Source organism: Trichosurus vulpecula, chromosome 3 (genome assembly GCF_011100635.1).
Source record: "Trichosurus vulpecula isolate mTriVul1 chromosome 3, mTriVul1.pri, whole genome shotgun sequence".
Lineage (NCBI taxonomy): Eukaryota > Metazoa > Chordata > Mammalia > Diprotodontia > Phalangeridae > Trichosurus > Trichosurus vulpecula.
In genome coordinates, this window is record NC_050575.1 from 133,496,258 (window position 1) to 133,640,436 (window position 144,179).

The following is a 144,179-nucleotide window of genomic DNA, read 5'->3' on the forward strand; positions in this document are numbered from 1 at the left end:
TTGAAAATTTTTTCTTTTATTAAGGACAGAATAACTATCTCAAACAAATAACAATAACAATAAGATCTTACCTCAGACTTTCCGCTTTCTACAAAACAGAACCAAACAAATTAACAAAGAACACACAAAGAAAATGCTATCACTTTGTGTCCCTTTCCTTTTTTGATAGGTTTGACATTGTGCAATCTTTGACTGTTTTCATTTCTTAAAAAGAAAAAAAAGACATAGTACTCAGTTGTGGCTCTTTTGATTCCACTCTGCATCACCTCACTTAGGTATTTATTTCCTTGTAGTATTCATATCTATCATTTTTATGGCAGGAGAATCAAGTAGATTGGGTTGGATTGCCTTCAACAATTTGCTTCTTTAAACTTCTTTCTGTTCCAGTATGACAGCAAGAGATGAAATAAAATAGTCTCCAAAGAATTAAAACTAAATATCCCACAGAGGGCAATGGAGAAGCACATAGTAGGTGTGGACAGGCTGCAACATCTAAGTAATTAAGAACTTTGAACCAGTAAAAGATGTCAACATGGAAAAATGCATGACAGGAAGTGAAGATGGGCCAGTCATATTGCAGGTGAGGCTTGTGACAAGTTTAAACAAGAGGACTCTTCAGAATGTCAGGAGAAAGCAAGGAAGGTCTGCAGAATGTTGGGTGAAACCCCCAAACATAGGGAAGACATGGACTAGTCACAGAGGATGGATTGTCATGGATGAATTGTGAGCTGCCTCATTGCAAGGAACTCTCAGGTCGTGATCTCGCCTATCTATTTGAGTAATTGAGCATGATTCTGTTCCTTTACTTGTTTATGCCATAATTTATGAAGCCATTTTGTTGTTGGACATTTGGGTTGTTTCTAGTTCATTGCTATTATAAGTCTCTCTTTTGCTTGTTGTTTTCTTCCTCCTGCAACTCCCTAACCCCACCTACCACACCCATCAGAAAAAAATCCTAGTGATGGAATTTCTAGGTTGAAAGATTGGTTTTGTGATTTATTGCATGTTTCCCAAAATATTTGCACTACTCTACAATCTACCAATAATTATGTTCCCCACAGCCCAATGTTGGACTTTACCAATTTTTGTATTTTTGCTGTTCTAGTGGAATAAGTTGATATTGTAAAGTTGCCTTGACTGGCATTTGTGATTGTTAGCAAGGCTGAGCATTTTTTCTTAGTTATTAACAGATTGCATTTCCTTCTTTACAAATTGTTTATTTTCATGTCTCGCTTCAGTGGGAAATTTTTTTATTGCCACACAGGTAAGTGATCAGTACTTAATAAATTCTGGATGTGCCTTTTAATCTACTCTATTTAATTTTAAAATGTTCCCCAATCTATTTTTTTTACTTTTAGATACTATAATTTTCTTGTGCAAAATCCTTTAACTATCAAATCCAAACCATCTCTGAGTTTTTTTTTTATTTGATGAATAAAAATGTTCCTCTTCACAATTTGGAAAATATTTTTTCTTTCACTTTTTCCACTATTAAAAAAATGCTGATTTGTTTTATGGTTAATTATGATCTATAGTGTCACGTGAATCTAGGCTTTTTGTTGGCCATATAGCCATTTATTTTTTCAACAAGGTTAAAATTATTTCATTTCCATGTATTGTCTGTGTGGGTTTACTAAACACTAATTGTTTCTAGTCTTTGGACTCTTTCTAGGTTTTTTTTTATCCCGTTTATCTATCATTCTGTTGCTCATGTCTAACTCTTCGTAACCCCATTTGGGGTTTTCCTGGCAGAGATACTGGAATGATTTGCCATTTTCTTTTCCAGCTCATTTTACAGATGAGGAAACTGAAGCAAACAGGATACAGTGACTTGCCTAGGATCACACAGCTTGTAAAGAGTTTGAAGCCAGATTTGATCACAGGAAGGTGAGATTTCCTGATTTCCAAGCTTGGCACTCTATACACTATACCACCTTATTGCTCATTCTATAAATTGTTTTCTATCACTGTTTTTTTCCCTAGTACCAACTAGTTTTTATAACTATTGTTTTTGTAGTAATGTTGATATCTGGTAGCGCTAGTCCAATTTCACTGTTGAAAAAAATATTTTTCACTTGTCAGTTTATCCCTCCACCAATACTCTATCAAAGTATCCCTTTTAAGATTGAAAAAGATCAGCAAAACCAATCAATACATTGACTGTGCACGATAGTGTATGCTATGCTCCACACCCATGGTTTCCACCTTTGTAAAGAAGGGAGGTAGGCTTATTCTTTTGTTTGAAATCTAGAGCCAAGCTTGGGTATTGTTTTGCTTTTTAAGAGTTGTTATCCCTTTTAAAAATGATTTTCCTATTTGAATATTTTTCTGGCTTTATGAAATAGAGTACTGGTGTTTTGATAATGGATAAAACATCTAAGTCAGTTTGGCAAGTGTTGCTGTTTTTGTTATCTGATTGACCTAATCATGAGAATTAGACAAGCATTTTAGTTCTTATTGTTAAAATCATTTAGAAATTATTTAAGCCTGCTTGTCTTCGTAAGTTAATGTTCAGATACTTAATACTTTGATGTAATTATAAAGGCTATTTCTCTATCACTTTCCTTTGATTCATGGAAATGATTCTGTGAGAACATTGAATATCTTGCTATTTTAGCAGACGTTTATCTTTTTGTTTCTTAAGTTTTAAGGATAATTACATTATATACAAGTGGAAATATTTTCACCTCTTTATTCCCAATGCTTGTTTTTCATGTCTTATTACTATTGCTAAGATTTATAAAATTACTAATGGGAAAGCCAAAAGTACCAGATCCTATTTAATACCTATATTGAAGAGGAATGCTGCTAGATTTTCTCCTTTGTATGTACTAGCTTATGGTTTCAAATAAATACTTTTACAAATCATAATGTAGGTCCTTTTATCCCTACAAAATTTTCCTCATTAAACATATCTTTAATCAAAAATGTTTTCTCTACACTTAGTAATATAATCATATAGTCAATTTACTTCACTTGAGGAAATGTTTTGTAAAAGTAATTTTCTTGGTATCATTCCACCCTCACATGCTATTTATAAATCTTTTCTTGCTATCACTCCACTCCTGCATGGTATTTTTAAATCTTTCTTTATCCTAATAGCTGTGTGCATTTCAAATATCTCCTGTCTTCATAGAGCATGTATTCTGTGAATTAAAAGGGTTCAAGGTCTGTGCCTCTCATTTTGTAAATGTCTTTTTCCAATTTCTGGTATCCTCCCTTGTTCTCTTCGAAATCTGCAGTGAACCTAATGTTTATTGGGGAGTGATTTTTTCGCTTCTTACAGCATACACTAGCATTTCTGTTATTGTACTGTTGTATTTTAGATACAGGGAACTTCTAGTAGTGTTGAATTTGGGGTTTTTCCTTTTCAACTGATCAATTAACAAATATTTATTGAAAACACACAAAAAAGTGCCTATTACATTTTTATTGTATCTTGTGGATTACTTCTAATTATGTTTCACTGGTTACTTTCAACAATTCTGGAAACAAAAAATTCAAGTTTCCTGAAAAGTGTCCAAATTCTCTTGTTCTTTTAAGCTCTTTAGTGTGATTTCAATCTTGACTACAGTTTTGTGACTTATCCTATGGATCATCACTTAGGTCTATCTTTTCCCAAAGTTTGGATAATTCAATGTATCCTTTTTGGAGGGAGCTTGCTCTACAACTGTGTGCAATTCTTTTTTCCAAAGTAGCGTGTGCTATTTCTTGCATCCTTGGATCTTATATTTTCTTTTCCAACGTACCTATATTATTTTTCTCATTTTTGCATCTCTTCTAACCTAATTTTCTTGCATAATTTATTAGTATTGTGGCTATTATTTACCCTTGTGATTTTCTAAGCATTGCCAATTTCACTTGCTTGTGTCTTTTATCTGTGGGAATTGAGTGGACCATACCAATCCCATCTGGTGACTCAATTCTTGATCTAGTTCAGTTCCCTCTCCATTCAATTATGGGTCTAGTCCAATTGTGAGAAAACTTTATTGCACTGTTTGAATCTAACCTTGTGTGGCTGGAAGCTGGACCACCCCTACCTGTTGCTTAGGGATGACTAAGGACTTAGGTCAGGGCTGTCCAAAATGTGGCCCTGCCATGCAATTTATGTAGCCTGCCTACAAGCACAGAAAGTGACACAAATGCTTTAGTAAACAAAGCCGAGCTACTGCAGAGCTCGCACTGAAATGGCAAATCAAAATATATTGTCTATTGTTTCAATAAAAACCTAAGGTTGGACAGCCCTGACTTAGGTGATACTCACCAGATGCCCAGTCAGATACAAAGACTGACACAAGGAATTTTCTCACAACTATACATCTCAAGCAGCCCATATGTCTTATTTGAAAACTGGCCCCATACTAATCAACCAGTTACTGTTTCATTGTTCCTTTGATTGAATACAGACACTTTGGGGAGTGGGATACCTCTTTTTTCCTGATTTCAAGGAACTGCAACTGTTTACTTTCTCTTAAAAAGCCCCTAATCTGTCCTGTAATTAGAAATTAGGTTATCCAATCTTGTATCCTGGTTTATATCCTGTTTTCTTTTAATGCATAAAAATCTATCTCTTCCTGTATTTAGGGTCCAGTGCTAAGCTGAGGAGGTGTGGTTCCAATTTGACATGCTATTGGCATGCATTTCTTAATAAACCAATATGCTCAGAAGCTTGAACTTGTATTTCCTTCATTATTTCAGACTTTGCCTGTTACATATCCAATAGGAGAACAAATCCTCAACTGTTTTTTTATAACATCCTTTTACATCTCTCATAGTTTCTGGTATTTTACCTGATTCAATTGTTAAGTATTTTCAGTTGTATCAGCACTGTTTCTTTGTTCATATTTAATTTTGGTTAGTTTTTTTCTTCTCATGTGTGCATATATTTTATTTTTAACCTTTTCTCTTCCCTCTGGTATTTCTATTGTTTATTTTAGGGAGTAGGGGAAAGTGATCAAGGAACCTGACTCCATTCAATCCTCAACTTAAGACATCTAGGTTTAAATCCCTTTCTGTCACTACCTGTGTGACCTTGGAAAAATCAAACAGTATTAGGCTAGTTTCCTCATTTGCAAAATGGGGTTGGACAATATATCTTCTAAGGTTCCTTGACATTTTAAATCTATGATCCTTAACAATAATCTTATAAGCACTCATCCCACCTCACACTTGTTTAACTTTACATCTAAAAAAGATGGTTAACTCACTGAAAGCCAATTAAAACTAATGATCAACTTCCTAACTGTACTGGTTAGTCATGCCTACTAGTGTGGTAATACCAGAAATTATGCAAAAATTTCAATAGGTGTTGAAAACTTTAAACTGGGTAATTTTTAAGAATTCAAACAACATAAAAACTTACACATATTACCAGGAAACTGATGTTAGCTGAATTATTTGCCATATTAATTATAAGGTGATATGCTTTAAGGTGAATTGATGTGAAGTTCCTTGTAGGCACTGAGGTGTACAGTAGAGCAAAAAGAAATACAGAGAGGAGGCATATTTTTCTCTAAGACATGACAAAATCAATTAGTGACAAACTATGACTTAATGACCACAGATACTTGAATAAAGGATAAATATAACAGAAGCATTTCTCCGTTTACTAAAATCCCAGGATTACTCTCCACTATGAAGTCTCTGATGTCTGACTAGAGTTGAACTGTGCCTAAAGGCATTTCCACATTGATTACATTTATAGGGTTTCTCTCCTGTATGTATTCTTTGATGTCGAGACAGGTTCGCATGCAGTCTGAAGGCTTTCCCACATTCATTACATTCATAAGCTTTCTCTCCAGTATGAATGCTTTTGTGTTCAGTAAGCTGTGTATGCAGTCTGAAAGTCTTTCCACATTCACTGCATGTGTAGGGTCTCTCTCCAGTATGAATTCTCTGATGCTGAGTACACTGCCTACTCTGACGGAAGGTTTTCCCACATTCATTACATTTGTAAGGTTTCTCTCCAGTATGAAGTGTCTGATGTCGTTTTAGTTGTTTACTCTGACTGAAAGTTTCCCCACATTCTTGACATTCATAGGGTTTTTCTCCAGTATGGACTCTTTTATGTTGAGTAAGGTTTGCACGACGACTAAAGGCTTTTCCACATTCATTGCATTTGTAGGGTTTCTCTCCAGTATGGACTCTCTGATGTCGCATAAGAAGTGCACCATCCCCAAATGCTTTCCCGCAATCACTACATTTATATGGTTTTTCTCCAGTGTGAATTCTCTTATGTTGAGTAAGTTTTCCACAAAGTCTGAAGGCTTTTCCACATTCATTACATTCATACGGTTTCTCCCCAGGATGAATGCTCTGGTGTTTAGTGAGGTGTCCATGCAGTCTGAAGGCTTTCCCACATTCATTACATTCATAGGGTTTTTCTCCAGTATGGATTCTCTTATGTTCAGTAAGACTTGAACTCCGGCTGAAAGCTTTCCCACATTCATCACATTTGTAGGGTTTCTCTCCAGTATGGATTCTTTGATGTTGCTTAAGAATTGCACCTGTACTGAAAGCTTTCCCACATTCATTACATTCATAAGGTTTCTCTCCAGTGTGAATGCTCTTATGCTGAGTAAGGCTTCCACGAAGTCTAAAGGCTTTCCCACATTCACTACATTCATAGGGTTTCTCTCCGGTATGGACTCCTTGATGTTGCTTAAGGAGTGCACTCATACTGAAAGTTTTTCCACAATCATCACATTTATAGGGTCTTTCAGCTGTATGGACTCTCTGATGTTGCTTAAGGAGTGCACCTTTACTGAAAGCTTTTCCACATTCATTACATTCATAGGGTTTCTCTCCAGGATGAATATTCAGGTGCTTAGTAAGGTGCCCGTGCAATCTGAAGGCTTTCCCACATTCGTTGCATTCATAAGGTTTCTCTCCAGTATGAATTCTCATATGTTGAGTAAGGTGTGCATGCAGTCTGAAGGCTTTCCCACATTCATTACATTCATAAGGTTTCTCTCCAGTGTGAATGCTCTTATGTCCAGTAAGGCTCCCACGCAGTGTGAAAGCCTTCCCACATTCATTACATTTATAGGGTTTCTCCCCAGTATGGACTCTCTGATGCTGCCTTAGGAGTGCACCTTTACTAAAAGCTTTCCCACATTCATGACATTCATAAGGTTTCTTCCATACACAGATTTTCTGATGTCTAATTAGGTGTGAACTAAATTGAAAGGTTCTTCCATACAGATCACATCCTTGGGATTTCTCTCTTACGGAAACTTTCTGTTCTGTAACAAGGACTGAATTCAGACTAATTTCATTACACTTAGGGTCTGTCTTCCCGGGGATAATTTTCTCCTGAGGAACTACCATTTGCCTTCCAAATGGACCAACATGCTTCCAGGTATCTCTTAACTCAGAGTACCAGAAAACACCTTTTGGAAATCTTTCCACTGTCACCTGGGCTAATTCCTCTTCAGAAGTGCCCTGCTTGGTTTCATGCATGGTCATCCCACCTGAAAGAAATATAATAGAGAATAGTGTAACAGATTAAACAGAGAGGATTTGACTATGAGAAAATATCAGAATTGTGGGAGGCAATATGGGATCAGAGTCCCATTAACCCATGTCCAAATTATTCTACTAGAAGTCCAATTAGTTTCCTGGGTTTCCATATCCTATCCCATCAAACTGATTGTGTACAATGTAACCAAAGGAATCCTACATAAGCAACAATTTTATGTTTATAAGAACACTACTTCAGTTCTAGGACTACAATTTCCGTAACAAAAATCAGGGCTTATCTGTAAGCCATGGAAATTCTTGCTCCATCTAAGTAAAAGCACTTACTACACACACCTTCTGGATCAGTTGACAAGGGCAATATACAGCTAGTGTAATGTACAGCTAGAGGCCAAACTACTGGTGATACGGTAAACTAAAATATGTTATGTGAAAAGTACATTAAAAATTTAGAACTAAAGTGATATATACAAAGTCTGATGGAGATAGTTTAGAATGCAAATCCCTTATGACAGGGATTATTTCATTTAGTCTAGAAGACAGAATGTCATTTATTATATTTGTATACCAAATGCCTACCATAAAACTTGGGGCTAGGTATTTAATAAATATTTGTTGAGTGACTGATTGATGGATGAATGAAAGGTACCAACCAGGGAAATCACCGAATGGTGGCAATCATCAATAAGGATACAACTGAGGTTATATAACCTAAATTTGCAAAATTAGGTTCTGCTATGTGATATTATAGGATAATAAAAAGTTTTCTACACAAAGATTATAGAACATTTTAGAATAGTGAGAGTTTGTGATAAAGAAAAGTGAGAAAAATGGCAGCACGTCCATGAGGTGACTGAGAACATTCCTAGCCACAAAAACTGCTCAATACTTTTTTATGTTTTGAGGACGCAAATTACTCTAAGGTAGGGTCTAAGAAGGGGAAATGGGTTAGTTATACTTTTTTTTTTAAAGTAAATTCTTAAGTACTATAGAGAAGGCCAAATATTAGAGCCTGAAAGTGGAGATGTACCTCCTACAACCCAAAGTTGTAGGAAATTGTATATTATACTGTGTATTATAAATTATTAATTGTATGTTATAAAAAGAATATCAATACTTTTGAATTGCAGTAGAGAATGTTGTTAGGAAAGAGACAGAAGTAAGGGTGGATAATTAAAGAGAACTTTGAATGCTAAGTAGAGGAGTTAAGAAATGATGCAGCAGACCATAAGTAGTTACTAATTTTTTTAATGATCAATAGTGAAAGGATAAATATATATTTTTAAGTGTTGTTGTTCTGTTGTTTTTTCAATTGTGCTTGACTCTTCATGACCCCATTTGGGATTTTCTTGACAGAGAGACTGGAGTGGGTTGCCATTTCCTTCTCCAACTCATTTTACAGATGAGGAAACTGAGGCAAACAGGGTTAAATGACTTGCACAATGTCACACAGCTAGTGACTAAGGCCAAATTTTAACTCAGAAAGATGACACTTCCTAACTCCTTGCTGTGCACTCTATCTACTGCACCACCTAACTGCCCAGTATTTTAGGTGACTGACAATAAAACAAAATGGATTGGAGAAGAGAGAACTTGCTAAAAAGGATAGCAACTTTATGCTGTAATAAATAATGATTAACCAACCCAAAATTGTGGTATCAGTGGAGAGTAAGAGCTGAGTCTTACAGATACTTAAAAGGAAGGAGAAACTGCAGTAAATATAGACTTTAAATGTCTAAGATGTCAAAGAAAGGAAAGTTCAACATAAAAGTAGTCTAAAAAAATTCATGGAGGATGGCAGCTTGGGTAGGCATCAAGATATGGGTCAGATGCCAGAACTGCAGGAAAATATACAGAATACAGTACTATTACAAGGAGACAATGGGTTACATGGGTTTTGAGTGAAGGACAGAATCTTAAGGTTGTATTTTGCAAACCTTAAAGCACTATATAAATGTTAGCTACTTTTACTATTATAAAAGTTTTTTGAAAAGAAATAATTGGAGTGTTTCTGACCAGCCTCTCCCTCCTAAAAAATACTTTCTTTTCCCTGGGTTTTCTCAGCCTTTTGCAATCTAGCTTCCAACCTCAACAATGATCTGAAATTGTTCTCTCCAAAGATCCAATGATCTTTGATTTTTCATATCTGATGGTATTTTCAATCTTCATCCTTTCTGACTTCTCTGCTGTATCTGACACTGTTGACCACCTTCTTATATAGTCTCTCTCTCTTTTTTTAATCCCACACAATCTTCTGTTAGTTCTTCTATCTATCTAATGACTTCATTTCAGTCTCCTTTGTATGACACACTTTAATTGTGCCTATAACCCAGTATGTTGCTGCCATGGTCCCTTTTCTCTCCACACTTTCTTTCTTGGTGACCTCATTAGCTTCTATAGACTTGATTATCAGCTCTATGCAAATGCATCCCAGATCTATGTAGACAGTTCTTGCTTTGAATAAGTTTGCATTATATAAATTAAACTTTATGTAAAGAATTCTGAAAGAAATCTGCATTTCAAAAAAACACTTTTGTTAACTTTACTGTACAGTACTGTGCTTTCTCTCTCTGCTCCTGCCCCTCTCCAAAGCAAAACAAACCTAAAAAAACCCCAAACCCCTTCAAGTGAAAGCAGAAGAATGAATGTCACAATGAAAGACCTCTACTGAGACCTACGGTGCTGAGAGATAACTTGGTCCCACTCTACCTGCAGGGGCCCCCACCTGTCTGTCTTCCATTTGTCCATACTCAGGCACAGTGTGTCCCTGGCCACTGTGCGTCACCAATTCTCTACTGTCTGTATCCGTCTGCCCTCCACATATTCTTTCCTCAATTCCAGCCAGGCCCCACGTAGGTGGCCCCCAACCCTGCATGTTCCTCAGCCTGCTCTTACTTCTCTGTCCTTGGCCACCATGTGTCCTTGAATCACGTATTGACCCCCTTTCTCCAGAGGTACTTGGTCCCCTTCCTGCGTCCCTCCCTCCCCCTTCCCTACATCTGTAAAAATTGCTTTACATAGAAGTCTGTGGAACAGTCCACTTATGTAAAGTGAGAACTGTCTACATACAATCTCAGTCTCTCTCTTGAACTTTGGTCCCACATAACCAACTGTCTTTTAGATATTTCCAACTGGATGTTCCATAGACACTTCAAACTCAATTTGTCCAAAACAGAACTCATTGTCTTACCCTTAAATCCAACCTTCCTCCTAATTGACCTATTTCTGTCAAGAATACATTTTCCCAGAAATTCAGCTTCACAATCTGAGTAATCTTCAACACTTTCACTAGCCCCACCACGTCTAATCAGATACCAGGTTTTGCCAATTCTTTATCCATATCTCACATACATACCCTCATATTACTCATATTACAATCATCTTAGTTCAGGACCTTATTACCTCTTGCCTAGAATATTCCAACAGCGTCCTAATTGGTTTTCCCATCTCTGGTCTTTCCCCTCCCCCACCTATCATTCCCTCTAGCTGCCAAATTGATATTTCCAAAGCACAGGTCAGACTATATCACTGAAGTTCTAGTGGTTCCCTATTGCTTCTAGGATAAAATATAAACTCCTTCTTCTGGGTGTTTAAAGTCCTCCACAATTGGGTTCTATTCTATCTTTCTAAACTAATTTTACACAAATCCCACATCTTGATTTTATAATAGATACAATGCTGGGCCTGAAGTCAGGAAGACCCGAGTTCAAATGTGGCTTCAGATACATACTAGGTATGTGACCCTGGGAAAGCCACTTAACTTCTGTTTGCCTCAGTTTCTTCAACTGTAAAAGAGACAATAATAGCACCTACTTTGCACAGTTGTAAGATCAAATGAGATAATATTTATAAAGTACTTAGCACAGTGCCTGGCACACAATAGGTACCATATAAATGTTTATTTCCTCCCCTTCCCCCTTCTTTTCCTCCCCCTTTCCCTTGCACACACTCTACATTCCAATCAACCTGGTACTATTAATAGATTTATTGATCCCCATGCTTGACTGGAAATCATACCTGAATCTGTCTGGAAGGACAAAAGCATGTTTGTTCTTCTACATCCTGTTTTTTTTTTAAGCAACAGCAGGTTTCCATATCCTTTTTTGAAAACCTGATCCTGTTCTGCAATTAGCTTCTATATTCCATTATCTTCTTCTCACATACAGTTACATATCCTGTATACAGTCAGCTTCTATATTTTATTGTCTTTTATGTATATATATTCTACTATTCAGTCTAATAAAACCTCTTAATTTATGTGCTCATTTGGCTGTCCAGCATAAGTTAAAAAGCCCATCCCTCCTACTGGATTAGAGATTACAGTGTACACTAGACAGAGGACCAACATGGATTTAATAGCTATAGATAGGGAAGCCCTTAGAGACTAACCAATCACTACTGCAACATGAGAACTAGACTAGTTGATGCTACTTTTATGTATGCTACAGTTAGACTATAAATTGGGTGGCTATCAAAAATGGAATACAAACAAATAAGTCCTGGCCTTTGTCTCCAAAGGTACAGGCCCCTGCAGTCATCCTGGACAAAACAATGAGTAGCTCATGGAGCTATGAATTAGTCCAACTGTTCTGGAAAACAATTTGGAATTATATGAGAAAAATCACTAGTCTGTTCTTACCTTGTGACTTAGCAAGCTCATTACTGAGCCTATACCCAAGAAAAACAGAGACAGAAAACAAAATATAATCTACACCATATGTTCACATACATTCTTTGTGGCTGCAACAAAATTAGAACCAAAATAGTTGTTCATAAATTTGGAAAATGGCTGAGAAAACTATGGCACATTAATGCCATAGAATAGTATTGTCCTATAAGAAATGACTATAAGAAATTCAGAAAAACTTGGCAAGACTATATGAAGTGATGCAGTAAAGAAAGCATAATCAAAGGAATAATATAGACAATGTCTACAAATATATAAATGATTAATAACACTAAAAAGAAATTGAACTCTGAAGTACAACAAACAATATTGATTTTTAGAAAAATGACAATGAAACATATTCCTCCACTCAGCAGAAAAGTTAGGAGTGTGAATATGAAATGCAGTAAACCCTGTCATACACGGTCTCTAATGGTTGGCTTTAGTGAAATGCTTTTCTGTTACAAGAAAGGGTTCAATGGATGTGTGGAAAGTAGGATTAAAATGGTAGGGGTTGGTGGGGAGGGGAGGAAGATTAAGGGGAAACGACTATGGTATAAAAAATAAAAAGCAACAGAGTTTATAAACCTTTGGAACCAATAACAGCAATAACCAAGTCTGTATTATGTTGAGATAAAATCAAGAATGATATTTGAGGGGCAGCTAGGTGGTGCAGTGAGTAGAACACAGGCCTTGTAGTCAAGAGGACCTGAGTTCAAATCCTGCCTCAGACATGTGACACACTTACTAGCTGTGTGACCTTGGGTAAGTCACTTAACCCCAATTACCCTGCCTTCCCCCTCAAAAAAAAAAAAGAATGATAGTTGAGGGAACTCATATTAAGTGACCACAGTCTTCTCTACAAATATTGGGTACTTAAAGGAGAACCTTAGCATCAAAAGAACTCTAAAACATCTCATGGTTAAAGAAAACTTATAGTCTCAAAGGTTTCCTTTGTATTGCAAGAATGGATTAGTGCTGAGTGATAAAATTAGAGTAAGGAATATACTTGGTCCCCAAAAGGCCAGCTAATCAAGTCTTTTTAAGGGTGTGTCCACATAACTGATATTCCCTTTTTGCTAAATAAGTATTATAAAAGCATAACTGAAAACTGACTACTTTTGTCTTTTTGATGCCATGGAATTTCATCATTTGTTTCATAACGGCTATAAATATGAGCTGGAAGCAGATTAAGAGACAGTTCTCAACAATCATCTGGAGGACTCCAACAGCCTCCTAATTTGTCTTTCCATCTCTGGTCTCTCCCCTCTCCAATCTATCACTGACTTAGCTGTCAAATTGATATTTCCAAAGCACAGCTCTGACCACATCTTTCCTTTGATCAAAACTTTCTGGTGGCTCCCTAATGCCTCTACGTTAAAATATAAACTTTTTGCTTGGCATTTAAAGTTCTCCACAATCAGGTCACTAGGCACATACCCAAGAAAGTCATAGACAGAAAGCAAGATATAACATAAATCTATATATTCACAGAAACAAGTCATAGACGGAAAGCAAGATATAACATAAATCTATATATTCACAGAAACACTTTATGACTGCAAAAAAAAAAATAGGACCACAATGGGTTGCCCATCAAATTAGCAGGAAAAACTGCTGGTCAATGCCTCTACCTGTAATAGGTTTTAAGATAATAAAGGGTTTTCTGACACACTAGCCAAATGCAGAGTGAAGTTTGTTTTCTTTCACAACTGTTATTTATAATAATACTCATTTGCTTGGTTCTCACTCACCTGGAGAATTACCTCTTAGGATTTCTCTCCTTACCGTCCAAGGCTCTTCTCCTTGCTCCAAATGGGAGATCACATCTGGCTTAGAAATGTGATGCCCTGCTCAGGTAGAAAGACAAATGACTCAGGTGTTTTTTCTGGGGACAAAGATCTATCCCAAAAAGTTTCATGCCCCTGCTCCTCAGAATTTCTGAGAGATGAAAGAAGCAGTAATAAATATAGCACAAAAGAAGTACCTATTTCTTATGCTACAAAGTATAGACCTTTCACCTGAAAATCAGGAACATCCTATTTCTCTGCCATAAAGAGATTAGGAATCTGATAATTGAACCCAAAGTTTCTTCATGGATAAACTCTTCAGCAGCTCCACACCTTTTATTAACTGAGGAAAGAAAAATATTTCAATGGACAAACTGATTCTAAGTCATATGAGAAAACCATACTTACCCAATGAGACTAGATTCCTATAATTCTCTAGCATTACATCTCTGTATAGATATTTCTGACCAGGGTCTAGTTGCCCCCATTCTTCCTGGGTAAAGTACACAGCTACATCCTTGAATGTCAATGATTCCTGAAATGTCAAAAATATTCTTATTCAACCACAATCCATTGACATGGCTTTGGGGGCAACTGGGAACTTTAGTGAGTAGACAAGATTACCTGTCTGGATAATGTTCAAGAATCTGAATATGGAGACAGGTATTATGGTGATTCAAATGGGTTCAAGTACTGCTTCTGGTACTTAGTGACCCTAGACAAGTTACTAAACCTCCCTAGGCTTGTTTCCACTTCTATAAGATGAGAGAAACCACGATGACCTCTAAGGTCCTTTTCATCTATACGCTATGATTCTATGAGTGTTCCAAATTAAGTAAATTATTTTAATTCCTACTATGTACCTAATAGTAATCTTGACCATATAGGAGATACAACAGAAGTATGAGACCATCATTATCCTCAAAGATAAAACATTACCTTCCCCCTGGAAGCAAAATATACATATGGCACAATTGTTGAACCAATGTAAAACAATACTGGTTATGAATTGGTGCAATAATTCTGGAAAGCAATTTGAACTACATCCAAAAAGTCACTAAACTGTACATATCAACATCTCTCCTAGCCAAAAAGATCAAAGACTGTGGGAAAGGCCATATATGTAAAATATTTATGACATCACTTTTTGTTGTTGTAGCAAAGAACTTGAAACAGGTACCTATCAACTGTGAAACAGCTCAATAAATCACTGCCAATGAATGTAATGGAATATAACTGTGCTATAAAAATGATAAAAGGGACTGATTCTGAGACAGCTGAGAAGACTCATTTGACTATAGCAGAGTGACATGGGCAGATCCAATGACAATACTGTAAAGGAAGACAACTTTTGAAAGACTTATGAACTCTTATCAATGCAGTAACTAATCACTATGGAACACTGATGATGAAGCATGCCGTCTATTTCTTGGTAAAGAGGTGGTGGACTGTAATTGAAAAATGAGACAATTTTTCAGACACAACCAATCTGAGAATTTGTTTTGCTTGACTATAATTATTTGTTACAAGGGAGGCTTTTTGTTATAGGACTTGGGGGGTGAACAGAGTTTGAGAGACTAATGGAATGGTGGCAGTTGGTGATAGAGACTCAAAAAGGGCAGGAATCTGACCTGTGATTTCACTGGTGTTAGGGAGCTCCTAGTGACAAACTTCCCATACCAAATCAAGTTAAGTAACTTACTAAGGTGGAACAGCCATTAAGTATCAGAAGGGGGACTTGAACCTAGGTCTTTCTAGCTCCAAGGGCAGCTCTCTATTCACTACGCCTCTGAGGGATGCAAAAAAAAAAAAAAAAGACAAAAAGAAAGCAGAGTGTTAATGTAACATTTTAAAAATACACAGGAAAAAGAAGTTAGGTGACAAAAACAAGCAGGGTAGTTGGTACTACTATATTAAATTTAGTCAACTAAAAAAAAGACATCAGTAGTTTCACATATGAGCTTTTCTATTACTCTTTACATGTGGAAATGTGCATCTTTGTCAAGATTTTTTAAAAAGAGAAGTTAATGGAAACAAAGAAAATGCCCTAGGCATTATCAGTGATCTGCAAATGAAAATATGTAGTCACACAACCAGTGCTTAACCTTAAGAGACAGCAGGCTTTTTCTTATTCAGTGTCTTCTAGAACCACAATTAGCGTATGTATTCCTGCTTTCTAAATCTGTTACTTTGTCAAGCACACCTATGAGTTAGTTTTTCAGTTATACTGACATAGGCTGGTTCTCCAATTTTATTTTTTCTCATACATTGATTTTTTTTTAAGTCAACTTGATTTATTCTGTAATTTGTTGCTTCCATGACTCTAAGTCTGGCTATCTACTACACTATGCTGTCTCTTGATATATTTGCTATCTACCTTTATTATCCTTTTGTGTTTCTACCACTTTTTAATGCTTCAGCTTAACATTTCCAAAAGAATTTCTATGCCTTGGATATTTTATAGAATTTCTTTATTGTACTGTAATTTTTTAAACAGAATTCCTTTTTTCTGTTCAGGGATTAGAAAGGCAGAAAGTACATGATCTAGCAAGCCTGATCAAGGTGCAAGCCATAGTTGTTGCAGCAGGGTAGTGCACCAAGTAGGGGTCTCTAGTCAGGCTCAGGGTTTAGAACAGAGCTGAGTTCTTCCTGTGATTAAATTGGAGGAGTTATTCCCTCCACTATGGGGAAAAACACAGAATTCCATAGCTTTCAGCCTATGCTAAGAGCACAAATGGGAGGAGGGTGGTAATGATGCGACGGGGTTGAGTAGGAAGCTTTAAGCCACTGGCTAGGCGCACCTGAGTATGGGGATACAAAGGGGTGGGGTGGGGAGTAGGGAAAGGGCTAAGATGTCAGGAGTGCCCTGATCTGGTAAGGAGAGGGATGGAGGATACAGGGGACTTAGAAGAAAATCTTAGTTGTCCTCAACAGGGGTCCAGATGGGCAAGGAACTCTAGGTATTCCTTGAACCATAAGGGGTGAAGGCCTTCCTGGTTTAGAATGGGATTATATTTCTCAAGCTTAGTGGGTTAAGGAACTCCCTGCCTCTCTGTGCCTTGCCAATGGATGGTAGCTTTAGGCTGAGAAATTTAGGACTACATATAGATAGAGATGGGATAGCATAATTCAGGAGTCTTTTAATCCAGAGAGGAACACTGGAAGTGGTGGGTGGCCCCCATTTAGCTAGCAAGCATGGGACACAAGGGTAGGTCATGCACATGGAATACTGGTGTCCGGTTCATGGAAAGCTTTGGAATTCCAGGAAGTGGATAAAGTACTGGACTTGGAGACAGGAATGTCTGAAGCTGAATCCTGTCTCAGTCATTTACTAGGTGTGTCATTGGGCAAGTTGCTTAACATCTCTTAGCTTTATTTCTTCATCTGTAAAGTGAAGTCAATAACAACCTACCTTATAGGATTGTCATGAGGATCAAGTGAGACAATATATATATAAAGCTCTGAGGAAAAAACCCATTAAAGAGCTATATAAACACTAGCTATTACTATTAGGCTCCAAATGATTTTTTTTGGTTTTTTCTATTTTTGTTTTGTCGGCTTTTTTTTTCCTGGGATGGGGAGGGATTGTATGGTGCTTTTAAATCAGTGAGGGGATTTGTGTAGAGCTACATTCTCTTGCTTCCAATTGCTTGCCATGTTATAGGAAGTCCTCTGAATTGGCCAGTGCCAACAAACCAAAATCTCTCAGCAAAAGATAATAGAGACTTAGTTTTCCCTTGAAGCCTCTTATCACATATGATTGGGCCTCAAATGGAGATGCCACCTTCTCAGAGAATATTTATGTCAGATAATTACTTCTCTTTTCTGTGCCACCTAATCCTGAACCTGACATTAGCTTCACAAAAAACCTGTATAATCTGAAGGAAACGATTTAAGAATATGGGTCCCTAGTGTAGATCATATAACACTGGGGACCACAATGTATTAACACATTTTGCTGAAGATTGCAAGAGGGAGCAGGGGCTTGGCTCCTGCTTAGAACACCCACAAGTTAGTGGATATGTATAAAGAACCAACAAGACATCAAACATGTCCTATAATGTTATGTTGACGACTGCAATAGGACTATATGCACTATTTACCTCTGACATAATTTGCCAAGAACAATGGTTACGCAATAATTAGCCCTATAAAACTCACTATACAACTCATCTCTGGTGGATGTGCCAAAGAATTAACAATTAAATCACCTGCAGACTGGAGTTCAAGCCAGGCAAGAGGTCTTTTTAAAATAAAAGAAGTAGAGCAGATGACCAATAGATCACAGAAGAACAAAGGCTGCCTGGATCTAAGAAAAGGCTTTATGAAATGAATATAGAGAAGAATACAGTAGTTAAACAGGGGGTCTGAGTTATTAGAGAGATGAAAACAATTAAGGATTCCAAAACTCAGTGGTAGAAGCAAAGTCCAGAACTAAGAGCAGAGGCATACCAAGATTTCATAGAAGAGTGAGGAACTGAGCAAGACCTGGAAACAAAGTTGGTGTTGGGGAATGGCTGAAAAACAAACAAACAAACCTATGCTATAAGAAGGTAGTGGAATATTATTGTTCACTAAGCAATAAATATGAGTAATTTGGAGAAATGTGAGAAGATTTATATGAAATAATTCTGAGCAAAAAGCATAATCAAGAAAGCAAAGTACATGACTATAACTATGCAGATCACCAAAAGAAAAATGAACCCTGAGTAATGGAAAAATTAGTGAAGGTCCTGGAGAAGAGAGAAAGAAGAATACCTCCTTCCCCACGATAAAGAGGTGAGAAGCTAGTAGAAAAGAATACTGTATACACTGTTACAAAGATTCTGTTTCAAATGTTTTTCCTTTGCACAGTGGGTTCAATCTGAAAGGGTAGGAGAGGAAATGACTGTGATACAAAGACATCAACAAAACACATTTTAAAAAACAATAAATTACACCCTCTACTACAACCAAGCCAAATTTCTTAATGGTGTCTACAAAGAACAGGGTCATTCCAGCTCCCAGTCTTTGCATGACTTTCTGCTGCTCAGCACATCCTTTGCCGTCCTCTACAGTCATTTAAATCTCATCTAGCCTTTCCTTCCTCTGAATTTTTTATATTTATTTTCTGTCCCATTCTTCTCAACCCTGACTCACACATTTCTCTGCATTATTTAAATTTTTCACCTGTGTTAAAAAACAATAAAATAATTTTACATGCATGTCTTCTCTCCTAGTGAGACTGCAAAGGTCCTCGAGGGCAAAGACTATCTTCCATTTCTTTTGTTTTGCTCACCAACTAGGACAGCTAGGACATGTTCACAGAGAGGACTAAGCATACAGCAGACCTGACTTCCTGCTGAATGAATTTGTTGATATTATGAGAAGGTATTCTGTGAAATGGTGTTACTAAGTTAAGAACACTCCCTGTCTCTTGGGGGCAAAACAGCTGGGCCTTAGGTTCCTAGACAGCACTTCCAGGATAAGAGAAAACATTCCTGCCATGAGATGGCATTTCTGGAAACTAAGAAACCCCAACTCACCTGGGATCTCATTGTTACCAGGCCAGAGTACATTACTTTCTGTTTGGTGAAACGGCTAGGGGAAATGCTGATTCCTGAGGTGGCTGAGCTGTGGAAGAGTAAAAAAAAAAAAAAAAATGAAGGGAGATCTTGTCTTGTGGTTCCCAAACTGATCAAGCTGGAGCTACTCACTGAAGAGTTTGGTGTGACCCCTCTTACATACTTTATGACAGAAAGCCCTAACACACATAGGCCCAGGCTTCTGCCCCAACACCCACAAAGACTCACACCTTTGCCCCAGTACCCAGACATGTGAACTCGGATCTCTGTTTGGGTACCCACATAAACACATCATACATACACATCATATGCCATCATACATATACATACATATACTCTCAGACTCAATCCTGTCAGCTTTAGAGGAAAAGGTCCCATTAAATGGTTCGAGGCAGGATATATTCATTCCTTATTAGGGAAACCACATCATCTCCCCCTTCTGTAATTCTCACCTCTCTCCTGAAGCATTTGGGTCAGATTCTCTAAGGTTAAGCAGTGCTCACTGGTTTCTGAATAGTCTGATGTCACCCCAGTCCTGTTTACCCAGACAAGATAACAGGAAGTGATCCAATCTGAGTCTTCTAGGACTTGCTCCTTCCTGAAACTCTGACCAGAGTTTCTGGCCAGGTGTGTCTCCTCCTGGGATGAGTACCTGTTCTCCAGCACCTGGGGGACTAGAGGCAAGATCACTTTTATCTGGGACCTTCACTCTGGGACTGAGATTTCTGTCTCCTCAATCCACGACCCTCTCTCTGGTGCTCCAGGCTTGATACCTATTAACTCAATACAGAATTGCTGAGAGCAGAGAGAAGATGGGGTCAGAGAAGAAGAGCTAGCATGTAAATCCTATACAGCACAGAAGAGAAAGCCAGCAATACAAATGGACATATGAGGAATTTTATTCATTAAACAAATATAGAATTCAGTTCTATAAATGTTTATTAAACACCTACTATGTGCAAAGCACAAGGCTAGGCTCTAGGGATACAGGCAAAAAACCAAACCAAAACAAAAAAACAGTCCATGCCCTTTAGGAGTTAACATTTTTCAGTGGCCCCCACTGCTATGATATACTACGAAGTCAACTTGCATTGAAAACTCTTCACAACATGGCACCAATCTACCTTTCCAGGCTTACTGTATGTTATTACCTTTCTTATCCTCTTCCCCGAACTTGGTATTCCATGTCCTGTCCCCATGCCTTTTCAGGGGCTACCTCCCATTCCTGGAATGTACTCCTTTCTCTCCTCAGCCTCTTAGAATCCCTAGCTTCCTTAAAGGCCCATCTCATGTGTCACCTCCTGTGGAATACCCTTCCTCATCCCTCTTTTTTAGTGTTTTCTCCCTCTTTAGATCATCTTACTTTTATTTACTTCTGTATGTGCTGTATTCCCTCAATAGAATTTGAACTCCTTGAGGGAAGGAACTGATTTTTTTTTTCCTAGTGCCTCCTCCAGGGTAGGCCCTTAAATGTATTTTTTTTTTTTGTGGTGGTGGTGGTGGTGGGGAGGGTGGTTTGGATTGGAATACAAATACAAAGGAAGAGAGAGAGCACTAAAGGGTACATCAAAACTAATGGGCACCTCCACTGTGTTCAAGGCCTAGTGCCAGCTCTGTGTGTGTGTGTGATTCTCCCACTATCCTCTCCTTTACTCCATTCTCTGATCAAGTAGTCTCTTCTTCTCACCAAAGCCAACCTCTCCATACATATCCCTGCCCCATTCTCTCCCAATTTCTTTAGCAGACAATAAATAATCTTCTTTAATTCTCAGTATCTTTCCATCTTCCGGGTCTTTTCCTAGTTTTCTTCCTTTAAAAAAAAAACCAACCCAAACCTAATTACCTTCCTGAATCTTGTCTCCCCTTCTCGGCCAAACTCCTTAAAAAAGTCCTCTAAGTGTCCTTATGTGACAGCTAGGTGGCAGCCAGAGTCAGAAAGACTCATCTTCCTGATTTCAAATCTGGCCTCAGACACTTACTAGCTCTGTGACCCTGGGCAAGTCACTTGACCCTGTTTGCCTCAGGTCCCTCATCTGTTAAATGAGGTGGAGAAGGAAATGGCAAACTACTCCAGTATCTTTGCCAAGAAAACCCCAAATGGGGCCACGAAGAGTCGGACACAACTGAAACGACTGAACGTGCCCCTTGGCAAACCAAAACACTCCTACCTAGCCACGATCCTGGAGATGAATGGTCTCGCTCAGTCAGAAGGTAAGCTCCTTGAGGGCGGGTTTATTTCTCCAGTCCTTAGCAAGGTGCTCAGAACAAGCCAAACAATTAATAAACATTCATTCATTCATTCATTCACGGTACCTGGCACTAAGCTGGCATCTAACGTTTGTTGACAGATTGATATATGGCGGAAGCACTCTAGGTCTCGAACTCTAGGAGCCTGAGACCCGGCGCTTCGCGCCACACGCACGTGACGCTCCTGTCAAACCACCAGCGCAAAAGGAGCCGCCGAGGGCCCAACCCGTCACTCGCTCATCCACGCACTCCGACCTCTGCAAGCCGCTCCGCCCGCCCCGCCCCCCGCGTCCTCCCGGCCTTACACTATCCCGCCCACCTGCGGCCCCTCCCGGATCCGCGCTCCCCAGGCAGAACGTGAGGCAGCGAGCGACGGGGCCGGGCCGCTAAATACCTGGAACTGGGTCCGGAGCCTGGACTGACCTATGATGAAGAGCTGGGTTCAAAGCTTAAGAACAAATCATGGCGTCGAGGCTGCGCGCGCAGCCGCAGGGGGAGTGCGCCTGCGCCGGGGACAAAGTCTTTCGGACTACAACTCCCCAAATGTCGCGCGGCGGCCTGCAAGGCTTCTATCCAGCTCCCGCTCCAGGCTCCAGGGATTCTTTTTCCAAAGATTATTTCGGTTTGCGCGGTCCAGTTCTAGTTTTTCCCGGCCCTCAAAAACCAGGTCTTTCCCACGATGTCGGGGCTACGCTTGGTTCCAATTCCGTAGCACAGCCAGTACTAGGCCTCGCAGCGGTCTCCGTAGTCCCGCCCCTCCTGTCACCCACTTGTTTAAGGGCCGGAAACCGCCGTTTCTGGTGTAAAGGGCCATTGGCTGGGCAGGTGATTTTTAGGCAACCGGGGCCACCAATCCGTCTCGGAGGAGCCTCTGTGGGAGAGGAATTTGAAAAACTGGACCAGGGAGTAGCCCGAGGGGCGAGAGCAAGTTGAAGAAACTAGAGATTCTGAAAGAAATTATGTATGACAAACATACTATAGATCTTTGAGGAAAGAAAAACCATGGGCGTTATCCATTTCGACACTTAAATGTTCCTCTGATTTTGTAGATGTGCTTGCTTTCTCCAAAGGTATAGATTGCAACCCATCCAAGCCTTCACATCTCCTGGGATTCTTGACTATGTCTTTCACTGAGACCTCGACAGGGAGTCCACCTAATGGGTTTGAAGTCCTTCTTCTAGATTTTTTTGACACTAAGTAAAATCTGGGACCTGTCACATAGGAGTATCTCCAGAAAAGCCCCCTGAGGTTCCTGGCACCCAGTTGTGTCGGACTCTTCGTGACCTCTTTTGGGGTTTTCTTGGCAGACACGGGAATGGTTTGCCATTTCCTTCTCCAGCATTTTGCAGATAAGGAAACTGAGGCAAACATGATTACGTGATTTGCCCAGGGTCTCACAGCCAGATAAGTCAATACAACTCAAAAGCATAAACTTTATTACCTAGCGGATATATTAGTTGAACAAAATCAATCAAACACTTATTAAGTGCTTACTATGTGCCAGGCACTATGCTAAGTGCCGGGAATACAATTAATAAAAAGGCAGTTCCTACCCTCCTCCTCCCTCTAATGGGAGAGACAACATGCAAACAAATACGCACAAAGCAAGCTACATACAGGATAATCAGAGGGAAGGCGCTACAATTATGAGGAGTTGGGAACAGATTCCTGTAAAAGAAGGGATTTTAGTTGGGACTTAAAGGAGGCTGAGCAAGTCAGTAGCAGAGTTGGGGAGAGAGAAAAATGCCCTGAGCGCAGAGATGAGTATCTTATTTGCAGAACAGCAAAGAGGCTAGTGTTGGATGTAAGTAGCAGGGAGTAAGTTGTAAGAAAACCAAAGGTAGAAGGGGCTGGGTTATGAAGGGCTTTGAATGCCAAACAGAGCATTTTATATTTTATCCTGGAGGTAATAGGGAGCTACTGGAGTTTATTGAGTGTGTGTGTGTGGTGACATGGTTGGACCTACACTTCAGTAAAAATCACTTTGGTGGCTGGATGGGGGATGGATTAGAGGTGGGAGAGACTAGAGGTAGACAGACCCATTAGAAGGCTGTTGCAGTAATCCTGGTGTGAGGTAATAAGGGCCTGCACTGGACTGGTGGCAGTATCAGAGGAGGGAACAAGAGATGTTAGAGAGATGTAGCAAAGGTAAAATCAACAGGCCTTGGCAACAGATTGGATGGGGGGAGAGGTGAGCAATAGTGAGGAGTCAAAAATAACTTCTTGGTTGCCAGCCTCAGGGACTAGGAGGATGCTGTTGCACTCTACAGTAATAGGGAAGGTAGGAATGGGGCTGAATTTATGGGGAAAGATAATGGGTTCTGTATTGGACATGTTTATTTTAAGATGTCTACTGGACATCTAGTTTGAGATGTCTGAAAGGCAGTTGGAGATGTGCGATTGGAGGTCAGCAGAGCGGTTGGGGCAGGAGAGGTAGATTTGAGAATCATGGGAACTGATGAGATCATGGAGTAAAGTGGTAAGGAGGAAGAAAAGAAAAGGGCCCAGGATAAGGTCTGGTGGAATACCTGTGGTTAGAGGGAATGACCCGTATGAGGTTCCAGCAAAATGTAAAATTTGATCAAAAAGTATAGTCACTAATGTTACAAGAAAAGATGTCCTACCCCCTACATACATGGGATTCATTCTCCCACAGGTTACCACATCACTGGAGAGGAAGAGCACATATGCAGATAGCACATGACTGAGAAATACACAAATCATCCAGGAACATTGTGTTGGGGCACATATGAGGAACTGATCTGATCAGGGCACCTATGTGGGTATAACAAATAAAGAACCCACGTGGCCAAAGCACACATATGGAAGTTATACGCAGAGACACACATGGCTAGGGTGTGCATATAGATGGGGGCAACTCATATCTTCAGCACTGTGGAGTTGTCAATGTACTCTGGAGGGGTTGCAGTACTTTGTGCTGGACATCACTTCTCTACTTTCCATCTCATAACCTCTCCTGGGTGTTTCTAGTGGTATTGTGGTCATCAAGCAACTCTCTGCCACCACCTGTTGAGTTTCAGTACTTCAGAGCTATCTATTGATCTTTGTTCCCACCTATAGTGTATACAGTAACTAGAAAGCCTCTCCTTGATAAAGGCAAGTAGATGCTTTCGTTATATAGCTGTGGTTGAGTTACCACAATCAACCAGCGATCTACCAAAAGCCAGTAGAATGAAACAGGCTAAGACTAAATATGTTCTATTTACTGCCTTTGTCTGGTACTCAGACAACTATCATTTGGAGTTTAAAAAATTCCTTATAATTTCCATTGCATTCACCTAACTTAGAGATTCTACAAACAAAGAACAACTCCAGGGGTGTTGTGATAGAAGTTGGAGTGATGAGGCTCACTTTGCTCTCAATCAATCCCCTTTGATTGGTGTGGAAATGACCTAAGTAAAGCTAAATAGAAAAGGCAAAGAAATCATTGCCCTCCAACTCTGTTCCCCATTATGCCTTATTATTCACGTTTGACTAGCAACAAAAGCTAGTCAGGTTCAACCTTCATCTCTCTTCTAGGCTCTAGTCTAGCATTATTAGCTCAGGCTTTGATGTCTTAGTCTGGCTAGCACAAAGCTTCACTATTCTCCCTATATGCGACTAACCATGGGTTTTCTATCTGTTGTCCCTTGACTAAGTGAGGCAGACTGCTGGACTTAGATGCAAGAAGGTCTGGGCTCAATTCCCACCTCAGACACCTACTAGCTCTGGGACCTTGGGCAAATCTTTCTGAGTCTCAGTCTCCTGATCTGTAAAATGGGGATGATGGTAATAATAGCATCTACCTCACAGGGCTGTTAGGAGAATCAAATTAGGTAGAAAAAGCATCCTGAAAAACTTAGAGTACTATATAGATGCTTTTATTATCATCATACATCTCTGACATTCTTTATACTGCTTCTCCTGTGAAGTTTTTTACAATGGTAACCAATAATTTCATACAATTACCAAAATAACTCACTTGGCATTTAAAACTTTCCACAATCTGGTTCCTAACTACCTTTCTAGATTTATCTCATGAGTCTACAGTACGAACACCATATTCCATCCAAACTCATCTGCTAACTTTTCTAAACTCCCTACTCCCTCTCTGGTGTAGGTGAATTCATAGAAATTGTCCCCCATGCCTGGGATGCAATTTAATTCACTGAACATTTATTATGTGCTTACTATGTGCTTAGCACTGTACTAGGTACTGGGGATACAAAGACAAAAGTACTAGTCTGCTCTCAAAGGAACTTACATTCTACTGGGGAGAATCAATGTATATACCCAGATAATGGAATATAGAAGATGTGTTAAGTAAATACTAAAGGCTAGGGATTACTAGAGAGGAAAGTGAGAAGGTGGAGCATTCCAGGCATGGGTGATGAGCTGCACAAAGAGAGATGGAATACCCCGTATAAGGAATAGCAAGTAGGTCACTTTGGCTGGAATACAAAATGTATGCCTGGGAGAACTGTGATATTGTTCTAGAAAGATAGTTTGGAACAGATTGTGAAAGATTTGAAATGCCAAACACAGTAGTTTGTATTTTGTTCTAGAGATAATAAGGAACCATTGAAGCTTCTTAGGGGGAGTAAGATGGTTAGATCTGTACTTTAGAAATATCAGTTTGGCAGCTAAGTGAACTTAGATAAACTGGAGATGGGAGAGATTGAAGACTAAGAGGCTAATTAGGCAGCTATTGTAATAGTCCAGATAAAAGGTTGAGAGCTTGAACAGGGATAATTGTTGTATGAGTAGAGAGAAGTAAATTGATATTAGAAATGTTATGGAGATAGAATTGGTTGGCAACTGATTGGATTTGGGGTTGAGGAAGAGGAAGAGCTGAATGTGACCCCTAAGTTGCAAATGGAAGTGACTGGAAGGATGGTGGCATACCAGAAATAGGAAAGTTAAGAAAAAGGGTGAGATTTTTAGGGATGAGGGTGGGGAAGGAAATGAATTATCTTTTGGACATGCTGAGTTTGAGATACTTTTGGGACACAAAAGTGGAAATGTCTGCTAAGCAGCTAATAATGTTAGACTGGAGCCTAGAAGAGAGATGAAGGTTGAATGTACAGGTTTAAAAATCATTTGCATAGACTTAGTTAAAGCCAGGGGCATCTAGATGGTGCAGTAGATAGACTGCTGGGCATGGAGTCAGGAAGACTTATCTTCCTGAATTCAAATCTGGCCTGATACTTTCTAGCTGTGTGAACCTGGACAAGTCACTTAGCCCTGTTTGCCTCAGTTTCCTTATCTTTAAAATGAGGTGGAGAAGGAAATGGCAAACTGCTCCAGTATCTCTGCCAAGAAAACCCCAAATGGGGTCACAAAGAGTCAGACACAACTGAAAATGACTGAACAGCAACAAATTTCATATGAAGTCATGCAAAACATTTTCCAGATTAGCCATGATCTGAAAGTAAAAAGCAAAAAAAATAAGTAAAGGAAACTTGCTTCAATCTGCATGCAGAATCCATCAATTCCCTCTCTGGAGGTGGACAGCATTTTTCATCATGAGTCCTTTGGAATCCCAATTATTTTCCGTAATGGCTGGACATTCACAAATACATCAGCAGTAGATTAGTGTACCTATTTTACTTTTTCTTCTTTTCCACAGCCCCTCCAACTTTTGCTGTTTTCCTCTTTTGACCTCTACAGGCTGCACTCCAAACTTTTTCGATCATGCTTCATAAACCTCTTCATCCTGGAAACCGCTTCATTCTTCACTGAAGCCCTGGAATTTACACTCTGGAAGTACCTTCCCTCCCCCTCCCCCTCCCCCCCCCCCCCCCCCCCGTTGTATGGAACCTCCATTTAAGGCACCCTGTCCAGTCTGATCTTTATGCCCACCTAGACTGCACAGATGTTCTCTACCAGGCTGAGGGGTGTGAGGTACAACCTCAAAGTTGCTTTAATTTGTATTTCTCTATTATTAGCAATTTACAGCATTTTCCATGTAAAATTCCCCTATCCATATATATGATATGTGTGTGTGTATATATATGTATATGTGTATATATATATATATATATATATATTTCTTCCTTGCCCCTCTAATTTGTTTATGATGTGATTTTTAACATCTCAGCTATGTATCTATTTGAAGATTTTCTTAACATATGATTTGAATGTCGGTTTAGACTTAGCTGGATTTTCATCCAGGTTTCCCAGTGTTTTTTGTCAAATAGTGAATCCTTCCCTCAATAACTTGAATAGTTGAGTGTGTTAAACACTATGCTACTGTCTTTTTTTCTTCTGAATTTGGTATACTTAATCTGTTTCACTAACTGACCTCTCTCCTCCCCTTTTTTTCTTCTGTTTTTTTTCCTTAATTATTTATTTATGTAATATTTTTACTTTTCAGCATTGATTTCCGCAAGAGTTTGAATTACAAATTTTCTCCCCATTTCTACCCTCCCCCCACTCCAAGATGGCATATATTCTGATTGTCTCATTCCCCAGTCAACCCTCCCTTCTGTCACCCCACTCCTCCCCATCCCCTTTTCCCTTACTTTCTTGTAGGGCAAGATAGATTTCTATGCCCCATTGCCTGTATATCTTATTTCCTAGTTGCATGCAAAAACTTTTTTTTGAACATCTGCTTTTAAAACTTTGAGTTTCAAATTCTCTCCCCTATTCCCTCCCCACCCACCCTCCCTAAGAAGGCAAGCAATTCAACATAGGCCACATGTGTATCATTATGCAAAACCCTTCCACAATACTCATGTTGTGAAAGACTAACTATATTTTGCTCCTTCCTATCCTATCCCTCTTTATTTAATTTTCTCCCTTGACCCTGTCCCTTTTCAAATGTGTTTGCCTTTGATTACCTCCACTCCAATCTGCCTTCCCTTCTATCATCCCCCCCTTTTTATCTTCTTCCTCCTTCTTTCCTGTGGGGTAAGATACCCAATTGAGTGTGTATGTTATTCCCTCCTCAAGTCAAATCCTATGAGAGCAAGATTCACTCATTCCCCCTCACCTGCCCCCTCTTCCCTTCCAACAAACTGCTTTTTCTTGCCACCTTTATGTGAGATAATTTACCCCATTCTATCTCTCCCTTTCTCCCTCTCTCAATATATTCCTCTTTCATCCCTTAATTTGATTTTATTTTTTTAGATATCATCCCTTCATATTCAACTCACCCTGTGCCCTCTGCCTATACATATGTATATTCCCTTCAACTACCCTAATACTGAGAAAGGTCTCATGAATTATAAATATCATCTTTCCATGTAGGAATGTAAACAAAACAGTTCAACTTTAGTAAGTCCTGTATGATTTCTCTTTCTTGTTTACCTTTTCATGCTTCTCTTGATTCTTGTGTTTGAAAGTCAAATTTTCTCTTCAGTTCTGGTCTTTTCACTGGGAAAGCGCGAAACTCCTCTATTTTATTGAAAATCCACATTTTGCCTTGGAGCATGATACTTAGTTTTGCTGGGTAGGTGATTCTTGTTTTTAATGCTAGCTCCATTCGCCTCTGGAATATCATATTCCAAGCCCTTTGATCCCTTAATGTAAAAGCTTCTAGATCTTGTATTATTCTGATTATGTTTCCACAATACTCAAATTGTTTCTTTCTGGCTGCTTGCAGTGTTTTCTCCTTGATTTGGGAGCTCTGGAATTTGGCAACAATATTCCTATGAATTTTCTTTTTGGGATCTTTTTCAGGAGGTGATCTGTGGATTCTTTCAATTTCTATTTTACCCTCTGGCTCTAGAATATCAGGGCAGTTTTCCTTGGTAATTTCTTGAAAGATGATATCTAGGCTTTTTTTTTTTGATCATGGCTTTCAGGTAGTCCAATAATTTTTAAATGATCGCTCCTGGATCTATTTTCCAGGTCAGTGGTTTTTCCAATGAGATATTTCACATTGTCTTCCATTTTTTCATTCCTTTGGTTCTGTTTTATAATATCTTGATTTCTCATCAAGTCACTAGCTTCCACTTGCTCCAATCTAATTTTTAAGGTAGTATTTTCTTCAGTGGTCTTTTGGACCTCCTTTTCCATTTGTCTAATTTTGCCTTTCAAGGCATTCTCCTCATTGGCTTTTTGGAGCTCTTTTGCCATTTGAGTTAGTCCATTTTTAAGGTGTTGTTTTCTTCAGTATTTTTTTGGGTCTCCTTTAGCAAGTCATTGACTTGTTTTTCATGGTTTTCCCGCATCACTCATTTCTCTTCCCAGTTTTTTCTCTACTTCTCTAACTTGCTTTTCCAAATCCTTTTTGAGCTCTTCCATGGCCTGAGACCAGTTCAAGTTTTTCTTGGAGGCTTTTGATGTAGGCTCTTTGACTTTGTTGACTTCTTCTGGCTGTATGTTTTGGTCTTCTTTGTCACCAAAGAAAGATTCCAAAGTCTGAGTCTGATCTGAGTCCATTTTCGTTGCCTGGCCATGTTCCCAGCCAACTACTTGACCCTTGAGTTTTTTGTCAGGGTATGACTGCTTGTAGAGTAGAGAGTACTTTGTCCCAAGTTTGAGGGGCTGTGCTGTTGTTTTCAGAGCTATTTCTACACAGCAAGCTCTGCCACATCAGCACTCCTCCTCCCCCAAGAACTGCCAACCTGGACTGGACTCAGATCTAAGCAGGCTCTGCACTTCCACTCAGATCTGCCACTTAATTCCTCCTACCAGGTGGTCATGGGGCCGGAAGCAAATGCAGCTATAGCTCCGTAAGCAGCCTCAGAACTGCACCACCTCCGCTGCCCCCAGTGCGGTGGCTGACCATGAACTCCTTTCACTCTGTCCCCGCAGTTTTTCCCACTAACCTTCTCTGTTGTCTTTGGTGTTTGTGGGTTGAGAAGTCTGGTAACTGCCACAGCTCACTGATTCAGGGCACTATGGCCTGTTCCGCCAGGCTCCAGGTCTGGTTGGTCCAGGTGTAGCCCATGCTGGGCTCTGCTCCTAGCTCCATGAAATAGACCTTACCCAGTGACCATCCAGGCTGTCCTGGGCTGGAGCGCTGCTTCCCTCTGCTATTTCGTGGGTTCTGCAGTTCTAGAATTTGTTCAGAGCCATTATTATAGGTGTTTGGAGGGTCCTGGGGGAGAGCTTTAGGCAAGTCCCTGATTTCCAGCTGCCATCTTGGCTCCCTCCTCCCCCCTTCTTAGCCAGTACTAAATTGTTTTTAACAATTACTACTTGGTAGTTATTTTGATGTCTGGTATCTTCCCCTGCCCCCTATTCCTTCCCACTTTTTAAAATTTTTTTTATTGAGATTCTTGACCTTATATTCCTTTATAAGAATTTTATATTTTTCTAGCTCTATAAAATATCCTTTTATGAGTTTGGTGCAACACTGAATAAATATATTAATTTAGTTACTACTGTTAATTCTATTATATTGGCTTGACCTACCAATGAGTATTAATGTTTCTACAATTATTTAGCCTGTTTGTTAAGATTTTATTTTAAAAATTTGCATCAACATTTATGAGGGGTACTCGTCTAGTTATTTTTTTCCTCTGCTTTATCTCTCCCTGATTTAGATGTCAAGAACACTTTTGTATCTAAGAAAGAGATCAAAAAAGGTACCTTTTTTTCATAGTATTGCAAACAGTTTCTATATTGTTAGAATTGTTTTTTTAAATCTTTGATAGAGTTCTCTTGTGAATGCATATGATGTTAAGAGTTTTTCCTTTGTGGGTTCATTTATGGCTTCTTCAGTTTCTTTTTCTAATATTAGGGTTCTTTAAACATTCTATTTCTTCTTTTGTTAATCTTGCTATTTTACATTTCTGTAAGTATTTCTTTTCTTCCCCAGTTTTCTTAGCAAATCATTGGGCTAAATAGTTTCTTATAGTTTCCTTTATAATTGTTGCAATTTTTCCTTTTCTATTTTTGATATGAACAATTTGGTTTTCTCCTCTCTTTTAAAATCAGGTTAACTAACTGCTTATCTGTTTCATTAGTTTTTTTTTTAAACCAGCTCCTCCTAGTTTTATCTATCAATTCAACAGCTTTTTTTGCTTTCCTTTTATTAATCTCTTCCTTATTTTCCAGGATTTCTACTTTGTTATTCAGTTGAGGATTTTTATTTGTTATTCATGTTTTTAGATGAATTATCAATTTATTGATTTGTTCTTTTTCTCTTTTGTGGATGAAAACATTTAAAGATATAACTTTCCCTCTTCAGAATTGCTTTAGCTGAAACCCACTAGGTTTGGCATTTTGCCTCATTATTATTTTCCTTGATGAAATTTTCTACTGATTTTACAATTTTTTCTTTGACCTGCCAGTTCTTTAGAACTGCTGAGTGTCCTGTTACTTTTAAATTCTTATTTTAAGGACTCTTTATTAAATATTATTTTTATTGCATTATGATCAGTAAATAATACTTAGTATTTTTTATTTTGTATATTTTATGAGATCTCTATATCCCAACACATAGCCATTTTTTGTCTTATTTTTCTAAAGTTCTGTTTAGGTCCTTAACTTCTTTCTTCTTTTTCTTTAGGTTAATTTGTCTAGATCTGAAAGGGTGCTTTAAGGTCACTATTATAGTTTTTCTATTTTCTCCTCTAATTCAATTAGATTTTCCTTTAAATACTTAGATGTTATTAGATGCCTAGCATATATACACATATATACTTTGATGGTGACTTTTAGCATAATGTAATTTCCCTTATCTTTTTATCATGCCTGTATTTAGTGTAGACTTATCTGAGATCATGATTGCTACCAATGATGAATTCAGCTGAAGCATAATAGATTTTATTATAGCCCCTTATTTTAACTGTGTGAATCTTTGTGTTCCAAGTGTGTTTCTTGTGAACAGCATGTTGTTGGTTTCTGCAATCCATATCCTCTTTTATTTTATGGGTGAGTTCCTCCCATTCACAGTTATTACTGTTGTTTGTGTATTTCCTTCTATCCTGTCTCCTTGTACTTATTACCTCTCTTTTATGTCCTCTTTTCTATTTAGAAAGTGGTAGAAGAGAGAAAACTTGCCTGACATGGGATTTCATAAGTGAAACAACCTCCTCTTATAGCTCTTCTTTCCTCCTTACTCTACCCTTGATCCCAGGTTTTTACTGTCTTCCTTCCCTTTTAATCTTCCCTTTACCTTCCTCCTTCCAAAATTTGAGATTACTTTAGTTGACTGTCACCTCTCTTATTCTACCTCTCCTCATCATTTAGACCCCTCTATATTCCTCCCTTGTCCCTGTTTCCTACTTTCCTTTGAAGTTTAATAGTTTAATGTATTTCTATACCAATGTCTGTCTGTCTGTCTGTCTCTCTCTCTTATTGTATTCAACCTTTATCTAATTCAGATAAAAATGAGGTTCATGAGATGTCTGTTCACGCCAGTCCTTCCTCTATGGTTATATATTCTTCATCTGTGCATTTTTATTATGCAATAATAATTGACTTCCTCTTCTTCCTCCTTTCCTCCCCAGTATAGTCCCCTGTCCCTTCGGTTTTGGGCTTTAAGACAGAACCAAAACTACCCACAGAGCCTCTGTCATTTTAACTTTTCTCTATGATTCTTAAAGATATTAGGACTCTGGGAAGACATATATCTCTTTTTTCCATATTAACAAGTAAACAGTTCGTCCCAACTCCAAAAGCTCTAGGGTGGCTTTATGAACAGTACTCTCTGCCTTTGGCTCTCATTTGCCCCAGTAATTAGTCTATCACAGATCTCCACAGGACTCCAGGAATCACTCTGTGGATTCCTAGATTGGGTGAGATAGTCTAGAGCTGATTCCCTTTATGGCCTGATAGAATGGTACATCTCTCTGCCCCAGTGGAATGCTTGCTGGGGAACTGTGATCCTTTTCATCTTAGCTCACTGCCATCTTCCCACAATCCTCCATTTTTCCAAATTGTCCATTTTTATTATGTTGATGTTGTAGAATAAATTGTTCTTCTGGTTCTGTTCACTTTACTTTGTATCAGTTAGTATATATTTTCCCATGTCTCTTTGAAATTGTTTATCTCACTTCTTACAGCACTATAGTATTCCATTACAATCATATACCATAATTTGTTCAACCATTCCCCAACTGATAGGTTCCTTCTTAGTTTCTAGTTTTTTTGCCATCACAAAAAGGTGTATTATAAATATTTTTGTACATATGGGTCAAAGGGCATTCATGTTTAGTAAATGCATAATTCCAAATTGTTTTCTAGAATGGTTGGACCAATTTATAGCTCTACCAACAGTGCATCAGTGTACCTGTTTCCTGAAGCCTCTGTAATACACATAATATTCCATTACATTCAGGTACCGGAATTTGTTTAGCCACTCCCCAATCAATGGGCATTTTCTTTGTTTCCTGTTCTTTGCTACCACAAAAAGTGCTTGTATAAATATTTTAGTGCATATTTAATCAAGTCACCTCCTTGGGATATAGGCCTAACATCCGGAATCTCTAAGTCAAAGGGTATGTACATTTTAGATACTTTATTTTTCAAAAGTCCAAATTTCTTTCCAGAATGGTACCTCCATTCTTATAAAAAACAGATTTAACCCCTAAGCAGAGATAAAAAGGCTGGATTCTCAGATCCTACTCTTACCATCCCATTTAGCCCATCACTGCCACAGAATCCCTGGGAACTACAAAAACTGAAATATTCTATCAGAGATAAGAACCTTATTTTTTTAAATAAAAAAAGGAAATTTATGAACTATCTAGGACAGAGTTTTCAGTGGCCTTCTCTCACACTCACTCCTTCCTGGTCTTTATATTCTTGAATTTAGTGTATATCCTATTTTGCAATTATATCTATCTATATCTATCTATCTAGATAGATAGATAGATAGATGTATGTATAATATACATATATAGATATAGATGTATATATATAATATTCCATTATATCCATGCATCTTGCCTTCTGGAATATTGTTTTCCAAATTCTCTGCTGCTTTATGGTGGTGGTGCTAAATCATATGTGATCATGAGTGTGGTTCCTCAGTACTTGAATTCTTTCTTTTTGTCTTTCTTGCATTATTTTTTCTTTGACTTGAAAACTCTGGATTTTGGTTGTAATTTTCCTAGGAATTTTTATTTGGGGTTTCTTTCAGGAGATGACTGGCAGATTCTTTCTGTTTTCATATTTCTTGAAATGGGATATCAAGAGTCCTTTTTTGGTCATAGAGTTCAAATAGTCCAATGATTCTTATACATTTTTTTTTCTCTTCGATCTATTTCCTGGTTAGTTGTTCTTGCTATGGGATGACTTTACATTTTCTTTCATTTTTTTCAGGCTTTTGACTGTTTTAATATTTCTTGTTGCCTCATGAAGTCATTCTTCTATTTGATCCATTCTAATTTTAAAGGAGTTTGTTACTAAAGCAATGTTTTGCACCTTTTATGCTAAACTGTTAATTCCCTTTCCAATTCTTTCTTCCATAGTTCTCATTTCTTTTCCATTTTTTTTCCTTAGGCACTCTCATTCCATTTATAAAAAAATTTTTAAAACTCTTAAAAAGAACTTTTACTTCTCTTCAAACAATTCTAGTTTAATTTGTGCCTGTGCTCTTTTTCTAAGGCATTGCTTGTAGATGTTTTGGAGTCCTTCTGGATTTGTGTCTTGATCTTGTCTGCTGCCATAATAGCTTGTTATGGTGTTGCTCTTTTTTTGTTTGCTCATTCTTCCATCCTCCTTATTAACTTCAGACTTGATGTAAGGACTAGGCTCTTCTACACTTCTGGAGTGAAAGTCTGCACTGGTCCTGTTTTTGCTTTCTTGGGGTATTGAGCGTTTATTCCAAGAACTTGGGAAAAGGAACTTGAAAGTTTTCAGTGTTCCCAAAGGGATCTGATCCAGGGCAAAGTTGTCTGATCTCCCACCTCCCCCAGCCCCTTCTGAGTTTTGTAATTTTCTGACTTGGTTTGGGTCTGTGCAGGTGTAGAGTTCTGCTAGAGTACCAGTCAGCTGGAAAATTCTGCTGGTACAAAGTGGCAAAATTGTAAGTTCCTCTTTGGTCTAGGATTTCTGCCTTTCTTATTCCTTTATAGTCTGAGCTAAATGCTGGATGTGGGACCCTGCTGTGAGCTTGAAGTGTAAACCACACCACTGCTGCTGTTGCCTTCTGAACTTCCTCCTTTCTTGGTACACTGCCTAGTGCCTCCACTCCTTTGAAAAAAGGCAGTGCTACTGCCAGGCCTAGCAGAGGTCCCCTTCTCACTCCAATCTAGATCTCTGACCTAGGATTGGGTAGTTTGTGACGAAGTTGCCAGCTAGCACCCGTACCCACTGTAGTGCTCTGATATGGATCTGAGTTCTCCTCAGTCTCTCCCTGGGCACTGTACGGCTCCCCATGCTGTATATTCCTGCCCCAACTCTGTTCTCAGTATCTACTGACTGGGCCAGACAAATGACTCATTGTGACTTTTTCTGGATTTCTGCATCAGGGTCTGGTGAACTTCATAGTTCTGTTTGTAGGAGTTATGGATGGGAACTTAGATACATTGCTTCCTTCTACACTACCATCTTGGCTCCACTTCCAAGTATCCTTTTTCTTCTGTCTTCATTAAATAATTCAAACCTGGTGGTGAGGGTAATGCATATCCCCAAACCGTGAAAGAACTTTTCATGAAAGGATTAAACATTCTTCTATATAAACTATGGTTTCCAACCAGTTTTTCCCCTCTTGTCCCACATACTGCATTTCATACAATCAATGCTCTGGGACAGTTGGAGACCATTTAGGATGACTGGTACAGAAATAGGGAGAAAACCACCACCACACTCCAAGGGGAGTGGGTGAGGGAGGTGTGCTGTGAGCAAAGGAAGCATGTCTACTTTTCCACTCACAACTTCTGAACCAGAATACTTTCAGAGAACTTGATAGAGATTGTAGAAGAACCCATGTTCAATCACTTAGTTGCTAAGTTTGGCAGCCTGCTAGATGATACAACTACATTTACTTTGATAACTGATTATAGTGACTAGTCTTAGTCTGATTCATATTCTATTAGAGGTCTCTCTCTTGGTGATTCATTAACTCTCATGAGAAGTATCTCTATACCGATGACTTTCAGATTTACATATAAAGCTCTCATCTTTTCCTGAGTTCCATACCACCAATTGCTGGCTGGATACCAGCTAGATCTCTAGCAGACATGATAAACTTAACAGTATGAAATAGAAGTCATTACCTTTTCCCCAAAACCTATTCATCCTTTATCTTTTTCTATTTCTGTTGAGAATTCCACTATCTTTCTGGTCATCAGGCTTTGAAATTATAGAATTGATGGGGATGGGATCTGAACCCCTAAAAGGAAAAGACCATGTCTTTGGGATCTGGAAGTCCTTAGACTTTCCCACGTGGCCCAGGTCCCTGGTGTTTTCCCGGGACATCTGACCCTTCCCAGTTAATTAACTGTCCTTTCATCGTGGCCCTCATTGTCTGTATCTGGCTCCACCCTAGACCACTTAATTCCTTAATTCCATTTAGATCCCTTCTCTGTTCCCACAGTCTTCTGTATAAAAGATCCAATACTGATGTTTTTAGGGGTGTTGATCATATCATCCAATACTTATTGGCAGATGGGTATTAATCACTATTGTTGGGTTGATCAGTTACTCTAGGAAATGTTCAGCCAGCCTCTCTGATAGTGCCTCTGATGGCATTTCTCTAGCAGGAAAGATGACTAATACAGTCCCATTCCTGATTTTTTCATACCATGTGTAACCAATTGCAGTCATGGACTTGGCTGCTAGAAGCTGAGCTTGAATCTCCTGGAGAGTAGTATTGCCATCATTGGTCATCACAGGGCCACCTGTTGGGTCCAAAAGCCTCTTTATTATGGACTTTTAAATTCCAAATGTGTTTGGATGCCATCTGCAATAGTCTTGGGAACATTGATGTTACATGATTATACTTTCCTGCCAGATTCTTGTTTTGTACTCTGACTGAGCACAAGTGAGGTGGTGGGGAACGGGAGAGAATGGCCCACCCTGTAAACATGAAGCTGGGAACCTGGGGCTAGGAGAAACAGCAGAATCTTCTGGAGATGAGTTCTAGTAAATAATAAGCTTATAAGCTTAATAGCCACCAAAAAAACCCCAATGAAATAAATATAAAAAACAAATTAACAAATGATAAATAAGCAAAGAAAGTGTTAATTTGTCCTCAATCCTCTTATAAGCCTATCCCAAATTCTAGTTCTTTTGGTTGTTTTCCTTTCTTCTCCTTTTTCCTTCTATAAGTTGTAGTTAGAGTGCATATGGCTCTGGTATATTAATTTCACTCTGCATCATCCAAGAAATATCTTCCCATATTTCTGTGTGTGATATTTATTTTATTTATAGCACCATAATATTCCATTCATTAATGTATCATAATTTATTTATCCACTCTCCATTATTTTTGCTATTACAAATAGAAAAGCTATATGTTTTCACAGATAGGTCATTTTATGCTGTTTTTGTGATAGTCTTAGCGATAGAATCACTGGGTTGAAAGGAATAACCAGTTTTGTGACTCATTTTATAATTCAATATTGATCCAAAATGTTTGCACTACTCTTCAATCTCATCAACAATGAACTTTATCAATAATATATGTACATATATATTTGCCATTTGAATTGGTATAAACTAAAGTAACATCTTAAATTTGTTTTGATTTGCTTAATAATTAGGGAGCTTGAGCATCTTTTCATGTGGTTATAAGTAGTTGTGTTTCCTCCTTTGTAAATTATCGTCATGTCCTTTGACCATTGATTTACTGAGGAGTGTGTATTAATCTTACAGATATGTCAGACTTTTATCTGATATATTTATTTCACATTTCTCCATACTATTTCCATTTTAGATATTGTTTGTTGTGTAAAATTCAAATCCTTTATATAACTAATCTATTGATTTTATTTCCAATGATTTCTTTGATTTTTAAAAAATGAAAAAATGTCCCTGTTCTTCATAGTGAAGGCAAACATATTATTTTTTTTCTTCCATTTTTTTGGGGGGTGGGTAGTAGGGGATAGTGTTGAACCTCTGATTTAAATGATCTAGGAAGCTCCTATTAAGGAAAGCCCTCTACCAATTCAGATCACCAAGAGTTTTGTAATTTACAATCTGAGAAATTTGCACAGGCCACTGAGAGGTTAAATGATCTGCGCAAGTTCATGCAGCCATTATGTCAAGAGGTGAGACTTAAACCTCAGATTTTTCTGATTCTAAGGGCACCATTGGGATAGTCTGTCTCTCAATTTCCATAATTTTCTTCCATTTCTTTTACTTGATCTTCTTCACATTGCTTTATCTTGCTTTGATTATTCCATCTGTCCACCAGAGAATATCTCCTGAGATATTTTCTTTAGCTTCAGTTCCCAGTTCCACTCTTCCTTATACTTTAAGTGATTGAGTTGTCCTATAACTTTTAAAAGTGTGTGCACACTCTTTTTTACTTTACTCATTTTTTCTTTTTTAGTTGTTTCTCTTTTCTTTGGCACTTCAAGTTTATGTTTCTTTGTGAGAGAAGCCCAGTTCCCTGTAATCCTTTCCTTCCAACATTGTGTATCCATTGCCTATGATTTTTATTTTTAAAATAAAGTGATTTCTATCCTTTTAAATAAAACTTGGAGTCTAGTGTTTATCTGATCATTTATATAATCACATATCCTGATCACAATTGTACAACTCTACTTTAAGAGAAATAAGCAAATTTATTTTAAGCCATTAATGCTAATGATCACTACCTAACCCTATTAGCTTCATCTTCAAAAATGACATATATATGTTCTAAAAACTACAAATTCCAGTATTTATAAAAACAATATAAAATGCTCAGCGAATTGATAAGGTATTTCCTTGGAAATCAATGTACTCCTACAGGTATTAGGGTATATAACTGAAAAAAAAATTGTGTATATGTTTGTACATGTAGATATAAAAAGAGGATCTAAAAATGTGTACTTCCACCTAAAATACCCCAAGCAAAACTACAAGCACTATAATTAGTGACAAATAGTGATATCATAAGAGTAGTATGTTTTTAAAAGGGATAAGAATAAAAATTTTCCTGCATTCACTAAATTCCCAGGATTGCTCTCTACTATGAAGTTTCTGATGTCTGACCAGAGCTGAGATGTGCATAAAGGCATTCCCAAACTAATTTAAAGGATTTCTCCCATTATGGATTCTCTGATATCAAGTAAGGTGCATAAACAGCCTGAAGGCTTTCCCTCATTCATTACATTTACAGGGTTTCTACTTGTTATAAATTATTTGATTTTGACTGTAGTTTATATGATGATGGAGATTCTCATATTCATTATATTTATAAGCATTATCTCTAGTATGAATTCTCTTACATTGATCAAGGGTCCTCAAGCAGTCTGAAGTTCCACATTCATTACATTATAGAATTTCTCTCTAGTATGGACTATCAATTCTGCTTGACTGTACATTTACTGTAAGCTTTCCTACATTCACTGTATTCATAGTGTTCCTTCCTTACACGGACTTTGGATGTCCAATTAAATATGAATTATACCCTTATATATCATATTCACAGCATCTCTTGTGTGAACTCCACGTTCTGTAATTGGGTTCACACTAAATTCATTTTTCTTAGGGCATGTCTTTCAAGGGAACATTGTCTTCTGAAAAACTGTCATCAGCCTCAGACATGATTTTCTTGATATTTTGCTGCCACTCAAACTAGCCATCAAATTTTCAGATTAGTCTTAGCTTAGTGTTATCAGATGCCTTTCCTTGTGAATCTTTCCATTATTGTTTCTGCAATTATTTTTCTTCAGGAATATCCTGCTTCAGATTTAACTCTTTGGTTTTAACACCTGGTCTTCCAATCTGAAAGAAAGAAACAAAAAAGGCAACTCTGTCCCATTGCCTGTGCTAGGAGTAAGAAAACTACTGAATCTAGAAAAAAAGAATAAAAATGATGATGAATATAACACAAAGGTGGCTTTGGAATTTTTTAAATATGGCCAGAGATCTGAGGGAAAGAAATGGAAGGAGAAATAAGGAGTAGTGACAAGGGAACACAAATGGTTTTTAGATGCTGACACAGTATGCAAAGTGAGCACAGAAATTGAGACATAGCCATCTAGGAGAATCTGAAGGTGAGAATTATTGACTGTTGGATGGACAAAAAAGAAAGGATGTGGCTTAAGGAAAATATCAGGATTGTGAGGGGCAGCCTGGGACCAGAGTTCAGGGTTTCATCATCTCATGATTCAATTATTGTAACAGGGTCCTAACCAACCTTTTGGGTTTTGTCTTACTGCCTCCAAATGATCTATATGCTGATATCAATTGAGTCCTTCATAAAAAATAATTTTGTTTCTGTAAGAACACCCCTACAGTTCCAGCTCTTCCTCAGTTCCCCTAAACCATAATCAGGGTCCTTCTATAACTATACTTATCCTATCTCCATCATATCATGCACTCCCTGCATTCCTATCCATATAGTATCAGAACTGCATGAATTGTAAAGGGCCTAGGGGAAAAACATTGGTTCCCCCTGATTAATATTATCATTACTATGCTTTGAGCACTGGCATTTATTTTGTTCCCCTGAAATTACTGGATTGTGGGCACATATCCACCCTGACCACAGATCACTTTGTCTATTCGCTGATAGGACAATTCTTCTATTCTACTTTGACTTTAAGATTCTCAGACCTTAGGATAGCCTCAGACTTTTGGTAAGTGTAGAGGCCTCAAGCTCTGGCATCCTGATGTTGCTTCCCCAGTCAGGTCCCGAGCCCCCTCTAATCACTATAGCCTCTTGCCACTAATGTCCCCATGTGACAATATTACTTTCTTAGTGAAAAATCACAAAATACCTTCCTACTGCCTACAAAGTAAAGATCAGGTCTTAAGCTGGCAGTCAAAATCCTCTAAAATCTATTCTTGTGAAATTCTTTTTCAATACTACTCCACCAATAAGCATGCTCTAGGTTAGTAGTTAAGTCTCCTGGACTAAAAGGGAGGGTGGGGAAGGGATGAGAGTTAGTGGGCAGGTCATGAATGAGGATCCAGCAAAGGAGACTGAAGAGCTGTCAGACAGGTAGGAGGAGAACCAAGACAAGGCAGTGTCATGAAACCTGAGAGAAGATCAAAAGATGGTCAACAGAGTCAAACGCTACATAAAAGTCAAGAAGGATCAGCATGAAAAAAAAGTTATTGGTTTTCTTTTACTCACTTGGGCAGATAGCTCTTGGGATTTGTCTTTTTACTATTCAAAACTTTTTTCTTTGTTCCAACTGGGAGATCACATCTGGTTTGGAAATTTAATACCCTGTTCATATAGAAAGAAAAAAGACTTGGGTATTTGTGCTGGGGACAAAGACCCATCCCTGAAAATCCCAAAACCTTATACTTCACGATCTTAGAAGGATGAGCTATGTGTTTCATCAAAGGTAGGAAAAGTCCCAGTTTCATCTTTTATGAAGTGCAGAACTTCATCTAAAAACAGGAGCAAGAGAATCCTGTTTGTGTCCCAAAGGTATTAGGAATATATGAAAATTGAACTTCAAGTTCCTATACAAAAAGACACTAGAGGTCACATAATTTTTAATGACTGAGGAAATAAAAGCATTCCAAAGGCTGGATGAACACTGAGTACACAGGAATGCCACACTTACCCAGTGAGACCAGATTCCTAGAATTCACCAGGATTATGTCCCTGTACAGGTATTTCATATCAAGATCCAGCTGGTTTACTCTCTGCTGGGTGAAGTCCACAGCTACATCCTTGAATTTCAATGCTTTCTGAAATGCCAAACATATTCATGCTCAACTTTGGACCATCTATTGATGTGTCCTTAGAGAGAGTTGGCAGCATCACAGAAAGTGTATGGTCTTATAATATTCAGGGATCTGAGTATCATATCTGAGTATCAAGTAAAATAAATTTTAACTATTTTTCTATTATGTATCTAGCACTGTTTCTGATTATAAAGGAGCCAAAAATAAGTATGAATCATAGTAACTGTCTTTGAGGGACACACAATTTTGCCTGGGAGGAAAAATGCCCCTTACATAATTAGAGAATAATACAAGACATTATCTAGTAAAGTGCCACATTGTGTGGTAAGACATTAAGTACACATGAATTTAGAAAATCCAGAAATGCATATAGAATTTCGTAGGAGATAAGAACCTGACAGAAGAATTATAGGACCTTAAAGTTAGAAGGGACTTTAAAGGTCATCTAGAGCGATCTTTTAGTCAAAGAAGGAATATTTTCTATATCTCTCCCTAAGTGATAGTGTATTCATCCAACCTCTCCTTGAATGTTTCCAGTGAAGTCACTGCTTCATAAGGCAGCCCAATCCATTTTTGTGACTCTCAAAATTTCAGAAAATTCTTTCTGTTATTGAGCTGCACTAGTCCTTCTGGTAACTTCCACCCATTATTCCTAGTTTTCCTTTTTGGAACTGCAAAGAATAAGTCAAACCTATCTTTATATAACAGTTCCTCAGATATTTGAAGGAAGTTTTTATGTCTTGGCTAAATCTTCTTTTCCTAGGCCAAACATTCCAATTCCTTCAACCATTCCTCACATGATGTATTTTTCATGATGCTCACCCTCTTATTAGATATATTTTAATGTATCAATGTCCATTTTGAAATGTGGCTAGCAGAACCAAACATGGCATTCCAGATATAGCTTGACAAATGAACAATACACTTCCACCTTCCTTACTCTGGATACCATGATTTATGTTAATAAAACCTAATATTGCATTATCTAAGTTTTTGGCAACCATACTAGATGGATTACCTCATAAGAAGCTTGTAGTTGAATGACATGGAAGGTAGGGTGGCCACTCGGGACAGGTAATCCTATGAGTAGTCCTTGTCCACAGAAATTGTGATGTTTAGGTGACTATAGTACAAATCCCTCTAAGAACTCACACTTATTTTAGGAATCCTTGTGGTAATGACTAAAACAAATACCAGTAATTCTAAGAGATCTTCATGGAGGAGAGGCCCTAACTGCTCCCTCTTGAACCCAAGTATGATTATCTTGCTGATTTGCTATCTATGCACCGAACAGGCGTGGCAGAGATTGTGGGAATACAAACAAGAACATTCATGGAAACTCTTTATCTAGACCTTATGTTCTAGATAACCAGGATCACATTTTTCTTCAGGCCTAAGAAGACAAGGTTAGTTATACTTTGTACTGAAGGCATATTGTAGAAATTGTTGTTTGCATCTGCCACCTCCTTCCACTGATTTTGGATCTTTGGAGGAGAAAGTCCAGGAACCAAAGTCTCTACAAAGTTAGGCTTGGCAATGAGGTATGTAACATACTCTATTAGGTCCACAAACAAGCAGAAGACATCCTTGTGTTATGGAAATTATGAGCGCCAAGAAATGCAATTTGGGTTGGCTACACATGAGTAATGTTTTAGCATTTTAAGAATGAAATACTGGCAAATATCTTTGACTCTTTCATAGAAGCTTACTTTGATAATATCATCTTTTCTCACTGAAAGCAAGTGATGTAGGTAGTAACTCATTTACATAGTTGGTAGTAAGAGTACTATTATCTGAATTCTACAAATCAAGAAATAGACTCAGAACTCACACCATTAAGTGGTGAAGGTCACTGGATTGTTACTGTTTTCCCCCCATAGATTATAGATTTTGAGGGACCTTATAAGTTATCTACTCTACTGCATTCTTTTCACTGCCCAGTTTTACAGATGAAGAACCTGAGGGCCAGAGAGATGAGTTAAATGATCTCAGGTCACACAAGCAATAAATGAGAGAACTGGAGTTCAAATCTAGGTTCTCTGATAGAAAATTTTCCTTTGCACTATGTTGCTTACCATAGTTCTATCCTGGGATGTATAAGCCACCAAATCAATCTAATTTACATCAAGGTAAATAAGGATTGAGTCTCACTACAGAGTCAAAGAATATTAGTGATTCATAGGCATCACTAATTTCTATTTAAGGATATTCCCAGCTTACTGGAAAGGCATACCAAACACTGGGGCTTTAAATAGAAGAAGCCTTCTAGGTTGTGGGAAATGCAGCCCCACAGGCTTGAAGGAGAGAAAACCTGGACTGGAGTCTTGCCTCTTATATACATTGGCTGCATGGTTCTGAGCAAATCACTTAACCTTTCAGTGCTCTAAGAAACTCCCTAAGACCATAAATTTCAGAGACCTGGATTGGCACAAGTTTCCTCAACAACAGTGCCCTATAGCAATGACATCACAGGTCTTATCCCTAATATATATATTATCACTCAGTTGGAGGTGTTCTGACAGTTGTTTTGTGATTCGTAGGTTCTCACAAAGGAAAGTAATGATAAATGCCACTAGATGTAAGTAATTATCATCTGCCTGACACTATTCTCAGAGGTAATTTCACATTCCCTAAGAATATAGTTCAAAACCTCTAACATTCATAAAATTACAAAGGACTACAAAAGTTACAAACCACACACACACACACACTCTGAAACCATACCATACAATACATGCTACTTCACATACCTCAACTAACTAGATAACATCTCTATTTCATATCAGTCTTTTCTTCTCTAAAGCCAACTCCTTTGCACTTTGGCTTTTGTGGAACCAGGTCACATCTCTCTCTAAAGAAGAAAATAAAACAAAACTACTTTTGATTTTGCAGCTCCTAAGATGCTATGCAATTGTTCTCCCATCTTTTACTCCTAATCCCTTTAAATATATAATATAGCAATATATAATTAAATATAATATTTATAATATATAATATAATAATATATTATAGCAATTCCTTCTTACCATTTCTTCTTGATCTGCTTCAACCTGCCTGTCCCCAGTACTCTATGCAAACTATTCTCTAGGAGGTCACTATCTTCTACCCAGACTCAAGGTCTTTTCTCAGTATTCACTCTCAAGTACTGTTACATTTGACTCTCTCTAACCAATCTCATCAGCTGGAACCATACTATTGTTTTCCTGGCCTACATGATTTTATACTAGTCTTTCTTCTCCCATTCCTTCCTTTGCTCCCTGGGTTTCCCAAATCTGTTTTTTGCTCTTATGAAACAATTATTCTTTCACCATTATTCACCAACCATTCTTTTGAAGTTTATGCCATCTCTATTTTTTCTTCACCTGTGGTGGTCTAAATAACATATATTAAAGCTTTGAAATTGTTTCCAGGAGATAGCTAAATAAGATGCTTAGGCCATATAACAGACTTAGTGATACCCATGCCTGGTCAAGAAGTGATAAGTGATAATCTTTGCAATGATGCATACTATATCTGTTTGGATGATGCATCCTATTTTGTGGCAAAGCTCTCTTCCATATATACTAATGTGTATATATAGCTCATATGTGTATATACACATATATTTATATGCATAAATATTCATGTATATCCTATTCTATAATTAAATTTTAAGTTTCATTATATCCATAAATATCTTGCAGTTATATACCCTTTAGGTAGTTATCTTCCATACTGCACGTATATATATTTGCTTCATATTTTTATTCCCGTTATTCAGTATTAGTACAAGCTACTAACTTATGTATGTGCCCATTTTTCTAAAACAAAGAGGGAAAGAAGTTTCCTCTTAATTACTTAGACTATTAGCAGAGGCTTGGAGCTCAGGCTGGAGGTCCCTTGGAGCCTAACCAATTACCCCTGAACAAGTGATCTATACTAGCTGTCTTACAATAGGTTAGGCAATAAATTGAGATGAGGGTTGAGGTGGGATGGCCAATCAGGTCTTCAGCCTAAAAGATGTAGCATTCTTTTCTCTTCATCACAACCCCTCCCCCAATTGAATAAGCATGATGTATGTCCCTTGTTGGAGTTTCTTGGCATTGGGGTGGCTGTGTGGCTGATGGGAACTCAAATCTCTGTGTATCCTTTCTCTTCTATTTCCATGAAATGATTCATTCCTTGTATTAAGTGTGCCAAATAGATCCTTTCCATAGATCTTGAAAGAATCTGGTCTCTTAGATCAATACATTTTCCTTTCAGTCATTTATTGACCTTCAGAGAAGGCTCCTACTTTCTACAATGATACAAGTGTCTGTCTCAATCTTCAACTTTGCCCCATCCCCACCATCACTATCATAAGAGATATCAATATCCATGCTGATGATTTTTCTAAGACTTTGGAGTTTCAGATCCTGGACCCTCTCTATTGCCTGCCATCCCTTCACTTCACTTCAGTCCCCCTCCAGCTTGGGCACAACTTAAACTTCGTCATGACTCAGAAGTGTCCCATCTCTAACACGCTGACTTCTGAAATTTCCTTCAGCTCTACTAAAAATTCTTTTAAAAAACCTGTTCTCTTTATCATGGTCCCTAGTACTTATACCTATTCCTCAAGTTCACTGCCCTGTCATATATGCCCACAATAAATTAGAGGTAAGCATAACTAAAGCAACTACAGTATATATAGAACTAACTTTAATTAATGCTGACTTCCCCAATTTTGGCAAATATTGTTTGTGGGCAATGACCTTGAACAAAAAGACACTTCATGAATATCTCTAAGCACTGAAATGACACATGGGAAGAACAGCCAGGACAAGTCACCAAAAGAATTCCAGCTATACCACAATTCCTCCTCAATTGGCCCAAGCAGTCTAATATCTTGTATTCATTCCACCGGCTCTTACTACCAAATATGGACTGGGGTGATCCAAGATAAACTAGTCCTCTCCCCCTTTATCTATCACCCTTAAATACAGAGTATCCAAAAAGTCTTCATGCAATTTTAAGCTATTAAAGCTTAATATTAATAGCTTATGACTACGCAAAGACTTTTGGGACGTCCTGCGTAATAGTTGTGCTTATACAATCAGTTGATATTTAATTCATTTATTTCTCACAAGTTAAGCCCCACAGGGAGTAACTCAAGGAAGCTGTATCATGAAGTGATACCTGTCCTTTCTTGCACTTCTACAGCCTACAGTGTCTTATTATTCCTACTGTACTGACAGTAACTTTGAAGACCACTTTAAGATGCATCTTCCTCCTGGGAAGGAGGGTGGAACAATGCTTCTGGCATGGCAAAGAAGGCATGGGATGGGAGGGTGGAAACAGTGATTAACACCTGTATAGATCTATTATTGCTTAACACACTAGGCAGCAATGCTTTTCTATCCAACATCCTCTGTACCTTTTTTCATGTCCTCTTGGGGGCTGAGTTATGCTAATGGATACTCTAATCATTCTGAATTTTGTTGAGGGTTTTGTCAACAAGGGTAATCTCTCTCTTGGGTTTCTTTACCCCAGGTGAAAGCTTAAATTTAATGGTTTTTCTATTTGGAATTTTTTTCTTTCCCTATAGGCAAGTTCTCTTGGTCATACCGGTGATAAGTTAAGAGGATTTTAATCAACTCCACTCCATTGTAAGGCCTCCTTTAGGTCATGGTACCTTGTTATTCCTACTCTTATGTATTCTTGAACTGGAGTCCTGCTACAGTAGAAGTATAACGGAAGGTAGTTCAGACCTACTTTATTGAATCCAATCTGGGGGAGATGCATGGCTCTGGTTTCCCATTGAAGTGTGTGTGTGCATGTGCGTGTGCGTGTGCGTGTGTGTTGTAGGTAATGCTACCTTAGAAAATACTGCTGTGAAAGGTCTGATACATTTCTACCCTGGGGAGCTGAGGTCTCCCAATTAACCTCCACTAATTTAGTCGTCATTATCTTCTGCCTCTTTAAATACCCCCTTTTATTACCCACATCTCAGTTTTACCTACATTGTAGGGTCAAACCTGGGCTTCTCGTCTAAAGCACAGATCATGGATACCTGGTATCACCAACTCTGGTAATCCAATTAAATTCAACATATATTTATTAAGTACCTACTATGTGTAAGGTACTGTGCTGAGTTCTGAGGATACAAAGATGAAAAATATTAGTATCTGCCCTCAAGGAGTTTACAATATATAATAAAGGGAATAAAACATGTACACAAAGAAATATGATACAAGGCAAAATGTGATAAGGACATAGAAGTGATTTCTGAAAAAATGTCTAAGAAATTTTGAAGACTGAGAGGTGACTTTCTATTGTAGAAATTGGTGATGGAAGACTTTGAGGAAGACGTGTCATTAGAGTTAGAGTTTTAAAAGAAAAACAGGGTTTCAAAAAGGCAGAGATGAGGTGGGAATGTATTCTAGGCATGGAGGATAGAGTGCATGAATATAAAGAGGTGGGAGAGTACAACAACTAATAGCTTGGAAATTATCTGGTCAGACCACATTATTTGGTGTCCATGGTCAGACTAATGGACTAGAAACATTATTTTTACAGCTGTATCTTGTAGAAGGGAGAGATAGGTAGGAAGAACACAGAATCTTGATGCTGAAAGCAGAACTTGCAGGCCAGTTAGGTCAATCCATATCTGAAGAATTATGACCTTAATCACTATGCTCTGGTCACAAAATGGCCATCAAAGCTTTCACTAGAGGCATTCTAGTGAACAGAAACCTAAGCTCTGCCAAGTCAGTTGATTATGCTTTGAGATAGCTTTAATTGTTAGGAAATATTTCCTTACTACTAGCAAAATCCCACTTCTATAACTTTCAACCACTTCTCCTAGGCCTGCTGTCCAGGGCCAAGTAGAACAAACCAATTCCCCTTCTACATGAAATACAATGGGTGAAAAATATGAAACGAAGTACATGTCTCATGAAAATACACCAAACCAAATCATAGCTGGTGACAGTAGCATGATGGCCATAGGGTATCTAAATAAGGGACATCTAACAAAAGCTTTCCCCTCACACCCTAAATTCTGTATTATTCTACACTGTGAAGTCTCTGATGTCTTATCAGGGTTGAACTGTGCCTGAAGACATTCCCACATTGATTACATTTATAGGGTTTCTCTCCAGTATGAATTCTCTGATGTCGAATAAGGTTTGCATGAAGGCTGAAGGCTTTCCCACATGTACTACATTCATAGGGTTTCTCTCCAGTATGAGTAATACAATGTTGAATAAAGGATGAACTTTGAATGAAGGCTTTTCCACATTCGTTACATTCATAGGGTTTTTCTCCAGTATGAATTTTCTGATGTTTAGTAAAGGATGACCTGTCCCAAAATGCTTTCCCACATTCATTACACGCATAGGGTCTTTCTCCAGTATGGATTCTCTGATGTTGAGTACAGTCTGTACTCAACCGGAAAGTTTTTCCACATTCATTACATTTGTAGGGTTTCTCTCCAGTATGAATGGTCTTATGCTGAGTTAGGTGTGTACTCAGACGAAATGTTTTCCCACATTCATTACATCTGTAGGGTTTTTCTCCAGTATGAATGCTCCTATGTCTAGTAAGGTGTACACGAAGTCTAAAGGCTTTTCCACATTCATTACAATTATAGGGTTTCTCTCCAGTATGGACTCTCTGATGTTGCCTAAGGAATTCACCATTACTAAATGATTTCCCACAATCATCACATTTATATGGTTTCTCTCCTGTATGAATTCTTTGATGTCGATTTAAGTGTCTGCTCTGACTGAAGGCTTTCCCACACTGATTACATTCATAAGGTTTTTCTCCTGTATGGACTGTCTTATGTTGAGTAAGGCATACATTCTGGCTGAAGGCTTTTCCACATTCATTACATTCATAGGGTTTCTCTCCAGTATGGATTCTTTTATGTTGAGTAAGGCTTGCACGTGAACTGAAGGCTTTCCCACATTCATCACATTTATGAGGTTCTTCTCCAGTATGAACTCTCTGATGACTTACCAAGAGTGAACCCTTACTGAAAGTCTTATCACAATCACTACATTTATAAGGTTTCTTTCCAGGATGAATGCTCTTATGTTTAGTAAGATGTCCCTGAAGTCTGAAAGTTTTCCCACATTCATTACATTCATAAGGCTTCTCTCCAGTATGAATTCTTTTATGTTGAGTAAGGTGTGCATATAATCTGAAGGCTTTCCCACATTCATTACATTCATAGGGTTTCTCCCCAGTATGAATTCTTTTATGTTGATTAAGGTTTCCACGAAGCCTGAAAGCTTTCCCACATTCATTACATTCATAGGGCTTCTCTCCAGTGTGAACTCTATTATGTCGAGTAAGGTTCCCACGAAGTCTGAAGGCTTTTCCACATTCATTACATTTATAGGGTTTTTCACCAGTGTGGATCCTCTGGTGGTTCTTAAGGATTGTACTCTTACTAAAAGCTTTCCCACATTCATTACACTCAAAGAGCTTTTTCTCTACACAGATTTTTTGATGGTCACTTAACTGTGAATTACAGTAAAAGGTTTTCCTATATATATCACATTTATGAGCAATTTCTTTTGAAGGAACAATTTGTTCTGCTACAAGACTATATTCATTACACTTGTGGTTTGTCTTCCTAGGAATTATTTTTGCTTGGGAAACTGTAATTTGTCTCAGTTCTCCCTCCCTGATATTCTGCTCTATTCCAAACTGAGAATCAGTTTCTCCTAGCTCAGAGTACCAGACACCATCCCTTGTGAATTTTTCCAACGTCATTTTCTGGGATGATTCTGCTTCAGGAATGTCTTGCTTTACAGTTGACTCCTTGGTTTTATTCCTGGTCTCCCAGTCTGAAAAAAAGAAAGAAAAAATGCAACTGCCCTGTTGCCTGTTCTGGGATCAAAGAAACTACTAAAGTGAGAAGAGTAAAAGTGATAATAATAATAATGAGAATAACATATAAGTAGTGTTGGAAACATTTAAATATTGAATTCAATATTTGTAATTTAGAGATAGAATAGTAAATGTGTCAACGAGTGAGATGTGAACATAAGTAGTTGGAGAAAAATTGATCCAATTCAATGATTCTGATCTATTGATGAAGAGCAGAAGGTAAGAAAGGTGACTACTGGAAAAGACTAAAGAGAGGGGCTATGGCTAAGAGCAAATATCAGGATTATGGGAAGCAGCTGGAACCTGAGTCTAGGACTTCATTAACCCACGTTCTGGTTATTGTAATAGAGTCCTAGGTCTAATCTCCTCAGTCTTATTCTTTCCAATCAGTTTTATGTACTGATACCAAAGAAATCCTTCATGAAAGATAATTTCATGTCTATAAGAATATGCCTGTAGCTCCTTTAACCACACTTAGGGTCTTTTTGAAGTCATAGTGATCCTATTTCTCTTCCACTGCACTCTCTTCATGCATATGCTTTTGGGATCAGGGCTACTTGCATTCAGCAGGAACTATAAAGGATGGAGAGGGAAAACCAATGACTCCTTTTGATCAGTATCACTGGTACACTCTGAACATTGGTATTTATTTTTGTTCTCTTGGAATTGGTCCTGATTGCCAAAATTCACTTTATCCACTGAGCACAGCCTTCTCTATTCTTCTTTGACTTTCTGAATCTTGTACCTCTGGCCAGCCTCAGACTTTTGGCTAACATAAAGATAAAAAGCTTGGAGTTGCAGCCCTATTCAATTTCCTTCTTGTTTTGACTAGTCTCACCACTACGAACTATTGCAACCGATGCCCTCATATGTTGATGTTGCTCTCTTAATGAAAATCTTAAAATACCTCCATGCAGGTCGGTCCTCAGTCTGGAAGTCTAAGTCCTTCACAACTTGGCCTCATATTACCTATTTACTCATATTTCTCAAGAGGCATGCCCTAGTTAGAGGTGTTAGCAGTAGGAGTGGAAAGAAAAAGGCAATATGATAATGTACAAGTCATTTAACCTCATTGAGCCTCAATTTTCTGATCTGTAAAATGGAAATGATAATACCTGTAGGACCTACCTGAAAGGGTTGTTGTGAGGGTTAATTAGCATAATATATGAATCATACCCTACAATTCTTGAAACATTATGTGAAAATCAATTATTATAATTTACGGGAGTAATACTATTAGTCAAGAATTCTCTTAATTATCTCTCACATGCTATAGCCTACTAGGGGTGGGGAACCTGCAGCTTCAAGGCCATATGTAGCCCTCTAGGTCCTCAAGCGTGGCCCTCTGACTGAATCCAAACTTCACAGAACAAATACCCTTAATTAAAGGATTTGTTCTGCAAAACTTGGACTCAATCAAAAGGCTGCACCCAAGGTCCTAGAAGGCCACATATGGCCTCGAGGCTGCAGGTTCCCCACCCTTGTAGTCTAGAGTATTATAATGGCCTCCAATTGGTCTCCCTGCCTCAAGTCTCTTGCCATTATAATACATCCTCAATATAACTGCCAAAGAATTTTTCCTTAAGGATCTGATCATGTTACTTCCCTACTCAATAAAATCTACTGGGTCCCTATTGCCTTTAGGATAAAATATCAACTGCTCTGTTTTGCTTTTACCACTTGGCCCCATCCTATTTTTCCAGCTTCATTATATATTATTCCCTTTCCCACACATATATAGTCAAACTTGCCTCCTCTCTGATTCTTATACATTGCACTCTCTTCTGTCTTTATGCCGTTGTACTCCCTGTCTTCCATGCCTGGAATATACTCCCTTTTTAACTTTGCCTCACAGAATCCTTCACTTCATTCAAGATGCAATTCAAGTGCAAAGCTTTTCCTGACCCCTCAACCTCACAATTACTAATGTCCTCCCTTCCTAATTACCTCTTATATTTATTCCATACACAGTATGTTTACAGTATGTTTATTCTGTATCTTCTTATACATTTACATGTATAAGATAGGTAGATAGGTAGATAGGTGGCACTGTAGCTAGAGTGCTGGGCCTGGAGTCAGGAGGACCTGAATTTAAAATCCAGGATCAGACACTTACTGTATGACCTTGTGCAAATCACTTAACCCCTTTGCCTCAGTTCCTGCAATTGTAAAATGGGGAACATAATAGCACCTATGTCTGGAGCTTGTGGTGAAGATCAAATGAGATAATATTTGTAGAGTGCTTAGCACAGTTCCTGGCATATAGTAGGTGCAATAAGATGCTAATGAATATACTGCTCCACTAATCAAAGATATAAGCTCCTTGGGGAGAGGAATTTCTTCATGGCTTTTTGTCAACATCAAGTCAATAAGTATTAAAGGAAAAAAGAACAGTCCTTTATCTTAAGGAGCTCTCAGTCTAATAGGGAGGCAACATGCAAATAGATATATGCTGGAGATAAGCTCAAAGGGAGGTCACTAAGATTAGGGAGACCTGGGAAAGGCTTCTTTGTAGAAGGTATTCCAAGCACTTAAGCACAGGGTCTGGGCATAGTAGTGATTTAATAAATGCCTGTTGATTGATACTAAACTAATTCTTCATTCCAAGCTTTTATTCATTCTGTTCTCTTTACCTGGAATATAGCTACTCCTCTTCACAAAAAACAAACAAAGAAAACTCTTTAGGGAACAAATGTCCAGTTGTTTAAAAAAAAAGTTTTCTCTGACTCCTTGCTTTGATCTTTCCTTTCTATGAGCGTTATATCTTTTATTATAGTTACATGAAAAGTAGCATATTGTAGAGGATAGAAGGCTGGCCTTGGAGCTAGGAAGTTATGGGTTCAAGCCCTGACTCTGACACATAATAGTGGTATGAACATAGGCAAATAATTTAAGCAAGACTCTAAATTACAACTGAATTGTCTATATTGGGAGTTATCACCATGTGATGGAGGGCTGAACAGGTAGGAGACATTCTGTTTTGCTCCAGAGGGCTGAATTAGGATCAGTAAATAAGAAGCAGCTCCCAGAAGGCAAATTTCAGCTCAATTTTAAGAACCTAATAATTACAACTTCCTTAAAATGAACAAGTTACCTGACAAAGTAATGACTTCCTTAGCCCTTGAAATGATCAAACAAAAGCTGGACAATTATCTTTTAAAGAGGTTACATAATCACCTCTCTCCAAACTCCTGAGTCTGAAATAGAATTATAACTCAGACTTAGATGCAAGTCTCTTAGACTCTTTATTGCTCCCAACATGTCTCCTGCCTCAACGCAGACTTTCTCTTTATCTTGGTTTTCTTTAGCCTTAAGGGTTCTTGTATCTGGTGGTTCTTGCATTAAACAAAACAATCTCTAAGATACCATTCAATTGTAAAATTATAAAAATCTATAATTTGCCAGATTTTGACTATCATAACTATTATGTATAAGCATTCCATCTATTTCACTTTGTTACCTACCTCGGCAAGGATATGTGGAGACTTCTCTTTCTACTATCCAAGGCTCTTCTCCTTGTTCCAACTGGGAGATCACATCTGGTTTGGAAACCTGATGCCCTGTCCATATGGAAAGACAAAGAATTTGAGTGTTTTAAATTAACTATTCCAGAAAAATCCCCAAAACTTTTTCCTCAAGACCTATGAAATATAAGAAACATACAACAATAATAGCCAGCACATCAATAGTACTTTTCTCTTACTGTGCAAAGTATGGATCTTTTCCCTGGAAAGGGAAAGAAGGTATACTCTATTTCTTTGCTCCAAAGGGATTAGGAATATATGATCATTGCACTTCAAGTTCTGACACAGATCTCAGAGGCACCATAACTTTTGGCAACTGAGGAAAAAATGGTACTCAATGGAAATGTTGATGCTTAGTTACACAGAAAAGCTTCCCTTACCTAAAGAGACCAGGTTCCTATAGTTCTCAAGCATTACATCTCTATACAGGTATCTCTGATCTGAGTTCAGTTGCTGCCATTCCTCCTGGGTGAAGTCTACAGCCACATCCTTGAATGTTAGTGATTCCTGAAATGACAAAACACATCCTTGTTTAACCTAGGGAAATCCACTGAAAGTAGTACAAAATATGGTTGAGACATAGTGTTCTCAAAGGACTTATTTTAACTGGGAGAAAAACATACACATGATACAACTGTAGAACAAGATAAGACATTACTTATTAACGTGCTAAATTGCATGGTATAGACATTAAGAACACAGGAGAGAGGAAAGAAGTTCATATGTGTTTAGGTAGCTAAGGAAGACTTCACAAAAGAATTACAGAGCTATGAAGTTGGCAAGGATCTTGGAGGCCATCTGGTACAACCTTCTAGTCAATAGAGGAATACTCACTTCAACATGGGTTTTTAACCTTTTTGATGTAAGAACATCTTTGGCATTCCAGCGAAGCTTATGAATTCTTCTCAGAATAATGCTTTTAAATGCATAAAGTAAATTACATAGAAATACAAAGAAAAACATTATATTGAAATATAATTTTCAAAACATTTTTAAAAATCAAGTTCATGGACCATAAGTTAAGAAACCCTGGCTATAACATCTACCTCCAATCAAGTATCTTTATCTTGCCTATGCTTGAATTTTTCAGTGAGGGCGTTGTCTCCTAAGGCAGCCTAATCCATTTTTGTGACTCTCTAAAGGTTAGAAATTTCTTTTTTCTACTGAGCTGCAATATGACTCCCTAGAACATTTATCCATTATTCCTAGTTGTGTCTGTTGGAGGCACAAAGAATAAATCAAATTGATTTTTTATGTATTAGCTTCTCAAATAATTGAAGGCAACTATTATAGCTTGGCTACATTTTTTTAATATTTATTTTTATTTTTAGTTTACAACAGACGGTTCTACATAATTTTGAGTTCCAGATTTTCTCCCCTCCCTCCCCCCTCCCTCCCCAGGATGGCATGGAATCTCATATAACCACCACGAATGAATTGGCTACATTTTTTTAAGGCTAAACATTCTAGTTCCTTTAACAATTTCTCACAAGACTTTTTTCATGCTGGTCACCTACTTCTAGATGTGTTCTAGTGTATCAATGTCTCCTTTAAAATGTGGCATGAAGAACAGAACATGATATCTTAGATGAAGTCTGACCAAGAAACAACAGAGCGGAGGGTCTATGTTTTCCCTCCCTTATTCTCAGAACCATAGGGAAGAGAAAAGGAAGGGAATAAGCATTTATATAGCACTTACTATGGCTCAAGCACTGTACTAAGCATTTTTTGCTAATATTCTCTTATTTGATCCTCACAACAACCCTGTGAGGGAGGTGCTATTATTATCCCCACCTTACAGTTGGGGAAACCGAGGTAAACAAAGGTTAAGTGACTCTCCATGGTTCACGTAGTATTAAGTGTCTGAGGCAGGATTTGAAGTCAGGTCTTCTTGACTCCAAGCCCAGTGCATTATCCACTGTACCACTTATCTGCCCCACAATAGACATATTAATAAAGTATAAGACATCTATTTTTAGCAGCCACAACATGTTACCTCATAATAAGGCTACATAACATGACAGGTGGGGACATCATTCAGGCCAGATAGTCTTGGGGGAAAGTCAAGATGCAAACAGTATGAACTGTGTTCAGGCTATCATGCCTGCAGCATCACAAACTCCTTCTATGTTAAGATTAGATCATATAACAATGGACCTTCACTGAAAAGGCTCTCAAGCCCCTCTAAGAATCAACCTTAGCAGTAGTTGCCTTGCTTCAGGAAACTATGGGATAATACATGAAGAATACTAGGTCTTGAAAGAGATTTTTTTCATTAGGAATTGTCTCCTGGGACACAAGCATTATCATCCTTCTGACCTGCTGCCATTTATGCAATAAATGAATAGGAGTGGCAGGTACTGCGGGAATATAATCAAGACCATTTATGAAAGGGCTTTGTCTGGGCCTTGTGGTCATCATATAGCATTCCACTCTTTCTTGCCCAAGAAAGTAGGGGTAGTTGTACCTCTTTATTGATGATAAGGACTTCCCGAAATCATTGCCTGTGGCGGTTATCCACTTTTGGTTATTCGGAAAAGTCTATTATCTATACAAATATGGGTTTGGGGGCTAGAAGCCATGATTTTATATTAGGGCCACACATAAATGGAATAGCCTAGTAATATATTATAGGCATTTAAAGTACTAGGTGTGGACATCTGGCATTTGGGTTGTTTGTGGGGTTCCAATGTTTGAGCATATTGAGAAGCATATTCTTGCAAACCTCCTAGACATTTTAACAGTAGCTTATGTTAATAATAGTCTCTTCTTTTTTAATTAAGAGAATATTGCATGATGCAGTTAATAATAGGCAATATTTTACACACTTCTTAACAGTTACAAAGCACCTTCCTCCTTCTAACACTGGTAGGTAGTCAAAATATTATAATTTCATTGTGCATATTAGGAAAGTGAAGCTCACAAATCACAACTAGTGAATGTTAGAAATATTAACTTCTCTACAATAGGCCATATTGCAACTTCAGAAGTATGCTTTTCAATAGGTCTCATTTCTGTTTTGGGTGTTCATCCTGGCTTAAACAGGAAGGAAGAGAATCAGGAGAGTGGTGTCCTAAAAACCCAGAGAGAAGACAATATCAAGGAGGAGAGAGTGACCAACACTGTCAAAGGCTGCAGAGAGTTCAGGATGAAGATTGAAAGATGATAACTGGATTTGGCAACTAAGAGATTACTGGCAACTTTGGAGAGAGTGGTTTCATTGGAACAATAAGGCCAGAAGGTGGATATTAAGGGGTTTAAAAGAAAGTCAGAGGAGAGAAAATGGAGGTACCTATAGTAAAAGGCCCTTTCAAGGAGCTTAGCTACAAAGAGAAGAAGAGATGCAGTGATAGTTGTAGGAGTTGTTGTCCTTCTTGCTTGAAAAAGACCAAAATCCCTATGCTGGGGTCAAGGTTGAGTGTGTCTGTCAGAAGGCTCTACCACAGGTGAGGCACAAATAGTCCATATGAACATTTAATGTAGAGATGTCTCTAAGTTTGTGTATCCCAAGTTCTTCAGAGCTACTGCAATTCTGCTCTCCTCAAAGAAGAACAGAGTGCTTTTTGATGCCATGCTGGGTGGTCTTGTGCCATTGTCTCCCATGTGTCTCAACTGATTCCAAAGTTCTTTAGTGACACTTGAGAGTGTCCTTGTAGCGCTTCTTCTGACCTCCTTGTGTGTATTTGCATTGTATGAGTTCTCTGTAAAATATTCTTTTAGACAAATGTATGTTTGGCATTCAGCTGCTGTGGCCAGCCTATCGGAGTTGCATCTCTCTGCAGTAGAGTCTGAATGCTTGGAAGTTGAGCTCAAGAAAGGACCTCAGTATCTGGTACCATATCTCGCCAGGTGATCTTCAGAATCTTCCTATTGATGACTGGGAAAGCTCACGAGCATTGGCCATTATCCAGAACCAGGGTAAGGATGCCATCACGGAATTGACATACAATACTGATAAACTTTTCTGGGCAACCAAATTTTGCCATGATCTTCCACAAGCCCAAATGAATGACAGTATCGAAGGCCTTGGTCAGATTGATGAATGTTGTATGCAGATGTCTGTTCTGCTCCTGGTATTCCTCCTGGAGTTGTTGGTCAACAAACATCACGTCAACTCCTCCTTGGCCCTTTCTGAAGCCACACTGGCTCTCAGGTGGATGAACATCTTCCAGGTGAAGGTTCAGCCTATTAAGGAGGACTTTGACAAGAATCTTGCCAGCAATGACCCTGCTATGGTTGTCGCAGGATGACTTATTTCCTTTTCCTTTATAGAGATGTCTCAATGAAGGCATCCTTGAATTGGGGATAACCTCCTCTTGTCATATAACCCAGAAGATTTTTTTCAACTGTTATATGAGCAATGGACACTCTGCCTTATAAATCTCAGCTGGAATAAAATCAGCACCAGGCGCTTTGCCACATGAGAGGAATCTAATGGCATTCAAAACCTCTTCTTCAATTGGAAGTTCAGTTAGAGAGGGATTGACGTCAACCTGAAGTATATGGTCAATGGCTTGAGCACTGGTTGATGATGGTTGTTGAGAACACTATGGAAATATTCAGCCTATTTCTTTAGGATCATGTCCTTATCACTAATCAATGTGGCTCCCTCAGCACTGAGTAGTTGAGATGCAGCATAGGTCTTTGGCCCATAAATAGCCTTTAGGGCATCATAAAAAGTGCTTTGTATTGCTACTATCAGCATAAAACTGAGTTTCATCTGCCTTTTTACTGAGTCAGGAATTGTGCATGTCTCTAAGTTTTTTGCTTGCACTTTGCTTTTGATGGAGTTAAACGCTGCTTTCTTTGAGATAGATGAACTATCCTGTTGATGTAAAACCTGTGCAGTTCTTGCTTTTTGTTTAGCAGCTTCTGATTTCCCCCATTACTTTCACCAAACCAATCTTGATGTTTGTGAGTGTTCTGGCTCAGATGAGTAAATAAATGAGCTACTGTATACTAAGCCTCTGAAAGCTTTCTGCTCCTTTTCTGCTCCACTGTTGCTAACTGTGTGTTGGCTCAGCTTTCCCTCCAAGTTAGCAAGGAACTGTTCCCACTTAGAGAAGTGTTCTAATCTGCTGACACTAAGTATTCTGGTAGTCATCTTGCCCTGGGGGGGCCACCATTTGTGTGGAATGTGAAAGTTTAGCTTGAAGAGAATAAGTCTATGATTGGTCCAGCATTCTGTGCCACACATCCCCTTCATCACTTTCACATCCTATCTGTTCTTAGAAAGACAGTCTATTAAAAGCCAATGTTTGCTGCATTCGTAAAGTTTTATTACATTTAGGTAAATGGAAGACAGTGTTGGTGATGAGAAGGCCATGAGATAAGTCTTCTGACCACTGCTACTGCTGTTTTTGACTCCATCCCTCTTAAGGACTCTGTCGTGTCTAATAGTCTGTGCCTACTCTGGTGTTAAAGTCACCCAGAATTACATCAGCACACTGATGAGGGTCTTCATAAAACTTTTCTTTAACCTCATCAGGGTTTGTCATGGTGAGAGCATACACACTGATGATTGGTGGTATGGTGCTTTCCTATAAGTGGCAATTGCATTATCATAAGCCTGTCATTCACTCTTCTTGGAAGGCATACAAGCTTGATGACTAGATTGGTTTTGATTGTGAAATTTATGCCAGCTTCATGGCACTCCACATCACTGCAGCTACTCCAGAAAAAAAAACAACTTGTATTCAACTTTGACTCTGGTAAGCTGGCCTTCATTTGCCAGCCTAGTTTCACTCAGGGATGCTATTTGGATGTGATACTTGAGTTCTCTCATAGCAAGAGCTGTTCATCTTTCAAGTCTACTGGATTTCTTGTTGTCCATAAGTGTGAGCACATTCCATATACCAATGGTGAGTGAAATCATCTTCACAAAACTTTCTGCACATTTTTTTTTGTGTTTTGACCACAGAGTAGGATCTCCACACATGCCATGGTAAGCAGCCAGGGTTAGGTTAGGTGATGCAGACAATTTTTAGGGCACCTTTTCTAGCCCCTTCCTCACACCAGGAGGTGAGCAGTGTGGTCTTTTGAAAAAAAAGCTACTCAGATACCCAGGGAGCTCCCACTGCTGCTTCAATCCAGTGAGAAAATGACCCTATGGCCTGGGCTGACTATGTGCAGAGTTGCGATCACAGCTCTCAGTGTATTCATACCTCCTTGTTCATCAGTTGCCTCTCACCACAGGACTTTGAGATAGGTAAAAATGGTAAAATGGCATGGGTGATATATTTTGACTCATGCATAAACTGGTTTTAAGTAAGGCAGAGTTGCGCTAACTTGTTGGCCTCACTCTCTTTTCTCCAGTTATCAGAGTCCAGGGGCAATAGAAAAGTCAAGATAACTGGTGATGGCTCAGAATGCAGTGGATAACCTTGTTGTCTTCAATGTCTAACTAAGCCCTAAACACTTTACAATGCCTGCTTTCATGGCTGTTGGAACAAATTGTCCTCATTTTCCCATTCTGCTTGTGGATGTCTTCACATGCTTGGGGTAGATACCCTGCCTCCAACGCACTGAAGGGTTTGAGACCCTTAAGTTACTCTCAATCTGGTTTAGCCTATATGCTTTAATGGTTTACTGGGGTGTGGCCACTGCGCATGCTATGGCTTCTTGGAGTGAGGGTTGGGGGCAGGTGGACATGAAAGGTGGAAAGCAGCCCTGAAAAGGGCTTGGCAGCCCTCACACCAGAGAACTAGTTTTCTTAAACACCTGTACACCCCAGTTAGCAGAGACAGAAGGAGCAAGTGAGGATTTTTTCAGGATGGGGGAGACATGGACATGTTTGTAGGCAGTAGGGAATGAGCTATTAGGGAGAGATTGAAAATAAGTGAATGAGTGGGGATGACAGAGGGAGCAATCTTTTGGAGAAGATGGGATGGAATGGGATCATTTAAGTAGGTGGAAAGGTTAACATTAAAAAGCAAGACTACTTCATGTGAGAGGGGATGAAGTAGGAGATAGTGGCAGAAGACACATGAATAATATGAGATGGAGAAGAGGGGAAAAGAGAGAGTTCAATTTCTTTTTCTGTAAAATATGAGACAAGATTCTCAGCTGAGAGGGTGGGAGGAAGGGGAGCCATAAGAAGTTTGAGGAAGGATGAAAAAGTTTGGAAGAACCACTGTGGAGAGTGGGATAGCAAATTGGTAAGACAGGTATATTAGGACTGCCTAACAACTTGAGGGCTCAGTTGAAGTTGTGTAACATAAATTTGTAGTGAACCCAGTCAGAAAAGTTGCATGATTTTTTTCCATCTTCAGCATTACATCTGTAGGAATGAAGGTGGTGAATGGTGAGAGTGATCTAAGGCTGAGGGTTGGCAAGCATAATTGGCAAAATGATAAGAGGATTAAGGATTCAAGACAGGAGGACAATGTAGAGTTTAACTGGGTAACCAAGTGGTATAATAAACATTACAAGGGGTCAAGATGGGAAAAGAGGAGAGAATAGCTAGTATAGAAGAGATAGTTCTTGTCCTACATTCTTGAAGACCAAAATGACATCACTATGCTAGAGTCAAGTTTCAATGTATCTGACTGTGGCTGATCAGACCAATAAGAGCTCAGAATGCTGTACCACAGGTCAGGTGCAAATAGTCCATGTGAACATTTGGGGTGGATGCTCTAAATTTGCACATCCCGTGTTTCCTTTGAGCTTTTCCTTTAAGGAAAGTGATCTCTCCCCTACTCGTTATTCCTAAATCTTTCCTTTGCAACCTCATTCCTTCTTGAATCAAAAGTTTGGTGTATTTATCCTTTTTACTCATTAGATTGTGAGCTTCTTGACAGTAGGGCCTGTGTCCTATAAATCTTTGTTTCCCCAGAGCCTCATCTAGAGTCCTGCACATGATTAAGTGTGCTGAATTGCCCTTCTGAACTTTATTCTGCCAACTCAGTTTTACATTCTCTGAACCATGTATTCTCATCTTCATCTACCTTCCCCTGCCATTCTCCATCCTTCCTTCCCCACAATGCCTCTTTCTACCTCTTCCTCTGACAAGAGTAGTCAGTCAACATCATATTGCTTCTAGAAAGGGTGTATCAATATCTATTGTTTCCATCTACATTTCTGACTTCCCAGACCAAACCCAAACTCCATTCCAGGCCACTTCTCCCTTATATGTTCTCTCCACCATTAGAATGTAAGTTCCTTGATGGCAGGGACTGTCTCACATTTGTACTTGTATGCCCAGTGCTTGGGACATAGTAAGTGCTTAATAAATATTTTTCATCCATTCATTCCTAGGGTTCTAATCAGCAATGTTCTTTGTACCTAACTTGAACCTAGTTATTAAAATGTGAATACATTAGTCCCTGTATTGAAAGGTATGAGGCTTAGTTTCTCTGAGAATGACAATGGTACTAGGCAACAATTCATATTTAACATTAATTTGCATAGAACAGTTGAGCTATGATATATAAAACAGTGTATATGTGTATGTAAATGGATATGTATGTATATACACACATATTATATATAGTGATGTGATGAAAAATATTAATTTTCCCATTTTGAATATATTCTTGAATGTAACTTTGCTATTCTTATATTTTAAATTATCCAGTTCCTGTAGTTGTTATTTCCCAAAGCTAATGTGGCCATGCAACACTTCTGGATTTGCAATATATTGATGGAATCCATACTTACTAAGGCAAAAGGTGTGGACAGACTGACAGAAGTTTTGCATTGAAATAAAGGTAATTATACTTGTTTTTCAATTTTCAAAAACTGGTAATGCATTGGGAATTTGTAATATGAAATTATGTTCAATTTTTCAGAATACTAAACATTTCTTACCAAACTCTTATTCACAATCTGGCAGGAAAATACAAGATTCTTGAAGGCAGAATTTGCTTTGTTTTTCTCTTTGTGTTCACAGTGCCTTATATTGAGTTGATCCTTGATAAATGTTTATTGTTTGTTCACATCACTGAACAGGATTCCATGCAATATAACTTAGGAGAGGCTTCTATAAGTTTATGGCTTCAATCTTGATACAAGATCCTGTACTCTAGGAGTGACCAATACAAACATTATGTATTTGCATAGGAGTCAAAGAAAATACTAAAATTATTCATTATGTGGATTTTTAAGTTCCTAAAACCTGATTGCTTCTTGTTCCCAAATGAATCTAAAACACTTCTAAGCTTCCTTTTAACTCTAAATCTTATGACCTTAATAACTGAAAAATGAAATCTCTACTGTTCTTTTAGTTTGGTTTTAAATATACAGTAATTGATCATGAGTAGATTTTCATCAATATGACTATAATAATCAACTTTTTACTTCATAATGATCCGTACCAGATGAACAAATGAACAGAATATGTGTTAGTAAGATTTATTGGGCTCTCTCAGGAAATGCAAGAAACTATGTAGTTTATTTTTTTCCAAACCAGTGAGAATTTGGATTCCCTTAGATATGTAATATTTTAAGAGTGACATAAGTAGGTATCATCATATTTCATTTGGAGTCAATAAAAAGCCCATAAAAACTCAGAGTGTGTATTATTTAAATGCCCCTGGCAGAAGCAGACCTAAGAATTTCATTTTCTATTTATGGGAAAGGAAAGAATTTATGATACAACAAGAGATAGAGAGCACTACAAAAAGCAAAATGGATAATTTTGATTATGTTAAATTGAAAAGCTTTTGTATAAACAAAGCCAATGCAACAAAGATTAGGAGGGAAGCAGAAAACTGGAAGAAAATCTTTACAACTGGTGTCTCTGATAAAGGCCTCATCTCTAAAATATACAGGGAACTGAGCCAAATTTATAGGAATACAAGTCATTCCCCAATTGAGAAATGGTCAAAGGATATGAACAGGCAGTTTTCAGAGGAAGAAATTAAAGATATCCGTAGGCATATAAAAAAATGCTCGAAATCACTACTGATTAGAGAAATGCAGATCAAAACAACTCTTAGATACCATATCTCTCCTGTCAGATTGACTCAAATGACAAAACAGGATAATGATAAATGCTGGAGAGGATGTGGGAAAACTGGAACACTGTTACATTGCTGGTAGAGTTGTAAACTGATCCAGCCATTTTGGAGAGCAATTTGGAACTATGCCCAAAGGGCTACAAAAATGTGCATACCCTTTGACCCAGCATTACCACTTTTAGGGCTATATCCCAAGGAGATCACACAAATGGGAAAGGGACCCGTATGTACAAAAATACTTATAAGCGGCTCTTTTTGTGGTAGCAAAGAATTGGAAATTAAGGGAATGCCCATCAACTGGGGAATGGGTAAACAAGTTGTGGTATATGAAGGTAATGGAATACTATTGTGCTGTAAGAAATGGGGAAGATATGGACTTCATAACCTACATGATATAATGCTGAGTGAGAGGAGCAGAACCAGGAGAACATTATATACAACCACAGATACATTGATTCTGTGATGACTAACCCTGATAGACCTGGCTCTTCTCAGCAATACAAGGTTTAAAGACAACTCCAAAGGACTCATGATAGAGAGAGCTATTTACATCCAGAGAAAGAACTATGGAGTCTGAATGCAGATTGAGGCACACTGTTTGATCTTTTTTTTTTCTTCTCTTTTGTTATTGTTTTTGTTTTTTTTTGTTTTGTTTCTTCTTTCTCATGATTCATTCCATTGGTCATAATTTTTCTTTACAACTTGACTATTGTGTAAATAAGTTTAATGTGAAGTTATATGTAGAAGATATATCGGATTCCATGTCATCTCAGGGAGGGTGTGGGGAGGGAGAGGGAAGAAAATCTGGAACTCAAAATCATGAGGAACTGAGTGTTGTAAACTAAAAATAAAAAAAAACTTAATAAAAAAAAGATTTTCATTTTCTTCTCTCAAGGAAAGTGAAAATATTAATTTTTCTGAGACAGGCCTCACCACACGCTGAAATATTCCTGGACAGGTCACCATAAAAACCACTTTATCAAGGACAGCACTGCGACTATTTTTTTTTGTATGAAAAGTTTTTTCATATAGGATGGATCAAATGGTGGCCTGACCTCCTAACTTCAGCATTGCCATTCTAGTAAAAACCAGACATTTGAAGTAAACCAAATAACAATTAAAAAGAAAAGAAAAGTCATAGTAAGTGACCTTTTCTATACCAAGCTCATACAAAAAATCAGCCAGAAGTCTTGGGACATCTGGAAAAGGGGGCTGGCCAGCAAAGTCAATGCTAGTACCTAAAGACTTCCAGTGCAACCAGAGACAGACTGGAGAAATGTAATCTGCAAGATTCTGTGCAGGGAGCAAAACAGTGGAAAGCTCCCATAAAAAACCCTAGGGTGTTCAGAAAGCCAGAGAAGGGTCATTGGAAATACCAGGGAGTAATCAGTGTTGTGTGCCTTTTAGACAACTGAGGAATGACTGGAAATTGTGGTATATGAATGTAATGTAGTATCACTACACTGTAAAAAATGATGAAAGAGAAGATTTCAGAGAATCCTGGGTAATATGAAACAATTTTAAGCGAAGTAAACAATAGAATGAAATGAGGAGAAAACTCATATAAGGACAGCAACATTGTAAAAATAATATTAAAAATTTAAGAACTCTGATCACAAAAACGATCAACCATATCTCCAGAAGCCTTACGATGAAGTGTGTTATCTATCTATTGACAGAGAAGGGATGAACTCAAGGTACATAAAGAGGCTGACATTTTTTGTACAAGGCCACTGTGTGGATTCATTTTGCTTGAAAATATTTCACACACACACACACACACACACACACACACACACACACACACACACAAGAGGCTGGTGGAGTGGGTTTAGTGATGTACCCAAAGGCAACAGGAAACATTATTTCATAGTGTATTTCATCATGTATTACAGTACTAAAAATAAATACTTTATTAGATTGTGAGCTTCTTGAAGATAGGGACTGACTACCTTTCGCCTCTTTTTGTAACCCCAGTGCTACGCACAGTGCCTGGCACATAGTACGCTCTTAACAAATGTTTATTAACTGACAAAAAAAAGAAAAGAAAATATTTGTTACAAGGGCATTTCCCCCCTTTCTCTAGGTTTCTAATTGGAGTGGGAGGTATTTAGGGGAGATAAGAGAGGTTAACAATAGCTTATAGGAAAAGAGGTTAGCAAAAAAAAAAAGGCCAATGAAACATTTTTTAAAATGCACAGAAGGAACAAAAAGATGTTTGGAAATAAGCACAAACAACGTAACTTTGCAAGTGATTTGAGATTATTATATACTTTTTAAAAAAGTGACATGAAATCAAGGTTCATGGTTTCATATACAGTCCCCTTTTGGTGTGCTGCTATGTATGTGGAAATGCTTTTTTGTTATGTTCAGAATAAAAAATATTCATATAAGAAGCATATCAATGGTTATTTACCTACTATGGGACCTGGCCTTAAACAGCCAGATAGCCATATTCACCTTTACTTTCTAGATCATCATTTTGCCAGTTGCTGAAGGTGGAAACTCAAATACAGTTGTCATCATACCTGTGCTATAACCAATTCAAGCAATTAAATATTTCCAACTCTCTCTGCGGTAATTAAAAATACTCAAGATGGTATTCAAGCCCTCAAACTATAATATAGCTCTACTCTACAGAGCCAACCTATTGCTTCGTTGTTGAGTTGTTTCAGTTTTGTCTGATTCCCCATGACCCCATTTGGGGTTTTCTTGGCAAAGATACTTTAGCGGTTTGCCATTTCCTATCCCAGGTCATTTTATATATGAGGAAACTGAAGCAAACAGGCTTAAGTGACTTGCCCAAGTCACACAGCTAAGTGTCTAAGTCCAGATTTGAACTTAGTAAGATTAGGTTTCCTGACTCCAGGCCCAGCACTCTGTCCACTCTGCCACCTAGCTGCCCAAACTGTTGCCTACTATTTTCTAAAATGTGTCCTTGAGACCAGGCCCAACTCTACTGGTTCTCCTTCGCCACAATTCCCCCAAGTATTCCCCTTTTCCCTCCCTTTTCATTTTCATTTTATGTGTTGTCTTCTCTTACTAGAATGTAAGCTCCTTGAGGGCAGGGACTGTCTTACTTTTGCTTGTATTTGTATCCCTAGAACTTAGAATAGTGCCTGTATATAACAAATGCTTAATAGACTGCTTGTGCCTATCTACTTGGCTCCTACAAAGGACTCACTAGACTTTTAAGCCCTTTAACTAGGCAAGAGGTTCTCTCTATCTGAAATGCCATTCTCTATCCATTCTTAGGGGCAACTTAATCCTAGTTTTTTAACAAAGCCCTCCCTGCCCATTGCTGCCCATATTCCTCCCTCCCTCCTTTGAATCTTTATGAAATTTCTTATCTACACAATTTTTTTTGGCCCTGACTCATATACCTTGTTGTATTAACTTTTACCTACATTAAATATCTATGACTTATTTCTTATACGTATTTATTTCCCCCAATGAAAGTGCAAGGCCAGGGCAACTAGGTAGTGCAGTGGATAGAACAGTGGCCCTGGAGTCAGGAGGACCTGAGTTTAAATCTGGCCTTGGACACTTGCCACTTACTACATGTGTGACCCCGGGCAAGTTGCTTAACCCCAATTGCCTTGACAAAAAAAAAAAAGTACAAAGCCCTTGAGGACAAGGATTATATCTTTTGCTTCCTTCCTTTTTTTTTTTTTTTGTTTTTTTCCTGTCCACAGGCCAACAGTATTGGGCACATAGTAGAACTGAATAACCTTATATATGAGTGGATTCCTGGTGAGGAGAGGGCCACTGTGAAATGGCACTATGAAAGATGGACATATTTCCAGTCTCCTAGAACAGAACAACTGGAGCTCCCTTCTGAATGGGGCATACTCCTAGGTGCAGGAAGGAAATATTCTATCCTCAAATAGGAGATGCCATTTGAGAGCAGAGAGAGACAGTTAGAAGGGGGAAAAGACAGAAACCAACAATTCTCAGCTCACCTGGAACCTGGCTGTAAGGAATTCAGAAGTCTTTTTTTGCTCCTCAATGTTTCCCTCTTGGATAAATGCATATTTCCGAGAAGACAGAACTGTGAAAGAAGAAGGAATCATGAGAGATTTTCTTGCCTTGTGGTTCCCAGACTTGATAGCCTAGAAATCTTCACTGTGCAATTGGCTCTGACTTCCACACACCTTGTAGAGGAAAAGTCAAATGGGCCCTAGTAGTAGTCCCATATGCTAGTCAAGATCAGAATGGATTCATGATATTGTCAGTCAGTCAATAATCTTTTAATAAATGCCTACCAAGTGCCATGTACTGTGCTTAGTGCTAAGGATACAAAAAGAGTAAAAGTCTATGCCCTCAAGAAGCGCACCATCTAATGGCAGAGACATCAGCAAATAAGTATGTACAGATATGAACAAACTAATGTGTGTGACTAATGTCAGCTTGGGCTACATTCCATGCCTGTGATCCTAGTAGATTCCAGGTATTACAATCATAGTCTCAGCCAGAAATCACTTCCAAGGTCAACCAGACCAGCTGAAGCTTTTTGGAAAGTTTTTACAAATGTGATGTCCACTATCTTGCAAAGAATCTGCTAAAGCCAAAGTGTTTGTCTATGTGCTTTTGTTCCAGAATTCACAGTCTCAGAAATTCCCATTCTTACTATCCCAGGCTTTGGTTCTTGACAATATTTTAGAACACTCTGCTTTTGGCCCCTTTCCAGAATCATCATTCTGCAAATGTTGAGTAAGAGTGCAATGCTAGGTGAATTTTATTCCTATACAATGCCCCAATCCAGGATGTATGGTACCTCCCTTATCGAACAAACTTTCTAAAAAGGAAGGTAATTCCAGATAAAAGAATGTTAATTTTTTAATAGGCCAAAGCCCTAGCAAGTTTTCTCTGGCCCATCCACATCTCTTCTCTGCTTCTTTAAGTCTCACCTTTCTCCCCAAGCATTTGGGTCAGATCCTTGAAGGTCACACTTCCTATTCTAGATATTCTCAAGTCACTCCAGTCCTCTTTAGCCAGACAAGATGATTATAAATTGATCAACTACTCAAAGACCAGCTCCCTCGTGAAGTTTTTGCCAAAGGTCTAAGGACAAATGGGTCTGCTTCTGGGCCTGATTCCTGTTTGTTCCCGAAGGCCTAAGGGTCTCAGAGGCAAAGTCAGGTTATCTGAGATTTTCTCTCAAGGGCTGAGGTCTCTGTCTCTTCAGCAGGAACCCTTCCTCTGAAGCTCCAGGCTAGATAACTACCGATTCTATGCAGGACTGCTGCGGACATAGAGAGAAGATAAAATTAGGAGACCAGAAGTATCAGCCTCAAATTCCTAGATAACAGCGAAGAGATAGCCGGACAGCCGGGCTAAATGAATGGGCACATGAGTTTCATGCTTTCATAAAATATCTAATTTAATTGCACAAACATTTAATAGCACTTACTATATATGCAAAGCACCAGAGATACAGGTACAAAAACGAGACAGTCCCTGATCTCATGGAGATTACATTCTCTGGGGTTGGGATGGGAAGGGTGTAACATGGGCATACAAGTGAATATAAGGTGATCTAAAGATGGAGGAGATGATCGAATGGGCACCCGCTGTGTTTAGCGCTCTGTGCCAGCTGCTGTGCACAGATACATAAACGAGGTGGAAGAAATCAAGGGCTGGTCCCTCCACGGGCGGAAGTCCTGGTGCTTCGGAAGGCACAAGATGCTGGAGTCCCACAGCCCGAACAGCTTCTGGAAGGGATTCTGACGTTCGTCTGTCACACACATCACTTTTCTCCGTCTTAAACAAACCAGCTCCCCTACCTCCCTCGGATCCTGAACCCTCCCGGATCCGCCCAGCTCTGGCTCGGGGCGGGGTCAAGGATCGGGCCGGGTCATTAAATACCTGGCACTGGGACCCGGACTGACCTCCGATAAGGAACTGGTTCGGGGTGAAGAACCAATCATGGCGACGGGACTGCGCGCGCATCCTCAGGCGAGTCGCGAAAGTGCGCCTGCGCTTAGAGAAGCAAAGGCCTACAACTTCCAGAGCAGTCGGGGCTCTTCTGCTTCGTTGCTACGGAGAGTCTTTTTGAGAAGCTCCTAGGGGTTGGTAGGGCCACATCCCATCCCTTCCTAGCATGTGAAAGACCACTTTGCTCTTCTTACCGAAGGCGTAGCCAAGAGTTAAGCATGGCACTATCCCTTAAATCAAGAGGAAGGGTGAGGAAGCGAGTGGTCTCTGCACCAATCAGAATGCGGTCTCGGTCTTCCTTCCACCTTTCAAGGCTCTCGGGCCGTCTCCTTGGCAACCGAATCGGCCTCTTCCTTTTCCTGAACGGAAACGGAAATGGAAGTATGATCAGGAGGGGAGATTGTGTCTAGGTGGCAACAGGCTGAGGAAACCATATCCATGGGGAGCAGCGGGCAAAGGATGAAAATGGCTTTTTGGGGATGAGGCCAAGAACTTTAAGGAGCTTTAGGACCCGAGCAAGCAAAGTGTGATTCAGGAAAAGGTAATAGCCCTCGCTGTTTACAAGGAGAAATGTCTAATCCGCTAGAGATGTTTGAGGAACGAGAGGGAACCCGGGACACACCTTCACACCACTCTTCCTCATTTCCCACGAGGGCACCGCCATTGAGGGCAGTCGCCTAGTTTCCTAACACCAGTCATTCTGTATTCTCTCCTGCCACTGCCTACCCATATAACCAGGTGCCAAGCCATTTCTGCCTCTGTGACATCTCTCACTTTCACCCACTTTTCTTTACTCACAGACCCTCCCCCATTTCAGGCCTTCAGGCCCTCGCACTTCTCACCTAACCTCACCTTCGTGATTGGCCTCCCTCCCTTCAGTCTTTTCTGCCTCCAGTGCATTCTGCCACATAGCTGCTAAAATGAGATTCCTAAAGCACAGCTCCCCAGCTGAAAAGCCGTTGGTCAAGGGCCTTTTGTTACTTAGTCCGCCCAACATTTCAGTCTGTCCTATTCTTCGTGACCCCACTTGGAGTTTTCTTGGCAAATATAACTGGGGCGGTTTGCCATTTCCTTCTCCAGCTGATTTACAGATGAGGAAACCGAGGCAAACTGAGATAGGTGACTTGCTCAGGGTCACACAGGTAGTTAGCGTTTGAGGCCATATTCAAACTCATGGAGATGAACCTTCCTAATTCCAAGCCCAGTGCTCTATCTATTCTGCCACCTACCTGCTCCCATTAGTGCCTTAACACCTCAAAAATAAAAGCTGTTCCTCAAGCTGGCACCACTTTCTACCAAAAGCCTTTTCAGATTTCCCTCAATGCTAATGCCTTCCCTCTGTTGATTACCTCCAGTTTATCCTGTAAATGTCAGCTGGATGTACTTATTGTATGTTTTCTCCCTCATTAGACTGTGAACTTCTTGAGAGCAAGGGACTATTTGGTTTGGTTGTTTTTTGGCCTTTGTATCCCTAGTGCTTAGCACAATGCCTGGCACATAATAGGTCCTTAATAGAAGAAGGGAATAAGCACTTATATAGCACCTACTATGTACCAGACACTGTGCTAAACACTTTACAAATAATCTCAAGTGATTCTTACAACAACCTTGCAATGTAGTTGCTCTTAGCATGTCCATTTTACAGTTGAGGAAAATGAGGCAAACAGAGGTTAAATGACTTTCCTGAAATCACACAGCTAGTAATTGTCTTAAGGCAGTATTTGAACTCACGCCTTCCTGACTCTAGGCCTAGTGCCCTGGGCATAGTTAATATATACCTGATAGCCTTCATTCTTCTCTTTCCTGTTCCTCAAGGAGGAATCAAAAAATAAACATTTTGATCCTTTTTTTTCTTTTGTCAACAAATATTTATGGGGTAAGTTGGTGTAATAACTCAGTTATGTAACAATTTATGGTTACAAAGAGTCTTTATCAGTGGGTTTATTATCTCATTTGATCCTCACAATAGCACTGTAATAGTGAAAATATTAATAGATATGAGTATTATCCCTTTTACAGAGCAAGAAACCAAGACTGAGGAGTCCACACAACTTTGCTGTGATAGAAAGAGTTGAACCCAGGTCGTTTGAGTCTGAATGCAACTAAATCACACCTATGCTAACTTATGGAGAATACGATGGTGATTAAGATAAGGCCACTACAGCTATCATTTACTGTATTTCACCACATAAGTGTTGCTGATTTCATGCCAAATTTTTGCAAAAAAGTGAGTGTGACCATTATGTGAAGCTTTAAAATGTTTGCTGGTATTACTTAAAAATCATTTATTACTAAACTGTCTGCATGGTTTAGAGCACTTCAGTACTAACAGTATTTTCACTTGACCCAGTGAAGAGCCATAGGTGCAAGGGGTTTTCTTGGCAAAGATACTGGAATGGTTTGACATTTTCTTCCCCAGCTCATTTTACAGATGAGGAACTGAGGCAAACAGGGTTAAGTTGAAAATATTATTGAAATAATATTGAAAATATTAAGCACCTACAATATACAATGCTGGGGTTTTAGTTCATACAAAGATGAAGGATCCTAGCAACCATATCCAAAGACTATATAATCTTCATTTTGATTCACATGTTGCTAAAGGAGCTGGAGGACGTTACAGTCTGACTTCCCCCACTTCCCACCAAGAATAGGTTGATTAATTTACTCAATTAAGGCGCCTCATGCCATCCCACCCCACTTAATGTAAGTGATAAGCTTCACTATCAACATTAGACTTTCAGACTAAGTACTAAAAGTTGTTGGGACCGGAATAATTGTCTGGAAAGAGTTTGGATACTTGCTTGTGCCTCTGGCCATCTCTAAATTATCAAGTTAATGTGGCTTTCCAGTAAAACTCCTAAGGAAGCACTTGGGAGAGAAGACTTGTTTTCAGCCCTGGACATATCTCCCTTACTACTGTTTTCTCTCCCTTCCGTTAGCCAGTGGAGGACCTTGTGAGCTTTGTCTGAGTCTGAAATAACATCACATTATCCCATCAGTGTCCTAGCAGCATCCCCTAGCAACTGATGGCAGTGTCTCTTTTGGGAAGGCCAGACTGGACATAAGATTCATGGCTGTACAAGGAGTCCAGCAAAGAAACTACAGCATGCCTAAGGGGAACTTCCTGAGCATCCTATAAAGGGAAAAAAAAGTTTCCAGCAACTAGGAGGTGTGAATTCCTCCTCTGCCACAATTGTTCTGTAAGCTTGAGCCCCCTTCCCCTAGGATTCTATGTACTTGTGCAGGAGTCTGTCACACACTTTTGGGGATGTGTTTTATATTAACTGCACTCACTGTGCCACCTTAGCAAATACCTCTTTCTAAAAGCTACATAAAGCTGGTTAAAATCTCAAGTGATAATCTTTAAGGCAAAGCATATCAGATGGGGCTCAATACAAAGGCATTAGAAAATCACCCCTTAATCCTCAGGGGAACCCCTAGAACATCACAGGGGTAGATGAAGCCTTGTTCTAGAACCCAAGACTCATTTATAACAATTCAAGTTAGGAAAAGGATCCTTAGAGCTAACATGGGCTACATCTATCAACTGGGTCTACTACATATATATTGCCCCCAAGAGGGCTCTCACTACAGCAAAAAAATCATTCCACTTCCTAATCAAGTCACTATCCCACTCTCCACAGCAGCTGTTCCAAGTTTGCTAGTTTCTCTTAGCTTTGGATATGGCTCCTACATGAGATCAAACAGAGGCAAATAATCCTCAGCCTATGAAGGTTCAGGTAAAACAGTGTCACAAAATCTAACCCAAGAGCTATAGAGTCCTTTCAGTCCTACCCAAGTCTAAGGCATTCCTTAAAGCTTCCTGCTCTTTGTATGTAAGGGACACCTGAACACTGGTAGCCAGGCTATTACAATAGCAGGTGACCCCTTCCCATGGGCCTAGTAGGGATTCCCCCCACCCCAGTCCATGGGAGACTTTTCAGGCAGAACTCTAAAGGAAAGGACATCAAGCTGGTACCTATCCGCTATGGTAGTTATTATGGACAGGGTCCAATGGAAAGCTTTGGAACTGCCCAAGCCATCCCAAGTACTTAAGTATCAAATGATACCTAATCCTGGGTGGAGGTGACACCATTTCCTCTCAAGTTATGAAAATGTAGGCTAGAGTATTTTACTAAACCAGCTTCCTTTACAGCAAACCTGCGTGGCCAGTAAGGAAGGTGGATTGCACCCAGAAGCTTAGAGTGAACTATAGGGATCTGCATAAGTTGTCATGCTCATTGCTGTATCTGTCCTATCCATGATCCCAGTGGGTTGCTGATCTATCTCATCAATGCCTTTTTTCTCTATTCCTGTGTCTGAGACTATTGAATAACTGCTTTTATCTTCACTCTCCTTAAATGCTATCTGAATTTTCCTCACTACCAGATTCTGATGTGCAAAGTCCTGAAAGCCTCTATTTGCCAAGGGTATTCATGTACACACTACATTGATGGTGTGATGTTGACTGGGTCAGACAAATCCACAGCAGCAATAGGCCCTAGATACGTGGCTCATATGTAAATTCCCCTCTTCCAGTGCTGCCGATAGTAGTGGAAGATCAAACCTAAGAAAATCCATATTCCAGCCTGCCCAGTGGAGTGCTTGGGAATACACTGGATAAGAACCTAGATAATTCTGGACACAATCTAGAACACCACCCGGGGGAAAATGTTTTTGAAAATTCATTTAGTCCTTCACCTGTCCTAAACTGGCAAATTGGCTCTTTCTTCTCCTATCTCAGGGCAAGATATTTGCTACTATTAATAAATAGCTCATCATCATGGTCCTGACTACCAGGAGTCGTGTCCCACTTCCCAGAAGCCATAGTCACAATGAATAAATGCCACTATAGGAAGAAAGTTTCTTTAGTTAAGCAGTTTCTTAGATCCAGCTTCTAGGACTTATCTGATAAGAATACTTTTGGACATAGTTCTGGTTGACCCTCTCTGGCCCTTCCTTATTCTGTCCCCCGTAGTTGTCCAAGCCTTGAGGCCTTTGCCCTCTCAAGTGGCTCCATAAATCTTGGGAAATGGCTCAGGTTCCTCTCAAATGGTAGGGCCTCCTGTCCCCAAGGATGGTTCACATAACTCCTTCCCAGAGAGTTTGGGGAAACAAAGTGTGGTATTGTTGGAAAAAGCTAGGGTTCCCAACAGAATGGGGGAGGCAGAATTGTTTCTGCATCATGATGATGAATTTCTATTTAGTTGGAAGAAAGGGGAGTCCTTAACCAACTTAATGGTAATCCTTAATTCTTCAGTGAAAGTGAAGGAGATTATTCAGCTCCCTCCAAAGAAGCAGGCAGCCCCTTAGCAGAGGCCTCTAAAGGGTAAAAGTTTTGGTATCACTATCCCAATGGAGCTTCCTAGAAAAGAGAGGTCCTGGAAGAGTCTTTGATCATCCAGTCCTGTTCTCTAAGGCTCTAGTACAGGAGAAGTCTTGGAATCAATGCTTGCATCTGTTCAGACTACATATAAAAGAGTAATGACCTCATAGCTACTTTATTACAGATGACTCTGATGTGTGACAATTGGTAACTGGGCTAGAAGTGTTACCATCTGTACTGTGGCCTTACGTCTCTGAAGCTGTTCCTGTGAAAAAACCAGAGAAAACCATTGTGGAATGCATATGCCACACAGTCCAGATCATTAAATCTGGGACTTGGTTCTCCCAAAGAAGAAAGAGCAGAGTCTGAGATTTCTACTCTTCAATCTCTTTCATATTCCTGCAGGGAGTTCTTGATATTTTTTCCTCTTTCTTTCTAGTTTAGTCCCCTCCCCTCTCCTGTGCTGCCTATGCCAGGCTTTTCCCATTCCAGAGATTAAGGTTGTCCAGTAACAGTCCTATATCTTTTTAAGAGACAAGAGGTTATGTAGAAGACCTTTAGTCCCTTGTCATAAGAGGTGTGGTAGGAGCGATATTTATAAGAGTGACTGCGACATAGGATAAACTGACCCTGAGAGGTACTTAACCCAGGGGAGCAAAGGCTGATGTGGCTTCCTGGTCACCTGTAGACTTGGTGGATTTTCCAACTCAGTCACCACACCATGCCCTACTGACCAGATACATTTCTGTGTGGAGACAAGGGGGATTATATCTACTTGAGACAAATGCTGTTTCCTTGTTGGGTATCCTTTCCATGCTATGGCTATTAACCTGCTTCTGTTTACTGCTTTATGTTCTCCGAGTGTCTCACCAACCTTGAACCTGAAGTACCAGATTCCTCTGTTAATCCTGACAGTCTCTACCCGCTTCTCCATGTTGTCCTACATGGTTGTTTCCAGCTACGAGGATGTTTAGCACCAGAAATGAGAGCACTTCAGGGCCTGCCCAATCCCACCTTCCTCACTTGATAAGTGAGGGGAAAGAGGGCTGATCAATATCTCCTTGTGTTACTGTAATTAGATTAGTCATAGTTCACTTCAGCCTATGGTTGACAGTCAGTAGTCTATAGCCATGGAATAGTTTTGCTCCTTTGATTTCTGATGAAGGTTGGCTTGCCAAATCCCCTTCAGGTTATCTTCTCCCTTCAGGTTTCACATTTTGTGCCTTGAACACCCCTTGGCTGAAGACCAAAATACTTAGATCCCCCCTGAATGTTTACTTTGTCTTCTCATCCCATAGTCTCTATTCTTGTTCAATTTAAATGAAACAATCTACTTAGCTGAATCTTCCTAGTTGCAGTAATCTTTAGGGTCCAGAACACCAAGCGTCTCTGGGCCTGGATTCTAATGTTGCTCACAGCATAAAATCAGCCCTTGGACTCTGTAGAGTAGACTATCCAGGTTTGTGGCTCTGCAAACCTCTCATTATTACACTGCATTACAGAAATACCAGAAAAAGTCTCACTTTTCCAATAATCAGGAAAAATAAAATTTTATACAGTTACAGATTCAAATATAAATACAAACACAAATAAACAGAACATATAGCAATTATACCAACATATACTTCTCTCCCCAAGTAACTGAGTAGTGTCTTACCATACCTCATATGGAATCCCCCCAAATTCCTGGAAACAAGGAAAAACAGAGGTTCTAATTGCGATCCACTATTCCAAGACAACATGCACGATTATGGATTAGATTATGGAAACTGAGGAAGACATATTCACGTGGGGAGGTAAAAGGATCATAGATTAGACCTGAAAGGGGCCTCAGAGATCATTTAGTCTAATTCCTTTAGGAATGAGAAAGTCAAGGCTTAGACACATAATGTGACTTGTTCAAGATCACCCAGGTAGTGAGAAGTAGATCAAGGATTTGAACTCCAAATCTTGCTTTGCCCAATGCCCTATGCTAGTTTTTTTTTTTCATTTTGTTGATTCAGAATCATGATGATAGCCTTTGTATTCCAATACAATGTCAAAGCTTTGAGGGTTTTCTTTTTTAAATGAATCGATAACATGCTAAGAGACAAAAGAATGAAAAATTCAGTTCCAGCAAGGGTTGGTTCATTGACTTGAAAGACAGTTGTGCTCCCACCTGACATTAAGGTACAAGGTAAAGCTGTTAGTGATGATAAAATGGTAGATCCAAAACAGCAAAGACACTGCATTATCATACAGCAGGAAGCTCAACGCAGTGATCTTTTAATTCCTATGGTGTCCTCTATGGGATAATTCACAGTAAGAAGATAAATGTATCAGATATCTCAGTCAGTCTCTCGGAAAGCCATTTAGTGGCCCTATAGCTCTCAAATGCTTTATTATTATTTTTTTTTACCATAAGTGCCTATAAAAATCTTGTCAAAGGAAATCTGAATTCTGCAAATGGAGGTTTTCCCTCATCATCTTATTTGCTACAATTCCAAGTAAGTCAGGAGGCCAGATATGAATTTGATGGAATATATTCTTTTATCATCAAATATAATTTTAGCTGTGTTATTGAGTTGCCCTGTTGAGTCAAATTATATACTTTGGTATCATTTAGTTATACCAATAAAACTTAATGACATATAGTATTTGTTCTCATCTCAATAAAAAATTGATTAGGATGTTGACAGGAATATGACACCTATTCCTACGTGAAAAGCTGATGTGATTCATGTTAAATTCAAAACATTTCTTCCCACTAATGTAACCTGCCACAACCGTGAGTGCTGCCTTTATGTATTCATTTCTTTTGCTCTCAAAGATTGTGGGTTTTTTTGGGGGGTGGGGGGAACGGGGAAGAACAAAGCAATTGGGGTTAAGTGACTTGCGCAGGGTCACACAGTAGGTATCTGAGGCCAAATTTGAACTCAGGTCCTCCTGACTCCAGGACTGGTGCTCTATCCACTATGCCAGCTAGCTGCCCCCAAAGGCTATTTTCTTAAAAGCACTGATACTAGTTAGGAGGTTTAGGTTCAGATACCTCATCTAATGCTCCTTAGCTGTATGACCTTGGGAAGTCACCCTTCCTGGGCCTGTTACCTTATCTGTAAAACTGGTTGGAAGAGGTGATCTTTGAAGTCCCTTCCAGCTCTGTGATTTTACCACTGTGGGTAGTACTCCTTTTACTAACATACATAACCAACTTTCCATGCTTCAGCATACTGCAATTGATTTCTTCTTTAAAGAAAACTTGGAAATAAGTCCACTCATAACTCACACCAATGTAATTCTAGTGCTAAGGAAAGCAAGCCAATTCACTTAAAGTCAATACGTCTAATGATCGACTTCTTTAACCCTATTAAGACTCACATATTACTTTTGGTGTTTCATCACCAAAAAACAATGCAAAAATATTTAGGAGTCCCAAAACAAAAAATTAGGTAAAAAATATAACCACCTAGTAATGTAAAATGCTTATAAACTTAGTCAAATTACTGTTAAATGAATCATTAAGCAAAGTGGTTTTAAGAGGAACTGCTATTGGATGGAGAACCCCTTGTAAAAATTGGGGAATATACTATGGGAGAAAGATATACAGTAGGGAAAGAGATGGGGAAGCAGCAGCATGTTTCTCATTTAAGTACACCAAACAAAATCATGGCTGGTGCTATATTATGACCATAGGGTATTTGAATATGGGTTAAGTCCAAAAGAAACTTTTTTATTTACTAAATTCCTAGGACTATTCTCCACTATGAAGTCTCAGATGTCTGACCAGGGCTGAACTGTGCCTGAAAGCATTCCCACATTGAATACATTTGTAAGGTTTCTCTCCTGTATGGATTCTTTGATGTCGAGTAAGATGTACATGCAGGCTGAAGACTTTTCCACATTCATTACATTCATAAGGTTTCTCACCAGTATGAGTTCTATAATGTTGGGTAAGGTCTGAACTTCTAATGAAGGCTTTCCCACATTCACTACATTCATACGGCTTCTCTCCAGTATGAATCCTCTGATGTTTATTAAGGGATGACCTATCACAAAATGCTTTTCTGCATTCACTACATTCATATGGTTTCTCTCCAGTATGAATTCTCTGATGCTGAGTTAGATGTGTACTACATCTAAAGGCTTTTCCACATTCAATACATTTATAGGGCTTCTCTCCAGTATGAATTCTTTCGTGTTGAGTACGGTCTGTACTCTGACTAAAAGTTTTCTCACATTCACTACATTTATAAGGTTTCTCTCCAGTATGAATTCTCTGGTGTTGAGTAAGGTGTCCACGCAGTCTAAAGGCTCTCCCACATTCATTGCATTCATATGGTTTTTCCCCAGTGTGAATTCTTTTATGTCGAGTAAGACATATACTTTGGCTGAAAGCTTTTCCACATTCGTTACATTTATAAGGTTTCTCTCCAGTATGGATTCTCTGATGTTGTATAAGGAGAGTAGCCTTACTGAAAGCTTTTTCACAGTCATTACATTTATAGGGTTTCTCCCCAGTATGGACTCTCCAATGTTGTGTAAGGAGTGCACCTTTACTGAAAATTTTCCTACATTCAGTACATTCATAAGACTTCGGTACACAGATTTTCTGTTGGCTAATTAGGTCTGAATCACATTCAAAAGTTTTTCCATATATATCATATTCATGGTATCTCTCTCCAGTGGGAACACTCTGTTCCATGATAAGGACTGAGTCCAGATTAAACTGATTACTTTCAGGGGCTTTCTTCTCAGGTAGGATTTTATTCTGGGCAACTCTTGTTTGTTTTAGGTATCTCTCATGTATTTCTTGTGGGGCCCCAAGCTGGTCTTCAAATCTCCTGGTTTCACTTGGCTTAGAGTGCCATATACTATTCCTTGGGAATCTTTCCACTGTTACCTTCTGGGATGATTTCTCTTCAGAAATGTCTTGCTCTGCAGCTGACTTCTTGGTTTCTGGTCTGATCTCCCAATCTGAAAAAAAGAAAGAAAAATCTAACTTGCTTAGGCTATGAGAGAGAAATCACTAAAGTGAGAAAAGGAGAACAAATATAGTAATAACAAATACAAGTTTCAAATATGGCCCTGGAGCCTGGGGAAAGGATGGAGAAAGGGAGAGTGATAAGGGGATAACCTTTCCTCCTCTGAAGTTCAATCAATCTATATTTATTACCCAATTAAGATTCTGGTAACTTATCTACCAATCTCTAGGACACGCTCCTTCCTCCTTCAATGAGTTTGGTGTCTGTTTCACAGTCTCTCCTCCATAGCTCCTACCCTGATACTAGAGGACTTCAACATATACAGTGATACTTCCTTAGACACTGCAACTTTCTAGTTCTTAAACTTACTAAATTTTCATGACCTCTTCCTTCACTTCCATTCAACTACACAGAGATGGTCATAACCCTGATCTTGCCATTAACCACAGGTGTTCTTCCATGTACTCGAAAACTCCTTTATCTGATCATAAGCTTTTATTAGTACATCTTTCCCCCTGTCTCATGACCCTTACTCCTGTCTTTCATCCTCACTCCGACTTCTAATCCATCTAACCCTCATGTTCTTTCCCAGGTCATCACCTCTGCACAAGTTATACTCTCCTTCCTTCCCCATCTTGATTCCTTGGTGAACTAGTTCAACTGTACACTATCCTCCTCATCTCAAGTCCCTTGCCCTCCTATCAATCTTTTCCTGCCAAACCCCAGCCTTGGATTACTCCCATTATTCCTGCCTTGTTCCTATTCATGTGCTGCTGAATAAAACTAGAGAAAATCATGAAACTGGGCTTGACTGGGTCTAATACAAATTTATGTTTTATAATTTGACCTGGGCCCTCACCCCTCACTGCAGCAAGGTAAGCCTTTTATATGGCCTTAAATCAATTCACTTCCACTCACTAGAGCAGATTTTCCAAACTTTTTTATCCTTCCTCAAACCTTACATAACTCCCCTTGAACTTACCCTATCAGCTGAGAAACTTGCCATGTTTCATTGAAAAAACAGGCCATTTGTCAAAAATCTCTTATCCTCTCTCATATCATGTCACCAAGTTACCTTCCATCACTATCTCCTCCTTCACCCCCATTATACATGAAGAAGTAGCACTTCCTTTGCCAAGGCAAACCGCTCTACATCCACTAGTGATCCTATTCCTTCCCACCTTCACTAGTAGATTACTCTCTCTATCATCCCCTCTCTCTCACTAATCTTCAATCTCTCTTTGATTACTAGCTATTTTCTTGGTGCCTACAAGTATATCTATCTTCAACCCTAATAAACTCTGTTGATTTGTCCATCCCCAATAGCTATTGTGCTATATTTCTTCGCCCTTTCATGGCCAAACATCCTTGAAAGGATGTCTGTTATAGGTGCCTTTACTTCCTTCCCTCTCATTCTCTTCTTAACTCTACAGTCTAGCTTCTGACCATACCACATGGCTGAAATTGCTCTAATGATCACTTATTGCCCAAACTAATGGACTTTTCTCAGTCCTCAGCCTTCTTGATCTATCTACTTGGCTTTTAAAGCCCTTTATAACTTGGACCTCTCCTACCTTTCTAGCTTTTTTACACCTTATTCTTTTCCACACACTCTACGATCTAGTGACAGTGCCCTTCTTGTTGTTCCTTGCACAAGACACTCTATATCCCAACTGTGTGCATCTTCATTGACTGTCCCCCATGCTTGGCACTCTTCCTCCTGTCTCTGCCTCCTGGTTTTCCTTGGCTTCCTTCAAGTCTCAGCTGAAATCTTTTTGCAAGAAACTTTTCCCAGTCCCTCTTAAGCAAGTGCCTTCTGAGATTATCTCCAATTTATCCTGTATATATCTTATTTCTACATAGTTGTTTTCATGTTTTCTACCCATTTGGATTGTGAGGTCCTTGCCCTTCTTTGGGTATTTAAAAATGCTTATTGATTATGAATATAGGGATAATCAGAATACATTTTTTGAGGGGAAGTGTTGGACCTATGCCACTGGCTTTGTCCCATGGGAGCCTATGAAACTGTTTTAACAAGGACGTTTCTTGCCTGATATGTAGCAATCCCTATCTTATAAATGATAACCTACAAACTGGTACTCCAAGGTGTACTTTAGTATTGTATGGGCCACCATCTTCATGGGATCTTGGGAAAGCTGGGAGTACTGGACATCTTTTCTGAAGAATTTCACCCCTCTTCTTTCTGGAGCCCAAAATGCTGGAGCATAGACACCTGCAGTCTTGCTTAATCAATCAAGGAACCTCTGTGTACCTTAAAAAGAGACTTCAAAATCCCCAAATGTCAAAGCTCTAAATTCTACCCTGAATGCTGGGGAGGAGTAACCCTGCAAATCATTTACCAGTCTAGCTCTGACTTTTAAAGTCTTCATTGTCCTTGATCTCTCTTCCAGCTCTTGACATTACTGATATCCGCTTTCTAATGGATTCTTTCTTTTTCCTCAGGTTCAGGGGTACCACACAATCCTAGTTTTTCTCCTACATTTGTAATCATCTCTTCTCTTTATCTTCTCTATCTTGTTGGTATGAGCATTCTACTCTTTGGCTCTCTTCTCTCCCTATAATCTTTCCCTTGGCAATCTAATCTGTTCCCACCACTTTAATTCTTCTTCATGCTCTCAACATCTCCTGTCTCTAGTTCTGATCTCCCTTTCATTCAAGATCCACATGTCCAAATGCCCAAAGGAAACTCTCCTCAGAACCTCAAACTGAACATACCTGAAAACTGAACTCATTATCTTCCTGTTGTGCTCCTAAACTCTTCTTTCTAACTTAACTACTTCTGATCTTCCCAACTGCTAATGCTCTTCTCCATAACTACTTTGTATTAATTTTGTGTTTCTTCTGTATAAATATATTTGGAAATACTGTCTTTCCCAATAGAATATAAGCACCTTGAGGGTAAAGACTATAATTTTGTTTTCTTTGTATTCCCAGAGTTTGAATTGGATATCTTCTAAGATCTTTTTCAACTCTATGATTACTTCAACATATTAGAGAATCAGATTAGCTGAATTTGAAGTATTTGAGGTATTTGAAGGAGTTTATGCCAAATGACCTCATTCACATGCCTAGATGGCTACAAAGAAAATTATAAAAGCTAGACTATAATTCCTTTTGTTACTTAAAGTGATTCCTCTGATTGGGTCTTTCTCACTTACCTGGGAATGCACCTCTTGGGATTTCTCTATCTATAATCCAAGGCTCTTCTCCTTGCTCCAACTGAGATATCAGATTTGGCTTATAAACCTGATGTCCTGCTCAAAGGGAAAAACAAAGAACTTAGATGTTTGCACTAGGGGTAAACGTTATTCCTGCATTAGGTTCTCTCTCCTTGTTCCTTGGAACTTCTGAAGGATGAGATAATGCAGCTTATGGACAGCACAACAAAACTATCTATTTTATATTCTAAGAAGTAAACTTTCACATGAAAAGAGGGGACAGGAACACCCTGTTTTGTGCCCAAAATGAATTGAGGAGGATTTCTAATCGCTCAGTCCTAAGTCTCTAAACAGATAAATGTTTTAGAGTGAGAAGCTTTAAACCATTTAATGGCTGGGGAAACAAAACAACCCTAAGTCACATAGGAAAACCACACTTACCAACTGAGACCAGATTTCTATAGTTCTCCAGCATTACATCCTTGTACAGATATCTCTGATCAGGGTCCAGTTGCCCCCATTCTTCCTGGGTGAAGTCCACAGCCACATCCTTGAAGGACAATGATTCCTGAAACGCGAAATATGCTCCTGTTCAACCTGGCACCATTTATTGACATGGCCTTGGAGAGAGTTGCTAGGGTCAGAAAAAGTGAACACGACTGTATGTTCTGATCATTTTCTGAAATGTCTATGTACCAAGTAAATTATTTACTCATTTCACACTATGTGGACGGCACCATTCCTGACTAAATAGGAAGTTCAAAAGAGGAAAGCTGGTCAACGTCCTTGATAAAGATATGGTTTTGCTAGAGAGGAAAGAAGACATGGCACAATTGGAATATGGTAAAGTGTTAAGTTATAAAAGTACAGAAAGTAAGTGCACATGATCCAGAATGAAAGGGGACACACCTAGGTAAGGGAAGCAAAGCGAAGACTTCATAGAATTATAGAACCTTAAAGTCTGAAAGGATCATGAAGGCTAACTGACAAACCTCCCATCCAATGGATGAATACTTATGCTCTACAACCTCTCTGATCTACTAACCATATGAAATCACTTAATCTCAGTTTGAAGACATTAAAGAAGTAACTCCTTCATAAAGCTGCCCAATCCATTTTCATGCACAAATGTTCAGGTCTTCTCACTTCTATTGAGCTGCAACTTGTCTCCTTTTAATACCTTCCTACTGTTCCTAGTTCTTCCATCTGAAACAAAAAGAATCAATCACATTCATAGTTTATGTTATAGTCCTTCCAAGTGCTTGAAGGTAGCTATTATGTCTTTTCTAAATCTTTTTTTCCAGGCTAACCCCCAGGTCAGACAATCATTTCTCATATGACATTTCATTACCTTCCTTTCAATGTCATATATATGTGTCATTGGCCTCATCAAAATGTGGCACATAAAATACAATACCCTACTGTAAATATAGTTTGGTCAATCCATAATAAGGCAGGTCTTTCATTTCCTTTGTTCTATATACCATAATACTATTAATGAAACCTCATGCTGCAACTGCTTTTTGGAGGAGGAGGGTGGCAATATAATATTACTTCAAAAAAAAAAAGCTTAATACAGTCAGCTAGGATAGCCAGTTAAGCAATATGATATTGGAGATAATCAATGTACCCACAAAGTGGGGCAGGTATGTGTTTTCAGGCTGCAGTGGCTATACTAGCACAAAGTCCTGGTTTGGACCATAACACGATCTATGTATCTTCTGAGATCAAGTCTTCAAGGCCTTCCAAGAATCTACATTAGCAGCAGTTGTCATGCTCAAAGAATCTCTAGGGTTGAATCCAGTGAATACTAGCAGGCAAAACTGCCTCACCAATCTTTTGCCATCTAAACATTAAATGAAAAAAAGTAGTAGGGATTATGTAATACAAGTATTCTTATTCATGGAAGTACTTTATCTGAAACTTACACAGCATCTGAGATCCTATTTTTCTTCATGCTCAAGACGGGAAACTGTCCTTTTATTTATTGAGAATTGCTGCCTACAGCTGTTATTCATTGGACATTTTAGGAAGGTCCAGGGTCAAAGTCCATACAGAGTTGAACTTTTGTGGGGTAGGTAGGGCATATTAGGGCTTCATATACGTAGAAGACAGTCATACATACACTCATATACACACACCCGTGTATGTGTATATATATGTGTGTACATGTGTGTATGCATATGCATGTATGTGTCTGTGTGTGTATACACACACATATATGAATTATGGGCATTTTGTAGGCTAAGTAATGCCATCTGGGTTGACCAATGCAACAGTGCTTTCTAGCATTTAAAGAATGACATGCTAGCAAACCTCCTGGCCTTACTCATAACAACTATATTAGGTAGGTAAGACTATGGGTCTACAATAGAGACAATGTTTACCATAAAATATTCTATTGCTTTGATGTTTGTAACATTCAAATATTCAATCTGGCCAATGGGGGAGTTAAACCTAGGTATTCTCTCTTGCCTTTGGGATTAAAGAATCATAAATTTAGAGCCTGAAGAAACCATAAAGCCTATCTAATCTCCACATTTTATAAATGAAGAAAATGAGGCCCAGAGAAGTTAAGCGGCATGCCTAAGGTCACCAAAGTAATAAGCATCAGAGAGGGGATTTGAACCCTGGTCTGATGTCAGCGCTTTTTCCAATGTACACCCATCACCTACCACTGGAGTTCACTCAATTGACACTGGTATTCTCCTAATAAGAATATTTTATGATGGCTGGTCAAACTGATCCAATAAATGGGTAAACCATAATGTTTCAAAAGATCATTCATTGAGTACTGCCATGGCTCCAGAACAACTTATTCCTGTCAATGTCTGGTGAATCAAAGCTGAATGCAATTCTAGAGACAAGGGAGATGGCATGTATCCTGGCTGCAAAGGAATTGGTCAGTGAACGACTGTCTGAGGGAGAGACCATCAGCCTTGTTCAAGAGCATGAACCCTGCGGTGTTATATGGGTGGCAGACTGCTTGTTCTACTGGAGCTCAGGGCAGAGTATGATGCCTTATTAGCAGGTCACCTGAGCTAACATGGTCTAAAATCTTGATCTATCAACATTCCTGGTGGTTGGAATAGGATCAGGCTGTTATAGGGGTGGATATCAGTGGTAGAAGAATAAAAGACCCTTGTGAAGACCCTACTGGTTCCTTTGGCAGACTCAGGATTTTTCCTCATGACTCTAGTTATCACAAAGTGCTAGACTTCAAATGGATATACTGCTATTTCAACCAAATCTGTGGTGGTTACACTCAGTTTGTGGTGGTTAATCACTTCTCTCCATTGTGCCACAAGAATCCGTCTGAATCTCTCATCCACTCTACAAAACCTGTAATGTTGTTCTTTTTTTTTTTTTTGCAGGGGGGCAGGCAGGGCAATTAGGGTTAAGTGACTTGCCCAAGGTCACACAGCTAGTAAATGTGTCAAGTGTCTGAGGCTAGATTTGAACTTAGGTACTCTTGTGCCACCTACCTGCCCCCAAGCCTGTAGTTGTTGAAGGATGTGGTACAGGTATCCTGTGCAAACAATATAAAATGAAGAACCATGATTCATAGCTAAATTTAGGAGATGCTTACAGAAGAAGTCAAGGGTACAGTTCTTACTTATGATAATACATCACCTATAATCTAATGGATAGATGGAAAGAGAGTATCAGGACATCCAGAAATTCCTGCAATGTTATATTCTACACAACTGCAACACGTCTGTGAACATTATTTACTTCAGGTGGTGTATGACAAGAAAATGTGCTGTACTTAGACTCTATTCCTCACTATTCTTTGGTCAGTGTGTCAAAGAACCATCAAAGAAATGCCCAGGCTAGCTAAGAAAAGCATCAACAACCTGTTGCTTAAGCAATACAGTTAAAGGAATGAAACAGGTGACTAGTGCAGAAAAAGTTTTATTCTGGCTGTAACACATATTTACTCTGATTCATTCTCTCTTAAATGCTTAAATACGTCCTCTGTGCCTGGCATATTGGGCAGATGCTGCTCTGCTATTCTCAGCTGAACTAATTTTACCCACTCAGGTTTTAACTTAGCTTTCTCCTGAGGATAAAGCATCATTTGTAGCCCTCTCCAATTCTTTCCACCCTACTCCCAAACCACAGAACAAGAAGTTAGCATATTTTTTTTGCTTCTACTGTTGCTTCAAGACCACTACTCTGACTCTTCTCTTTTGAGGTTCATGACATCTGTTTGCCACTTTCTCTCCCAACCATTTCAAATTCATTTATTGACCTCTAGGCTAGTCTCCAATTTTCTTCGATGACTTCAGTGCCTGACTCAATCTTCCTCGCCACTCCATCCCCAGCCATCATAATCATCAATGACCTCAATAGCTATTGATGATCTTCCCATGACTTAGGACACTCATATTCCTGGGCCTTCTCCACTCTTGAGTTTTATCTCAACTTAATTTTAACCACCCACCAAATTTGGTTATACCTTAAGCCTTATTCCTCAGAAGTACCCACCCAGTTGTGAACTGGTCTACCATTTTCGAAAACAATTCTTTTAAATATTTATTTATTTATTTAACATATTTAGTTTTCAGCATTGATTTTCACAAGAGTTTGAATTACAAACTTTCTCCCCATTTCTACCCTCCCCCCCACTCCAAGATGGCGTATATTCTGGTTGCCCTGTTCCCCAGTCAGCCCTCCCTTCTGTCACCCCCCTCCCCTCCCATTCCCTTTTCCCTTCCTTTCTTGTAGGGCAAGATAAATTTCTACGCCCCATTGTCTGTGTATCTTATTTTCTAGTTGCACGCAAAAACATTTTTGTTTGTTTTTGAACATCTGTTTTTAAAACTTTGAGTTCCAAATTCTCTCCCCTCGTCCCTTCTCACCCACCCTCCCTAAGAAATCAAGCAATTCAACATAGGCCACATGTGTATCATTATGTATAATCCTTCCACAATACTCATGTTGTGAAAGACTAACTATATTTTGCTCCTTCCCAACCCATCCCCCTTTATTGAATTTTCTCCCTTGACCCTGCCCCTTTCGCTAGTGTTTGTTTTTGATGACCTCCACACCCATCAGCCCTCCCCTCCATCATCCCCTCCATTTTTTTTTCTTCTTCCCTCTTCTTTCCTGTGGGGTAAGATTCCCCATTGGGTATGTATGGTATTCTCTCCTTAGGCCAAACCTAATGAGAGCAATGTTCACTCATTCCCCCCTCATCCGCCCTCTCCCCTCCTCCCACAGAACTGCTTCCTCTTGCCACCCTTATGCGAGACAATCCACCCCATTCTATCTCTCCTTATCTCCCTCTCTCAGTATGTTCCTCTCTCATCCCTTAATTTGATTTTATTTCTTTTAGATATCTTTCCTTCATCTTCGACTCACCCTGTGTCCGCTCTCTCTCTCTCTTATATCTATATCTATATATATTATATATATAATATATATTATATATATACACACACACACATAGATATATACATACATACACATTCACCCATATATATACATAAACATATATGTACGCATATTCCCTTCAGCTACCCTAATACTGAGGTCTCATGAATCATACACATCATCTTTTCATGTAGGAATGTCAACAAAACAGTTCACCTTTAGTAAGTCCCTTGCAATTTCTTTTTCTTGATTACCTTTTCATGCTTCTCTTGATTCTTGTGTTTGAAAGTCAAATTTTCTATTCAGTTCTGGTCTTTTCACTGAGAAAGCTTGAAAGTCCTCTATTTTATTGAAAATCCATATTTTGCCTTGGAGCATGATACTCAGTTTTGCTGGGTAGGTGATTCTTGGTTTTAATCCTAGCTCCATTGACCTCCGGAATATCATATTCCAAGCCCTTTGATCTCTTAATGTAGAGGCTGCCAGATCTTGGGTTATTCTGATTGGGTTTCCACAATACTCAAATTGTTTCTTTCTGGCTGCTTGCAGTATTTTCTCCTTGATCTGGGAGCTCTGGAATTTGGCAACAATATTCCTGGGAGATTTCTTTTTGGGATCTATTTGAGGAGGCGATCGATGGATTCTTTCAATTTCTATTTTGCCCTGTGGCTCTAGAATATCAGGGCAGTTCTCCTTGATAATTTCTTGAAAGATGATATCTAGGCTCTTTTTTTGATCATGGCTTTCAGGTAGTCCAATAATTTTTAAATTATCTCTCCTGGATCTATTTTCCAGGTCAGTGGTTTTTCCAAAGAGATATTTGACATTGTCTTCCATTTTTTCATTCCTTTGGTTCTGTTTTATAATATCTTGATTTCTCATAAAGTCACTAGCTTTCACTTGCTCCAGTATAATTTTTAAAGTAGTATTTTCTTCAGTGGTCTTTTGGACCTCCTTTTCCATTTGGGTAATTCTGCCTTTCAAGGCATTCTTCTCCTCATTGGCTTTTTGGAGCTCTTTTGCCATTTGAGTTAGTCTATTTTTTAAGGTGTTGTTTTCTTCAGTGTATTTTTCAGTATTTTTTTGGGTCTCCTTTAGCAAGTCATTGACTTGTTTTTCATGGTTTTCTCGCATCCTTCTCATTTCTCTTCCCAATTTTTCCTCTACTTCTCTAACTTACTTTTCCAAATCCTTTTTGAGCTCTTCCATGGCCTGGGACCAATTCATGTTTTTCTCGGAGGCTTTTGGTGTAGGCTGTTGCGCACTTCTTTAGGCTGTATGTTTTGGTCTTCTTTGTCAGCAAAGAAAGAATGCAAAGTCTGCGACTGAATCTCTGTGCGTTTTCGCTGCCTGGCCATATTCCCAGCCAACTAACTTGACCTTTGAGTTTTTCAGTGGGGTATGACTGCTCGTAGACTAGAGAGTTCTATGTTCCACGTTTGGAGGTGCCGGCTCTGCCACACCAGCCCTGCTCCTTCCCCAAGAACCCCCAACCCAGACTGGGCTTAGATCTTCAGCAGGCTGTGCACTCCTGCTCTGATCCGCCACTTAATTCCTCCCACCAGGTGGGCCTGGGGCCAAAAGCAGCAGCAGCTGTAGCTGCCCCACCTCCGCTGCCCCCGGGGCTGGAAGCTGAACTTCGAACTCCTTCTACTCCTGCAGCTTTTCCCACTAACCTTCTCTGCTTTCTTTGGTGTTTGTGGGTTGAGGAGTCTGGTAACTGCCGCAGCTCACTGATTCAGGGCGCTAGGGCCTGCTCCGCCCGGCTTCTGGTCTGGATGGTCCACGCCGCTCAGGCTGGGCTCTGCTCCACTCCGTTCCCAGCACCCAGCTCCCAGCTCCCAGCTCTGTATGGGATAGACCTCACCCAGAGACCATCCAGGCTGTCCTGGGCTGGATCCCTGCTTCCCTCTGCTGTTTTGTGGGTTCTGCCATTCTAGAATTGGTTCAGAGCCATTTTTTATAGGTTTTTGGAGGGACTCGGTACGGAGCTCATGCTATTCCCTGCTTACCAGCCGCCATCTTGGCCTTTGAAAACAATTCTAACATGTGTAAAACAATTTACTAACTTTCATTCTTTTTGACTTAATGAACCCACCACTGGGTTTATAGCTCCAAGAAAGTTACTGACAGCAATTAAAGGCATATCTATTAAAAAAAACTTATTAAAAGCAATATTTGAAATAGCAAAAGGATGAAAATAAACTATGTGCCTAATGACTTGGAGATGGCTAAACAAATTGGGGTATAGGAATGTAATTGAATAGTATTATATTATAAGGAACTATAAATTCAAAAAACTTAAAGAGACATAAGAATACGTGTGTGTGTGTGTGTGTGTGTGTGTATGTGTGTGTGTGTGTGTGTGTGTGTGTGTGTGTGTGTATGAGAGCCAAAAGATTCTGCAATGACTACAACAAGGTAAATAAAGACCACATTAAATGACAAAAAACTTTTGGTCAAATAAAAGTGACAATGTTTGCTTTACCATAAAAGTGTAAAGTTATATGTAGTATTGGTAACTTTGCCTGACTGTTTTCAGGAATGTACTTTGTGGCTGGATTGTGAATTTTTCTGGGTTTGCCTTTTGTGTGGAAAAAAAGAAAGTATCCCACTTCCAGAATCTTGAAATCCACAATTTCCTTCCACACCTGTAAACTTTCTCTCACTGAATCTACTCTGTCTTCAAAATGACTTCTGGTTTATCTACTTCTCCCTATTCTCTCAGTTCATTACCATGTCACATATAACATCTTTCATTAAGCATACGAAATTGGAAGTAGGCTCAGCTAATAAAATTCAAATAACTATGCAGAACTAGAGTGTATATAACAATTTCCATCATTATTTACTTCCTCAATTCTGGTGCATGCTGTGCGTGGGCTCTAGAGTAGTACAAACTATGACCTAGATCAAGGGCTGGCAAACTGTGGCTCATGGGCCAAATCTGGCCTGTTGACTGTTTTTGTATGGCTTATGAGCTAAGAATGAACTTTCATTTTATCTAAAAATATTTTTACTTTTTAAAAATAAAATTTTTGTTTAAAAAATCTACATTCTGAGCTCACAGGCCATACAAAAACAAGTAGTCCAGATCTGGCTACAGCGCCATAAAATGCTGACCCTTGAGAACCAAACAAGTACTCTATAAGCTATTCCCCAATTACTAAAATGGCACAGAGAGGAAGGAAGAAGCAGGGGTATGTGGAAAGGATCTGAGACAAAACACTGAAGCTACACTACCCTTCTACCTTAATCGGCCACAACTAGTCTCACTCTCTCCAATGACTTTTACCATGTGATCTTTCACCACCATATGCTGACTGGGTTGATCCAAGGTATACAGCCTCCCTTCCCCTTATTTGGTTTTCTTAAAATCTTAAAAGTAGTGATGACTCAATTAGTGGCTACATCATTCAGCTGTTTGTCAAAGGCTAAGCATTGCTGGGAGTGCCACTTGCTCTGCCTTGTATCTCTGTACTCTTCAATACCCTTTTCCTGCTATATTGACAATATTTATACCCTAAGATCTTTCCTTCTGGGAGGAATGGAGCAACCACATTTCTGGCATGCTGATGGTGGAAGTGGGAAATGATTGGTAGCTACAGAGATCCCCCTTGTTTGCACACTAAGCAGTTTTTGTTCTGTTTCTTGAGAAACTAAGCAGTGGGTATGCATAGGAAAAGCCATTCATGGCTTGTTTCAGTACTTTCCTGTCTAACACTCTTTCAACATTCTTCCTGTTCTCTTGGAGGGTTGGGATGTGCTAAAGTCTACCCCACTTACTCTATCTTCTTTGTATTAACCAATCAACAAACAATCAAGTGCCTGCTATGTGCCGGGCATTGGGTTACAAAAGTCTCTGCCCTCAAGGAGGAGAGGGGAACACATATACGTATATAAGAAGATGCAAAATATATACAAAATATATAATTTTGGCAGGGAAGGAAGGGAGTCATGCTCAGAGTTTTGCCAAAAAGGGTGTCTTTTGGCTCCTGCATCCTCTTCTCTCTGATCTCTTTGCTTTTGGCCAGCACAATGTGGGTCAGCTCTATCCCATCCTGGAGTCTACTATAGGTCTTCTGTTCCCAGGTAAGTGGATTGGGTCTATTCTGGCCTTCTCCCCAAATCAGACTTCAGACTCCCACCTCTGGGGCTCTGATTGATGAGCTTTCATCTTATCTAGCCCAGTTCCTAACCCACTACATACTTCCCGATCATCCCCAAGCCATGCCACTACTATTTACCCTCCTGCTCTCTCATCTCCCTTTTCACATCTACCTCCCCTTTATGTAATATCTTCCCTTACTAGAATAGAAGTTCCTTGAGGGCAGGGATTCTCTAGCTTCTTTGTTTTTGTACACCTAGTATTTAATACAGTGCCTGGCACATGGTAGATGCTTTTTCACTAATTCATTTATTCGTGCTGCTATGGCAGAATCATGGGAGTGGTCACAGATTCACTTTATTCAATCCAGTCTAGGTTTTTAATGTCTAAGTGTATCCAGTACAACTGTACACAGAGAGCTGAGGTCTTGGGTTACCCCTACTGACCCAGTCCCCATTCTTTCCTGCTTTTTCAAGCCCTCCCTTTTCTTATCTGGAACCCAGATTTGGTCAGATGATCAGGGCTCAACATCAAAGTCACAGCTAATTCAATTCAAACAACACCTGGTCATCTATTGTGTACAAGAACTATACTAGATGCTGGAGTTACAAAGATGAAAAATGGGCCCTACAATGGTGAGCGTAATAAGGGCAGTGCTATGACACATATACAGAATAAGTAGAAAGTGAGCAAGTCATTCAGTCTTCCTGGACCTCAGTTTTCTCCTCTGTGAAATGAGGGAGTTGGATTTGATGGCTTCTGAGGTCTCTTCCAGCTCCAGATCTACCATTCTATAAAACAGAACATGATGGAGCATCAAAAAAAAAACCAATCAGACAAAGGTCTCTAAGAAAATTTTAGGAGAGAAAGATCGCTTTGTGCTACAAAAATCAGGGAAGGCTTTAGAGAAGAGATCGCATCTGAAGTGCATCTTGAAGAGAAGGCTTTCAACAGGCAGAGATTAAAGAGGAAGTCTATTCAAGTTATGAAGAATGATCTACATGGATGTGAAGAGGTGGGAGAGTACAGAATGAGATCAGAAAATTGCCAGAGAAGAAAAATTACAGAGTCAGATCTAGGATTATTAAGATTATTTCTACAACTGCATGAAGGATGGACTGTCTACAGAATAATCAGAGGCCATTTAGCCCAACATGCACCTGAACAAGGATCTCTTTTACTACATTGCTGATAAGTGTTTATCTAGGCTTTACTTGAGGAATTCAAGTGAGAAGGAACATGATGCCTTTCAAGGAAGTTAATTCCACTTTTGAAGAGCTCTAATCATCAGCAGCAAACATAGGGCTGGAACTTGGCTGAGCCTGCATGCTGGAGGTGAATATCAGGTACTTGACCTAGACATAGCAGGTATCCAAATCTACTTGTCACTGTTAGTATAGGGCCCAATACATGTGAGGGTTTTGCTGAGGTGTATAAGAGTAAGGAAGAAGACAGTACATAAGGTTTCCAAAATCTTTCAGGGACTCAGATACGGCAGTCTATGGTTTTCCCTCTTTCCTTTGTCAAATTTTGGGTGTGACCCTGACTGCTGTATTTCTAGGAGGGCAGTCAGGAGCTCATGTGTTGCACCTTGATTTTATCTAGGGTCTTGGGAAAATAGGAGGGGTTTCTAGAACTGAAGCAACTGGGAGCATGAAGGAAGACCTAGTCACTTGGGCAACAAATGTATGAGACAAATCACTTGTTTTGAATGTGGGGAACTAAGTCACCTACTTCAGTACTGTAGGCAGTGCCTAAGCATTAGTTTATATGACAAATATTTGTGAAGCACCACTATGTAACAAGGACTTCTGGCACATATGGCATAATGGGGACAAGAAGACAAAAATGAAACAGACTCAAACCTCAAGGAGTTTATATTCTATTGAGGGGTGGGAGGAATACACACAGACACACACACAGAGTATGTAGAAGCTATATACAGAGTTTAGTTGGGACAAAGGAATGGCATTTGACTGTTTTGGTAGCACAGGAACAGGACTCTTACTGTCACTGTAGTAAAAGAAAGACTGTGATCAGAAGGAAACTCTGGCTCAGAGTTCTTGCTACCACTGTGATAAGAAGAGGACACTGCCTCCACCACACGAACGGCACAATCAAGCTTGGGACATAAAATTCAAGCTCTAGAAGTTCATTGTCTTTCCTGATGCGGCTGGCAGCAGCACCTAATCAATGAACCCCTTGGATAATTTTTATCTCAGATAGTAGTAAGACTGTTTGTAACACCACAAGCCTCGGTCCAATCATGATAGCACATTTGAGCAGTTGGAAACCAGCATATAGTAGGTGCTCCTGTACTAGAAAACCAAATTAGGTCTTATTAGACTACATTTACTTATCAATCCAAAGGCCCTGCTGGGTCCTTGATGAGAATTAGTCAGGGCCCTTTATGATTGTGAATAGCTGAATCAAGTAACGTATGACAAAGGGTTACTGTAGTCTTGGAAAAGTCACTCTGTGTTCCACATCTCTTACCTTAAACCTGCACATCCTCTAGAATTGCCACAATAGCAGGAGCGACCAGCCTCCATTCATGTTGGGTCACAGGAAGAATCTGAGTTAAGGGAGATCCTAGACTAAAAATGACAGAGAGGATACTGGTATTATCTGACAGTGTGGAAAGGTTACAGTCTCAAGGACCAGACATGGCAGTAGCTTGAGGACTTACATGTTTTAGTATGAGTCAAGCACTTTCAATGAGTACCCAGAAAGGCCATAACCTCCTTTCTCTATGAGTGGGGAAGAGGTTGTTAGGGTAGGAAATAAGTTAATAAGAAGCCTGAAGTAGAGGAGCTCAGCTGGGACTGTGCACCAGAGACAGGCATCATTGGGAAAGTACTGAGCACATGGCAATGGAGCTTAATTAGCATCATGGACACCACCCATATCCAATAGGTCTTTCAGCCAGTTTTACATTGTTGTCAGAGTTGACATATACTGGTCGGAATGACACCCTTGTGAAGACTTCAGTATAGAGTCTGAGAGATCTGCTTGGAAGCCAGGACAAAGAGTATAATCCAGAGGGGATGTGAGTGGTGAAGATATGTCTTGAACACTTGTCTTCACAGCCATGTATCTTTCATAACTGAGATCAAACTTCCAGCACTTGGGGAAGGCTATAGAGCAGCTGGTATTTTCATGACAGACCAAATATAAAACTTGCCTTTTTTTATGGCCAAAGTTGAACCCTCCAGTTTTTTTTTCTTGACCTGACTACCACAACCCTGATATATGACTAGAGGAAAGGAGAGAGAATATGTGCCTTTGGGAATCTTGGGTCTGGCTTACCTGCTCTCCCCCAAATCCTGGCAGAGCTACTCCATGGACCAGTCTGCTACCATGGGTAATTCACTTCAATTATGTACCAAATGCCAGGTACTGGGGATATGAAGACAAAAATAGTACCTGCCCTCAAAAGAGCCTAGATATGTTGTGGGGGTGTATGGCATCTATGCAGAGAAGTAAAATAAAAGATAATCTGAAGAGACAGCAAGCACTAAAAATGACTGAGGTTTAGGGGAGGCTTCACAGATGAGCTGGCAGCTGAGCTCAGTCCTGAAGAAAGATAGGAGATGGAGAAGAGGAAGGAAGAAGTTCATCCTAGGCATAGGTGGTGGTGGTGGCTTCTAGTGACTTAGGCTATGTGATGTTGAGCTTAGGGAATACAGTGCAGCAGTTTAGTTAAAACACAGAGTACCTCTATATGAAATAATGTTGGCAGTTTGGATGCAGACTGTGGAAGGCCATATAGGCTAGGCTGAGGAGCTCATATCAAACCTTAGAGGGAAAAGGGAGTCACCAAAGGATTTTAAGCAGGGGAGTGACATAGTCAGGACTGTGCTTTAGGAAAGTTAACTGGTAGCTGTATACAGGATGGTTTAGAGAGGGGAGGGACTGAAAGGAAGGAAGCTAATTAGGAGGCCACTGCAGGAGCCCATGAGAGATGTTATGTGGGACTGAATTTGAATGTTCTCTATTTGAATGGAGAGAAGAATGCAAGGCATATTATGGAGAGTCAACAAGATTTGAGAACTGATTGGATATGGTGGATGAAGGAGTAAAAAGTCATGGAAGTCCAAAAGTTGACAGCATGGACACTGGGAAATGAGTTCCTTCAATAGAAATAAAGGTTTGGAGGAGTGGTGGATTCAAGGGGTAAGATAATGAGCTTCATTTTTGGACACATTGAATTTGAAATGCCTACAGAACTGACCAGGAAAAGACAAGGAGTTGTTGGTGGAAGTAGGTTCAAGAAAGAGATTAAGTATGGATATATAGATTTGAGCATCATCTCTGGAGAGATGGCACTTATACCTATGGAAGTAAATAAGATCTCCAAGAGAGTGCCTACAGAGAGAAAAAAGCCCAGGGCAGAGTCCTAAAAAGCATCACACTGAGAGACAGGAAATGAGTAATAGTCCAGCAAAGGAGACTAAGCAGGAGATTAAGCAGGAAAAACAGGAGAGAATGCTGTCCCAGAAAGTTCAAATAAAATGTGGACTGAGAAAAAGCCATTGGGTTTAGGAGTTAAAAGATTTTAGAGGACAGATCACTAAGGAAAGAGGTGCCATGAGTTCTTGGAAGTCAATAACTGTATAAGTGCTTATAGTAAATTATATGGCAGGTATTTTAGGTGGGGTCAGATGAAAAGCACCTGGAATTGCCAGAGCTGTGTAGTTAGTCCTAAACAATCCCAGATCCTAGGACAGGTAAAAACTATTTTCTCAAGTTATGAGGATAAAAGAAGCCAGAATACTTCACTAAGCCAGCTGCCCTTACAATAAACCCATGTGGCTAGTGAAGAGGCTGGATTGCACCTGATGATGTACTGTGTACTACAGGGAGCTGAATGAAATTGTTATAGCAATCACTGAAGACTTTTTAGATGTGGTGGCCACCCAAGCCCCACAAGAATGGAATGGGGTAGTCCAATTTACTGCCTTCTTTCTACTTTTGTGGCTTAGTAGTCAGGAATAGTTTATATTTACCTAGGAAGAACTCCAGTGTACCTTCACGATTGCTCCCTACAGCTCCTACATGAACTCTTCCTCTTAGTGTCAGATTGGTGGACAGAGACCTGAAGGAGGCCCCACTTCCTGAGGACGACATCCACCACTACACATCCATGATGTAATGCTGGCTAGACCAGACAAGGCCATGGTGACAGAGGTCCTAGACTGGATGGTGGCCTAAATAAGGGATGAGTTGTGGGGGACCAACACTAAGGAAATCCAAGGTTCAACCTGCTCAGTCAAGTTTTCAGGAATACAGTATATGGGGAGAGGCTAGATGAGCCTGGACACAGTCCAGAACAAGCTAGTGATAATTGCTAACACAACAGACATTGGCAGTGGGTACCAGTGGTAGCAGAGGTTTTAGCGGAGTGAGCATCACAGGCACTGAAGGCAGCAAAGGCCCCAGGGAGCAGTTTCAAAGGTTCCAGCATTAATAGCAGTAGTGCAGGGCAGAGTGGGGGGTGTCACAAGTACCAGGAGTTGATAGTGTTATTGTCAATGTTCATGAATAAGTAGCAAACTCTACTAGAGAGACTAAGGCCTCTCTAGTCCTAGCCCTGACGCCCTATTCTGCTAGCCTACCCTGCCTATGAGGTCCTTACTCCTGCAGATCTGTTTTTCCTGGTTTACTAACAGTTCCCCATACTGCAAGAGTAGCATGCACAAATGGCCCTCGGTAGTCATTAATCAATCCAGTAACAGGTGACAGCCTGAGGGACAGAGGTCTTGTCCAGTCCTCCCAGTGAGCTGAGATAGGGCAACACATGACTAGCACCAGAGAGAGCCTTTAGGAAGAGCACAGATAAGGCATTCAACTGTACTTGTTACTGGACAATGACAATGGGTCTGAAGCCTGGAGGGGACAGGCCTGGTTAATTAAAGGTATTGGAAGAATTCTGTCAATGTCTTCCACATATGAGTTGATTGTAGGGCATGTTCAGCACCCATCAGTCATCAAATGCCCTCTGCTGAACTGAACAATCAGGTCAAGAATGTCAAACAAAAGAACGGCACAGGTCAAGAAAGGAAGTCCATTATCAACCTAAACATGGGGGCAATGATGTGGGAATGGATAATCCTTTTAAGGATAAGGTAGCAATATGTACTCAAAGGGCTTCATCACCATGACCCAAAATACTGGGATTAGGTGTCCCACCTCCCAGAAGTCAGATCCAAGACAAACTGGCATTATTTTAGGAAGGTAGAGAGCTTCCTCCAGAGATTTCTTGGATCTGATCTCTAAGACTTACCTGATAACGATGGGTTGCTTTTGGACATAACTGGTTCACAACTGGACCTTCCTTATTCCATTCCTGGAACAGAGTAGCAAGGATCTCAAGGTCCTTTCTCCCCCACTGCTTAAGGGGCTTCATACACCCTGAAGAAATAGCTGCAATTAGCAGCTTTCTTTTCCCCTATGATGTTTGACAACTCCTCAGAAAGGCTTGTTCCTTCAAGACAGTTGGTTGCACTGGGTCTGGAGTCAGGAAGACCTGAGATCAAATCTGGCTTCAAAACTTATTAGCTGTCTAACTTTGGGCAAGTCACTTAATGCCTGTGTGCCTTAGTTTCCTCAACTGTAAAATGGGAACAAAAATAGCACCTTCTTCACAGCATTGTTGTGAGGCTCAAATAAGATAATGTTTGTAAAGTGCTTAGCACAGTGTCTGGCACATGACGGGTACTTAATAAATGCTTATTCTTATTCCTTCTTCTTCCCTTAAAAAGTTAGAATTGTTGGAAGGTACCTTGTTCTTAAATGCCATGGGGAAGGTTAAGCTGTCTCTACATAATTATAATGAACCTGGAAGAAAAGGGATGCCTTAGCTTATTAGCCAACAATTCTGAATCCCTGGATGAAGGTGACAGAGAATCTTTGACCAGCTCCCAGGGTAGAGAGGGAAGTCCCTCAGCTAAGCTCTCTAAAGTGGTGACACCTCTCTTCCTAGGGATGGGGAAGCCCTGTCTGGCAGGCTCGAGGACAATGAATCGGTGTTGGTACAGACAAGTCTTGGTGCTGACCAGGACAGGCCATATGTAAGAGGGTGATGATTCTTAGCTACTTCCCTTCATAGACCTTGACTCATGATGAGGATCAGTGACTGTGCTGGGAGTGTCATCATCTGTGCTGTGACCTTGATATTCCTAGTGCTATTCTTGCTCATACTCACTACTCCACCCACTGTAAACTGCAAAGATTTGGCATCACTCATCCTATGGACCAGATCATCAAGATCCTTCTGAATGGGGTAAATATAGCCTCAGATTTCTGATCTTTGCTTCCATATTTGGTCACTTATATTGCTTTTTTTAATGCTTTTAAAAAAATTTTTTATTTTACCTACACTAATCTGCAATGCTGCCTACACCAAGCTTCTTATGACTCAGAAGTAATGGCCCTAAAGTTAATTAAGTGGTGGATGATCTAGGAGAGACCTTTAGCATCTTGCCACAATCTTGAGATCTCTTTGGAGCCTGATTTTATCATCTAGCATGTTAGCTATTCTTCCAGGCTTTGTGTCATCTGCAAATTTAATATGCATGCCAGGTTTCCAGTATATCCACTGGGTGCTAGGTCTGGAGTCAGGAAAACCTAGGTTCAATTTGGAGTTCATATAGTTACTAGCTCTGTGCCTCAATGATGTCACACAGGCTGGACTAGTTTTCACCTAAAAGATGGGGAAAGCATCTTCCAGGATTTACTAGTCCAGGGGCCAGAGCTCCAGATGTTGATTCAGCTTCTAGTCATGTAAACCTGGTCCAGGAGAAATCAGTGCCTCTTAGACTTAATAGATATCTCACTAGTTTGTGAATCAACACACTCCTCTGACCAGATGCATTTCCATGGAGACAAAAGGGGCTGCATCTACCTGAACCAATGCTGTATCCTTGCTGAATATCCTTTCCATTCTATTGTTAAGTAATCTTCCTTTTTGTTAAATGTTAGATTATCTACAAGTATTTAATTTGTTAATGACAGTAAGGGTTCCAAAGCATAAAGGCAGAGGACAGAGGGAGTAAAACTAGGTAATGGTAGGATTGAATTGGATGGGGAATATTGAGAAAGGTAGCAGGAAGATGCTCACCCTTGGAAATGATTCCGAATTACTGGTATTGGGGAGTTGAAGGTATAAATTTGTCATTGATAGGTACCAAGCAGTACCTACTTTTCTGGATCTTATGATGATGGCATATTGTGCTCATAAAGTATTCCTAGGAACTGAGCTAAGGTAGAGGAAGCATGATAGCATGTAGAAGTAATTAGACTGAAACAGAAGCAATAAATGTTGGAATAAATTATGGACCACTTAGTTACCCTTAATGAGGTCAGGTCACTCAGCCTAGACAAAAAACATTCCCAGGTTATAAAAGGAATGACAGATGAGATAATTGAGGGATAGTCACTGAACTCCGAAAGAGAGGTAAGGTGCCAAAAGAGTAGATAAGCAAAGCTATTGTTTGGCTTTTTAATAGAGGGAAGAAAGTGGAGTCTGCAACCTTAGCCCAGGAAGCTTGAATTTAATTCCTGACAAAATTCGAGTACATTATTAAAGGGACAGTTGTAAATATTTAGAAAACAGAGACTACAAAAAGTCAGTATGGTGTAATTTCATCATGAATAAGTCATTTCAAACTAATCACATTTCCTTTTGTAATTGTGTTTCTAAACTGATAGATTAAGGGGATGCTATAGATTTATTTTCCCTAAATTTCAACAAAGCATTAGACAAATTCTATTCATGTAGAAAAGATAAAGAAAGAGCTAAAGGCTACCTAACACTATAATTAGGTGGACTCAGAAGGATTTGAATGGTTGGACAAAGATTATTCACTAATGGCTTCATGTCAACTTCGAAAGTTTCTAATGGAATATCTCAGGGATTTGTCCTTAGCTCTGTTCTATTTAACTTTTTGTATCAGTGACTTATATGGAGTCATAGAATATTGCTGTTTAGTCATTTTCAGTCCTGTCTGATTCTTTGTGACCCCTTTTGGAGTTTTCTTAGCAAGAATACTGGAGTGGTTGGCCATTTCCTTTTCTGGCTCATTTTAAGGATGAGGAAACTGAGGCAAACAGGGTTAAGTGACTTGCCCAGGGTCACAGAGCTAGTAACTATGTGAACTCCAAATTGAACTTAGGTTTTCTTGACTCCAGATCTAGCACCCTATCCACTGGGCAACCTAGCATGCTTAGTAAATTTGCAGATGACACAAAGCCTGGAAGAATAGCTAACAGTCTAGATGATAAAATCAAGCTCCAAAAAGATCTCACAAGTTTGAACATTAGGCAAAATCTAATGTGATAAAATTTAACAGGGATAAGTAGAAAGTTTGATACTTGTGTTAAAAATGCCAACTTCACAATTACAAGGTATGAAAGGAATGGCATGATAATAGCTTTGTCTGAAAAAACTTTCAGAGTTTAATGGAATATAAGCTCAATATGAATCAGTAGTACGACATACTACCAAAAAAGATAATGTGATATTAAGCTGCACTGAAATGTGTCCTCCCCAGGACTAGGCAGATGACAGACCTGCTGTCCTCTTCTCTGGCCAGAACGTATCTGGAACACTTTATTCAATTCTGGATAACACATATGAGGAAAAGCCACTATTAAACTGGAGACTGTTCAGAGAAGAGCAAACAATATGGTGAAGGGCCTCAGAATTTTGCTATACAGATAGTTCTCGCTTTATGTAGGTGGACCATTCTGGAGACCTCTACATAAATTCATTTTTTCATAATGTGAATTTGCCTGCAGATCTGGGGAAGAGAGGGAGGGATCAAGACAGGAAGGGGGTGTTGAACTCATGGAGGGGCATGTGGCACATAGTTTAAGGACATGTGGATGTGAGGACAGAGAAGGGAAAGCAGGAAAAGGAACATGGCCCAGGCCAGACACATGGACGCCTAGGTGGAATTAAGAAGAACATGTGGCGAACAGATACGTGGGGCCTGGACATGGACAAAGACAGGAGAGGGCAGGTGACATACAGGGTCTGAGGACAGACATGTGGTACCAAGCACAGATGGATGGCAGACAGACACCCGGTCTGGACAGTTGGATGAATGGGTGTAGTGGAGCAAAGGTCTCCTCTCTCAGGGTGCACATCTCAAGCCAAGCTCCCAATCCACAGTAGCGATCTCCCTGAGAGTTCTTCTGCTTTCACTTGAAGGGTTTTTTTTATTTTTTTAGTGGTGGGGTGGTGGGAAGCTGTGGAGCCCAAGGTGAGGGGGCAGGATCAGAGAGAGAGTGTGATACTGTATAGTAAAGTTAACATAGGTGTTTTTTTAGAATGTGGATTTCTTTCAGAATTGTTTGTGTAAAGTTGAATTTGTGTAATGCAAATTTACATAAAGCAAGAACTTTCTGTATAAGGATCAGTGGAAGGAACTGAGTTTTTTCACTTGAAAATGAGAGGATTCAATGCAGCCATGATAGTTCCCTTCATATATTTCTAGAGTTGCCATGTACAAAGAGATTTATTTTTCTTGTGTCTAGAGGCCCTAACTAGGAACAACAGGTAGAGGTTGCAAAAACATAAGTAAAACCTTACTAAGTATTAAAAAGCCACAAAGTGGAATGTTAGATGATAATAGGATCCCTTTTACTAAAGGTCTTTCAGGAAAGGCTGGATGACCACTTTTGGGGGATTTGTAAAGGAGATTCTTGTTAGATTAGACGAATATATGAAGCCCATTCAAAAGTCTACATATCTAGCCACTATTTTCTTATGAGCCCAGGCCTACATCACCAACTAGTTGCCTAGACATCTCCATCTGGATGTCCACTAAGTATTTCAAACTTGACATGTACAAAAGTGAACTCATTCCCTTTCCTTTAAACCTGCCCTTCCTTCCTCCTAACGACCCGATTTCTGCAAAAGGCACCACTCTTCTTGTAATCACCTAGATTCAGAACCTTCAACTCTTCACTCTCCCTCACTTCCCCATATCCAAAAAGTTATTTAACTCCACAACTCCTTTTCTTCCTTTCCTACCCTCACCCCCCAAACATGCTCCTTACAAATGTCAAATATATATGTGAAAACAAATTTAGGTCCTTAAAGTTCTGGAAATGTCATCCTTCATTCAAGAATCTTCAGTGGCTCTCTAAGATGATAAAGTAGAAAATTCTCTGACTTTTAAAGCCATTTAAAATCTGACTCCAGCCAGATTCATTTCACATTATTCTCCTTCATACAGTCTATGTTCCAGCCAAAATGGTCTACTCACAGTTCCCCAAAAACTACATCATCTTCCACCTCTATGCCTTTGCATATGCATATGCATATGCCTTTCCTTGAGTGCTCTTTCCCTTGCAATTCTTGGAATCTCAAACTCCTTTAAAGGCTAAGCTCACATGCCACCCTCTTTGTGAGGCCTTTTCTGAACCATCCTCCCTCCCCCTAATTTTTAGTACTCTTCCTCACCACAAAATAACTTGTATCTACTTTGCATATAATTTGTACTTACTTAGCTATGTATATATGATCCTCTCTCTCTCTTCCCCTTATACTCTAAGCTCCCGAGGTTAGGAACAGTTCCATTTCTTCTTCACAGCTCCAGGATCTAGCATAAGGCCTTCATATTGTAGGTGCTTAATGCATTTGTACTGAATTAAATTGAACTATGACAGATGAAGCAGGGGTCCATTATTAGGACCCTGCCCTGGCTTCCCCTTCCCTCCCCTGACCCCACCATCTGGACAATTGATAGTGCCTTCCCCTCCAAAGTTAACTTGTCTATCTTTTCTATACACATATCTCCCATATACAAAGTAAGCACTTGAACGCAGTCTATTTAATTTTTGTCTTTGTATCCTCATGCCTAGCATTTAATAAATACTTATTGACTGTGTATGTATGCTAGAAATAATTATTAACAAAAGATCACAGAGCTGGAAAGGGCCTCAGTGGTCATCAAAGCCAACTTTCACATTTTACAAATGCGAAAGCTGATGCTCAGGTAGGTTAATGACTTAGTCAATGTCACACAGGTGGTAAGTAGGCTAAGATTTGAACTCAAATCTTTTGATGCAAATTCAGTGCTTGTTCTACTGCATTATTCTTAAATATAACAAAACCTTGTTATTCTAATATTGCTGAGTGCCTATGGGTCAGTGTTTCCCAAAGCTAATTTAGCTATGCGACGTTTATGTTTGAAATATATTATGGAACTAAGTACTGGTCTAGAGTTTTATGAATATGGAATACTCTTAGGACAAAAGGGGATAAGAGACATTTTGGAACAGAGAGAGGAAATTAAAATTGTTATTATGCGAAATGATTACAAGAATGCGATACTTTCATATGATTCTATCATCCTATGTCCAAGATAAATGACTATAGGAATCTCTATCAATTCTTTGGTTTTAAATTCATTGCAAATGATCGTGAAAAGATTTTCACTGTCTTAATTCTGAACACTATTTTCATAAGGTGTAATTCAGGTAATATAAACCACTGAGCAAAATATATTACAGTGAGGTTCACTGGGCTGTCTTGGAAAATACAATGAACTGTGAACCTTGCTTTCTCTTAACAACCTAAGAAACTAGCTCCTCAGTGATATGTGATTACCAAACAATGACACATAAATGTGAAAGCTGTCCTTTGACAGATAATCCTATTGGGTAAGTACCATGGTATTTGATTTACTGTGAAGAAAAAAGCCATAAAAGCATCTATTATATATTTAACCTCCCCAGGAAGAAATTACCTAGGTATTGTTTTGGTGTTTTTTTTGATCAAAATAAAAAAAAAGCATAAACTAGCAGTTTCAAAGAAAATAACAATCAACCCTAAACTCATGCTTAAAGAACTGGTGCCTCCAGGCTCAGCCATCCTATTGGACAATGAACTGCTACAAGGTCCCAAGAAGAAGCACAGCACGTTAATTTTTTTTTTGGGGGGGGGGAGGGGTTGGTTGAATTTTTTTTTAGTAAAAACCTTCTCACACGTGCCATATTTAGATTACTATTTATGTACTGATGCCATTTTTACTATCTTTACTATCAAGATCATCATTCTGCCATCTGTCTGACAGGCCTGGAGTCAACTTTGACCCTCTCTCATCTTTTATCTCCTCTAATGAACCAATTATCCTGTTTCTCCTTTCTTCTTCAAGCGTGTCAAAATAGCTCCCCCATCCAATGCCATTCTGTATCAAGAACAATTCCAAACTCCTCAAGCTGTCATTCGAGATCCTCTACAATATGGCCCCCCACTACAGAGCCAATCTATTTCTCACTATTTCCATAATGTAGCTTTCACTGAAGTCTCTTCAGTGATTCTTAGACATGATACTTCAGCTCTAATCCTTTGCCTCTAATACCCTCTGCCATTCTCTATCACTATCCAAACTTATCCATCAAGGTCAGTTCCAATCTCACTTCTTTCAGGAAGTCTTTTCACCGTACTTTTCCCTCGTCTTTGAATCACAGACCTATCTGTATTACTTAACTTTTTCACCTATGTTAAAAATAAAAATGTTATTTGATGTTTGCGTATTTCCAATGAGCCTTTAAGGACAAAAATTGTGCTTTCTATTTCTTCTGTTTTGTTCACAGGTTCAAACTCAGTTCTAAGAACATAGTACAACTGAATAATCTGCTGAATAGTTTGATGGTAGGCAGGGGAGAAAGTCACCAGACAAATTGAGAAGACTTCCAGTCTGCTGGGGTCAAACAATTGGGGCTCAAGTCCCTTAATAGGACTTGGTTAGGCAGAAAAGCTTGAGGACAAAGGAAGAAAAGTTTCCCCTCTTTGAGACTAGAGATATGGCATTTCAGGAGAAAGTCCAACTCACCTGGGATCTGGCTGTAGGAAGTGCAGAGTTCATCCTCTCTTGCTCAATACTCTCTTGTTGGGGAAGGGCAAAGTCTTGAGAAGACAGAGCTGAGGAAGAGAAAGAAGCCATGAGAGACCTCCCCTTATCTTGTGGTTCTCTTATAGGCTAAAAATCCTCACAGAAAAGTTGGTGTAATGCTACACCCTCACTCCCCAAACACTTTGTAAAAGAATAAGAAAGTCAAATGAAGTCCAGGAGCAACTCCTTCTCCATCTTGGATCAAAAAGGAGTGCCAATGACATTGCTGTCTGGGTCCTACAGTCTATCTTTTTGGTGCTATTAGGTCCTACGTGTTGAATCTATTATTTAGGGTCCCAATGAAAGATCACCCCCAAAGACGACCTGATCACTCAAGGTGCAGTTCTGAAAGCTTTTATTAATGTGAGACCCACTCTATGAATGGCATCAAGTACAGCCAAAGCATTCTGTTGCATACCTTCCCATCTATATTCACAATCTTAAAATCCCCATTCTTTCCTGACCTGCTTTAGGAGAGGGATTAAGTTATGGTTCAACAGAATATCCCACCTTCAACTCTTTCCCAGAAACATCCCTTAGAAAAAGCAGGATGAGAATACAGTGCTGGGTCCACTTCAGCCCCAACAACAGATATAGAAAATTTGCCTAGTAAAGGTGTAGTAGGCAAATTTTCTAAGCAGAAAATTAATTCCAGGTAAGGAAAAAAATGAATATTTCCTACAGGTGTAAGGCTCTGGCAATCAGTTTCACATGCAATTTCTTCCTTGGACCATTCATATCTCTTTCTTCTCTGTAATGCTCACCTTTCTCCCCAAGCATCTAGATCAATCCTTCGAAGTCATCCACTCCTCAATGTGTTCTCAATATTCCAATGTCACTTCAGTCCTGGTGGGAAGGTCAGAAATTGTTCTGGCAATAGCCACACGCACTTTCTTCTAGGTTATGCTCTGACACTTTGGCAAAAATTTCAAGTCAGCAGTCTCTCCACTTGGGATGTATTGCAGGTCCCCAGGGTGTGAGAGCTCAGAGGCAACGTCACTTCACTTTGGTGCTGAGATCTCGGTAGGGAACCCTCCTTCTGGTGCCCAGGGCTGTACACTTGTAGAATCTCTGGAGGACTGAAGTGAATAAAGAGAAGATAGAATCAGCAAAAGGGATCTAGCAGCCTTGGTAGTGGGTTGAGACCTAAAGAACAAAAAGTAGAGAGAGCTATGCAAATAAATATATGATGAATCATAATTTTGTTCATTTAGCAAACTGGTAAGGGACACCTACTATGAACAAATCTTTGTGTAAGTTGCTATAGGGAATACAAAAATATATAAAACAAGTTCTCTGACCTTCAGGAACTAAAGATCTAGTATACTGATGTTGTCCAGCATATGATGCTGAAGGATCAATGTCAAAAGCTCTTGGAATTAACTCACAATCACTTAGATAAACACAGGTGAATAGGATTCTTCTCTCACACACATATACTGGCTCCCTACTGCACAAAAATAAATAAATAAATAAATAAATAAATTAACACACACCTTAACACTGGATTAGAGGCCCTTTACAAACTAGCTTCGTTAAAACTTTCCAGTTGTAATTCATATGACATCCCAATGGAATGGGAATGACACACTCTACATCCCAACAATACTAACTGATCCCCCAATCCTTTTCTTAGATTGCCTTTTCCTTTCCCAAGCATTTGCTGATACTATAATCAAAATCTGGAACTGGACTGGGCTATCCCCCAACCCTGCTTACTAAAACCCCTCTTTTTTCTTAAGGCCCTGCAGGGATGCCGTCCTAGAATCACGCCCACATCCAGCTGGAAGTAATCTCTCCTTCCTCAAATTCGACACGGCATTTAGCCGGGACCTCTACATTGCAGTTATTAAATAATCCTTCCTGCAAAAGCTTCGTGGAAACACGTCTTTTCTTCTCCATGAAATTCCATGACGGAGGAAGAGACGCCTCTGTTTGATTGGGGATCTTTGTACCCACGATGTCTATCTCAGTGACATGCACAGAGTAGATGAACAGCTACTGGTGAGAGGAAACGGGGAGCGGGGGATTTTAACTGCTTCACCCAAATGTAACCTACAAATAAGAGAGCGCTTGTCTTTCTATGTGACACACACACACACACACACACACACACACACACACACACACACACACACACACACACACACACACACACACAGAGTCTCTCACCAACCCTCCCCCGCCCCCTCCCCGTGCCTTCTCCTCAGTCTTTAAGCCCGCCCCTTGTCCCGCCCCTCTCAGGGGAGGGAATGGCCCCGATCGCATGCTCCGTTCTAGGTCCCTGGTCTCCTCCCGGACCCGCCCAGATCGGGTTCAGGGTGCTGCGAGGAACTGGGCCCGGGTCACTAAATACCTGGAATTGGGTCCGGGGCCCGACCCGACCTCAGATAAAGAACTGGTTCGAGGCCAAAGAACCAATCATGGCGTCGAGGCTGCGCGCGCATTCTTCATGCCGCCTTACAAGGGAGGGGGGAGGAGAGCCTGCGCCCTGAGAGCCTCAGGACTACCGCACCCAGAATGCACCGCTTCCGTTTTCCCGCGGCTTCCTGTGCGAAAGGTCCTGCGGGTTAGCATCACCAAGACCTTTTCCTCCCCTGCACCGGGATACCGGTCCACTCTTTCTGCTGAGAGCACGTGGATGCTAAAAAACTAAACCCTGCCGGTAGTGAACAATCTTTCGACAATCATAGGTCGTGGTCTTTGAAATTCCCTCTCTCTTTCCCATCCTATCATTTATCACGGCATGTTTCCCTTGGCTACAGCCCGCCCTTTCCGGTTCTAATTCTGAGGATGGTTTGGTTGTGTTTGAATGGACAAGAGTTGAAACGGGCGAGGGAGTGATCGTAGGACTTAGAAATAGTGGTAGGAGGGCATTTGATGGGTGGAACAGAAGGATTTCATCCTACTTTTTGCAGGCAGAAACTTCTCTGGAAGGCCTTCCTTAGTAACCGCCAAAGAACTAGAGATTTAAGGCCGGATAGGACGCTAGGTGGCGCAGTGAATAGAGCGCCAGGCCTGGAGTCAGGAAGACCTAGGTTCAAATACGGGCCCTGACAATAGCTGTGTGACCCTGGGCACTTAACCCTGTTTGCCTCAGTTTCCACTTATGAAAAATGAGCTGAAGAAGAAAATGGCAAACTACTCCAGTATCTTCGCCAAGAAAACCCCAAAAGGGGATCACAAAGAGTAGGACACAACTGAAAAACGACTGAAAACCACCACTAGTGGGAGCTGGGATCCTCTAGAATTTGAATTGGGAAAGAGGGGGCGCCACCGAGAGGAGGGGCCTGGGGAACAATACCCTGAAGAGGTACCAGAGAAGGGCGGGCTACTGTTGTAAGAAGGGAGGATTGGATCCTCCTTAAATTAGGACTTCATTAAAAAAAGAAACCTGCATTTATCAGTCTCTGTAAGGAGAAATTGATTAATCTTCTGGAGGTCTTTTAGGAACGTAAGGAGGACCCATGAAACAGACCTTATTTAAACTTTTCAAAGAGTTTTGGCAAGGCACCACTAGGACCCTAGCTATTTTTTTAAGGTCAGTGAGTCACTAATTTAGGGAGAAGACACTTTTTTGTCCTTTAGAGAATTGGGATAAATTCAGAAAACAAAAAGGTGGAATCATTAGAGGCTTTTTTGAAGGGAAAAGTGGAAATAAAAGGGGACACCAAGGGCCTAGGGCAGAGCCTTGAAGTTTAACGCTTCTATAAATGATCTGAATGAGGAAGTACATTAAGAAGAGATGCCATGTCCACAGAAGGTGAATTTCCAAAGACTCTTTAACATGGTGCAGCATTTTTAAGGCACCTATCCCTGCCTTGAGCTCACATGTGGATCTTCCCAGACAAGCTGCCCTAGGTTGAAGGTAGTCTGTAACTGTATTTGTTCAAACCCATAGGTCCCAGGGCTTTATGGATGTGTCTATTTTAGTGGCAGAGCTGTGCAAAGTCATCAGCCTCACTCTCTCTTCCAGGGTCATTGGAGTTCAATTTCTACTGGAAAGGCAGAGTTGGTTCCACATAAGGAAAGCGAGAAAACAAACCAGCTTAATAATATAAATAGTAAAAATCATATGATTATAACAATAGATAGTTAAAATGGTTTTGATGAAATCTAACACTCACTTTTATGAATAACTAAATCATAGGAGTAAATGAACCTTTACTTAATATAGCAAATAGTATTTATCTAAATGAAAGAGCAAGCATATGTAATAGAGAAAAATTAGAGGCTTCTCCAGTAAGATAAGGGCTAAAGCAAGGATATCCCCACCTTTTTTAAACAATAATATTTATCATTGTGATGTGCAAGCTATAGCAATAAGACAAGAAAAAGAAATTAGTGGAATAAGCATATGCAAATTCTCTCTCCTCTTCCCTCCCCACCCACCCTCCTTAAGAAGGCAAGCAATTCATCATAGGCCACATGTGTATCATTATGTAAAACCCTTCCACAATACTCATATTGTGAAAGACTAATATATTTTGCTCCTTCTTATCCTATCCCCCTTTATTCAGTTTTCTCCCTTGACCCTGTCCCTTTTCAAAAGTGTTTGCTTTTGATCACCTCCTCCCCCCATGTGCCCTCCCTTCTATAGTCCCCAATTTTTATCTCCTTCCTCCTTCTTTCCTGTGGGGTAAGATTCCCAATTGAGTGTGTATGTTATTCCCTCCTCAGGTCAAATCCAATGAGAGCAAGATTCACTCATTCCCCCTCACCAGCCCCCTTTTCCCTTCCTACAGAACTGCTTTTTCTTGCCACTTTTATGCGAGATAATTTACCCTATTCTATCTCTCCCTTTCTCCCTCTCTCAATATATTCCTCTCTCATCCCTTATTTTTTAGATATCATCCCTTCATATTCAACTCACCCTGTGCCCTCAGTCTATCTATCTATCTATCTATCTATCTATCTATATATAAATAGTATATTCCCTTCAGCTACCCTAATACTGAGGTCTCATGAATTATACACATCATCCTTCCATGTAGGAATGTAGACAAAACAGTTCAACTTTAGTAAGTCCCTTATGATTTCTCTTTCTTGTTTACCTCTTCATGCTTCTCTTGGTTTTTGTGTTTGAAAGTCAAATTTTCTATTCAGCTCTGGTCTTTTTCACTGAGAAAACTTGAAAGTCCTCTATTTTATTGAAAATCCATATTTTGCCTTGGAGCATGATACTTAGTTTTGCTGGGTAGGTGATTCTTGGTTTTAATCCTAGCTCCATTGACTTCCAGGATATCATATTCCAAGCCCTTAGATCCCTTAATGTAGAAGCCGCTAGATCTTGTGTTTTCTGATTGTGTTTCCATAAAATCTGATCTTTCATTTCAAGCCTTTCTGAACCCCTCAATGCTAAGGCTTTCCCTCTAATTCCCCTAATCTGCTAATTGTCTCCCACATTTGATTGTAAGCTTCTTGAAGGCAGGCACTGTCTTTTGCTTCCCTTTGTATCCCCAGGACTTAGCACCTGCCCAGCATACAGATTGATTTCTAAATATATAATCAATTGTTTTTCTGTTATTCTTTCTAGTTTTCTTTTTATTCTCAGAATTAAAAAGATTCAATTTTTTTTTTGCTGACCAAAAATCTCCTCTCTCTCACACACCTGCTATATTTAAAACAAAGAAAAGTTTTGTGAAAACATGCATAGTCAAGGAAAAGAAATCCCCACATTGGCTGTTTCAGAAAGTATATGTTCTTATTCTGTATCTTGAGTCCATCTCCTCTGCTTGTAAGAAATACAGGTGGCACTGAATAGAACAAAGACAGGAAAAAAGCTGGATTATCTAAAGCATACCCACAGGAAATCTGATGCAAGTGAGAAAATTTGAGGGCATTGAGTGATTGCTTCATGAGTTATCTGTTGGATAGGAAGATACCAAAGCAGGGAAAAGGTTTGGGGTCCTTTTAACACCTAAAAGAAAAACATCAGCTTCAAGTGTATAGACTCCTATTTGTAAAAACTTCCTGAAAATTTGTATGAGAAAAATCTCCACAAACAATGAGAGCATTCATAATAAGGGTGTTAGTACAGAAGTCCTTTTATGCTATATTCCATAGTGGACAACAACTCCACCATCATTCATTTGCCTGAAAGATGTAAAGGACATAAGAAAGCAGTGCTTGCCAATCACCAACCATATAGTAGGTGCTAAATAAATATTTAAAGGAAGTATTTCGTCATGATTATAGGTTAAGAGTTTAAAAGAAAAAACCATGGACAGGACTTCACTTCATTAAGCATCACTTAATCTTATAATGTTAGAGACGGCCCATTGCTCACTTGCAGGATTGTGATGAGTTAGAGATAATTGAACAGAAAGAGTGGTAAATGCCATTTGTGAGGAGAACTGAGGTACAATTAGTAGAAATAGGAGTAGGAAGTAGAAATATTCTTGACATAGAGGAAACTGGGGAATTTTAAGTTGATAGAAGTTGAGTGGTTGAAATATAGAGGGTTGGTGGTGGTAGGATATGGGTTATTCCCACCTATGAAGCAGGACTCCTGCTTTGGTGATACAAGCTTGTATTAAGAATCCTGATAATTAGTCTGGATCTCAGTGATGCTATTCTTCTGGCTTCCATTTAGAAATACTGAGGATATTGTGGTCTCCTCTTGGCTTCCAGCAGTGATAGTATTAAAATTCTTCTGCACCCTAGATAGGCTTTAGAGAAGAAACATCTTTATTAAACTGTTCCTTTTCCCTACAGGATGGACGAGATACCTTAGTATCCCCAGAAGGGAAGTAATGCCATCTCTAAGATAAACTCTCATCATTGTCATCTGCCAGTCATCAACACATCTGTCAATCAATGCATAGAGAAAAGAAAAATCTCAGTCTTCCTCAAAATATTCACTTTATTATTTACAATTGTAGCATAACCAGCTAACAGCTGGGTCCTACATTTGTGGTAAACCAATGACCCCCAGTTATGAAAGTGCATTGTTATGATGGCAAGATTTGCTCCTGGATATCATGGTCTGGCATCACTGATGAATGCTTCTAGAAGGGGATTTCTTCCTCTCTGGGCCTCAAACTCGAACTAGAGGGAATGCGTGCTCCATTGGGTCACAGGATAGGATAGACAGCATGGGTAGCAACACCACAGTGGTTGTTCTTGTCCTTTGCAATATGCATGTAGCCTTTTTCACCTCACCACGCACCCCAGCTGAAAGGGAACAGAGCTGGATTAGTAGTATATAGAGAGCTATACAGGGAGTGAGTCTTAGAAATGAAAATGGATCATTTCATTCTCTATCTTCATTCCTGGGAGTATGACAATGAGTCTAAGGAGCTCATACAGAACACTAGGATTTGGGAAAATCTCAAGGCACATGGAAGATGAGAGAGAGTAACTTAATGTCCAACCTGTCACTAATGTAGGGGAAACAGAGATTTAATATGAAGACTTAGAGGGACTGAATTTCTTGTTGATCAATAAACAAATAGAGAAAAAGCCAGCTCTATCAAAGACATATAAAGCTCTCCCTCACATGGACTGGGTTAAGATGAAAAATTCTAAGAAGTCCCCATCATTTAAATGTAGAGAAACCCCACCGAGTAAGAGCCTGCTAGCCCCACACCACCAAACAAGGAATTTCTACGCTTTTGTCATCTTCCCTCATATCTATTTTTAAGAATCCAGAACTTCTTCTCTTCATATTGGTTTTTTCCTTCTGATCCACTCTTTTTATCTTTTTTTTACTACTTCAGATCTATATCCAACCAAGAGTAGACCATGGTTTAGGGAATGTGGTTTGCATTTTGGTTCAAAGAAAATTCCTAGAAAATGTAAGACAAAAGCTCTTTGGATCAGCTAGGTGACTCAGTGGCCTGATGTTAGGAAGACAGACACTTTCTAGCTGTGTGACCCTGGACAAGTCACTTAATCTGTTTGTTTCAGTTTTCATATTTGTAATATGGGAGTGATAATAAGTACTTACCTCCCAGGCTCTTTGTGAGAATCAAATGAGAGAAAATTTTTGTAAATAGCACTTAGCATAGCACCTAGAACATAGTAGGCTCTATATAATTATGATTATTATTAAGCTCAGCCTGACCCATTCGGGCATTCTTTTTAAAAAATATTTAATTTTTTCCCAATTACACGTGAAAATAATTTTTGACATTCTTTTAAAGTTTTGAGTTCCAAATTCTATCCTTTCCTCCCTTTCCTATCCCCTGCCTGAGATGCTAAGCAATTTGATATAGGTTATACATGTGCAATCATATAAACATTTCCATGTTAGTTATTTTGCAGAAAAAAATGAAGAAAAAAAAGTGAAAAATAATATGCTTCAGTTTGTATTCAGATGCCATCAGTTCTCTGGAGGCAGATAGCATTTTTCATCATGAGTCCTTTGGGATTGTCTTAGATCATTGTATTGCTGAGAATAGCTAAGTCATTCACAGTGTTCATCATATAATATTGCTATTACTGTGTACAATGTTCTCCTGGTTCTGCTTACTTCACTCTGTATCAATTCATATAAGCCCTTCTAGGTTTTTCTGAAATAATCTTGCTCATCCTTTCTTTCTTTCTTTCTTTTTTTATAAACAGACAGTATCCACATAGTTTATTTCTCACAGTTTTCTTGACAAATGAACATTATTTAAGAACAGACGGTATATACAGATAAGAAGAAACATACCAAATGTCTTAAATGATGCACAACAAAATCCAACAGTATAAAAGGATGCATGCGAACCCTTGCTCACTTCACAGGCGAAGTGTAATCACTTGTTTAAGTGGTAATAAAAATACAATCTTTCATGGATCTGGGGCAGACTACAAAAGAGAGGAGTTATTTCCATACAGATGATTCTCTGTTAAGCAGTTTTCTTTGCTGAGTTGCACGGACAACTCCAAACACAGAGGCAGAGTCTGTGCATTTTCAAGGAGTTAACATGGAGTATTAGAGACTGGACACAGTTACTACCACTGGCACTTTCACCACAGTTTGTACAAATCACATGATCAATCTTATAGAACATGACATTTAAAAAATAGATCTGAGAGATGACAGGATCACACTCATGCACTGCAACTGTGAGCGGGTCACGTAGGCAACGTGTGTAGGCCTCTGGTAGTGCTTCACTGTTGGGAGGGGAAGACAGTTCGAGGAACCAGTCACTGTGGTGAAGGAAGCAGTGCCGACTGGATGGGGCAGGGACACGTTGGTAAGAAGAGATCCTAGAAGCAAATACTATCATTGGTGAAACTCTGTCTTCACAACAAAGCTGCAGCCTAGAAATGATCTTTCTATCAATACTTTGTCCTCTCGATACCATCGCTGTGACTTGGTCTGAAGCCTTTGGGATGGACTCTCCTCGATGCGGGCTCCCGCCTGGAGACGGCTACCGACAGGGTCCCGAGACAGGTAGATATGCACAGGAGGCACAGACCTGTTATGGGTTGTCGGCCTGCTGAGAAACTCGCCCAACAGGTGGTGAGACCCCTGGGGAGGGCACATTGCAGAATGTCCTTTCAGGGAAAGCCGAGAGAATGCCGGTGCCATGGCTATGTGTGGAAGAGGAGTATGGTCCAGGGTCTCTTCCATGTCGTCTGTTGGCCGGGAAGTAGTTTGGGTCCAGGTAACTAGCTGGTGCCCTGGGACACGCAGTAGTCTCTGTCTAAGAAAGTCTCTGCTGGGTAAATGGGCTCTAGCTGGTGATCCTCCTTGTGGAAGTCGGTCTCATGGAGGCTGTCTGAACAAGAGTCAAAGAAGTCCAGAGACATTTCCAGGGGACAATCCTGGCAGTGCCACCGAATGCCCTGAATGGGCCACAGTTATCACACTTCAAGCCAACGTGCTGCACAAAGCCACCCTCTGCCTGCATCTGCTGCAGCTTCTTCTTTTTCAGCTTCTTGAGCTCCAGCAGCCCCTTGTACTCAGATAACTCCCGGCATGGGACAGGAATGCTTTCTTCATCCAAGGCCTCCTCTGCCGCAGGGTCTGGGTGGCTATGGAAACTGGTCCCATTGTTGTCCTTGTCCCTGTACACAGGAGGCTCGTGGGAGGTCATGAATATAGAAGGCTTGAAGAAGTGCTTGTTAAGGGGGTGTTGTAGTCTGCTCATTGAAGACTTTTTGGAGTACATGTACAAGTTTGGTGTCCTGCCTGGGACTGGAATGCCAGCTTTAGTCAGCTTTATAAAATACTTTTGCACTCGTCTAGCAACCTGCTTGGCTGTGCTGTTGCCCAGTTCATTGGCAATCTTCTGCCAGCGTGGAGACTTGACCTCCTTGGGAGGGTACTTCAAGAGGAGCTGCTCCAACTTTTTCTGCTCCCCCATGGTCCAGAGCTGATTAAACGTCTCTGGTTTGGTTTCATCACACAGGTGGCCTCTTGTCATCTGGGGCCAGCTGCTGGAACCTTCTGGACCATCACTTGAAGGCAGCACAGAATAGGAAAAGGTTTCCTTGTCCTTTTTAGGATCTAATGGACTTTTTGGTCTGGCAGGTAAACCTACTTTATCAAAAACCAACTTCACCCACCTAGTATTGCGTTTGTGGTTTTTAAATTCTCATTCAAAGTTTCCAAGGCTGTTTGTATATTGATCCCACACAATCTCTGGTAATTGGACAACTCTCTATGGAAATGGAAGCCCTATATCAGTCTTCTTCTGGAGTTTTTCCACAAATCCAATGGAATTTTTCAGCGCTTCTCTCTGGTGTCTGCCTAAACTTTTGAGGTCTTGGACTGCTTGAGTGCTAGAGCCTCGAGTACCACAATCGTCTGTAACAGTCTCTGATAATCTTTGTTGTGTTTCAATGCCAAATGATCCGACTCAAAGTAATACATGTCAGGCTCCTCCTCATCCTCCTTGGGGGCACGCAGTGAGGCACTCTCTTTGGCAGGCGCCACATATCCAGGAGGGAGCCTGGCCTCCCGGGGTGGTGATCCCGGGTCACCACAGCTCATCCCCTTTCCAGTCTGAGGAACATCCTCAGAGTCTGTGGGAGAACCGTTGACATTAACACTAAGATTGATATTCTTTTCTGCTGGACTAAGATGGTTCTCCTCCATTTGTCCATTTTCTGTACAAGGAGAGTTATTTTTTTTTTGTGGGACTACCTTTACTTGGGACAGTCCTCCGTGGCGAAGTTCTCAAAGTGTAGCGGTGCTCTTGGGGTTCGGACAAAACACAGTCCGGAGCAGAAACGCAGTCCGGGGCAGAAACGGGAGCAGGTTCTCCTGAGAGGGGAGCCCTGGCATGACTAGCCACGCCGGCACTGCTGGTGTTCTCATGACACGACTGCTAGCGGGAGGCACTATCTCCTACCACATCTATTTCCTCTTCAGAATCCCTTACAGACCGCTGAATTTCAGGAAAGGGCACTGGAGCTGGCTCAGGAGTCAGCTCATTCGCGGGCTCCTGGCGCAGGCAGGCAGCTCCTACTCTGTGGTCCTTCAACTTGACATGCACTTGTGAATTTGTGCAAGGCACCATTATGGTCTACAATACTCTCTTCTTTCCTACTCTAAAGCAAACAGGAGGAATGGGCATGTGAATCCCCATTTTCAGCTACCGACTGGTCCTGCAGCATACAGGAACGAGGACTGTTCTGTTTGGGGTTCCCGTCAAGTTGACAGTCATCACAGTGGACAAGAGCAGAGTCACTTGTCATCAGCCCCATTCAAAGCCTGAAAGCCTGCGATTTCTTCCTCCACAGCAGGGTTTGGTGACCCTTCCCTGCTGGCATTCACCATTTTAATTTCCCTTTTCTCACAATCATCCAGTAGAAGCCATCGACAAGCACGTTTAGCCCCTTGGGAATCAGCACCATCATCCACTGAGGAGCGATGCCTCTCTGATAAGCCCTCCTTGTCGGCTTTGGTAGGGGACTCTTCCTCGGAGCTGCTCAGGGCCTCAGAGCGGAGACTGTGCTTCAGTCGCCTGAAGATGGGGGAAGCCACTTCGGTAGGCGGCCTCTCACAGTTTTCTGGAGCATGTTTCTCAGCATTATCCTTTTCTGAAGGAGAGAGTCCTCTTTTCCTCGGTCTTACCCACAGCTCTCGAGCACCTGGCGGTCTTAGGTCAGCGGCTCTGAGTTTGTCCCCTTTCTGAGTTTGCACAGACTCTGGTCTCTTCTTTGGTGATCTTGAGCACCCTTGACCATAATGGGGAGATCCTTCTTCAGGGTGGGCAATACCACGATTCCTTAAAGTTCTACCACAAAAAGTTGATCTTGTGACAACGACTAGCTCGAGAAGCCACCATACTATGGCAAATCCCTACATTACTGTCATCCTGATCCACTCATTGGGAAACCTTTGGAAAAGTGCCTCGCTTAGAACGGGCTTCCCAGGCTCCTGTATTTATTTGTATCATCACTGTTAATGTCCACCTTACTAGACTGAGACTTCAGATTCTTAATTATTTATGGGGTCATAGTAGCACAGCTCGATATCTCAGGTGCCTAGGAAGTGATGCAAGACAGCTAGCGGCCAGTGGCCTTGGCCGTGGCCTAGAGGGAGGCCGCCCCATGCCAGACAGCCAGGCGGCACTTCCAAGTGGGCCTGCCTCTCATCATTTCTTATAGCATAATATTTCATTACAATCATATACCACAACTTGTTCAGCCATTCCTCAATTAATGGGCATCTCTTCAATTTCCAATTCTTAGCCACTACAAATTTTTAATTTCTTTAGGATACAGACCTAGTAACTGCTTTGCTGCGTCAAAGAGTATGCCTGGTTTTACAATCCTTTGGCATAGTTCCAAATTGCTCTCCAGAATGGTTTGGGCACTCATTTTTTACTCCATATCTTGACTGACACCATACTTGGTTGTCCCTTTACCTCCTCTATAATAGCCGAAGGACTTTGATGCATGCGTTGTCACAGACACTGGCCCCACGGTTGCCACAGCCTTCATCAGAACTTCTTCATTTCCAGAGGGGAGGACCACATGATTTTTCATTTTAACAGCTGCACATTGACTTCTATATGAGCACTGCTTATTTTTCTGAAAGGGACAGTTAATTGGAGGAAGTCAGCAGAGATTTGTAATGGAAAGACATTAACTAGAAATCTGAGGAAACTTCAGTGTCTAGTCAAATTTTTATAGGTAGTTGATTTTTTAAATTTGTTTTGTTATAACCTGTATATCAAGTCTCAGGAAGCTCTGCCTATGGGTTCTTAGCTGTCATCTCCTTGGGGAAGCACAAATATAAGACTAAATCTGTTTTTTAAAGGGATTCCCTAAATTATTCATTCATTCATTTACCTTAGCCACATAAGGGTAGCACTCCTCAGAGACTATGCCCTTATTTTTTTATGTATAATTGAAAGCACCAATGACACTTACCCCATGACAGCCCTGGAATCTGGCAGAGTCAATTAGGTTCTATGGATTCAGTTTCACAAGTTTGCCTGTTTTCTGGAAGAGCTGGCCTTCCAGAACTCCAGTTGCACTGAATGCCCAGCAGGAGCCACCCCTCCTCTGAAAGAGGAGACAATAACTTAGTGATCTTTGTACTCAAACCCCTACAGTGCCTAGTTAGTGCAAGACTCTGAACATAATGGGATAGATCAGTATCTGTTGGAAGGAGAAATGAATTCATGGGAAGCAAGAAAAATTCTGGTAAGGTCCCAGAAAAGGGAGTCTTGGTATTTCTATCCCCTGAGTTTGATGTCCTTGGTTTATGTTTCATGTGTGATCATTTATTGTGAAGGTAGCATGGTCAATACCCTGTGCCCAGTGGTCAGTCAGTTGAAGCCTCACTGTTTTCTTGATCAGATTCTTTGTCACAAAGGTGCATAGGTAGTATAAGTGGTAACAGTTGAGGGAAATAACCTCAGTAAATGTAAACCTCAAAGAGCAACATCGGATGAGGGATAGTACCTGATTTCTAACAGGGGTCACATAGCCATGCTTTCTCTAGTCCACTGATCTGGGAAAATCAGAAGAGTTTGAAAAAATCTTGGCTGTGGTATCTCTCCTTATCCTCGGTGCCATGTGGGGGTTCAGCATTCCTGTGCATTCCTCATCAGTATGAAATAATAGCAAGCTATCTTATGTGGGACGCAGAATCAGTGTTCCTTATTCAGTGAAAGACAATTATGTTTGATGATATAGCTCCCCTGGCCACCTTTTGCAGTATTGACTCCATCTTCACTGGATCCCCTTGGCTCATTGGTCAAGAGATGGGGGAGTTAGAATACTCCTAGAATACTCCACTTCTCCATTCCTCTTCTTTTTTTCACTAGGCAACCTCTCTTCCTTTGAGGTTTCTGCTATTCATATCTACCACTCAATCAAAAAACAGGCTCTCCAGGCCACTCCCCTTCCTTCCTGAGTAAGTTTGATACCTGGCTTACAGTTTCTCTCTCCTCCCCAACTCCTCACACTAGGGGACTTCAACAGACAAACTGATGCTCCCTCAAATAACCTAAACACCCACTTCCTCAAACTGCTCACTTTCCATGAGCTATTCCTCCTCCCCACCACAGCCACACATAAAGATGGCCATATCCTCAATTTTGCCTTTAGTAACAAATGTACCACCTGTGTTCAAGAATTCTGAAATCTCATTAGACAATAATCTGTTGGCTTTTCACCCCTCCCTCTGCCTTCTCTTAGTAAATGTGTCTTTTCCTTTATCCTCACCATGACCTCCAGTCCCTTGACTCCTCAGTTCTCTCCCAGGCCATCTTCTCTGCATTGACCACACTCTCCTCTCCTCGCCCTCTTGACTCCTTTGTGAACCAATTCAATTCCACATTGTCCTCCACTCTTGAATCCCTGGTCCCCTTATCAATATCACTGATTTATACCCAGTCAGGCCTCATTCTTTGATCACTCCCACTATTCTTCTTTCCTCACTTATAGAGAAAAAGACACAACCATTATGACTGTGTCCATTATAAATTGTTACTTAACCCATTCCATCCTATCTCTTCCAACACATAATCTCCTCTGTTGTCCCCAGTCTTTCACTTCTTTTCTTTTCTTTTGTTTTTTTGAGGGGGGAAGACAGGGCAATTGGGGTTAAGTGACTTGCCCAAGGTCACACAGCTAGTAAATGTGTCAAGTGTCTGAGGCTGGATTTGAACTCAGGTCCTCCTGACTCTGGGGTTGGTGCTCTACTCACTGTACCACCTAGCTGCCCCTTTCACTTATTTTCAATCTCTCCCTGCTTACTGGTTCATTTCTCACTGTCTACAAACATCTCTGTATTTCCCTTATCCTTTTTTAAATGTTTTATTTAATATTTTTTTTCCCAATTATATATAAAAACAATTTTAATTTTTTTTTCAAATTTTCAGTTCTAAATTCTCCCCCTTTCTCCCCTCTCCTACTCTCATTGGAAAAGACAAGCAATTTGACATAGATCACTATGTCAAATTTGACATAAGTGTACTTATGCAAAACACATTTCCATGTAAGTCATTCTGTGAAAGAGAACACAGACAAAAAAAAAGACAGAGAAAAATAAAGAAAGTAAAGAAAAAGTATCTTTTATCTTCATTCCAGCTCTGTGAATTCTTTCTTTGGAGATGGATAGCACCTTTCATTATAAGTCCTATAAAATTGTCTTGGATCATTGTATTGCTGAGGATAACAAAGTTATTCATAATAGATCATCTGACAATATTGCTGTTACTGTGTTCTGCTTGGTTCTGCTCATTTTGCTTTGACATCAGTTCAGGTAAATCTTTTCCATGTTTTTCTGAGAGCATCTTGCTCATCATTTCTTTCTTTGTTTTTATCTGTCACTAATCTTTTATTTATTTATTTATTTTTATTTAATATATTGTTTTCAGCATTGATTTTCACAGGAGTTTGAATTACTAATTTTCTCCCCATTTCTACCCTCCCCCCACTCCAAGATGGCATATATTCTGGTTGCCCTGTTCCCCAGTCAGCCCTCCCTTCTGTTACCCCACTCTCCTCCCATTCCCTTTTCCCTTCCTTTCTTGTAGGGCAAGATAAATTTCTATGCCCCCTTGCCTGTGTAACTTATTTTCTAGTTGCATGCAAAAACTTTTTTGTTTTTGTTTTTGAACATCTATTTTTTAAAACTTTGAGTTCCAAATTCTCTCCCCTCTTCCCTTCCCATCCACCCTCCCTAAGAAGTCAAGCAATTCAACATGGGCCACATGCGTATCATTATGTAAAACCCTTCCACAATACTCATGTTGTGAAAGTCCAACTATATTTTGCTTCTTCCTAACCTATCCCCCTTTGTTGAATTTTCTCCCTTGACCCTGTCCCTTTTCTAAAGTGTTTGTTTTTGATTACCTCCACCCCCATCTGCCCTCCCTTCTATCATCCCCCCTTTTTTATCTTCTTCCTCCTTCTTTCCTGTGGGGTAAGATACCCAATTGACTATGTATGGTATTCCCGCTTCAGGTCAAATCTGATGAGGGCAAGATTCACTCATTCCCCCTCACCTGCCTTCTCTTCTCTTCCTATAGAACTGCTTTTTCTTGCCACTTTTATGTGAGATAGTTTACCCCATTCTATCTCTCCCTATCTCCCTCTCTCAATATATCCCTCTCTCATCCCTTATTCATCTTCAACTCACCCTGTGCCCACTCTCTCTCTCTCTCTCTATATATATATATACACATACATATATACATACATACACACTCACATATACATATATATACATAAACATACACATATATACATATATATATATATATATATATATATATATATATATATATATATATATATATATATATATATATATATACACATACATGCATATTCCCTTCAGCTACCCTAATACTGAGGTCTCATGAATCATACACATCATCTTTCCATGTAGGAATGTAAACAAAACAGTTCAACTTTAGTAAGTCCCTTGAGATTTCTTTTTCTTGTTCTTTTTCTTGATTACCTTTTCATGCTTCTCTTGATTCTTGTGTTTGAAAGTCAAATTTTCTATTCAGCTCTGGTCTTTTCATCGAGAATGCTTGAAAGTCCTCTATTTTATTGAAAGTCCATATTTTGCCTTGGAGCATGATACTCAGTTTTGCTGGGTAGGTGATTCTTGGTTTTAATCCTAGCTCCACTGACCTCTGGAATATCGAATTCCAAGCCCTTCAATCTCTTAATGTAGAAGCTGCTAGGTCTTGTATTATTCTGATTGTGTTTCCACAGTACACAAATTGTTTCTTTCTGGCTGCTTGCAGTATTTTCTCCTTGACCTGGAAACTCTGGAATTTGGCAACAATATTCCTAGGAGATTTCTTTTTGGGATCTATTTGAGGAGGCAATCTGTGGATTCTTTCAATTTCTATTTTGCCCTGTGGCTCTAGAATATCAGGGCAGTTCTCCTTGATAATTTCTTGAAAGATGATATCTAGGCTCTTTTATTGATCATGGCTTTCAGGTAGTCCAATAATTTTTAAATTATCTCTCCTGGATCTATTTTCCAGGTCAGCGGTTTTTCCAATGAGATATTTCACATTGTCTTCCACTTTTTCATTCCTTTGGTTCTGTTTTATAATATCTTGATTTCTCATTGAGTCACTAGCTTCCACTTGCCCCAATCTAATTTTTAAGGTAGTATTTTCTTCAGTGGTCTTTTGGACCTCCTTTTCCATTTGGCTAATTCTGCCTTTCAAGGCATTCTCCTCATTGGCTTTTTGGAGCTCTTTTGCCATTTCAGTTAGTCTATTTTTTAAGGTGTTGTTTTCTTCAGTATATTTTTGAGTATTTTTTGGGTCTCCTTTAGCAAGTCGTTGACTTGTTTTTCATGGTTTTCTCACATCCTTCTCATTTCTCTTCCCAATTTTTCCTCTACTTCTCTAACTTGCTTTTCCAAATTCTTTTTGAGCTCTTCCATGGCCTGAGACCAGTTCGTGTTTTTCTTGGAGGTTTTTGTTGTAGGCTCTTTGGCTTTGTTGACTTCTTCTGGCTGTATGTTTTGGTCTTCTTTGTCACCAAAGAAGGATTCCAAAGTCTGAGACTGAATCTGGGTGCATTTTCGCTGCCTGGCCATGTTCCCAGCCAACTTACTTGACCCTTGAGTTTTTCAGTGGGGTATGACTTCTTGTAGAGTAAAGAGTTCTATGTTCCAAGCTTGGGGGGATGTGCCAGCTCTGCCACACCAGCACTCCTCCTTCCCCAAGAACCCCCAACCTGGACTGGACTGAGATCTTCAGCAGGCTCTTCACTCCTGCTCTGATCCACCACTTAATTCCTCCCACCAGGTGGACCTGGGGCCCAAAGCAACTGCAGTTGTAGTTCTGTAGCTGCTCTACCTCTGCTGCCCCTGGGGCAGTGGCTGAACCACAAATTACCTTTTTCCCAGCAGCTTTTCCCACTAACCTACTCTGTTGTCTTTGGTGTTTGTGGGTTGAGAAGTCTGGTAACTGCTGCAGCTCACTGATTCAGGGTGCTAGGGCATGCTCCACCGGCTCCTGGTCTGGTTGGTCTGCACCGCCCATGCTGGGCTCTGCTCTGCTCAGCTCCGCTCCTCTCTGCTCCCAGCTCCATGTGGGATAGACCTTACTTGGAGACTATCCAGGCTGTCCTGGGCTAGAGCCCTGCTTCCCTCCGCTATTTTGTGGGTTCTGCAGTTATAGAATTGGTTTAGAGCCATTTTTATAGGTTTTTGGAGGGACTTGGTGGGGAGCTCACGCTAATCCCTGCTTTCCAGCCACCATCTTGGCCTATCTGTCCCTTGCTCATCATTTCTTAAGGCACAATAGTCTTCCATCACAATCATATACAACTTGTTTAGCCATTTCTTAATTTATGGACATCCCCTATATCATGAAGGCAGAATACATGATTTCAAAGAAAATCATATATATGCTTGAATGGTTCAGAGCCACAGGATATAAGGAATTCTCTAAGTAGAAGGCAGAAGAATTAAAGCATTTATTCAAGCTCCAAAGTAGGAGACCCATGAACCTTACTTTCATCTGATAACATACTCAGTTAGGTATAGAAATCTAACTTGCCATATAGTCAGTAGGAGAGGAAAAGGGAAAGAAAAGGGAGAGGCCTGATAGAAGGGAGGGAAGACTAAGGGAGGCAGTGGTCAGAAGCAAAACACTAGTGAGGACTGAAAGAGAGAAAGGAGAGAGAAAAGCATAAATGGGGGGAAAATAGGATGGAAAGAAAGACACAGAAATCATAACTGTAAATGTGAGTGGGATGAACTCTCCCATAAAATGGAAGCAGATAGTAGAGTAGGTCAAAAACTATAATCCTGTAATATGTTGTTTACAAGAAACACATTTGAAGCAGAGAGATACACACAGTATCTCTTTGTGTATAGTATGTAGTATACATACAGGTAAAAGGCTGGAGCAGAATATATTATGCTTCAGCTGAAGTAAGTCACACAAGAGGGAAAGGGACCCATATGCACAAAAATATTTATAGTGGCTCTTTTTGTGGTAGCCAAGAATTGGAAATCAAAGGGATGCCTGTCAATTGGGGAATGGCTGAACAAGCTGTGGTATATGAAGGTGATGGAATACTATTGTGCCATAAGAAATGGGGATGATGCAGACTTCATAACAACCTGGAAAAACCTACATGACATAATGCTGAGTGAGCGGAGCAGAGCGAGGAGAACGTTGTGCACAGCCACAGATATATGGATTCCGTGAGGACCAACCCTGATATACTGCGCTTTTCTCAGCAACCTAAGGGGCAAGGACAACTCCAGGGGACTCACGATGGAGAATGCTATCTTCATCGAGACAAAGAACTGCGAAGTTTGAATACAGACTGAGGCACACTACATGCTCGCCTTTTCTGCTTCTCTTTTGTTTTTGTTTTTGGGTTTTTTTTTTTGGTTCTGTTCTCATGATTCATTCCATTGGTCAAAATTCTTCTCCACGACTTGACTAGTGCATAAATTAATTCAATGCGAAGTTATACATGACAGTTATATGAGACTTCATGCCATCTTGGGGAGGGACGGGGGAAGGAGGGGAGAAAAACTGGAACTCAAAACTATGTAGAACCGTGCGTGGTAAACTAAAAATAAATAAAGAAATTTATAAAAAAAAATAATAATTTAAAAAAAAAAGGCAGGTTAGGAATCCTGATCTAGACAAAGAAAAAGCAAAAGTAAGATTTAATTAAAAGACATAAGGAAGGAGACTTACATCCTTCTAAAAGGTACCATAGACAATGAAGTAATATCAATACTAAACAAATATGCGCCAAGTGGTATAGCATCCAAATTCTTAGGGGAGAAGTTAAGTAAGTTACAGAAGAAATAGACAGCAAAACTAGACTAGTGGGAAACTTCAACCTCCCCCTCTCTGAACCAGATAAATCTAACCACAAAATAAACAAGAAGTTAAGGGGAGGAATAGAATCTTAGAAAAGTTAGATATGGTAGATCTCTGGAGAAAATTAAATGGGGACAGAAAGGAATATACCTTTTTCTTAGTGGTACATGGCACATACATAAAAATTGACCATGTACTAGGACATAAAAACCTCACAATCCAATGCAGAAAGGCAGAAATATTAAATGCATCCTTTTCCGATCATGATTCAAGAAAAATTACATGTAATAAAGGGCTATAGAAAGATAGACTAAAAATTAACTGGAAACTAAATAATCTAATCCTAAAGAATGAGTGGGTCAAACAACCAATCATAGAAATAGTCAATAACTTCATTCAAGAGAATGATAATAATGAGACAACATACCAAAACTTATGGGATGCAGCAAAAGTGGTTGTTAGGGGAAGTTTTATATCTCTGTATGCTTACATGAAAAAAAATAGAGAAAGAGGAGATCAATGAATTGGGCATGCAATTAAAAAAGCTAGAAAAAGAAAAAATTAAAAATCCAATTAAATATCAAATTAGAAATTATGAAAACCAAAGGAGAGATTAATGAAATTGAAATTAAGAAAATTACTAAACTAATACATAAAATTAAGAGCTGGTTTTATGAAAAAAAAAATAAAATAGATAAACCTTTGGTTAATTTGATTAAAAAAGGAAGAAAACCAAATTACTAGTATCAAATGAAAAGGTTGAATTTATCACCAATGAAGAAGAAATTTAAACAATAATTAGGAACCATTTTGCCCAACTGTATGCCAATAAATTTGACAATCTTAGTGAAATGTATGAATATTTACAAAAATATAAATCACCCTGATTAACAGGAGAGGAAGTAAAACACTTAAATAACCCCACTTCAGAAAAAGAAATTGAACAAGCCATCAATGAACTCCCTAGGAAAAAACCTCCAGGGCCAGAAGGATTTACAAGGAAATTCTGTTGACCATTTAAACAACAATTAATTCCAATACTATATAGACTATTTGGGAAAATAGATGAAGAAGGAGTCCTACCAAATTCTTTTTATGATACAAATATGGTGCTGATACCCAAACTGGGAAGAGAAAAACAGAGAAAGAAAATTATACCCCAATCTCCCTAATGAATATAGATGCAAAAATTTTAAGTAAAATATTAGCAAAGAGATTACAGCAAGTTATCATGAGAGTCATATACTATGATGAGGTAGGATTTATACCAGGACTGCAGGGCTCATTCAGTATTAGGAAACTTATCAGCATAGCTGATCATATCAACAACAAAACTAACAAACTATATGATTATCTCAATAGATGCAGAAAAAGCTTTTTGACCAAATACAATACCCATTCCTATTAAAAACACTAGAGAGCATAGGAATAAATGGAGCCTTCCTTAAAATGATAAGTAGTCTCTACCTAAAACCATCAGCAGGCATTATATACAATGGGGATTATCTAGAAGTGTTTCTAATAAGATCAGGGGTGAAACAAGGATGTCCATTATTACCACTGTCATTCAATATTTTACTAGAAATGTTAGCTTTAGCAATAAGAAAAAGAAATTGAAGGAATTAAAATAGGTAATGAGGAAACAAAGCTCACTTTTTGCAGATGATATGATGGTATACTTAGAGAATCCTGGAGAATCCAATAAAAAACTATTTGAAATAATAAACAACTTTAGCAAAGTTGTAGGATATAAAATAAACCCATGTAAATCATGAGCATTTCTACATATTACTAACAAAGCTTAAAAGCAATAGATAGAAAGATAAATTCCATTTAAAGTTACTGCAGACATTATAAAATATTTGGGAGTCTACCTGTCCAAACAAACCCAGGAACGTATGAATAAAATTAACGAAACACTTTCCACACAAATAAAGTCAGGTCTAAATAATTGGAAAAAACATCAGTTGCTCATGGGTAGGCCAAGCTAATATAATAAAAATGACAATTCTACCCAAATTACTTTACTTGTCCAGTGCCATATCAATCAAATTACCAAAAATTATTTTATAGAACTAGAAAAAATAACAGAAATTCACCTAAAAGAACAAAAGTTCCAGGATATCAAGAGAACTAATGCAAATAAAAGCTAGGGAAGGTGGTCTAGCCATACCAGATCTTAATTCTTAAAGCAGCACTCATCAAAAGTACTTGGTACTGGCTAAGAAATGAGTGGCAGATCAGTGGAAGAGGTTAGGTATACAGGACACAGAAGTCAATAACTATAGTAATCTACTAAACTCAAAGACTCCAGCTTCTAGGATAAGAACTCACTATTTGACAAGGACTGCTGGGAAAACTGGAAAATAGTATGGCAGAAACTGGACATAGACCAATATCTTATACCATATGCCAAAGTAAAGTCAAAATAGGTACATGATTTAGATATGAAGGCTGATACTATAAGCAAACTGGGAGAGCAAGGAATAGTTTACCTGTCAGATTTATGGAGAATGGAAGAATTTATGACCAAACAAGAGATAGAGAGCATTATGAAATGCAAAATGAATTGAATTGATTTCTTCTTCCAACAGATACTGATCTATGCTGTTATGTTCAGAGTCTTGCACTAACTAGGCACTGTAGGGGTTTGAGTACAAAGATCACTTAGTTATTTTCTTCTCTTTCAGAGGAGGTGTAGCTCCTGCTGGGCATTCAGTGCAACTGGAGTTCTGGAAGGCCAGCTCTTCCAGAAAACAGGCAAACTTGTGAAACTGAGTCCACAGAACCTAATTGACTCTGCCAGATTCCAAGGCTGTCATGGGGTAAGTATCATTGGTGCTTTCAATTATATATACAAAAAAATAAGGGCATAGTCTCTGAGGAGTGCTACCTTTATGTGGCCAAGGTAAATGAAGACACTGCATTGCCATCTTTGAGAGGGGGCTGGCCAATTTTGCCAAGATTAGGGAAAGGTAAACTCAGGTCTTCTGCCTTGTGGATAAGACCTAGTGGACCATGTTGTTCATGAAACTGGAGGATATATTTTCTATACCCAAGCACATTCATATAGCAGATGACTGCAACAACAATGACCCCTCACCCCTCAAAAAAAAACCTGGAGAGGATTTGATAGACATGGTTGAGTATGGAATTTTTTTTAAAAAAAAAATCCTTGCAATCATAAGTAAATGGATAAGTAATTTTAGGAAATCCCTCTAATAAACATCTCCTTCCCCAAGGGGATAACAGCTAGGAACCCATAGGCAGAGCTTCCTGAGACTTGATATACAGGTTATAACAATCTCAACTACCTATAAAAATTTGACTAGACACTGAGGTTTCCTCAGATTCCTAGTTAATGTCTTTCCATTACAAATCTCTGCTGACTTCCTCCAATTAACTGTCTCTTTCAGAAAAATAAGCAGTGCTCATATAAAAGTCAATGTGCAGCTGTTAAAATGAAAAATCATGTGGTCCTCCCCTCTGGAAATGAAGAAGTTCTGATGAAGGCTGTGGCAACTGTGGGGCCAGTGTCTGTGACAACGCATGCATCAAAGTCCTTCGGCTACTATAGAGGAGGTAAAGGGCCAACCAAGTACGGTGCCAGTCAGATATGGTGTAATATAAATTTGAAATGAATTCAAAAGTTTGACTGTTTCCTAGGATAGCTGACCTTACAGAGATCCAATTGTACTGAATTCCCAGCAGGAGCCACATTTCCCCTGAAAAACAAGATAGTAAATAAATGATTTTTGTTTCTCCCACAGAGCCCAGAGCAAATCCCTAAATGACCCTTTCAACTCAGACAACATATATACTAACATCATGATACTACCTACCTTTTTTTTAGTGACCTCTTACTTCTGTCTTCCTAAATTTTCTCCTTTATGTCTGTTGCCCATGACCAGGATGGCCTGATATATGTACTGGTTGTTGCAGTATTATTCATATTAAACTCTTGGAAAATTGAAGATGGTGATAAAAAACAAGAGAAATCCCAGGGCAGAATTCAGGACAGGTCTACTCTATATCTTACTGATAAAAACAGAAGGACAGCCACTTGCTATCAGCTGATCAACTGATACAGATACTGGCTTCAGCCACACCTTGTGTGAGAGACAATTCATCTTGATAAGGAATGTCTACAATTCCAGTGACCTTAATGGGTGCATACTGAAGTCTGTAGGGGTACTGGGGCTGTTTCTGGAGTAGACAGAATTGGATATGGAGATTTCAGTGGATCTTCATGAAATGACATCAGTCACTTGAGGAGACCTCAACAGATGCCATTTAAAAGGGAAATAACAATTCACCTCTTAATCCCATAATATTGTAGTCTTGCTTTCACAATTTGATTATGGTAAAAACCCAGCTGGAAGTTCATCCCTGAGTTCACTGACCCAATATCTATTAAGTGAAGCTACAATGTAAGACTGAACCTGCCATCTACACAGGGCTTTCTAAACACATTGGTCCCTTCAGTCCAATCAACTATTGGAGCAATTTTTAAAAATGCCTTATCCAAGGCTCTATAATCTTTTGGAGGATAGTGGAGGTATAACCTCAGTCAAATTTTCTCCTCTTCACTTTTTAAAGGGGAAGTCACTATGTTGAAGTATAGGTAACTCTCCCTAAATAATCCCTCTTTAGACAGAAGAATCAAATGACCAAAGTCCTGGATGAATTTCCTTATCATTTTCCCACTTCCCTCAACCCCCATCTCATCCTTAGGCAGACATATGGAGAAATGAAGACTTTTTGCACCACAAGTCAGTTTAATGTCAAGAACTGCAAAACAGAATTTTTTCATTTACCTTAGTTACATAAGGGTACATTGCCTCAGAGGCAATGCCTCCACATTTTTCAAGACATACTTGAAAGCAAAATTAATGAATCCCCCAACACATTGGGAATTCCCTTGATTCTTGGTTCTATTCACTCAGGTCCACAGGTTTGCCTATTTCCCAGGATAGCTGACCTTCTAGAGATCCAATTGTGCTGACTGCCCAGCAGGAGCCACATTTACCCTGAAGAACAAGACAGTGACTAATTGATTTTTGCTCATCCCACAGTGGCCAGAGCCACATTATAGGATAGATCAGGAACTCTGTTGCATGAATTAATGGGAAACAAGAAGAGTTCTAGGGAGGTCTCAGAAGTGACTGTTATTACTGGTCCTGGATTATTGATGTCTTCAGTTCTTGTTCTTATTCTCAAATCTGGTATGGTCATTTACTATGAATATGACCCAGTGCAGTCAACATTCTGCTCTCAATGGTTGGTCAATTTCAGGCTGCCCAGCTTCTTTCAGGAAAGAATAGATCTAATTTGTCTAACAGTGGTGGCACGTTAAAGAATTATCCTCAGTTAATTCAAGACTATAGAGATATGGAAAATCAGGGACAATACCTAGGTTTTAACAGGAGTTGGGTAGCCATGCTTCCACCAGTCTATGAAACTTGGGACCTTCAAATATTTTGGCCTCTCAAACATTAAATTGGAGGCATATTTGTCCCAGTTGCTGGTTTTTCACAGTTTGTATATATTCCTTATCAATCTGAAAGGATAGCAATTGATCTTATGTTGGTCACAGAGCCACTACTCTTTCTCCAGTAAAAAACAACCCCATATACTTCCCAAGTTTTTAAAGTCATCTATCTCTAGCTTTGAGCTCTTCTTCCCCATATCACCTAAGAAATTAAGATGGTCAGTTAGTTTCTGATTATTCTCTGGCATTCTCTAATATTTCTTGTTGGTCTGAGTTTTTAATTATTGTATGTTGAGCACAGAATCAACCAGTGTTCTTTTGTTTAATTAAAGGTTTTGTTCTTTGTTTAATTAAAGGTAGTTGTGTTTACTATACGCTTAACCCTATCCCCAAATAATTCACCCCCAGCTTGTAGCTCTACTTCTTCTCATTATGCATAAGATTGTGATCATTTATTTTCAGTCTTCTTTCACAACAGCCTCCTTCAAAGCTCTTCCTACTATGGGAAAATTGAGAACCACAAACAGTAATAATAGACATAGCTGGCCATGAGCTCTCTTTGGCCTAACATTCTGAGTCCCAAGTACATTGTCTAGAGACTCTGAAAGCAAGAGCATGTCATAAGGGGGACATAAATTGGCTCTTGAGCACTGTCAAAGCTGAGCCACCTTCAGATTGTCCCTATGTCCCTGAGATATATGATCTTAAGATGGCAGCTTTAACCCAGGAAGGTACTAAGGGGTGTGTTGGTAAGCAAAATGGACTCTTGGCACTTAGTTCAACCAAGTGCCCTTGAAGAGTTTGTCTTTTGTTTCCTTTGAGTAATTCAGTGTATTTCATTGACTCTTACTAGGTGCTAAGCCCCAGGCCCAAACCCCTATTAGGTATAAAACCTATGTGGGTGTGGATTGATAACTGGGGTGGGGCCCAATGTGGGGCTAACTGAGGGGAGGTGCTAACTCCAGAGCCAATCATAGGATCCTAAGTTCTGGTCATTCAGATGACGTTTGATGATGTCTGAAATGCTTTAAGAAGAGAAGACAGAGCCATTTGCACAGGGCTCTCACTCTTGGTGGGTGTGGAGACTCCCGGGCAGCTGTAGCTAAGAAGCCCTCCAGCTTGTAACCTAGATGTTGGGACTTTTTTAAACTCTGGTAACTGTGTGTTGGGATTTGAATCAGACAAGGTCTGTCTGTAGATGTTTGTACTTTGTTTGTATTTTGCTCTGAAGTTCAGGGTGCTGGCTTTTTGCCCTGAACTATGTGAATGATATTTGTATGCTGGTTTAAAGTAAACTTGTCAACCCCTTAACATTGCTTTCCTTACTAAAGCAGATCAAAAGAACCTGTGCTTTTGCAGCATGCTGGTAGCATTCTTGTTGTTGGGCTTCTGCTGGTCTTTCACCCCCACAACAGCTGCTGGCCGTATTGTTGAAACAGGGGTCATCTATTTAAAAGGCACAATTTGCTTTACTTTCAAGCAGCAAGGTTGTTTAGTGAGAGGCTGAAAATTAAAACAGATGATTGTAGACTAGATGCCAATCAGTACTAACTGGGTAGTTTATTTTAGGGTTTACGCAGTATCAGGCTTATTATTCTAGTGGTCTATCCATGAACAATGAATGCCTTAGTATTTGTCTTCCAGAGAATATTTTTTTGGGGGTGGACCTAAGTCTGAAGTAAGTCTTGGTAATTTAATTTCTTATTATTTTATGCATTTTTGAAAACTTCAAATGGAATTTCTCCTTTTAACTATTCTCCTTGGGTATTGAATTTACAGAATTTAGAGAAGTAGTCTTGTTAAGATATAGAAAAGCTGATATGTTTTGTGGATTTATTTAGTCTTTTCCTAATGAATTGGATCTCAGAGGTTCGCTTACCTACCAGGTTAACTAATATCTGGGTATGGATTCTGAAGATATTGAAAGGCTAGATCATTATGCAACTCTCATTAGAGGAAATTTAATAGTTATCAGTGTAAAGTATTAAACGCCCCTGAAACAATAGGAGTGTTTGGAAAAGAAAATTATAATCCTAGAGGCATGGATTCCATGGCTTCATCTTTTCCTGCTTCCTGTATCTAGTAACTAAACTCATGTTTTTATTTATTTCATGAGTCTGCCTGTCTCTATGTCCAAATCCCTGCTCACCTCAGGTTTCTTTGTAAGGAATGTCTTTTATTACTCCTTTTTGATGGAAGTCCTCTGGAAACAATGTACTTTCTCAGACATTGGTTCTTTGGGTTAGCTATCCATGATTTGAGTAAGTAAAGCATAGGTGTGAGCATGGGGAGTAGTTTGCAACAGACCAAAGACTTATTCATCTGAAAGATGGGCTAGGTGTATAAGTGTAAATAAAAGTAAGTAAAGTGAATACAATCATGAATGACATAGGTAAACTGCTTTCTTTTAAAGAGACTGTACATAGGATTTTATATTCATCTCTGCTTAAGTTCTTCTTATTAGAGGGTCCCTAAAGTACTTGCATAGTGGGGAGAAGTGAGATATTTTATAGAAATTTATGCATTAATTCAGGAGACTGTGACAACCAATTCTGTAAAATATCTTCAAGTCTGTCTACAGTTGATCAAATCATCTCTGGATGAGCTCTTAAAGCCTTGTTCATGCATCTTAAGTACTTAGATTCTTCTGAAGGGTATACTTATATTTGGTTGATGAACATTCCTAGCAAAGTGAAGATTTACATTAATACTCTTTTTCTTCCCTCTTTACAAAATCTCACTTTAGACTTTAACAACTCCTTTTTACTTGTTAGCTGTGTCTAACTCCTCCCTCATCCCACTTAACTACCTTCCTTCAAGGCCTCTGAGATCCTCAACTGAGATAAATTACTAAATCAGTTAACAAGCATTCGTTAAGTACCACTTTGTGGTAGGCACAGTGCAAAGCATCGGAGGGGAAAGTTGAAAGTAAAATAGTCTTTGCCTTCAAAGAGCTTTTGTTTTAATGAGAGGTTATTTACAATAAGTTTGGAGGCAAATTAACAAGAATATTCCACTCAGGTCTTGGACTGTCAAGCTTTCCCTAAGCCTATCCAGCTCAGCTTTGTCCTTGACACACAGTAGTAGTTTAAATGTATATGGATTGATTCATCCATACCAATCACTACTTTATAGGTTTTACTTATATGCCCTTTAGTCCTGATGTCTTAGGTCTGTTCAGAATCCTCTACACCTGTAGGCATATTTTTTCTGAACTTTGGCTTTAAAAAAAATTATTGTCATAGTTTGCTTCTAACTCACCCAAATTTCTACCTGTATCCTTCCTTCTTTCCTGCCCAAAGAATTTTTAAAACTAAAAAGAAAAAAAAAGCAAGGAAAAAGGCAGCAAAACTGACCATTGCTCTGAAAAAAAAATCTTTAAAATATGTTTAATCTCTTGTGTCCATGGATCTCCTACTGAAGAGGTTAAAGCAAAAATGATGATGGTAGGAAACCATGTTTCTAGGGGTACTCGAGACCCCAAAATACCTACACACTAGGTCCTGCCAAAAGAATTCGACTCAAGCCTTCTCAGTCAAGGGAAAAGACAAAGTTTATTAAGGATTCACCATAATGGGTTGCCTTAAGAAATCCCACCCTTTGTGATGCCTGTTTTCACAAGTGGGCCAGATTCTAATCTAATCTAAGATTGCATCTGAGCACCTTCATGGAGGCAAGATGGAGATTACATACACAAAGATTGTAGGAGGGATTGAGGGGTGGTCTGGGGTGACTAGAGGAGGGGTTTAGGGAGGGTCTTGAGGAGGAGTCTAAGGAGGAGCTTGATGGGGCCCATATGAGGTCAGACTCCAGGAAGCAAGAGAATTGGGATTAAGAGTGGGAAGTAGCTGAAGGCATGGATATGATAGTATCAAGGGTGGGAAGTAGTTGGACGATAAAAGGCAAGGCTAGGTAGAGATTTGGGCCTAATGATAATGTAAGGCTTATGGCCTTAGGGGAAGGCCATATCTAGTTGGAAGATTCAAGGAGAGTTCAAGGGGGCTCCCAGAGACTGTATTCCAGATTCAAGGGGATTCCCAGAGACTGTGCCCTCATCACTACCTCTGCAAAGGAGTGGAGTGAGTGGATATCTTTTCTTTGTGGCCAAGTTTGTTCTGTGTGATTGTTAGACATTAATTTTTGAGCATATTGGGGTTGTTCTTTCCATCTACATTATAGTCATTGTATATAGTTTTCTCTTTTTACTTCATATCTTTCCCTATGATTCTCTGTAGTCCTCATTTCTTGTAGGACAGTAATATTCCATGACATTGATGTATCACAATTTATTTAGACATTTTCTACTTGATTGAAGAGGTTTTAGGTTGAGAGGTGTTCGACACCCCAAAATATTGACGCACTGGGTCCTGCCGAAAGAATTTGACTCAAGCCTTCTCAGCCAAGGGAAAAGAGAAAGTTTATTAGGGATTCACCACAATGGGCTGTCTTAAGAAATCCCCTCCTTTGTGACACCTGTTTCCGCAAGCAGGCCAGATTCAACCTACTGAATTAGATTGAATCTGAGCACCTTCATGGAGGCAAGATGAGATTATATACACAAAGATTGTAGGAGGGATTGAGGGGTGGTCTGGGGTGACTAGAGGAGGGGTTTAGGGAAGGTCTTGAGGGGAAGTCTAAGGAGGATAAGGTGGGTTAATGGGATTAAGGGTGGGAAGTAGCTGGAGGCATGGATACTGATATATCAAGGGTGGGAAGTAGCTGGACAATAAAGGGCCAGGCTAGGTAGAGATTTGGGCCTAATGATAATGTGAGGCTTGTGGCCTTAGGGGAAGGCCAGATCCAGTTGGAAGATTCAAGGACAGTTCAAGGGGGCTCCCAGAGACTGTATTCCAGATTCAAGGGGATTCCCAGAGACTGTGCCCTCATCATTGATGACATCTATTTTGTTTCCAGTTCTTTGCTATCAGAAGACCCATACTGAAGTATATGAGACCTTTTTGTAAGTAGCCTTGTTTTTACATGCCCAATAGTGAGCCAAAGAATATGGGAAGTTTCAGCATTTTATTTGCATAATTCAACTTACTTCCTAAAATGGTTATACTAATTGTGGACTTTTGGTTTCTACCAGTAGATTTTGTTTTCTTAAAATTGTGCACCCCTATCCTTAAGAAGAGGCTTACACAATTTTCCAGTTATGTTAGTGGAAGGTCTGATGATGCTAAACAAGAACATCTGATTTCAATACTCTCTTGATATAGGAAAAGGTGCCCCGGAATATCTTTTATTTACTCAACCAACGTTTATTGATTTTTTTAGTTTAGGTGTTATAGGAAATAGAGTAAGGCATATCCTTACTCTAAGCTAGTCCTTACCCTCAAGGACTTAAAAGTTGAGTAGGACCAATAAGAAACATACATAAGTAGCTGCAAGTCAGGGCAGTATGTAGTGAGTCATATCAGAGGCTCAAGGACAGCACCCCATTACTACTAGTCCCATCCTCATTAAGTTGCAGATTCCCTAAGAATCTCCCTGCTTCCATTGGCATTAAAATAAACCTTGCCACCTTGACTGAAAGAAGGCTTGAGTGATTGAATTCAGTCTAGGCAGACTCGCCCTGTGCCCTTACATTTCAGGGTTACCAGCAGCCCAAACCCCATCATATTTCCAACAAAATATATTGTGGTCTGCCTGGAGTAAATAAATCTGCCTGGAATAAATCCAATCATTCAAGCCTTCTTTCAGTCAAAGTATCCAGGTTTATTGTAATGCCAGTATAGTGATCAGATTCCTAGTAAATCTGTGAATTTGATGAGGATAGGACTGATACTTAGATACAAAAAAGGGTCAGTGAAAAGATCTTGATGGGATTAAGGAGTGGTAAGTAGCTTGAGGTGGGCCAGGTACAGACAAGGAAAGGAGTTAAGTGGTTGGAAAGCCACAGTGAAAAGGCAGTTAAAAGAATTATTGAGTATCTAGGTGGGCTGGGATGTGCCATATGCTTCAGGCAAACTGGGCTGTGTTGGAAAAGTTCGGGGACTGGGCTGCTTTCAAAGACATGGTCTTTTCATTTTAGGGGTCCAGGTCCCACCATCCCTTCAGTAGGACCAATGAGAAACACATATAAATAACTACAAATTAGGGTAGTATTTAGTGAGTCATATCAGGGCAGATAAGGGGCTCAAGGACATCTAAAGGAGTGATCACTTTCAGGGAGGTCGATCAGGGAGGATTTGAGGATGCAACAGCTTTGACTTTAACTTTGTTAAAGATGTTTATTCTTTAGAAATTTTTATTCACAAAAAGCATTAAAGTGAGCATTTCTGATGAGGGCACAGTCTCTGGGAACCCCTCGAACCCTTGAACTGTCCTTGAATCTTCCCACTTGATCTGGCCTTGGCCTGAGGTTATAACCATTAGGCCCAAATGTCTACCTTGCCTAGCCCTCTATTGTCCAGCTGTTCCCACCCTTAATCCTGATCAAAATATCTATACCCTAGCTCTGTTACCCTAGCCCTCTATTGTCTGTCATTTCCATGTAGCCTTCAGCTATTTCCCACCCAGTCCCTTCAAGCTCCTCCTTAGACTCCTCCTCAAGTCCCTCCCTAGACCTCCTCCTCTGGTCACCCCAGAACACCCACAATCATTGTGTATATAATCTCCATCTTGCCTCCATGAAGGTGGTCAGATCCAATCTAGCTCAGATCTGGCTGGTTTTCGTTACAGGCATCAAAAGGAGTCGGATCTCTTGGGGCAGGCCTATTTGGCTAACTCTTAATAAACTTTGTCTTTTCCCTTGGCTGAGAAAGCTTGATTCGAATTCTTTCGGCAGGACCCGGTGTGTCGGTACTTTGGGGTGTCGAGCACCCCTCAACCCCAACCCTCTTCATTTCCATTCATATAAAGAACAGAATAGACAGATTATACCAAGAAACTCTTAATCTCTATTGTGTACAGCTTAATTTTCTTTCTGACCTTGATGAGGACACAGTCTCTGGGAACCCCTTGAACCCTTGAACTCTCCTTGAATCTTCCCACTTGATCTGGCCTTGGCCTGAGGCTATAACCATTAGGCCCAAATGCCTACCTTGATCCTCCCACTTGACCTGGCCTTGGCCTGAGGCTATAACAGTTAGACCCAAATGTCTACCTTGCCCAGTCCTATTGTCCAGCTGTTTCCCACCCTTAATCCTGTTTCCAATCCTTAATCCTGATCAAAATATCTATACCCTAGCTCTGTTACTCTAGCCCTCTATTGTCTGTCATTTCCATCACCACAGACCACCCCTCAATCCCTCCCACAATCTTTGTGTATATAATCTCCATCTTGCCTCCATGAAGGGGGTCAGATCCAATTTAGCTCAGATTGGTCTGGCCCGCTTTCCTTACAGACGTCACAAGGGGTGGGATCTCTTGGGGCAGGCCTATTTGGCTAACTCTTAATAAACTTTATCTTTTCCCTTGGCTGAGAAAGCTTGAGTCGAATTCTTTTGGCAGGACCCGGTGTGTCGGTACTTTGGGGTGTCGAGCACCCCTCACCCCAAACCCTCTTCATTATGGTTCCCTGACCAGGAAGCACTGCTAATCTCAAGTTCTTCTCCAGCCAAGACTGAAGGTATGTGAGCCTCCCCCTCTCCCAATCCCCCTCCTCGCTCTCCAAGCATTTTGGATGTGCTTCTCGGGCCTGACCTCAGCAGGTCCCAGTGGGTCGGACAGCTGTCCTGTTCAGCCTGATGCTATCAGGTGGTTCTTGGTTCAGTGGTCATGTCGGAGGCCACGAACCTAAGCATGGTTTCTGAGGCATGGAGGACATGGATGGATGCCCCATCCGGAAGCATGTGCCAGATCCTTTCAATTGTTTTGGCGCTGGGAATTTGGGAAAATTTCAGGTACCTTTTGTATACTTTGTTTTCTTGAAACAAAGTTTTATTGTTTATTTTATTTTGTTTGTCTCCCGACAATTACTCCTAACTTCTCCTTTACTAAGGAGGAAGGAATTTCCAGCCGAAGGGACCCCTACTTAGGTTTTGGCCTCATGGCCTCACTCTACTGCAGGCCCTGCAACATCTATCACCATGGGCCCTACCCCCAAGGCAATCCCTACTCAGGTTCCAGCCTCGGGCCCTGCCCCCACGGCAATATCTCCTCCCCTAGCCCCTCTCTCTGAAGTAGCATCCACTTGGGTCTCTGGGGTATCTTCCCCTCTGACCTCTACCCCTCCTCAGGTATCAACTGATTTTCTCCCTTGCAGCCTGATCCCCTGGCCTGGCAGTCCAATCTAGTTCAACCAGCACTGCCCAGTCCCTACCTCACAAGAAGTGGGACCTCCTATATGCCTCCCCAAGCCTCAGTCTCCACAGCAACTTCAAGGCTTTTTTCCCTGAGGGAAGTGCCTGCTTCCTCTACAGGGACGATCAGGGTACACGTTCCATTCTCCATTTCAGAGATCATTCAGGTTAAGGAGAAGCTGGGGAGATACTCAGAAGAACCCACTAAGTTTACTGAGGGTTTTAGGGATCTTTCCCTACAATTTGAAGGGGCAGCAATCCTTAGCATGTATTTCATTAATCAGTCTGCCCCAGATATTAGGAGGAAACTGAAGAAATTGGCCATGGGACCCCAAACACCTCAGGTCCAATTGCTGGAGACAGCCTTTGGAGTTTTCAACAATAGAGACCTGGTTGCAGCAGAGGAAAGAAAACGCAGGGAAAGAGCTAGAGACAGAGAACATGCTCAGTTCTTGGCTGCTGCCATGGCCAGGAAAAGACCCAAGGAGCACCCCTCCAGGGAGCCCCCTTGGAAGCCCATTGGCTTGGGCAGTGAGGAAACCTGCTTTTGATGCCACAAGGAGGGTCACTGGTCCAAGGAGTGCAGATCTAGGGCTCCCCCCTGGAAGAAGCCTCCAGGATCCAGGCCTCCAGGACCGTGTCCAGCATGTAACCAGGAGGGACATTGGAGGAAGGATTGTCCCTGAGGTTGGAAAAGTGGTAGAGCCTCCTCCCAGTACCTTGTCCTCCAGTCTGATCAAGACTCGGAAGGAGGGGAAAGCCTGGGGCTTGGTAGTGCTCCCACTTTTTCCACCTCTCTCATGGAGCCCTTGGCAAAATTGAGGCTGAAGGTAAGGTTACCCACTTTATCACGGCTATGTTCTCTTGTTTTAACTAGTTGCTCTGGCCCCACATGCCCCTCGACCCATCAGGTCATGGGCATCAAGGATCTGTTGTTTGAACACTACTTCTCTGGCCCTGCCCCATTGTTGGGAAGGGACCTGATGGTGAAATTGGGGAGCCAATTTTCTCCAGTTAAACCTCACAGGTCTCTTTTCCCTCTGCTCATCAGACCTCCCCCAGAAGTGTGGGGGACAGTCAAGCCAGTTGTTTGGGATCAGAGAATTCCTGGGCAAGCTACTTCTGCCACCCCAGCCATAGTTCCCCTCCATAGCCTTCAATATCCAATTAAGCCCAAGGCTTGGGAGGGACTGCAACCATTAATTGGCACTCGAGGCCCTGACTCACTCCCTCTAGAATGGGGCCCCTACCCAGCACAAGCTTTTGGGACTTTGAAAACTAAACTGACCACCACTCCAGCATTAGCTCTACCTAATCTAGAAAAACCTTTCACTCCCTCTGCTGATGAAAGGACAGGACAGGCTTTGGGAATCCTAATCCAGTCCTTAGCATCTGACCCCTGTTTTCCAAAACAATTAGATTCTCTGGCTGCTACAGCTGTTCCAATTGAGGAAGCTTCTAAACCTCTAGCAGACCAGCCCCTAAAAGCTCTGACTTGCCAGAGCACCCTGGAAGCAGAGGACCACCAGTGCCTGGCTAACCACAAGCTCACCAAACATCAAACCTTGCTCTTAGATACCCCCGATCTAATTTGGAGGTGCTACACACTTGTGAACCCCGAAGCAGTGTGGTACACAGAACAAGTGGTTAGGGGAGCTAGGTATGAAATAGTCATCTTTAATTCCCTCTGGGGAAATTGTCTTTTCTCAGTACTCATACTGCCTGTTTGCTGCTTGTTTGCTTAACCTCTTTGCCAAGTTCATCTCCTCCAGGCTCTGAGCCATCAGCTTCCAGATGACTGCTCAGACCAGGACCCATCCAAGCAGGGACAAACTCAACACCCCTTGCCAGCAGGAAGCAATTTCAGAAGCTGAGACCTTCGTCCCTGACCCCAAAAGAATTTGGGTCCCATTTGTTTGAGGGGAGAATGATGAGGGCACAGTCTCTGGGAACCCCTTGAACTCTCCTTGAATCTTCCCACTTGATCTGGCCTTGGCCTGAGGCTATAACCGTTAGATCCAAATGCCTACCTTGCCCAGTCCTCTATTGTCCAGCTGTTTCCCATCCTTAATCCTGATCAAAATATCTATACCCTAGCTCTGTTACCCTAGACCCCTCCTCTGGTCACCCCAGACCACCCCTCAATCCCTCCCACAACCTTCGTGTATGTAATCTCCATCTTGCTTCCATGAAGGTGGTCAGATCCAATCTAGCTCAGAATGATCTGGCCCGTTTTCCTTACAGGCGTCACAAGGAGTGGGATCTCTTGGGGCAGGCCTATTTGGCTAACTCTTAATAAACTTTATCTTTTCCCTTGGCTGAGAAAGCTTGAGTCGAATTCTTTCGGCAGGACCCGGTGTGTTGGTACTTTGGGGTGTCGAGCACCCCTCACCCCAAACCCTCTTCAACCTTACTCCTGACAAAGACTGACTAACCCCTGTGCCTGCTCAAGAGATTTCATTCCATTCCATTTCCTCCAACAAATTGCCCCTTTTATCATCCTCATGCTCTCACTCATTTTCGGTCTCCCCTTGTCTACTGACTCCTTCCCTACTCCCTACAAAGATGCCTCTTTTTTCCCATCCTGAAATAACCCTCAGTCGTTTCATCT

At 39.9% G+C, this 144,179-nt stretch overlaps 3 protein-coding genes and 1 pseudogene across 9 annotated transcripts; all 4 read right to left on the bottom strand.

Annotated features, from left to right (window-relative positions):
* Window positions 1-4,192: 4,192 nt before the first annotated feature.
* On the bottom strand, window positions 4,193-22,213 carry LOC118843245 (zinc finger protein 184-like). Of its 7 annotated transcripts, none has more exons than XM_036750767.1 (5): window positions 22,170-22,213; window positions 19,461-19,548; window positions 14,344-14,470; window positions 13,900-13,995; window positions 4,193-7,472 (listed from the first exon to the last, which is right to left on the bottom strand). In XM_036750767.1, the coding sequence occupies exons 2-5, from the start codon at window positions 19,491-19,493 to the stop codon at window positions 5,623-5,625; spliced, it is 2,106 nt and encodes a 701-aa protein (XP_036606662.1). In that variant the 5' UTR covers window positions 19,494-19,548; window positions 22,170-22,213; the 3' UTR covers window positions 4,193-5,622. The 7 variants fall into 7 exon arrangements, with proteins under 7 accessions (XP_036606662.1, XP_036606660.1, XP_036606663.1 ...); XM_036750765.1 differs by having other exon boundaries at window positions 19,461-20,173; window positions 22,141-22,198; XM_036750768.1 differs by lacking the exon at window positions 22,170-22,213 and adding an exon at window positions 22,141-22,150.
* A 26,646-nt stretch (window positions 22,214-48,859) lies between these two features.
* On the bottom strand, window positions 48,860-69,996 carry LOC118842221 (zinc finger protein 260-like). Its single transcript, XM_036749821.1, has 5 exons — window positions 69,705-69,996; window positions 68,757-68,845; window positions 55,216-55,342; window positions 54,776-54,871; window positions 48,860-51,268 (listed from the first exon to the last, which is right to left on the bottom strand). The coding sequence occupies exons 1-5, from the start codon at window positions 69,718-69,720 to the stop codon at window positions 49,476-49,478; spliced, it is 2,121 nt and encodes a 706-aa protein (XP_036605716.1). The 5' UTR covers window positions 69,721-69,996; the 3' UTR covers window positions 48,860-49,475.
* A 7,593-nt stretch (window positions 69,997-77,589) lies between these two features.
* Window positions 77,590-109,175, bottom strand: LOC118843366 (zinc finger protein 501-like). The gene is made up of 6 exons (XM_036750975.1): window positions 109,094-109,175; window positions 108,362-108,676; window positions 107,538-107,626; window positions 84,642-84,768; window positions 84,201-84,296; window positions 77,590-81,013 (listed from the first exon to the last, which is right to left on the bottom strand). Exons 2-6 carry the CDS (start codon window positions 108,375-108,377, stop codon window positions 79,791-79,793), a joined length of 1,551 nt encoding a protein of 516 aa, XP_036606870.1. The 5' UTR covers window positions 108,378-108,676; window positions 109,094-109,175; the 3' UTR covers window positions 77,590-79,790.
* A 7,838-nt stretch (window positions 109,176-117,013) lies between these two features.
* LOC118842222 lies at window positions 117,014-119,830 on the bottom strand (annotated as a pseudogene).
* Window positions 119,831-144,179: the final 24,349 nt, after the last annotated feature.

Bases quoted from the DNA above. Each gene is read 5' to 3' on its own strand.
- LOC118843245 (XM_036750765.1), bottom strand. From the start codon at position 19,751: ATGTCTGGGTACTGGGGCAAAGGTGTGAGTCTTTGTGGGTGTTGGGGC. The intron at 13,996-14,343 runs GTAAGTATGGTT...CTACCTGAGCAG, and splicing joins TAGGAATCTAGTCTCATTGG to GGCATCACATTTCTAAGCCA. The intron at 7,473-13,899 runs GTGAGTGAGAAC...TATTTCTTTCAG, and splicing joins CCTAAGAGGTAATTCTCCAG to GTGGGATGACCATGCATGAA.
- LOC118842221 (XM_036749821.1), bottom strand. The intron at 55,343-68,756 runs GTGAGCTGAGAA...TTGTCATTTCAG, and splicing joins TCCTTACAGCCAGGTTCCAG to GAATCACTAACATTCAAGGA. The intron at 51,269-54,775 runs GTAGGTAACAAA...TCTTTTTTTCAG, and splicing joins CTCCACATATCCTTGCCGAG to ACTGGGAGACCAGGAATAAA.
- LOC118843366 (XM_036750975.1), bottom strand. The intron at 84,297-84,641 runs GTAAGTGTGGTT...CCCTTTGAGCAG, and splicing joins TAGAAATCTGGTCTCAGTTG to GACATCAGGTTTATAAGCCA. The intron at 81,014-84,200 runs GTAAGTGAGAAA...TCTTTTTTTCAG, and splicing joins CCCAAGAGGTGCATTCCCAG to ATTGGGAGATCAGACCAGAA.